The sequence below is a fragment of the Perna viridis genome, chromosome 10, assembly GCF_037379345.1.
Source record: "Perna viridis isolate PV_CMFRI_1.1 ecotype Kerala chromosome 10, ASM3737934v1, whole genome shotgun sequence".
In the NCBI taxonomy this organism is placed as follows: domain Eukaryota; kingdom Metazoa; phylum Mollusca; class Bivalvia; order Mytilida; family Mytilidae; genus Perna; species Perna viridis.
This window is the reverse complement of record NC_142454.1, coordinates 36,308,638-36,431,504: the sequence shown is the minus strand read 5'-3', so window position 1 is coordinate 36,431,504 and position 122,867 is coordinate 36,308,638. Positions and strand designations below refer to the sequence as shown.

The following is a 122,867-nucleotide window of genomic DNA, read 5'->3' as shown; positions in this document are numbered from 1 at the left end:
TGCAGGTTTGTTTTTACCATTTCTTTTATAACCTGAGAGACTTTGACATCATTCGAACGGACGAAACTACAGGGAAGTACATGTATATCTTCTATATAATCACATATAGTTAAAACGAATTTATGATTTAATATAAAAATGTATAAAATATATACTCTGTTTGGAATAAAAAACTTGCGCCATGTGTTAAAAAGCTTGAACGCTAAGATAAGACAGAGATTTGTCTGTTAGCGTTCAAGATACCATCACATTAACGAAATATTTCGTTAAATTATTTATTCCGAATACTTACAACTTAAAAGAATGTGTTTTTTTCAGAACATCGATTTTGTAAACGGCCAGATGGTTTGATAGTGTTTGTTAATTTTAATATTTGTCATTTCGTCTATAAATATGCAGTTCTAGATACATAACAGGTGGCGCTCATGAACGGCGAAACAAGGCGGAACGTGTCTTTTCTTTCTTTTTCACTTTATGGTCTCAGTTTGCGCCTAAACTTCAAAATCAATCAACAAGGTAATTCTAATATCGGAAAAGTTAATCATGGAAATTGCGTATGTGTGGTATATTTCCATAAATAATGGAAACATGATTTAATAATACTGTGCTTAAAAATAAATGTCTTTAATGTTGAAAAAATATGGCAAAACCAAAGCCTTAATAAACTGGACCTGTTTAAGCCAGCTACATTTGACGTTTACGTAGCAGCTTCTACGCGGGTTCACCTCCACAACCCTAGAGCATTTTCATAACGATTTCAACCTGTCAATAAAAACCATTAGTCTGAAAAGGGGTCAGTTTACACGGTTTTCCTGAAGGAATGGAACCCGTTTTACATCTGGCAATCTTAACTTATTCGATGGACACCTCATGTCGCGGAGTTTATAGTTCTGTCAACACAAAATATGAAATGCGATGCCATTATAACACCTTTATATAAATTCCATGGCGATGACGACGATAAGGCACCCTTATATTACATATGTATTTTGATGCGTCACACAAATATTTAATCGGGAAGTTTAAGAATTTCAAGCTTCAGATTTGAAACAGATATGTCTCCAGTGGCGGATCAAGAAGGGTCCATCCTATTTTTGGTAATTTTTTATACAACAAAGAACAACAGCAGGGGCAACCCCGAACGCTAGCCCCAGGAGCCGTCACTGTATCCATACGCTTTACACTTATCACTCAATATACAATAAACAAAAATAAATTTAATTGAAATTATCTAATGTTAATGAAATATTCTGCGAGTAATTTGAGGTAGGAATTTCACTGGCGAATCAGAAGAAGGGGGACAGAAAAAAGGAATCTCAGTCTATTTAGGTAAATTTGAAACTCTCCCACATTAATCCACGGAATTAATATAGTTTTGTCTGTAATACGAAAAAACTTTGATGGAGTATTGAAATTTGGGTTTACATTAGAAAAAGGGAGATGAAAGGAAAGTAATTTCTTCTTATTGTTGGGTAATAGACATAGGTTGGAATGTACATGAGGGATGGACTCTTAGGCATGGGGTAGATATGAATTGGGTTCATCATAAAGAAGTAAGATTAAAACCCGACGTTTGGCAACATGAGTTACTAATACAAACGCCGCTACTTCTGACCTGAGATGTTCGCTAATGCTCGGTAAAATATATACCGGTATTCTGACGAATTCCAGTAAAAGACGTGGGCTTGATCCCGGACCCACCATAAAGAAATGCAGTTTGACTAATATATAAACATGAATATACTAGTCAGTCTGCAAATTCTATGGAAAAAAGCAAGCTATGTGGCTGAAAAAATAGACATACAAGTGCCGTCCTGTTTGCTTTTTTACATTACAATAATCCTTTTATGGAGAGTTCCGAAGATGTGCTACAAACATTCATTCAATTCCCATCATTTTAGAAATAGCTTCAAAACGGAAATGCCAGGTCGAAAGCAGTTGGGTTGTACTTCTGGTTTCATTTTCTTTTCGCGTGACCTTTCCTGATAAGAAGAAACCTTTAATCACAACCCACGGAGAGAAATTAACTCTGAACACGGACTTAGTTGATTAGCCATACTGCCACAGCGTCAAGAACCTGAACGGAAATCTTATTACAAGAAAGAAATTTGGAAATTAATTAGAACATTGGCGGTTTGAATTATCTAAACTTACATCAGAAGGGAGTTAATTAAAGAAAAACAATTATTCTTGGCACGAGGTGGTCTTGCTATATTTCCGAACACACACGGGGTCAGTATGGAGGGCGTGAAGTATACCCCTACTTTTTTGAGTTCCAAATTACCCTTGTGATTAATGTGTAAAATTTGCTGAATGAACGTTCGATTTAGATATTGGATTAGTCACGTATTTAAGTCCCAAATATTTTTTATCCTTTTCGGAAAGAATTAAGTATTCACCTTCCCTAAGGCCGTTGCCATATCCATCATATAGACAATAAATATAGACAATAACTTGAAACGTGCAAGCATTTCTGATTGTGTGTTGTTTTAGGACAGTTTAAAGTCCTTAGAGCCCCGACAATTTCCCCCTCTAACAATTTGAAGTACATGGGGCATACATATAATTGCAGAAATTATATTGCATATCAATAAAACGCCCTATAATCCACTGACAGGTCGGGTAGATCATCAAACAATTTTTGGTTATTTATTGTATATATATTTCATTCCAACCAGTCATTCCTCTTGTGCAAAATACTTTAGGTTAAAGTTCAACTTATGTATGTCAATATTCAGAAACGCATGACTGCTGATAAAAAGCTGATCGGAGAATACCCGTATGAAATTAGGAAAGAAATTTTAATAAAATCATGACAATTGTCCCATTAAAAAGAAAAAGAGTAATTACAGTAAAATAAACTACAATCGAACAATTCTGTTCCGATCGCGACTGCGATCGTCTCGGCATTATTTCTATGGTACACATAAAACACAATTCAACAGTTTCCGGACTAATTCTTCCAATTCAGTGCCAGTGCAGCAGAAGTATAAGAACTATATTGCTGTCAGGTCTTAGCACACACTTTATCAAATATGTTTTATTGACTGATAGCGGGATATGCTTTAGTGATATTCTGGGGTTACCTGATCGCTTCCCGGGCACAATCTGACGCAGTGACGGATTCAATTTGTCCGCTTCCCTTTTGTTGGAAAATTTTGTTGATTTCGTGCAAACATTTGGGCAAGAGTAAGCAAATAATTGCCTAGATACCCCATTTTCAATTCAGTAAATCTGTCTTTGGACGGGACAGTTAATTTGACACTTTAAAAAGGAATGTCACTTGGGTCAAGAATTTTTATAGTCCAAGTTATAAAAATCCTTACAGGTCGCACTAATTCGTCATTGATTTAAATAAAAGGTCTTACATTCTTTCATAACCGGGTTTCACAATTACTAACTGGCATCATTAAAACAATGTACAGTAATTTTAAACACATATCTATCGTGACAAGTGATACTTTTCAATATTATAAGTGTTCCATATGTTAATAAGTTGTTTGTTTCTTTGTCATTTTTCAAACAAAACATTTTCATTTTCTATGTCAAAGTCAATTTGGTTATTTAAGATATTTTAGGTTAATTTTCTCGTATTTTCTCATATTTTCTTAGTCTTAAAGTTCTTCGTTGAGGTTGCAGTTTTCGTATCATTTGAGTAGCCGATTTGCTTAGTTGCCCACTTTTAAGTTAAAACACTGCACGCAAATAAACAAAAGAATCTGAGAAGATGTGGTCATAGCAAATAACAAAAAAAAAGTGAAACAGAAGCCAAGAAGTCATAAAACGTAAATGGAGTAGTTTCCATCGATCGGAAACAGAATCCGGTCGTGTTTTCGTCTTTTATTGGTAATTTGGCCAGGGATCAAGGTGTATTTTTGACAGATCGACTGATTAGAGACAATTTAATCTTGGCAATATAATTTAGAGGTAAATTCAATTAGGCCTTAATCTGTCACGTGAGAATTACACCTAACATATTGTACATATGTTCACATATTCTTACAAATACCCGTTACTGTTTTATTGGTATTGATAAATTTATCTCCGTCGGTTACCGATGCCGTTTCAAACGAGTTTTTTTCGATATTGGACAACTGCTACCTTTTGGTAAATTGGTTCTCTTGGGATTTAAATCCAGAATACCTAGGTATCACAAAGCTTAAAGATGGTTTTCCACCAGAAGCCAACATATCTGTCTCCGATTTGCGATGTAATTCACTTGAAAATGTGATGGGTACAATAGAAAAGATTAAAAACATAAACAAAAAAAAACAAAAAAACCAAAAAACAAAAACAAACAAACAATAACAGAAATAATACAAAACAAATAAAACAAAAAAGAAACAAAAGTTTAATAAAAGTGATGGTAAAGTCAGCGTTTGGTTTTCAGTGAGCTCAGTAAAGTAGGCCAGAGGAACGCCAAGAAGTAAAGACTATTATATATGCTTCCAATAAAAACCATCAACATTAAATAATCATTATAGGTAACCAAATATTCCCCACAAGAACGAGAAGATTTATTCCTTCCTTGAGACACTGGTTGCAAAGAAACTTACCAGACCATAGACCAACATATTATAGATGTTCATTTCACTTTCTTTGGTTGACCAATTATGGAACTTGAGCATCTTAAGTTATGTTGTATTGGGTTAAGCAGCCTGTGCCTCTAGTCACTAGTCTACCCGTGTATGGTAAAAATTGTTTCGGGCTCGTGGAAATTTAATAGAGTTTACTACCTTTTGAATGAAAGTTGATAAAAGTTATGATTCGGGCTAGTGCCTATAAAGGCCATGGGACGGACTGTTTGAAGTAAGAATACTGTGTGGATTTAGTGTCATAAGCCCATTTTCTTCAAGTACCTGTAATATTCATCCCGCCTCCCCTGGACATGATATGCCGCATTCCTCATCCTTACAGAAACTAACGGTTTCAGTGACTTTTTAAACACTGACCAGTTCAGGGGTTTAAATAGTTTTCAAGGGGGTTATGGTGGGGACATTTTAAAAATTTTAAATCAAAGGTCCTCTTTAGGAAAATAAAAGTTTCCTAATAAAATGTTAATATAGGAAAAATGAGGTCCAGGACGGAGAAGAAAGGATATCAAAAGGTCCTGGTAAACTTAGGGTCTATACCCCGGACCACTGCTAATTTGAAACCTTGTAGTTAGTCTACATAAGATTCATACTCCTGGATAATCCCAGGTATTAAGATGTCTTGCTAGTCTACTGCTAAGTGTGACGAGATCAAGAAATCTCCATTGCCATATTTCACTGACGTGTTTGAACCAGTTTTGTTATAAGCCGGAGACATTTTTTCATTTAAACTCTACAGACATTTCACGCTTATAATTTGGTGTTTTATGTAATGGTTCCACTGACAACTAAAACACGATCTTTATGAATCTTTAATCAACCCATCATTTTTATGGTGAATGGTATCTCCAAAGTATCATCAAAATTATAAAATGAACCAGTGATCTAAGTCCAGGTAGTCAACTGCTTCACATTACTGCACAAAACGTGTTAATTTTGAAATGAGCAATGATCCAAAGATTGAAAATTAAAAGGGTGAAAAATGAGCAGAATATATGAAAGTTAAAATTTCAGAAAAGCAGTTAAAAATTAACATTTTAGTACTGGAAATACAGAGAGTGGTTATAAAATGATGTTTTTGCACGATTTCTGAATCTTTTTATTTAGGGGTCGATCAAGGCTTGCCATCAACTGCGAATCCTGCTACATGTTGTGTGCAAGACCGTGCATCTCAGAGTTTTTCCGGGTCGTTATCCCAACAACTGTATTTGACAAAAAGCAGAGGATTCATGCTAGAAATTTCTATAAGGTGTATACCAACAGCAGAAAATTATTTGCTGTGCAGAGTTTACTGGAGAATGCAACTCTTGCCGAATGACAAAAGCACACCTTGCATGGCCAATTGGTTCCATACCAGATACCACTTCCGATAGGGATATCCAGAAAATGATTGAAAAGTTGCTTATAAATAAGAAAATTATATAGGACTACAACTAAATTATGTCCTTTTCGTAAAACCAGAGGAAAGAACCTTTGCAAATCATGCGACATATTTTAAGGATAGAATTGCTACTCAAAAAGATTAAAAAGTAGTGATGACAAATTGTAAAAACGTGAATAATTATTAATATTTAGGTGGATATCTTTTATTTAAGTGAGGTTTTCTCTTTTATTTAGGTGTATGTGTTTTCTTGAAACACGCATGAGTTTCCAGCTGTTAAAACATACCTTTTATCAAATAAGTATAAATGAACCAATAAATTAATTGATTCTACTTACACAAGGTATACAGTGCGGGCACGCTATCGACAGCATAGATAGAAAACACAAGGTATACAGTGCGGGCACGCTATCGAGAGCATAGATAGTAAACACAAGGTATACAGTGCGGGCACGATATCGAGCGCATAGATAGAAAACACAAGGTATACAGTGCGGGCACGCTATCGAGAGCATAGATAGAAAACACATGGTATACAGTGTGGGCACGCTATCGAGAGCATAGATAGAAAACTTTTTTAATTATCAAAACAAGCTTTTTCACGAAAAATGCATATATTTATGATATTAAAATAGTTGAGAAAATTGCCAAAACCCGATTACTGGCTTTCTTTGGAGTGAGGTGTCATGATTGAGCATTTAAGTATGTAATAATGATTTTCTAATAAATTTCCAACTTTAAGTAGTAATTATTGATTATTAGGAATAACTCTATCACCTGTTTCCGTCCAACACATGGCTTCCCAGGTAAAAAGACAGGTAACACGCCTTCCTCAGCATCAACCAGATAAATCAGCCAATCAGAAATTAGAAAAGGAAGCTGATTAACCAAACTCGGTAACAACATTATTGCAACCTTAAAAAGTTGGTCAGCAAAACTCACTTATATTATTTACGAGAAATTAACCATTTGAGGGGGATAATTTGTGTTTAAGTATATCTTTTCCTGATTATTATCCCTTCCAACGGGAGCTTGACCCAGAGACCATGTCATCATACGGGCTTTACCACCCTCACCAGGTATGTGGAGCCATTTCTTCCCTAATTCTTGAATCTTTAATAAGCTTTTATGCTTCTTCATCGGAAAGCTTAAAATATTAAACAGAGATTAGCGAATTTTATATTATGTGACATTTTATTCGTTTCCTCTTCGTGGATTAATGATTAACCTTTTCATTAATACCTAAGTAGAAATTTTCTTATACTGATTTTATCTGTCAATTTTGCATGTTTGGTAGTATTTATTCCTTATGAAGATTTAATTGTCGGAATATCTCTGAATAAAACCTAAAAGTTATTTCTCCCTGTCACAGTTTTGTTTCTGTAGACGTTTATTCATTAGTTTCTTTGGACTTAGGCTAAGCAGCAACTTTTTTAAAAGTAAGAATGCTTTTCTTTATATAATAAGTGTCTTTAAAATATTAAGCTATTATAACAGTTATGGCATCGCGAATTCTATTTTGATTTAGTCTCAAGTTTGCAAGATTTTCTTTATCGGTTGTCACCGTTTTAAGGCGACTTGTGAATTTTCTGCTAAACAAATGAAGAGAAGGAAACTTATTCCTGTCCATTAAACAACAAGATTTCGTAAAGCAGTAATTTTGGTTTGTAAATAAAAGAGTCATAGTATTCCATTTAGTGATTTATTAAACAAATAATATCTTTAGCAGATGATTAATCAAAAGTCGTAACTGTAAAATTTTACACAAGTTAGGCATAATTTTGTATCTAATTCCTATGGTAAAAAGTCTCTCGCGTCAAGCTCTTTGGAAGCCCAGATTTGTCTTCTTCCGGAAGTGTCCCAGTGGAATCCCGTATTAGATATTTTCAAATAGCCGAGGTCGGTGCACCTCGAAAACTGTAAACAGCTAACGGCAATTTAATACATAATTGTTTGCAATGACATACGAAGCACGTATCTGGAGAAATTTGTCTGTTTGACATAGCGAAGATTTAATCAAGACTTATAATTAATTTTGCAGATCTATTTGACAGTGATTAAGAATAACATATAACTTTTTATTTACATGCTTAGGGCGCTAGCATCCATCTTCCAGCTTGGCTAAAAAAATTGGAAACAGGTAAAAAAAGATCCAAATTATGTCTTATTGGGCCTAGAAGCTCATAGATCTTGAACATTGTAAGAAATATTCATACCAATTAAAGTGTATAAAAGAACGGCTTTTTTATTTGTCGAGCTAAATACAGTTTTGAAGAAAAAAAAACAAAAACAAAAACAAAACGGGTATGTGGTTGCCGACTGCACGCGTCTCTTAATATAAAAACTAGGACAGATTCCTAATCCAAAGTATTATTTCAGATACAAGACATTCAAACGCGACAATATGGAGACTGGTGATTCTATATAAATGTGCATGGACTTTATGACCGCCAACTTTTCATTTTTGTCATAAACACAAAAATAATGAAATGTTGAATTTCCAACTTTGGAAATAGGCAGAGAATGTCGCAAAGCTTTTTTTCGGCATTAAACATATATTTTGCATTCTGGAACCATGTACCTTCTGTATATCTGCCTCCTGGCAAGTTAAAAACTAGTCCATTGGACAATTTTTCGTCTTGAAAACAAATATGATCTCGGGATTAGGAGATTTGACTTGCAGTTAGACTTCACTTGACGGTTCACTCTTTGACTTCTATGGGCTAATCCGATGTTTCTGGTTAAGTGTGCCGAAATTGAACTAAAAACTGAGGGAAACGAGGCAGTAATATTTGGAATATAATAGAATTTGTGAAACGTCAAGATTTTATACAAAATAAATATTTTGTCCCAAATTTAAGGGGCGTATACACGGCGTGGCTTTTCTTGTATCGGCGCCTTTCTTCGTAAATTCAGCTTTCCAATAGATTGGCAAACATGGTTTTTTTTCTCATGTCTACAGTCCAATATTTAGTTTAAGCATTACCTACTTGCTCTCCATTTTGATATTAGTTTTTGATCGTTATTCTCCCCTTGTTCTGACCAAAAATAAGATCTGAACAGATATCATTGAAAAATGAAATAGGTATTATTTTTTGGAAAATTTTCCAGTTTCATATCAGGCGTGTATATAAGACCAAATACCCACCCTTTGTAAATAAATTGGAGGATGCAATATGATTGACTTGTTTATGCCGCATACTGTTTAAGAGGGTATTTGAAAGTTTTTAGTACTTGTCATTTGTCGTACTAATTCGACAATGCATTTTTTCTTGAACCAAAGAGTAGTTGGATAATTTAGAAGTAGATCGGACAGTTTTTACGGAACGAAATTATTTTTGTCTTGTGTGGTCTAACAGACCAGCAGTTAAACATTCATGAAATCACAAAATGAACTTTAACATTATGCTTAAAATGTAGTTTGCATTAATGCTAGGTGCATTGCAAGAAACAAAAAATGTGCAGCCTATTTATTCCTTTTATCGATTAGTGTTTCAACGCGTGTTTTTTATGTATATTTTCCCATAATAAGTTGAATTTAAACAGTGCCAGCAAAATTATGGACGATTCTTCATCAAACCTCAATTTTAGCGATAAAATTTACCCGTTGAATATTTATTTATGTTGAGCTATTCGTATCCCCCAAAACTCATAAAATACAAAAAAATATTGTAACAATTTAAAGACAGTAATATTTAGTGTCTATAGAGGAATTTTACCTTTCCTATCATGAAATTTATTCGTTTTTTATTCGTTGATTTTGGTTTTGGTTTTTACGTTCTATGTCTTGCTTTAAGAAATATATTTAAATTATATATATATTTTTTTTATAAAAATAAATATGATTGCAAATTAAATCAAATTCTAAAATTATAAAAATATTGAGATGGCAAGTTTGAGTTGACGTGCTCAATCGTGAACTGATGTTGTAATTTTACCACTCTGTAGTTACGGTTTATTTTTTGGGGTGTTAAAACAATTAAACTAGAATTCAAACCCATGAAACAATACTCTTTTAAAAACTACCAGAAAACGCTTTAAGTGAACTAGCATCCACAAGTATTGAATTTTAGAACTTTTAAGCTTATCATTTATTCTTTCTTTCTTTTTCATTTACCGTTTTGAAAATAAAGAAATCATTTATATACTGTTATACAAAGTAAAGGCTGAATATGACCTCTTTACTGAAACATTTTTTTACCGTAAACAAAATGACACCACCATCATTCATTCAATAGTGAAGTATATCATAGTTTTTTGGTCTAGGTTTCTTATTTCAATTGACCAGAATGCACATATATATTTTGTGTTTTTTTTGTGTTTTTTTTTTTGGTTTTTTAATTTTCCTGATATTTTTGTATAAAAAATAACGAAACGATATGAATTTTAATTGTCCATCATATTTCAAATGTTATCACACACAGTTTTTTCTTATAAACAAATCTTCGTTTGACCAAAAGGATTAAATTAAATATTTTTGTTTATTTTCGCGGGATGTTGGAAAAAGTTGTACACCACATTTACATGCTTGACATTTGGTTTTGGTCGTCTTTGTTGAATTTTACGATCTACCATCACGAAATATTTGATGATTCGGCTTACCACCTCTGATGTAACTTTATATGTACATTTCTTTATTTTACTAATAACTGTATCATTAAAATAATAAAAGACAATTTCTTGACAAAAGGTCGGAATTCAACAGTGTACAAAGAAAACAGTATCCATTGTGATTTGGTTAATGATCCGCGAAGACGTGTGCCGTCCACGGGCCGACAAAGGGGTCTAGGTGTGAACATACCGTTTGGCATTGTTTAGATAAATAATTCGGAACAAGGTTTTGATACGAACCTTATTAAAACAAGCACTTAATTTGTTAATGATCTGCTTAATCCAATCATAGCGACACGGCTCATTAACTCAACACCTGTCACCCTGAAATTTAAGCTCCACCCACAAAACAGTAAAATCTTGATAAAAAGCAGGTAAAAATTTCTATAACTTATTTAATAATTCAAGAGTTCATAAGGAAAGATGCTTCTTCTACCTGAAGACGAATATAAGGTATTTTAAAAATTAATTTGCATATTTTATAACATGAATGTATGAATATAAATGTAAGTAATTAATTTTTTATTCAATATTAATTACAAAAAAAAAAAAAAAAAATGAAATTATACATTTTGTATTTTTGTACATTGTATATTTTTTCTAATTAGATCAATTTAAAAAAAAAAAGTTAAGTCATTTCATCATAAAAAGATGCACCATTGCAGTTGTTTGTTTGTTTTTTTGCAATTTATTATTGTAATATATAATTCCCTAACCTATAACAACTGCTTTATTTATATAATCCTTGTTTTAACTTTATCCTACTCATTACAGACACTGACAACACTTGGTGGACCTCGAGATTTTTCTGGGGGAGAACATGAACAGTACCTTTGGAATAAGGTAAGCAGAATTTAAATTATTATTGAATTTTTATTTCCGACAAAATTGAGTTACCTCCCTTAGATTGAAAAATAACATCCACTGGCAAAATGAGAAATATATTGAATGTATGAGCGTCTTATTAAGTATCATTATTCGTGATGTTTTTTTTTTTGTGTTTTATTATTATAATTTTTGGTCACAAACATAATATGTTTATATGACAATGAAGATTTGATTTATATTGAAGTAAAGGACGTTTTTTTTGTACATTTCGAAATTTGGCGATATTGAGAATTTAGCAAAATGATTTAATAAGTTGAAAGTCCAGGATAAGTGGGTTGGTCCTTTACGTATTTTTTATTGTTAAAATTCCCAATTCTCGCTCCTAGCATAGCAATTGACATGAACAAGAAATTACATGAAAATTTTGAAATAAATGAATTAAACATAATACGCGGGCGGACTCGGAGAGTTTAAAAGGGGAGTACCAGGATGTTGTTTGCTCATGTTTGTCCAAGTTTTGCATGAAATTAACAAATTTTCCACAAAAAGGGAGGAGTCTGACTCCTGAATCCCTTGGTCTACCACTGATACATGTCAATAGAACAGGTCGTAAAATTAAATTAACAGTATAATTTCGTAAGAAAATAGTTACTTAACGATTTTCTTTAAAAATATATTCAAATTTTCCCTAAGCCTTATGTCAATCGTAAAATTTATGAAAATACCCTAACAGTATTTTTTGAAATGTTGAATAGCAAAGATCAATAGTTTAATTGTCCCTTGTGGGAAATAGATTGGTATTTTCTCTGTTGTCTTACCGGGGAAGTAGAAGAAACATGTGTTCGATCTTCGGATAATGGCGTTGACAGTAACTGATCATTGTTGGTTTTATGAACAGTTGATCAAATTGAGATAAACAAGCCAATACGTTGAAAATGAATGGGTTTATAGGAAAATTACATTCGGTTACAAGTGTACCATTAAAGAATGAGGGAAAATTGAACATCGCATGATCCTTAACAATAAAACTCGGATACTCTGTAATGAAATTCTCATTACAGCCAATTCAGGCTCTAACTATCTTTTTAAGATCGCCTTTTCTTGATGAAAAGAATATAAATCTCAAGAAATTAGCGCGATGATAAAAAATGGCAAGTGACAGTTGTGCGGGTGAAAAAGACTGTTTGTTTAATTTCTTCTCCCGCATCCGGATCGGTTTCCGAATGAGAAGTTTAACTACATTAATAAGTGCCTTCCTTAATTGGAGTTCTTTATAGTAGCATAATGTTTTTGTCATATTGCTAATCTAAACGAATTTTTGGTCTAGGTCTAATGCTTCTTAAATTAGTTCTTTGGCTCAGTCTTGTAATGAAAACTGTGTAATCTGAACATCCATCCAATCCGTGCTGACGGTCAGTCCAAAAGTTGTATCATTTTAAACTTTGCCCCAAAATACCATTCCGAGGTAACAACTTGAGGAAATGATTTTCAACATTAACACATTGACTTCATCCACCGATAGAGACGCCGGCTCTTTGATCTATTGCATTCAGTGAAATGTTTGTCTATTTTGATCGGTGTCATTAGGGAGCTTGCGATGACCCCGGGCGGGGTCCATTAGATTAATTGCTTTAGTTGCTTTTATCCCAAGATACCATTAATTACCGGCTACATCCACATCTAGACCTTAGGCAAGCATACAATGTTTACCACTGAACAGAGACAAATCGAAAAAATGCAACATAGTTTCATAAATGGATGTTTAATGATTCCATATTCATAGACAATTGTAGATAGTGTAGATTTGAAGTAGTTGAGGTTATGAGTCAGACAGATTAAAATGACGTCCAGGATGAATTTACTGGTACTGTTTTAACCTTTACCTGTTTGGATGCCATAAGCACTTAGCCTAGTTCAAATGGCATTGTTCGCGCATTATAGGACTGCCAGACTGAAAACAATTATATATATACTATTTAACGTATCAGACCCCCCCGGAACCCTCCCCGGTATCCGCCACTGACATAGGGTTGTCTTATAGAGGCAATATATATATTTTTAATTTTTTAAAACGTTAAAAAAGTTAAAGGTTTGTTATGTATGAAATATTTTGAAGAAATTGATTCTAGAACTTTAATTTCATTTCTTGTTTATGTAATAAATTTTGTTAAAATTAAATTAAGATTACATACTAATTTTATAATATGTTAATAAACAAGTTAGTTCCTTCTTTTAGAGTGCGATCACGCCTCATAAATTTCAAAAGGCTCGTTATTCTATTCCTCAATATTTTAATGTAGCCCAATTAAGATTTTTCATCATGATACCTAAACATTCGCCTTTGACAGATGTTTATTTCTCGTTCTTTTTACCTGAATCAAATTTGCAAACGTACAAAAGAATTTAAAAAAAAAAAAAATTATTACGAAATGCACAATTAAGTCTGAAGTGAAAAATCTATATGAGAACACTTGAATACCAATTTTTAGAAGGAAAATGTTCTTATCTTATTGTTTGATGAAGGGATTAAATGAAGTAATTTCCTTATGGACGAAGGCTTCGATGAACACGTGACAAATACATGCTGGAATGATATCAAGACGTTTTGTACATCAACTAGGATGGTGTTAAAGGAATCACAGCAAAACGGGGGTCACGAATCTAGGTTCTGATTCTTGTAGAAAATGTCGCATAATAAAACACCACAGAAAAAGTGTCCCAAAAAGTATTTAGGAGCATATATAGGCAATCAATGACGATTGATATTGAATAAGAAGTAAGGGAATTTACATGGCTACTGTACAAAGTTTGTTTGTTGGGGTTTAACGCCCGAGCAACAATATTTCAGCTATATTCAGGCGAGCTGTACAAAGTAAAGAAGATATCGGCCACGGATAAGGTTGTGGGGGGGGATCCTGGGTTGTAACCCGCCTTTCTTTTGGGAAATTTGATAAATTTCGTTCAACATTTGGGCAAAAACGGCAAGTAATAGCCTGGACTTTCGGGATCCAGTTTTCAAAACCTCTTGGTCACCCTGTGTTACTTCTTGGTCAGCCTGTGTTACTTCTTGGTCAGCCTGTGTTACCTCTTGGTCAGCCTGGGTTACTTCTTGGTCAGCCTGTGTTACTTCTCGGTCAGCCTGTGTTACTTCTTGGTCAGCCTGTGTTACCTCTTGGTCAGCCTGGGTTACTTCTTGGTCAGCCTGTGTTACTTCTTGGTCAGCCTGTGTTACCTCTTGGTCAGCCTGTGTTACCTCTTGGTCAGCCTGGGTTACTTCTTGGTCAGCCTGGGTTACTTCTTGCCTTCATGATATCATTACAATTTGAAGAGAAAGGTCTTCAAGACATAACAGATACTATAAAGAACAGTTTTCGCTTCTCTTCCCATAAATCGAGAATGAAACAACCTCTATATCATTCAGTAAACCCAGCAAGTGATCGGATATTGAAATAATTAGAAGAAGCTATAGTCGACGTTTACACTATCATATTACTAATATTTCTCCAATGAAAGCTGAGGATGTTAATTAGCGAATTGACATTTTCCTAATCTAGATCTCTAACTTGAGCATATTAGTCAATTAGGCTACAATGACACAATGACGGTGGTGTTTTGAGCCCAGCATTGTTTGGTTTGCGAGTTTATTTACTAAACAAAGAAACACCCCTCTGAGAAGTCGGGATTCAGAATTGAAATCGTTTGTATTGCAATTAAATCACAGTAATAAGCGAGCCCATATCTTAAACCTGATAGGGCAATGACAAACTTGAACACAAGCTTTAGTTTACGAAATATAAAGTAAAATAACTAAACTGCCGATAGACCATTTCAAAATTTATACCAATCTAATGACTAAAAGTTTGAAAAATAATTGGATAAAAAATTTCAAATAATGACATACTTTCTCTTTAATATCTATTATAATTTATAATCAATTAATGATTAATTTAGCAAATAAAACCAGACTTTTCAAATGAAAATGAAATCACAGAATCTGTTAACCTTCTGGGTTAAATCCATGTTTGGACATTTTAATGAAATGTCAGATAATTTTTCATGGAACTCTCCTGGGCCGGGAATGAACGTTTAACAAACTGAATGATGTCTCTCTAAGATCGGAGATTGCTGATCAATGGTTTGGGTCTAATAACATATTGACAGAATTATTGCTACCACCGAAGGCACTCTAGCTAAAAAATAAACACCTTCAACAGAGCAGCACTCAAAGAGAGCATGCGCTATTTGGAATAAAATAGAAACTCACGTGACCTGAACAGGTGCCGTACAAAACCAATATCAATTTCAATGGTACCATATGAGTTTGGAGTTTACTATTTAATAATTTTTATGGAATTGGCATGTTTTTGACTGGAAAGTAGGCCAAAGGCCTCAAAGTGAAACTTTTAGATTTGTGCCAAAATAGTGATGCATAATAGTCAAAAATCGGTAGGAATTCATCATTCGTTGAACCCTGGACATGTTCCCGGGAGGTACTCCCCTCCCTACCGTCCCCCGGAACGTGTACGGTGTATGTCAACTTCCGCGGTATGTATTACTCAAATATAAATGTGACTTGATTAAGAATTCTGACCTAAACACCGGCATACTATCTCATTGTTAGAAGTTGTTTCATATTTTATGAAGTACCGTCGCTCAGGAATGACAATTGTTCAAGTTATATACCTGGAATTTCCCTAATTTATTTTAAACTAGTATTTTTTGTCAACAAGGGATTTCTTATGTGTCAGTTATTGTTAAATATCTAGAAACGGAATTAATTTGTTCTTTTTTGGACATATCATGACAATTTATTTTCAGGAATGTAATTCCTTAAGGTAACTTTAATTGGAATATTGATTTAAAAATACTTTAAATAAATATTTTACTTATGAATTTATTTCTGTTTTTGTTTAAACAAAACTTTGAAAAGATTGTCGAAATTCGATGAAAATTGTTGGGAATAAAATCCAAAATCATTTTTCTCTACTGCCAATTGAAAAGCTCTCTTTTCTTCGGTATAATATTTTATTATTTTTTCAAAGTTTTATATTGTTCTCGACTTGAACAAACTTAAAGTGAACAACTGTTAACGACATCTTTCACAAATGTGTTTGCTTAGAAATGTATCGGAATAGTATTTGGTATCTTTTAGTGTGCTTTAATAATATGAATTAAAACAAAAACATTATATACTAACTTAGAATAATACAGAATAATCTTTAAAAAATCTTCATAGATTTAAATGCTGGAATAAATGTCATATAATCTTTAACTGTTTCATATATATAAAATGAAAGTGAAATAATTTAGCGATACATTTCTATTCACAAACGATGGCAGTTGATTGTCAAAAGTCCGAGAATTTGTAGGAAAAAAAACCAAAACATTGACCTTAGAATTTTCTGTACCCAGGATAAAATATTGCATCCTTTTCGAGTAAAAAAAGTGAAGCTTTACCGTTCATTTCAGGAATTTTTTAAATCTTGTCAGATCATTGATGTCAAATTACTTTTTGTTACAATCTTCAAAACTTTGTTTTCTTTGCAGGGAAACTTTTTTGATGATGGATTACTCACAAGAGCCGAAGTTTTGGCAGCTGTTGATATTTCTAAGCAATCTTCCCAACAGCTGATGAAGCACGATATGTATGGTCACACGGCTGACCTTGGAGGCCATAATGTGACTCCCTCAAGGTCACAATATCATTCCGGTTTTGGACATTCCGATTCAATGCTTGAGCAGTTAACTTCCTCTTCCGGTATGCCTCTTGGCATGATGGACCATCATAATAATGTATCTCATGGACTATCGCACAACCACCATCAAATGTATCCTCCTGTTTACTCACATCCTAATTCTATGAACGGACATAATGGCTTCCCCAGTCACCACCCCGTTCACCACCCAATGCACGATTCCGACTGCGATCCCCGGGAGCTTGAATCCTTTGCAGAGAGATTCAAACAGCGGAGGATAAAATTAGGTGTGACACAAGCCGACGTTGGGTCAGCGTTAGCAAACTTGAAACTTCCAGGGGTTGGCTCGCTGAGTCAAAGTACGATTTGCCGTTTTGAGTCATTGACTCTGAGCCACAACAATATGATTGCTCTAAAACCCATCTTACAAGCTTGGTTAGAAGGTGCAGAAAAACAAGCACGGGAAAGAATGGAAGCAGAAAATGGCGGTTTAGCCAATGAAAAGAAAAGAAAAAGGACTTCAATTGCCGCTCCAGAAAAGCGATCGTTGGAAGCATATTTTGCTGTCCAACCACGACCCTCTGGTGAAAAAATTGCACAAATTGCAGAAAAATTGGACCTTAAGAAAAATGTTGTTCGTGTTTGGTTCTGCAATCAGAGACAGAAGCAGAAAAGAATGAAATTTTCAGCTGTTACTGGCTAAGAAGCATATTTCTGTAAATATTTCCAAGCACAACAGTGTCTCAGAACTTACTACCGGAAGGTGTCGAAGTCGCGTGCAATTATTGCATGGTGACGTGCTCTTGCACAGGCTGTGACGTCATATGCAAATAACATTTCTCCTTATGAGTGTATATGATTTTGTTATCTTGTACTTTTATACAGAAATCACCAATATTTGCGGAAAGTGCATAAATGGATGCATGTAACAGAAAAACCTCATACAGTCAATGTAAATAACATTTTAAATTATTTATTTTATTCATTGTTGTTCTCATATTTTTTACTTGATACGGGGACATTTGTTTTATTTGAACCATTTTATTTATTATATTTTCATAATGTTGGGACATTACTTTTTATTTTCATGCTGACAAATACAGTGTCCTATTAAGTCATATTAAACGAATATCATTGCTTAATTTCACAAGTTTGAGCTAAAATCAAAAGAAAACAGAGAAGGACATTAAAACTGCTGTTATTTTTACAGAAAAAGCTAATGCTTGTCTATAACACACTAAAAGCAGACAGATTACATTTCTCAGAAATTTTTCGTGCCGTCATTTTTGAGACTTGATTGATCTGTCACCAATTTGATGCTACCTAATGCTGGTTCTTTCTCGTTATTAGATTAACAACAGACAGGAGTCTCTTATTCTTAGCCATCTAATTAATTTAAAAACATGTGATATTTATGTTATTGCCACAGTCGCCCGAAGTCAGTTGACATTTCTTTGGTATTCCACTTGGTGCTTTATGTTCGGAGTCTATTGGGACCAATCTACTTCTATTTTCATTGTTTCAAACCAGATGAATTACATAGAATGTAAAATTGTGCAATGCCTCTGTGCATTTTTTTTTTATCAATTTTGCTAAAATTCTTGTGTCTGTTTGAAATAGAGTTTTAAGCGTCTTTTTTAATCATAAATGTTTACAAATGACATATTTAACTTGCCGATAGCACGAATTTATATAGATTTTTTGTACAAACAAGAGCTAGGGCATTCGATGCATATTGGACTTTAACGATTTTTTTACTCGGAAACTATTTTTGTAATTTATGATAAGTATGAGCGAATTTTATGTATGCCATCTTTCTACAGTAATTCTTTTTAAACATTTTACATTGCATTTTGAAGTATGGAATAAATTTTACGTATTTCAAGGACAGGATCTAATCCCGCTTTTAACAATGACTCCAGGGTCTAGTTGTTTGTATCTCTCTGAACACGATATAATTATCTAATGATGCTACAATTGTAATGTAATTGAGATCGCAAACACTATAAATTCATCACTTTCCTCCGACAATTCAATTGTTGACCACTATTGATCTCCGGATGTGTGTCCGGAAGCAATTTTTGTCATTATATTCACCTGCGAAGCATCTAAGAACAATTTGTTACACGAACCCATTGAGTTTTATTTGAAATCGATTCTCTAATGTTTAATTTTTATGCCTCATTTTTTAACATTAACAAATTATAAAATCGATGGAAATTTTATTGTTATTGAAAATTAAAGTATTTGAATGTACAAATCGTGTCTTTTCTTTAATGACGACCATTTGGATAAAAATGGGAGTGCCGGACAACGATTGCTGTTTTTCAATGTATCGTAGATTTCAACCCTTGAAATTTACGATGTTTATTTAGTAGAGTATGTATAATCCAAAATAAACACAAATGAAAGCTATTTAAAAAGATTATTGACATACCATATAGTCCAACAAAAAACAAGTGTTCTTTACATATATTTTCCCAACAGATGCATAGCAAAAATTTCAACTATACAAATAGAATTCTTAAAAGAAAGTAACTTTACTAGAGGTAAAATATTCAACATTTAAATCAAGTCCTTCCCCACAATTCCAGTTCAATCAAAATACCAAGGGATAATGGCTATATGTAGATGTTGAATAAACGCAGAAAGAAACACGAAGAATAAGAATTAGTTTCTTCATAATGGTACGTACTAAACAATATTCGGAGAAAATCAAAACACAACAAAACAAACCAATTTATACAAACACACACACGCACAGAGAGAGAAAGAGAGAAAACACACTAACGAATAAAAAACCCTTCACACCAGCCATCCACCCTCACCATTGAAAAAAAACATGTCCTCAGTACATGTGTTCAGTGCTGACTTTAACAAGTAGAAACCAGGAAGTAAACCCTAATGATATCATGAGATCACGTAATCATTTCTACTGATGTGACTCTCTAAACCGAAAGGGAAAGGGCGGTAAAGGCTTATAATTGTCTAAGATTGAACTAAGAATTAATCAAGTGTTGGAAGTGTTAATTCGTGAATTCATTACAACTAAGGAAACATAAGGACTTCTGAAAATTTATGCATTAAAAGGACAAAAGATTTACTTGAACTTTACCAAGATTCAGATATTCTGTTCATTTCCTTCGTTTCGGTCACTTTCCACTTTAATTTATTGTAAAGAAATGTTTCTTCACACAAGAAACAACTTCATTTTCAGTGAATACATTCATTATCACACACCAATCATATCTAAAATATAAAGTTTTTTTTAAGGTGTGGACAACTTCTTCTCACGAAACAACTATCAATTTCATTCGCAAACAATAAAGGTCATGAAAAAATATTACACCAGGGAAACAGAAATTTTTTTTCCATGGACAGAAAAGTAAACTCAAATACAGGAACAATAGATACAAAAAAAACAAAAAAACAAAAACAAAAACAAAAACAAAAAAAAAACAAAAACAAAAACAACAAAAAAAAAACAAAACAAAACAAAACAAACAAATATATACCGAAAAGATCTGTTTATATAGACAAAATGCAAAACTCAGAAACAGGAACAATGAAATGAAACCAAAGATGTACTGCATTTGTTTTAAAAAAATTAAAATGGCATTAATTGAATCAAAATGAGTTATCAATATTTTGTAGAAAGCCGGCTGGAAATTTTCTAAAGTTATAAATATTAAACCTACAACCTCGCGTTATAATGATATCTCCTGATCTAATTTTATTTTTTGTGCATTTTATTTCGGTTGTTATAGTGAAACTTTCATGTTATTACATCTGTTTTATTGATTTTGTCTTCGTCAGATGTTGTTTTATCTTTGTTTTTTTGCCATATCAAATAATGAACTAAGTTTTGTTCCCGTTAATTTTTCCATTGTTGACCATTTAAGGAAAGTTTCAATTTTTGAACATGCTCTACGTAACAGCCTGGTAGGACATTTTCATAGACAGAGAAACATTCCTAATAATTTAGTTTCTTATGGGTTCTTGTCCAAAGATTAGTAATTGATTCCTAATCAAAACGTTATTTTGTTTGGGAATATTTGAATCGCGGACCAATTGCAACCGACGTTTATGACATCGCACTACCAGACAAGGTTAAATTCCTGGGGTTAAATTATACAATACAACCAGGTTTAGATATATTCTTTATTGCGCTCTTATTGTTTCTCCTGTCTTGTATGCTATATTTAAACCATCGATGTATAAAATTATAGAACATTTACAAATTTTAAACTTAAAGTTTTCAGCGTAATCAATAGAATCGCATGTTGCATATGGCCAAAGGTTAACTGTTTAATATCTTCATCAATGGTATCAAATCTGGTATTGTTTATTGAAATAAATATAACACTTCCTGGAGGTATTTCTCTCATCAGCATCAAATCATAGAAACACCGTGTTATTACATGTTGTCAATAAAGTGATTAAAGGTGAAATATATGGATTTTATCTTTAGACATAATATTTCAATTTTATTTCCAAACACTTGAAGTCCGCAGGAACTGATGACATTGACACGTAAATGTATTTCAATTATGGCGTGTCAAAACGAATTCAAATTGTACCCAGAATAGATAAGTATTTAAGGCCCAATCTTAATGAACAACAGACAGGAAGAGACTTATGGATTTCAAAAACACACTCACTTTTACTGATACAAACCAAGTAACAAATCTTCGTTGTTGCACTTTTGAGATAAAAACATATAGATTTAACATCGGTCTATTGCAAGAGTTATTGCTCTTGATTTGGTTGATTTTCGCGGAGTGTGAATGTATAGTTTATACAGATCTCCATGCCGAAAGGATTATAGTTACATAAAAATACGATGCACATAGAACGGGAAAAAATATCGTTGGTTCCGTGTTTTTTTAGCTGCGCCATGAATTACTACTACCTTTGGCAGTGTTCAATTGCGCCTAAATATCCACGCAAATCACTTTTACTTCTTAACAGAAACAATTAAAGACCACATTAAAAAGTCTTGTTTCTTCATTCGGTTGTTGCACAGTTGAGATAAAAACATATTAATTGTGTAAGAGGCTGATACTTTGCAATATCGTTCTGAATTTGTTTGGGAAGTAAATGGGTTTTCTCTGAAATGCAGATTCTGCAAACAGAAATAATTATAGTTACGTAAAATATGTAGATTTAGAAAAAAATCATCATTTGTTCGGCGTTTTTTTTCTGCACCATGAATGACCACTGCCATTGGATGTGTCCGAATATTATGTGAATTGGCATTTATCAAAGAAACAATTGTTTAATGAACGGAATATCAAATAAAAATAGAATACACAAACTAAAAAAAATCTACAATGGTCAAAGCTTTGTAAGAGAATCACCAAAACAAAACGCATGCATACAAAAAAAGTTACCGCATGAAACAAATAGTATGACCATTTGAAAGAAACCAGCGGTCCTTTCCGCAAAAAAACCGTAAGTGTCAAATTACTCGTAAGTTATAATGTAATAATAGATCAAAATATTGTGACGTCACAACTTACGACTATTTTTACTCTTATGATTTTTTTGTGAAAAGGGCTACAGTACTATAAGTATCAAAAAGGTTCAGATAGTGTCAATTTGAAAATAAAAAATCACTACGACATCCCTTGAAAACAAAAGAACGTTTACAATTGTTGAATACACACATATCAATCATATATATTGCAAATTTCGATATGCTGTACACGTGTTCCAAGGAGTAATTTCTCATCAGCAGCATTAGAATCAAATACAAAGGAAGATCTAAATACAAAAAAAACTTATGTACAAGAAGTAATCAAAACAAATCCATCACCGAGAGGTTTTTCAATGTGCAATACAAATGTTTTAGGTATTTTGAAATTATATTACTGCAACTGTTGATAAATACAATAAATAAAATCTGAAATAATTCGGGGTCAGACAAATCTGACTTCTTGGTTGGTGAACACCCTCGGAACCTTTGGTCTGACAGCAGTGGCATCGATCCAGTGGCTATAAAACTAATTCAGACAAGACCACCAAAAGTCCCTAAAACATGTATATATGAGTCTATCGTCTATAGTTCGTAGATGCACTAATGTATAAAGCAATCCTATATTGCCAATGCTAGAGTAAAGCTTGATAGTTTGCTTAGTAATATTAATAATATCCTAAAGGAATGACTACAAATAGAAACAAATCACTCATGCATCATGAAACGACAGATATTTTTCGATTTCAAGTAAAAAATAAATGAAGGAAAACCAGGGTTAAACAGTATTTAATAATCGAAATGTCAAAGGACAAAAATGAAACATTGATAGAAATAAAGTAACATATTGCAACTGGAGAATGAGGCATACCCAAAAAGGAAAACAAATAGAAAACATAACAACAACAAATCAAAATTAATATAATAGAAAAAAGAAATCACACAAATGAACTCAGGAAAGGAACAAACACAAAGAAAGTATCCAGTGAAGAGAAAAAAACACAGAAAACAAAGAAAAAAGAAAAAAGAAAAAAAAAAAAGAAGAAAAAAAAGAAGAAGAAAGAAAGAAAAACAAACAAACAAACAAAAATCCTTTACATATCTTGTAACAATAGCTGCTCTAGTATGTCGTTTCTCACCCAGTATATAGAAATGTGATTTGTTTCATTCAGAGTGTGACATGTAGAAGACAGTTACGTCATTAACTTCATTAACGCTATTACAGTCTTGAAATGACATAATTCGATATAACTAGGTTTTATAAATGAATAATCTAAAGCCCTCATGTGTCCATTTTTTCGACAGAACATCAGAATTAGGATAGACAAAATATATTTCCCCCAAGGAGATAGATTCTCGAGATCTCGCATCGGTTTTAGAGGATACTTTTTTATGGTACCTTAGCACACAAATGTTGAAATTTTGACAAAAAGGATTTTAATGATAAACATAGATGTACCATTTAGATAACATAATTACGATGACGATGAATGAAAACTAGTTTTAGGGACTTGCATTTTGTTTGAATATGCATTATGCATTTATCATTTATGGCTGAGACAGGTCGTTTTTATGTTATGAACACCAACAATATCAATAATTTTCAATTTTGCATTAAAATATTACAAGGTTAAGATTTGATCTTGCAAAAGCGATATAATGATTCGAAAAAAAAAGAAATTCACTTGATTAACATATAATGTATACTGAATATTACCATCTCAACTTTTCTTGGTAAAGAATCGAAAACAAAAGTAAAGAGCATATTGGAATAAAATAGTCTAAATAATTATCATCTTATTATTTTCAGCACTCCTTTAACACTTATAAAGACAACCTTAGCATAGATGAATGTATAAATACTTTACTATATCACCTCTTTTACTATTTTTTGATCAAGCATTAAATCTTAATACAACTCTTGGCAGAACAAAATAGTAAATATTCTGTCATTAACATGTCCATTTTATATTTTAAATGAATATTTATGACCGGCTTATGCCGATCAAGAACACTACTTTGTCATGGAAATTTATAAAAATCCAAAAAGGAAGAATAAAGTAACATCAAAACTTACACATTCGTTACGCAAAGTGGATTAAATGTTTTGCTTTTTAAAATTTTGTATATCTTATATCAATACACTATCCAAATTAAACATATGATTATATTCAAGTTTTGTTCTTCCATTTGTTATTTTAGTTAATAAATGCAACTGAATTGAACTTAAAACTGCAGCCAGCGTACTACATTCTGCGAAATGATCTGGTAATAATTGTCCTTCAAACATGGATTTCAGTAATATCATTAGCGTATCCGTAATTTTAGCTCTAGATATTTCAAACGATAGTTAAAAGAAGCATTTATTTGTAACTCGGCGGAGTACGCTTACCCTACCGGTGCACCTAGTCTATGTACCCAATTTTTAGTTTTGTCCACGTGACTCATTTACTTTGCAAGTTATTTTGGTTATTTCATGTTCTTTGTTGTGTGTCTGTCTTCTCCGTCTTCATCCTTGGAATGTATTCTTTATTGTGTGTCTGTCTTCTCCGTCTTCATCCTTGGAATGTATTCTTTATTGTGTGTCTGTCTTCTCCGTCTAGTCTTCATCCTTGGAATGTATTCTTTATTGTGTGTCTGTCTTCTCCGTCTAGTCTTCATCATTGGAATGTATTCTTTTAATTTTCACTCGAATCTTGGCTTTAATTAAAACTAACTCACATCTCTTACAGGACTAAAACCAATTCGACAAAATTTGGATTGGTTAAGACAGGTTCCACCAAGTCTACCTTTGAACAACCAAATGTACTTGTGTCTGACACATCTGTGCAGTACTTTTTAAAGAGTAATCAAGGGAACCAAGGTTATAGTGGTAATCAAAAGAATGCAACCCAAGGACCAGATATGGTAAACAGACATGCACAACAAAGAACATGAAGTAACTAAAATCATACATACAAAGTAACAAAAGCAAACGAGCAACTCGGACTCCAGTAAAAACTGGGAGCATGGACCAGCTGCACCGGAAGGGTAAGCGTCCTCGGCTTTTCTAGAAACACCCGCTGAGTTGCTCATAAAGTCCGGGGTCGACAAACGAGGAAAGTTTGTTTGTTTTTGTTTGTTTGGTTTAACGCCCAAACGAGGAAAGGAGAACTATGAACCGTTGAATAAATCAGTTTTCATGGTGCAGATGAAACGACAGTACGCCTTGTCACAATTGATGCTGCTTTTTGGTGTCATTTGTCTGAAGATACCATCCAGTTTTTAAAGATGAATAAATTATGAATTCTATTAATTTCTTGGTTAACTTTACATAATGAATCATACATATGTATTGCATAGCTGAACCATATCATAATTTTTCTTGTTTTGAACACCAACAGCTCGTTAACAGCTAACTTGAAAAGATTTGAAAAGTTAATATGAAATATCAATTTTAAACGAGAAAAGTCGAGTTATCAAACATTTTTGAATCCGTCAAATATAATGTCCATAAGAGAAAACAAACTAGAGAAGGAAAGTTATCAATATGGTGCTAATCTATCAAATATTAAAGATATTCTTATATGACAATCTTATAATAATCTTGGTGTATATTTTACAACAAATATTCTTAGGTCTTAGGACCAGTCCTTTATTGATGACACCTGTAATAACGCCACTCTTATTTAGGTTAGTAATTGCAGATTATATATCTACACCAGTTTCCATTTGATATATAAATAACATTACTTTAGGGAATAGAAAACAAACGAAGACTTAAGGAGATAGACCTAGGGTAAGGGACATAATTCTTGAAATCAGTGATATGTATGTAATTTTACGAAAGCCTTTCAAGCTTTCCTTTGAGACAGAATGGAATCAGTCAAAGTTAGTTTGATGTTTACATGAAATGTGATGTAAAATGGTGAATACAAACGTTCCAATGATTTGTAAGAGTTGTGTCCCTTACCCTATGTCTACCTTCTTAAGCAAATCCTATCCCTGATAGCGAAACAAATAAAACACAGAATGTAGTTTTTATTATGATACAGAATTAGGAAAAAAATTACAAAATAGGAGAGAAGGGAACTGGGCAAATGAATAGTGTGAGATTGGTTGCATTGGTTAAGCGGGTAGACTTGTGAAGTTTTGCACATCAGTAAACGGGGCAGTGTATCGTTAGTGAGAGTGATTCCACCGAAAAAGAGTTATCAAAATCTTTAAACCGAATATTTTCGTTTTGAAAGATTTCACTGTTATTGGTCTTTACTTTATATTTTACATAAACTCAAACTAATCTACAAGGAGTACAATCTAAAATAAACACTCTACAAAAAGTTACACAAAAGATGTATCACTTTCTTAAATAACTTCAATATGGATGTGAGATTTTGAGTGGAAATGAAAAAAAGATTGACATAAAATGATATAAATATTGACTGGAGTCTGGGCTGCTCAGTGTATTTGTTTGATAATTTGTGTTGGTTATGGTGTTTTGTTTGTTTTTATTCCTGGTATAGTATATTCTGTCTCTTGTTTTCAATCAAAGTTTCCTTGCTATTACTTACAAATAACATAAAAAACACTTTAACAACTCGTGAAATTTAAAATAATTCACATTTATGGCTTGGAATAAGCAGTGAACGATGAAATTTTGCAATATTGTCTTATATATAATTAATTCAAAAATAATGAGAAATACTATTTAGTAGACTTAGTAGACTTGGATATACAGACATATCTTATTTCCAAACATGGTTTGCTACATATTAAGGATTCAGAATTAAAACTTTCGTTGACGAAAGACAGTTTAAGAGAAAGAAGTTAAGAAATACAATTCACACTTCTCACATGTCGTTTAAAAAGTCTGCTACTAATAAAAACTAATGCCTAATCAACACATTACATGATCATTTTACCTGAACAAAAATCATTTCTTTTATTCATATATTTTTACTTTGAACGGAAATCCTATTTTATGTGTATTTCTGATAGAAAACAACCAGTGTTGATGATTTCCATTTACAATCCTTTTTAATTGCAAAATTATAAATTTTTCATATAGATTTTAATGACTAATGCAGCGAATTTAAAGTTTTTTGCACGGCTCAAAATCTGAATTCCAGATAATTGATTTTATTCCTATACATTTCGGTGACAGATCATACATTTCAAAAATACCCATTTCAATAAAGATAGAAACATTAATACTTCAATACTAACTCCTGAATGGAAAGGATTATGTTTGTTTGGTGTTGCAGTATCTGATCACAGTCAATGATAGGCAAACTTAATGAGAGGTTTCTATATCTCAGACAAGTGGAGGGCGTAGTAATTGTAGCGAGTAACGGTACAGCCAAACAGGTGCTCAATATAACTGTATTGGTTAAATAGTAATACACCTGTGATTTTGTCTTTCTTCTCAATTTTCCAAATCATCAGAACAATCGATTTTATTATACCTTTACTGTTAATATAAGAATTTTACCTGGTTCGTTGCATTCACAGCGGCATCTGGTTGACTGGTCATAGGTTAGTTTAACTACACGTTTTACGCGTGCCATATTGCTCGCAGGAAAAGATGAACAAATACTTAAGAATCATATCGCTGTTACCGACAGACTTCAAACATACTTGAAAAACAAAGCATTCTTTTCGGGTTTCAATATTAATTTCAAATTAAATCTGCAAATTACCCTGTGATTAAAGATTTATGCGATAAACTAAACGTTTTGTTCGCTGAATTTCCATTTCAATAAGAAGTTTTAAATAAAGTCTAAATAGTGAAATTAATAAATAATTACATCAAACCCGAATAATTATAATGAAAATTTGTATTAAATGTTTCCATTTAGTTTCCGTTATCAAGGACGAGTAATAAACAACAATACATAGAAAAAAAGTTCAATGAGGTGAACTTGCATTTGTTATAAGGTCTTATACATATATATGAATATGATAATCACAGCAGTTTGAATGTATGCCTGATTATAAAAACTTTTTTTAAGAGTATGCTAAAATCCACGGATAATTTGCCTGTAAAATTGCTTGTTAAAAGGGTACTTTTCACTTTTCTATTTTCATATAGTCATAACTTTTCTATGTTTATTGATAGCTGTCGTAACCGTCATATTGGGATATAGAAATCATGATATCAAGCATATCAAATATGTATGGTTGAACATATCAAAAAGGCAGATTCAGATTCAATTTGTTATTGAAGTCTCACCACTTGTATTACATTACTATTAAAATAAAACGATTTAAGACAATAGAACAAATAAAAGATATAAACATACGAAATTGTAAAACACAGTTAAAATATATCATATACAACATTAGATTTACAGGTATATAAACATGTAAACAGTTTACCCTATAATTCCTATTGTTAAGAATATCAAAACTGGCATTTAGGTCAAACATGTCAGTATTTAAAAAAAAGATAAATCAATTCGATAAAGATATTAAATCTACATTAAAAGATTGTGAATATTATCATAAGCAATATAAGACGTATATCAACAAAGACAAACATTTGGTTTATTATGTCTAAAAAGTAACGTCTTTTATATTCGGATGATTGATTTAAAAACCCTTATCGCTTAATCAACGATCACACAATTGAAGTGGTAAAGGAAACATCAGCGGAAGTTAAAGGAAATTGTCGACATTATTGAAGACGAAAATTAACCCTGTTTACCATAGAAAGTATCATTGACAATTAATTAATTTCATTTTTACCAAACTGCACGTGCAACTGTCACGTGAGGACATAAAATGACAAATCTGGATAAACGTAAAATGGAAAAGGAAAAGGGAAAAAAAAAACGAAAACTAATGCAAAGCATGAAATACAATAAACATTATCTTAATGTTCTTTGACTTAAAATCATGTATGTGTTGTCGCTTCTGACACTATGAAATATTCAATAAATTAGGAAAATATTGCTTTTTGAGTACTTATTAATACTATAGCTGCATCTTATGACAAACCATGTCAACATATTTTATTTATCATAAATATCAAGTTTGGTATTATTCCGTCCAAAATTCATGCAGAGGACGATTTATCACACCAATTAATGGCCGATCAAACATTAAGTATTATAAGGTTAGTGTCAGCTTGTCGAATGGAGGGGTCTCTTTTTGGTGTTTTTAAATTTTTCTATATAGTCATCCAAACTGTTTGAACATAAGGTTATTTGTTAGATCTTCCTATAGAACATTTAATAATAAGATGTAGAACACGTGCTAAATAATACTCAAATTGTTCTGAATTGTAATCAGTTCATACTGTTTCTAAGCACAAGATTGGTCAAATAAACCAAACAGTCTGTCCTGTGGTATTATAAGATTTCCCTGTCGTTCAATGAAGACCAATTATTGGCTTTTGTGCTGGCATTTTCATCCCGGTGGGATTGTTGTCTCTTTGACAAATACACCATACCTATTCTCGTTATGAACGTATATCAGTTTCTTTTACTATTAGGATGCATTAAATATCATTTGGGTGTTTAAGTAATCGTTTGAAAACGAACTAGTTTTTGTAGTTTATTTTTGACATTATCACTAGCTTTATTTGATCATTAAAGAACATATTTAGCACGATTCTTATGTGGATCAGTACTGTCAGTTCATCCATTATATACACCGGGTCTTTCGGCGCTGTAAAAAGTAAAACATTTAACATAAAGGTGTAATCTATTTGGTTCTGCAGGTGCACGTTGCGAAATAGTATTCGAAATCAGACTGACTATATTTAAAAAAAGTTATGGCAAAAACAAATTGAATAAAAAAAAAACATAAAAGAAAAAAATCAAATACTAAAATCCCTGTATGTTGAACCTCTGTGTTGGTTGATACTGCTTATATATATTGGTACACATTTTAACCAACTTTGTGACATTAGTACAGAAAAATGCATAAGTGATTCAACCAATTTAAAGTAGTAAACCTCTACAATAATGGGCACTAAAATAACTAGTCGTTTTACGTTGATTATTGTAAACTAAACAATCCGTTTTATTTAAAAATGAAGTATACTACAAGTCCAAATATCATTCATGTCCTTACTAGAATAACTCCCATATGAAGTGGACTAAAAAATATTTACAGCATGGGTATGATATTTACAGCATGGGTATGATATTTACAGCTTGGGTATGATATTTACAGCATGGGTATGGTATGATATTTACAGCATGGGTATGATATTTACAGCATGGGTATGGTATGATATTTACAGCATGGGTGATATTTACAGCATGGGTGATATTTACAGCATGGGTATATTTACAGTTTACAGCATGGGTATGATATTTGCAGCATGGGTATGATATTTACAGCACGGGTATGATATTTACAGCATGGGTATGATATTCGAGTACTTCAACATAAATGGTCAGTTAAACGAACTGTTCAATGCTATGAAACTTTATGGAATTGCTGTATTTCTAGCATATTTTCAAAACCGTTCATGTCTTTTTTCGACCTAGACTATAAATGTCTCTGAAGCACAGACATGTTTATTCGTGTATATCAACGATGAATAATCCATCTATACCCAGTGGGACACCGCACCAATTTTCTGACCTTTTCTGATCCATATAACTTGTTTTTAATTTGCCAAATTCTGCCCAATTACAATCGATATCATGATACAACGCTTGTTTTCTTTTAACATTACACCGTAAAGTATGCTTTTAATAGTGAGCTATAACATCCCATGAGAGTGTAAGTTTGATATTGTGATATATCGGCAGTCCGTATGCTCCCATTACTTGTAAAATGTATTAATAACATACGGACGAGACCTAATCAGCTATGTTTGACATTCTATGGGCTAAAACAAGCATATTGTTTTCTATCCAAAAACTTGACGCGTCAATTACAGTGTGATATTCATAAATGTTAAGTACATATGGTTCTTTTTGTTTCTTAAAAGTAGATTAATAATGGAACATTACGATATATTACAATTTATACTAATGATAATAGAGGTTGATACAACAAAAACAACAACTGCGCAATGATATTAATAATAATAATAATAATAATAATAATAATAACCATTAGAGAATATATTTGAAGAATTTGGATACATTCAAAATATCAGAATTCATATTATAATTTCTTAAAACATCTCAACACCTCTGAATTCTTGATAAAGCATCACATCATTATTGGACTATAAAGGGCACATAAACATGATATAAAACAACAGAACTTTCAAATCGAGACTCGTTGTTATTTTTTTCATACTACCAAACTTCATATATTTGCAAAATTGTTATGGACCCTTTTTTCTTATTGCTGGTTTAGCAAAATAAATCAATTAACCCGTAAAAAGACAGTTGCTTTCGAAGTTAAATGTTTTCACACAACTGGTTATTCGAAACATTTCTGCAAAATGACAGCACAAAGAGCAAACAACTTTTTAAAAAATAAACAACAAATGGAAATTATTCAATCAAGTAGAAAGATATCGTGTGTCATTAGTTAAGTAATTCGATTTCAATGTTTTGATTGTCTTGTTTAACCTCGTAAAACAATGTCCCCTGTGTCAGCTAATTTGTGTGTTATAACGTTCCTTTATTTATTATTTATAAGTAATCCGTCGGTCTGGTAAAGGGAAGCATTCACACGTCAAGAACTGCCATATGTCTTTGAGTCTTAATCGTAAAGGTTGTTCCTGACGGGAGCCCGGTTGCTATGGCAAAAAACCAAACAGTAAAGAAAAAAAATCGCCCACCATTGTAAGGACATAAAGTGTCTGATACTGACACTATGAAACCATCACTATTGTTGATTATACAGAAAGCATTTATTACATTAATTATGAAGACCTCCATTGTAAATTGTATAATGGCTCTTGGCATGTATCATAGTATTACTAATAATGTATTGTTATTAATTTGTTTTTTTTTAAATGTTTTTTCCTGACCTTAAATTTCACCGAAAACATGTTCCCTTTGTGGTAAAAATACCGCTATTCAGAAGGCACTTCTCCTACCGTTGCACGTTCACCATGTGCAACCCATCCTTGATGTATTTGGTGGAAGTTAAATTTATTAATTTAGGTTGTTATATCATATTGTTTTTGATATGTTTTTTATTGCTTGCTTTGCCTTACGCTTTTGATATTCAGGTTAAATATACTAACCATGCAAAATTTTGATTTACACCACCACAGCAACTTTGCTAAGCTGATTAAAAAAGTGAATATGCTGGTAAATGGCTGGATGATTGATACCGGTTCTAATGAAAACCCCTTTCATCTCGTATTTTGGACAAAATTAAATAAAAAAAAAATAAATACAAACATCCAACTATATCTACATAAATATTCAGTATTATGGCGTATTTTATGTACAGCCACTCAATATGCTTTTTTCAACTTTTGAAATTTTGCTACTAAACCCAGAAGCATATATGTTTCATAATGACTTTAGAACATGGAATGAACCATCGAATTTACTCAGCGAAGCAATTTACTAATGATAACCATAAATTCAAATGAAAAATAAGAAAACAGAAATAGAATAAAATGTTCTAGAATCCATTTGCAAGCTCACAGTAAAGAAAGAAACACATTTATGTCCCAGCAAGCTGTGAAGCAAATTTAATTAAGACGAATAAGGAAAAGAGCGAAAGAGAGACGTTGTCGAAACAATTTGGTATTCAACTAGGAAATGACAATATCTAAGGCATTAATTGATGTACAATGACAGAGAATAGAAGGAAGAGGTGTTGAAATCAATATCTAGAATCCAGGCAGGTGTTACAGTAACTTATGTTCAGATTTCCCCGACATGACAGGAAGCAAGATAATTGCCAGTACAAAGACGGTCAGTTATATCTTCTTCCGAACATAAAACAAGCACAAGGAGTTTTTATCGTCCGTTTACGACATGACATGCCAAAAATATTGCGCGTAATTTCTTCATAGGCATTCGACCGCACAAATAAGTGGTTGTGTGTTAATTGGAGAAGTAGGGCTCAGATCTGACCCCTTTTAGATTCAGTAACAAAGCAACAAAGCATTAAGAAATACAAGAAAACATTTTATTGCGTAGGATGATCGACTTGAATAGTCATCTTTTTTTTCTTTTTTTTTTTTTTATAAATTTGTCAAATAAAAATCTCGAGATGGGAGAGGGAGAGAAGAGTCCATTGACTTGCACAAGATAGATTATGATAATTATAAAAACTTTAGTTGTAACCTTCAGGAATATTTTTTTTATTTGTTTGAAATCCATTTTGGTGAATTTGTGAACAGCAAACTAAATGTAGACACGATCTTAATATCCATTTCAATAAGCATGAATAAACAAAACATTGAAAGAGATTACTAAACTTTCAGCTAGAAGTAGTTTTACGATTACATGGCATCTTCTGGAAATGTCCAAGTTGCTCAGTGAACGTGAATGTTCTTTAAAGTTTCGAAGTTTTTAAGTATTTTGTTTAGTTTCTGTTTCAGTAAATAAATACAGAGAAACTTGTAAGGCATCATGAAAGGAACAACATCAACCACAAATTAAAAAAGTGTCAAAGTCCATCTCACTTCATGTATTATACAATTGTTTCAGGCAAACGGTATGACTCGGCTGTCGAAATTGAGAAAAATGATGTGTCAAAACTTTTTTTGGGTCTACCTTTAAGTGGATTTTTTGCCACTATGGAGGTTTTCTATCCCGACATAAATGTTACATCGCCTTTCCACAAAGAATGTCGATAAGCAGCCCATCATTAAAGCATTTAATACTTGTGATATTGATATAAAACAACTCAAAATGTGTGCTGTCACGTGGTCCTGTTATTTCATCAGAATGAATCCCAAACTCACATTTAAAAGCACCTTAAGTGTGGTTGTTTATAGAGAAAAGACTTAAGTCTTATCAACGTTGGATAAAAACGGAAAAAAAGAAGTTCTGATAACAATGAATATCATTGACATAACCGGAATTATCGAACTAAATTCAATACTTCGATTTTTAATGCTTTCAAGAGTATAATTCCCGGACTAAAAAGCGAACAACAAGATCTACAATCCATGTAGCCTTCCTTGGTAAAATCTGTCCATCTTCACAGTGTCATATTTAAAAATGTTGATATTATATTTGCGCGTTGGTAATGGCATGTTCTTAAATTGGTAGTAGTAACTGGCTAATCTTTAGTTCGTTATTTTGAAACACTGAATGTGAACTGTCACATTTTGCACATCTACATGTTGTCAATAGTTTTAAGCATTTAAATTGGCTATACAGCACAGAGTTCCGTTTTTTCCTAATCTCATTACTTTATTCTACGTTTATGGCATTATGATAATCGCTTATCTTGATGTTTGTCTATTTTTTTAAAACATGAATCCTTATTAGAATTACCAAGATTTCTTTATTATTTGAAACTTCAAAAGGCGAACTCGAAATTAGCAATAAACCATACATTACTTCATATGGACAAGCAAAGAGACTTGTGGAAAATATTGTTTTTACGAAAAAAAATATTCCATAGAAAATAATTGGTAATATTATACAAAACATAATGTCAAATAGGATAACAATGGCACTAATATCAGCATGATAAAAGTTATCAATTTCAGACTTTATAGTAGTTCCATTAGATGAAAAATCAATGCTTGTTAGGAGACAAAATTAGGAAGACATCCCACGACGACAAGAGAGGATTCTAAACACTAAATGAAGATATTAACACCAATTTAAAACAAAATCGATCTTTCTTATTCTGTCATCTTTCACAAGAAAAACGTAGAATATGTAAGGCGTAGGGAAATTGACATTAACCAAAGGTTTTTAAGTATTTATGAAATTCTTCCCCGTGTTTCCAACGACAATCAGACCCCGGTGATGAAAACAGCTGCTCAGGTTTTGAATTATTAAACCCTTTCCTGGGACGGCTTACTATATAAATGGCAAACTATTCCCTATCTTTACAATTGTTCTATTACATCTACCATTATAATTTTATTTGATATTTTATGAATAGTTTTCAGTTTTTATGGAGTCTTTCTTCAGAATGCTGTAACGAAACGTGTTCGTTTTAAAGAGCTCTTTTGAGTTATTTTCAAATAGCAGGATGACTTTTGTTCTGGAAAGCTTTATGTGAATCTAGTTCGAAAATGAATTGCAATTTTGTGACATGTTTTGACATAAGTGCAGTGAATTAGGAAATTATCGTAAATTAATGGAATACAGAATGAGAAAGTGTAGAGATGGACAGAAGGTTTTAAAGCTTTGTTGTCGAACTCTGGACAAGACAGACTGAGATTAAATGCACAAGTTTGTAGTAAAAACAGAAACGTCTTATGAATACTTTTCGGGTGTTTGAAAACGTGTATTTTTTTCCCTACTGTTTTGCAAAAAATACATATCTTTTTGCTTCAAAATTTATCTGCACTTGTAGAATTCCATACGGTGAAATTATCAGATGTGTTTCTTTTGTTTATTTCTGACATTTAAAACAATGTAATGATAATCGTTCTTACATTTTAAGAAAAATCACGAATTCAAAACTAACTATATATATTCAATGTAAAAACTGCTCGCAATTTTTTTTTAAAAGGCGATTTTTGCAAATGTGCATAATTATGCTAATGCATGAACCATCAAATAAATTGCTACAATATGTTTATTTTACTAGGCTACGACTTACTGTTTTTACATTTGAGGTGTTAGTTTGTAGCGAATATATTCAAAAGAAAAAACATTTTACAAAATTTAAAAACCCATACAAAATACAATGCTCAGAGTTTGTGAAGACTTTTCACGAAAGTTTGTACAACATTCTGTGATGTACATTGCTTATGTATCTAGCTAAATCAACAGAATGCATTCAATAATTTTCCTTGCCAAAAATTAGGGAAAGTTGTGAGAATAGCCTTATCATGTCTAAGAAATGTTTCGTGTACCTGGTCCATGCTCCAAGTTTTTAGTGGAGTCCAAGTTGCTCATTTACTTTTGTTACTTATTATGTGTTATTTTGGTTATTTTATGTTCTTTGTTGTGTTTGTCTATTTTCCATGTCTGGTGTTTGTCCCTGGATTATATTCTGTTGATTTCCGCTAGGATCCTGGTTCTTTTGATTACTCTTTCATGCAAAGCTATAAAACTAAATTTATTTAAATTGTTAAAAATAGTTTTTCTTCAAAGTTGAAAAAATATTAACATCATATAACAATTGAAAATAAGTCCTTCTTTTCGTCTATTTGTTTTTAGATTATAGTGTTTTCTGTGTTGGCTCTTTAGTGTAGTGTTTATTGTCGTATTTGACTTTTATGTTTTTTTCTTGTTTAAAGCCTTTCGTTTTTTACGTATCTTGAAAATAAAACATAATGTTTATGTGTGAATCTCCTTACATACCTATTGTTTTAACTTGCGTTAAATAATGTGATCTTATTTTGATTTTTCTATATTTTGGCAATTGTTTTCTTTAACATATACGGAAATAGATAATATTACTCCAAATTTAGACTACTAGTATTTTGTACATAAAACACGAAAAAGAGAATATGTTTTAATTTAAATTCAAGTACGTACATTAATACTCTCGGTAGCTCGTAATTTCAAAGCATCAGCGTTGAATACTTGTTTCTGCATAAAATGTTTTTATTGATTTATATATTGTATTTACTTTTTTCCCTTTAAATCTGTAAAAAATGGCGCAAAGTTTCCGTAACATGAAAATGGACATTTCTAGAAGAACTGTAATACAATAAAACGCAAAAAAAAACCATGTAAACAATAAACTATAACTAAGCTGAAATTCAATATGTTAAATTGCACAATAATTTAATTTTCTGAAAGTATATTGGAAAGTGGATAAAGTATCTATATTTTTTCTACTATTTTCTACTATTTCTTTAATTTAGTTAACTTCTATTTTTATTTAGTCCCATTGTAGATAATATGGTTATGTGAGTGTAGAATGTGTTAATGTCAACCACGAAGACAAATATGTATATTTCTCGTCACAGTGTTGTTTCACTAAAGGTACAAATAGCATTGATATTTGCTCATTGATTTGTTATTTCTGGAAAACTAAATTGTTCAGGCACAATCAGAATACTTTGACTGAGTTTGGGGAGGGTTTTCTTTTAGCCTTTCTTATTGTTTGTTTTTTTTGTTTTAAGAATGTGTTTCTTTTATTGTTTCTGTTTTCAACCTTTAACCTTTAACTTTTGAAAGTTGTCTTTTTTTCTTGTTCTTTGAAATTCGAATTTTAAATTTCGTGTTCATGCCATTTGCCGTTGGTTTCACCACTAGTTCATGGTCATTAAATGCCTGTCAGCAAACAGTTGTTGCAAAATTCATGATTTAAATATTTGTTTATTTTGTTATGACCCTAAAATATATTTTTGTGTCAGAAAAAAATCCAACTTTAACTATTCAATGTACATGTGGGATCTGTTCCCGTGCTGCTGAATGTTGTTTATCAGTAATGACAACGTTCCCGAACTATTTCATACATGTTAAATCGAAAGGAGAAGGTTCGACAAAAGGCTCTCACTGGCCTACAATATAAATAAAAATTATTCTTTAAAATTTAATTGTGAATTTAGAAACCAGAATCCATAATAAACGATAAAATCTAACAGGACAAAAGAATTGCTTGCAATTTACCAAAATTAAGATATTCCGTCAATTTTGTACTTTTTGGTCTCTTTCCGCTGATATTTTTGGCAAGGAAATGGTGTCCAACTTCACATTTACAATTCTCGGCATTTTTTTGTAAAATGACGTATATTGTTGGCACAATCATGATGTCATTACAATGAACTAATGTACAAAACGGTCGTTTTCCTAACAAGTACATATTTGACTATTTGAACAGTTCTTATTTTGAGGGAAAATTCAAAGCCTAATGCAACTACACCTTTGCAGCACCACAAAATTTAAAAGCCATAAAACCCAGAGGCTTCATTCCTTGTATTGCACATTGTAGAACTTTTCGGCATTGGATTTAGGTTAGCTTCTCATTTCGATATTTTTCCTAAATACAATTTAGATTTTGATCTAGATTTTTGGTCGTATTGTTTCTTATCTTCGTATATACTCAACATATTAGTATTTGTGTTTATCATTTATGATTGAGTTTTCTGTTTCTATATGTCATCTGTTTCTGTGTCTTTTGTTGTATTTTTAGCCTTGATTTTCGAACTTTATACACAACATTCAACTTGGTCCCTTAATCAACTTAAAAAAAATTACATTGTTCGAAAAGTAATTAAGCCAAATTATCAAACACAACATACTAAATAAACAAATATAAGAGGATATCACATTAGAACTTGAAAACAGGAAATAGAGATGTTCCACATTCACAATATAGGCAGCAGAATACAAAAAACAAAAAACAAAACCCAAACCCAAACAATTCACATGTAAAAGATGGAAAAAATAAGAAAAAGAAGACAGCACACACACAAAAAAATATAATAATAATGGTTAACACTAGTTTTAAGAAGAACCATAATATCATAATACTGGGAACTGATACGAACAAAAAAGACGGAAACAGAAACAAGATATTAAATTTACGCGTATTCAATGCTATATACTTGTGTAAAACAAAAAAAAAACAAAACAAAACAAAACAAAAACAAAAAAACAAAAACAAAAACTGAGTCCTACATCATAAAATCAATACATCAAGAAGTTGTCTAGTAATTGTTTGAAACAACTTTTCCTACGAAAAAGAATAAAGGAGACTTAAATTGTGTAAGTATAAATATACTGAAAAAATATACATTTTAAAAAAGAAACAAATTTATTTTCTTTTCAATGTGAATAACTTACTGACAGTTATTTTTTTAACGTGTATTACTAACCTCTATCTTAATTGCCTATGGAATATTTAAAACAAAACGTCTGAAACTGTTAAAACGCATCGTGTCACACTTGATATAAACGGATAAAATAAATAAATAAATAACAAAACAAGTACGGAAAGACTCGTATACCGCAGACAGATTAGGGTTCTAACTCAGAATTACATGTGTTTCTGTATAAAAGATCAAGAGGCAGTACACTTTCAAGAAAATACCAAAGTTAGAATAAATATTAAATCAGACAAAGTCATAAAAACATGTAAACATACAACTAACATTGTGGTAATCACGTGGAAATCAAATTCGACTATTTGTACTTTTTGTATAAGGAACGATCTCAGAATTAAAAGGAATTTTAAATTCCAATTGTGCGACAATTGCACTTGTTTCTAATTTTTATATACAGAAAATTAATTGAGAAATAAGTAGTTTTTATTTAATTCTTTGGTCATTATTAAAAGGTTATACTATGCTCCTGGAATGATAAATCATTAAGTGAAATCAAACGTATAGCAAATCCATTAAAATCACAAAAACAAGAAACAAGAAACAATCGTCATTGAATTAATAAAACAAAACGGAACAGAATTATACATTATTAATTTCAACGATATTTTTTACTACTGTTTAACTTATAACGAACATTTAAAAATTTCAAATGGCACATCATTTGCTTACTAAAATGCTAAATTTTAATAGCTATACTTTTAAAATTAAGCTAGATTTATATGATCCATTAGCTAATGAAGAATAACACCACGAGTAGAATCCGAAATACACATATTTTACTAAAAACAAATAACCAAACCAAACTGCAATATTTGTATTCATCGGAGATAATCTGATCACCTACTGAAATAAATAGATAAATGTAACTGTTACTTGTTGTTAAAAAGGAACAGGGCACGTTTAATGAGGAAACAAGCATTCATTCATATTTAGATTCAACTAGGGTGCTAAAATAGTTCAGTTACAGTATATGTATTTAAAACTAATATTTCGATGTTTCCAAAATGGAAGAAAATTAAATCGTAAGACGGTGATTGCAAAGTTTTGGAAAATGTGAATATTGTCAAAATTGTCTCCGAAAAAGTAGTGCATTCAGTGTCATGTATTTGTTTGCTAGTAATAAAAAAGCGAATAGACGGTGTAAATAGACACACAATACAAAGAACAAAAAAAATACAACTACTGTACAAAGAAACCAAAAAGGAAATGAGAAACTCAGACTGAGCCCGCGGAGCATGGACCAGGGGCGCTGCTTTTTAAAAAACCCCGCTGGGTTGCTCAGAAAATGTCACGTTCGGGTGCCTAGACGAGAAGAAAAGGAAATAAAATCAGCGGCGGATCCAGAGGGGTGTAAGGGGTTGGTACCCCTTTTTATAGGAAAATTTGTCATTTTCATGTGTAAAATTTACAAAAATGGCAGATAATGTCCTAGCACCCCGTTTTCTGAGAAACTTTGGCTGGCACTCCTCCTTTTCAAAATGTCTGGATACGACCCTGGAAGCTAGGACGAGATGAACAAAGCGGTTCTAATGATGCAGATAGACAAGCCATAACGATCAGGGGCGGATCCAGGATTTCAGGTTAGGAGGTGTAAATGTAATTTAAACAAAGGGGTGGTTAAAGTGAAAATGCTAAATATAATTATTTATTTTTGGGGCGCTCACCCCCTCGCCCCCGACCAGATCCGTCACTGACGATTCAGTTTGTTTGTTTGTTGGGGTTTAACGTCCGAGCAGCAATATTTCAGCTATATTCAGACAATGAACATGAAATGGATGATAAAATGAACATGAAATGAAGAAAAAAAAAGGATGGGTCACAAGGATAATATGGTCGACAAATTTTGATTGCCACTGGAAAAAGGGGGATGGGTAAGGTAGGGCAATTTAGCCTCCTGTGGCGGAGCGCAAAGGTTCCTACTCCTATCGAATACCACAGCAGGGTTCTTTAACGTGCGAGGAACGTGGCATCTTTCCCAACACGGTGCACCACTATGGTTTGCGGTCAGGTCTTCCGTATTATAGCCTGACAACACCAGCATGTAACACGCCAGGGGTACCCCATTCCACCACCTGGGGCACACATCCCAGTTGCTCTGTGGGCAGAGCGCCTAGCCCCCGGCTAGGTTTCTGATCACTATTTAGTCGCCTTATACGACAAGCTTAGCGCTGCTGCAGGCCTATTCTTTTAACACCCGGACCTGCACGGGGATCTGACGATTCAGAGTTCATTATATATATTGTAGGGGGAAGGGGCCGTTTCATTTCAGTTGGCTGAATGTTGTAAGGGGAATAACTGCAACAGAATATACATTTTACTGATAGTTTTAGAATTTACAATAGCAGTTTTTATACAAATCAGGCAGAAGGTGATTTGTGCATATCAAAACCTTTTATTTCGATTTCAGAATCCCTTACAGGCGATATATCAGTCTAAGTTTGGCGTAGTCATTCGGTTGAATAATGTATCTTTGTATTTTGTATCTCCAAAACTCTAACCTCAATATTATCCTTTACCTTTTCAGTATAGAAGAAGGTAGATATTTTATCAAGAAATGTAGAAATGTTTGCTTTTTTTAAATGAAACAAGCAAGCATGTAGATTTGCAATTTACATTATTATACTGTCTATTCACTATCTATCTGTATATACTTGTGGAGCAGGACTCGCGACCGGTTGTTCAAAAATGTATCCGCGTTGGAAAATATTTATCCACTGGATAAATTAATATATAGATTGCACTAGACTTATCCAGTGGATTAATCTTTTGTTTAGTGGGTATCTTTTGAACACCGGGACTGGATAGTGAATAAATATTAGATAGAAATGATATAAAGTTTGAAAGACAATATTTTACATAGACTTAACTTTGTAGCCAGTAAACGTGTATCTCTGTAACTCTTATGTGACATGAAATAAGCAACGGTTCTACAACACTGTAAAGTATCTACTCATTTTTTAATGTTACGATTTGAAATTATTTAATTATAAAATGCAAAGTAATTTTTTAGATTATTACATCTTCGAATTAAGTAACATTCTGTCATGCGCACCTGTTTGTTATTTTTTCTATTTAAGTCATTATTGGCTTGGTACCAATATTTTTTTTTTTTTAAATAATGATAAATGTTACTTTATCAGCTGTTGAACAGATGCTATATATTGGTACATAACACTGAAATAAACTATTCTGTCAGTCTGCCTGTCTATTTATAGAGAATGACGTCACATTTTTTACTTGGGATATTATTTAGTCTTTTGTTTTTCTTTATGTATTTAAATTGTACTTTTACTATATCAAGTCCATAAACATTTTCTATTTCTACTTTTTCTACTCAAATATATAAGACTCTTAAAATGAAATACGGGAACCTGTACATATTTTTTCTAAGCATTCACTGCTTATTGTTGAATGAAATATCATGAAATCAGAAATTCCCATCGCTATGTAAGAAGGAAGAAAAATAAAAAAAAAATAAATAAAATTAAGAATGTTAATCTTCATCATCTTTCAAACAAGATTACTCCCCTTTGTTTATAACAATAACGATCTTGTCACTCAATCGATCGCATGTCAAGATTATGAATATGCTAATTAGCGTAAAATGTAAATATTGACCATGTACCGCTGTGATTTGCTGGACTTATTACATTTTTTACACCTAAGCCCCGGGATATTTTGTTAGCCCCTCGGTAATTAAAGAAAAAGAAAAAAAAAATAAAAATAAGCCCGTACGCCCTGTTTTTTCTGTCATGGAAGTGGGCAGACGTGTTCTTTTTCTGGAAATTGTGTTATTTTTCATTTTTGTGACAAAAGTCTATAATAATCCGAACGGTAAGAATTTTTTTCTTATAAAAATGTTAAGTATTTTGTATTTCTTTTCCCAGAATACTGAACATATCTGTCCCTGGTTTATCACCATGATTTTGTTAACTGTATGTTTTTCAAGTGCGCCTGCGAAATAATTTCGAGCAATGGGTAATTCAAATATGTACAGCCATGGTTAAAATGCTACCTACATATTAAACTTAAAAAAAACTGTTTAATCTGAATTGCTGTTTAAGCAATTATGATGCTTGACTATCCATCTAATATCCCAAATGAAAAAAAAAAATCGACAGACAGTATGTACTCTTAGAAACACAATCATTCTTACTTTAAATAAAATACTTATGATTAATTTAGTTTAGATAATTTTTACTTTTTATGTATAAACACACATGCTACTCTGGTGATATGGTATCCTAAAATTGACAAGCACTCTTCTCTCTGTTTTCAGATTTGGTTTTTATCGTGGAACGTTCCTCCAACATCACAGAATTTGAGTATAATTCAATAATAGACTTCTTGTGCAATTTGACAGATTTCATGACAATTGGACCAAACGATACTACAATATCGGTGCTAACTTTTTCTAATTCAGTGAGAATCGAATTCGCCTTAAAAGACTATACCAACAAATCGGAACTCCTTCAATCATTATCAGCCCTAAAACAAGTGAAAACCGATGGAGTCGCTAGTTCTCTCCAAATGGTTGTGAATGTTGTACGCTTTTATATTTTCGAACAGACTCACGGAGCTAGACATGGTGCTAACCGAACTATTATATTCTTGACAAAAATGAATGTTCAGGACTCAGTGTTACAGCAGTTGCAAGAAAATATAGAGACTGATATTCATAGATGGGATCTGAATTTAGCGCTTTCGATGCTGTCTGATAACAAACTCGTACAAATTGTTTGCAGATATTCAAACAGTCTATTACCGATTTTAAGTGAGTCTTACTAGCACTGTTTTATGATTATACTTAATTAAGACAATACAGGGGCGGACCCAGAGATTTGGAAAAGGATGAGGTTCAAGGAATTTGCTCGTTCTTGCTTACATTTTGCACCAAATAAACAAATTTTCCAATAAAATGAGGGATCCCGACCCCTAGAACCCTCCCCTTCAAAATCATGTTCTCTTGCAGGGAAGGTCCACATATTTTAAAAAAAAAGGAGTCAGATCCCTGGAATCCTCCCCTGGACCCGCCGGTGGATAAGCATGTTCTCTAGCTAAGCATGTGTATTTATACAATCCGTACCAGCATCTCCACTTACAATTGCATCGCCATATCAAACAACTGTTTGATAATGAATTTGCACAAACTACCACCAAGCGTTTCATTTTCGTATATGTATATAACTATAAATGTAAGTTTGTTCTGATGTAATTGTTATTTAATGTGTTCGGAGACTACTCTAGTACGTTAGCCTAACCTCCACCAAAGCCCTGTTGCATTTTAGCGACCAGACAGAAAAGTACATTTATAACATGTATTAGTCCTAGATCATCCCCGCGTATTCCGGACATTTGTACGGCACCATTTGTTGTACGTTGACAAACCTTATACGCCATCTCCTGGGCTTGTTAAATAACTTATGTTTATCAATTTACTTTTAACCGGTTTTATTTACTCAAACCTCAAGTGAATGAAAATTTGTATATACTTATACGTTTTGAATTTCAGATTTAAGCCGGAATCTTTCCAGTGACTGTCAGACTATAGAGAGCAATGATGAAAATGTACCATCATTAAAGAAATCATCTAAATATTCTGACAATAACACCATTTCGGGCAGCGACGATGCACAGTCCAAAAGTAAGAATACTGTATTTAGGGTGTTCATGCTAAATGCAAGTCATTCTTTCAAGGTCAGTGCCGGGGTTTATAAAAGAATCTCAAATTGAGATTTCCTCAAATCCTTCCTTTTTTTTAATGAAATTCAGGTCTGATTGTATACACTGGCAAACCTTGATGCTTTCCAAGTAAAAATACACTTACTAATTGTATCATTCACTTTTTGTATGTAGGCAAAATTTGACATAAATCATAAATTTAAAACCGATTCGGAACTAAAAGTATTAAGTATTAAAAAATGATGCGACAAAATAAAAAAAATAATACTAAATACACGGTTATAAAAGCAAGACATACGTTAGAAAACAACAATACTGTAGTAGTGATGGATCGGAAATGAGAGGGGGCACCCCACTGTTGAAAAAAAAATTAATTATGTTAGATAATTAAATGTTCTGCGGGCGAAGCTTAATACGTATACGACCGATGAAGTGAGTACAACTGGAATTTTTTTCCTTTTTGTAAATTTCTTGATCCGCTGATACTGTTAAATAAGTGTGATCTTAAAAAAAAAGGATAGCCAAAGCAGTAAAATTTTACTTCTAAGTTTCTACATTTCTTTCAAAGAAATAACACATGGCACGCAATTTCAAATTTTCGAAACAGTTTTTTCGAACGCAATTTCAAATTTTCGATACCGTTTTTTTTTAACGCCATTAAGTCATCAGTATTTGGCCAGTCGGGAAACAGAATTGCGATCAGATGACTTGCGTTTCCATAGAAGAGCGTCCTTATGGTCAAAAGGTAAAAAGCAAAACTATACCGACTGCGTCCGAAAAATACCTATATTAAGTTATGTCAAGTTTATTAATGCAATGTATATTTTTCAGGTTTGCTGATAACATTTTGCTCTGTGACTTCCGTTCTTTTAATCGGTCTGGTACTTGTTGTGTGGAAGATACTAAACTGTAGAAAACGTTGATGAGAATATATGAGAATATATTAGAAACGGGAAAAGGAGAAAACATAAAATCGAAATAAAATAATTTAACACTTTCTCAGGATATTAAGTTTTTTACTTGAGAGAATAACACATTAATCTCTACAGTACAAACCATTCGTTTTATTTGGGGAGGGGGTGCATTTTTTACCTGTGTAAACAAAACACCTAGTTACACCAATCAAACTCTACAGTCCAAACTAGGTTTAGTTTAGACAGCTTTTTTTAAGATTTAATCTGTTTTGTGATTACAGTACAAACTGTAAGATCTGAATGGAGATAAGTATATCAGACTGGATAATGAAAGATGGACATAGAAAAGGGACGGATATGCACCTTTAAAATAACCCAAATTCAAAAATAGTAAATACTTTCAGATATCACCAAAAGGTCTTCAACAAGCTTAAACAACCTTTAGGTAAGCTCTGAAAGGCCCATACAACAGAAGTAATAAAATCCACAGTAACATAATTAACGATGACAATTCACATGTCAGACAGGATATCCTTCATGGGACATAAGCATGTCAGGAGATGAGAATGTCAGACAGGATATTATATATGAGAGAAAAGTATAGCTGATTATAAAATGGAATGAGGATGTATGCAGGAGAAATAAAATAGAAATAAACTTTAAATATTACTTTATTTAATTATGAAATAATAATGGCAGTTAACAATATGCAAATAACTTTTCTTAACAGATCTTGAAAAGCTTAATAAAACACCTAAAACTTTCAAGCAAAAACACACAAACAAAACAAAAAAAAAATGAAAATAAAATAACAGATCACAAATGAGTAAAAAAATTGTAGAGCACTTTTTGACCCTTCTAATAACTTGGAATTATCACATTTAACTAAATAATTTTTTATATAATTTACATATTAAAACATGGAATGATTTAAAAAGCTTGCTTCTTAAAATATTTGAACAACCATAAAAAACCACTGACTCCAGAGAAAAAGAAATACATACACTAACCAAGGAAATCAATTCACAGCAAATTCACCTAAAAATGGTGTGATGTGAAACTCCGGGTATATTTTTATTTTAGTTACAAGAAGCTTAAGCAACACGATAATCTCATGAATATATCTTGCTCGTGGGAGCATTTGCAAAAATAGTGAAAGCCCGTTACTACTGTAGTTCCTAAATGAAAGTGCTAGTACTGTTAATATGTTTTGTTCATATCCTGGGTTACTGGTGATAAATACAAGGAATAAATAAGGAAAAAGCAAGAGAAGTTTACAAAATGGGTAAAAATAACTTACTCCCTTTAAAACAAAATGAACGGGAAAACAAATTTTGAAGTTATAAATTCATTCCTTGAATTCAATTTTGGACAAAATCTTACATAAACAAGAGTAACAGGAAAACAGCAAAACAAAAAAGCTGAATACAGATATATTATACCAAACAAATATACATGAAATACAACTCGTACATTGTAAAAAAATTAATAATATACATATGTACCAAGTTTCATGATAATGAGTCTTAACATCATTAACAAGACACATTAATGTTAAGCTACAGTAAAACTGTGAGGTGTAATGGACAGATTAAAAAAAAAATATCAGACTTACATACTACAAACCATTATTAGACCTAATATCAAAAGTACACATGTATTTGTTCCCCTACCTCCTCACAAAACAAGAAATTTAATGGCTTTAAAAACTTTTAAAGAAATCATAGAATCATAGAAATAGTAGTGTTTAAGTTCCTTTAACAGGTTTTAGGTGTCTGTCCATACAATACAATTTATTCCTTCCTATCTACCTATATGTTCACAATGCCAAAAATATTCTATAAAAGTTTCATTGAATTCTGTTCAGTTGTGATAAGAAAACATTCTCCTCTGAGTAATGTAAGTATTGATGGGTCTTTTTCTACCCCTACTTAACAAATAAATTGAGGATTGAAGATGGGTTAAATTTGCATATTATGAATATGGTAGATACCCTTTAAAACTGACAAAACAAATCAAATAAGAGTGACCCTAATTGAGGCACCTGTTGCCATGGAAATATTTGACTTTATGATATTGATCTTTGACTTTGAAAATGGGCAGGGGTCTATATATCCATGAGAAAAAAGCATGTATCAAATTTAGTCAAAATGCTGTGTAGGATATTTTTTCTATAGGGTTCTGATTGAAAAACTGGGAGTAGCATTGGTTTATCTGTTCACATCATTGGCAAAAAATTATTGTCAGGAAGACATTTCTGTATAATAAGAATATAAAAATGGCACACCATTATATGATTTCAAAGGCAAAAGCGCAATGTTATTGCAAAGTAATGTCCAATTACAAATACAGAATATATTGCTAAATTCTTATACTTGCAAATATTGGATTGGGAATACAAGTGCATTATCTGAACCCCATATCTTCAATGTTTCAGCAAATATACATACAGAAATTATTGCAATTAATTTTATCATTGTAAATACATGAACTGCAAGGGAAAACAAGCGCAATAGTAAATCAATTGTAAAACTTTTTCCCACTAATATTTTAAGTGGCATATTAACAACTACAAAATAAACAACAAAATTCAAATTTATATCATAAAAAGAATGTGCAGTGTACCAAAAGTATGCACTGGGTTTTAATTAATGATAAAAACCTGAATTAAGGCCGTAGTTTTTTTTTTAGTTTTCAAATATTCCTACCCTAAATTTTGCCAAATTGGAAAAATTTGAAATGTTGACCTTTTTTCCAATTTTCTCTCCTCTCACCCAGTATTTTTCATGCAGTATAATTTTAAATAACTGCATCAAAGAATCTGAATTTATGCCATTTGTGATATAATAAGTTCTAGCACACTGTTTTTCAAAACTTGTCAAGAAAGTCGTTACAATTGTTACATTCCTAGTCAATTTTTTTTTGTCCTCCTACCTAAAGGTTTCATCAAAAAGTCCATAAAACTAAAAATATAATAAATATGGCCTTACAGTACACTGATGCACTCTCTAAAAACCAACCATACTTTGTTGTATACAGGAAAAAAATAACAAAATATGTTTGATTAACAAAATTACAAGACAGTATAGAAAAGACATAGATATAGCTAATCACCACAAAAAGACATAGATATAGCTAATCACCACAAAAAGACATAGATATAGCTAATCACCACAAAAAGCATGAGGTTATATTGAAGAATTTAAATTTCCATTTTAACTGTATATTACAGCTGCATTAAAAGGGAGATAACTGCATTGTATTGAAAATTGAGAGATATAATTCTGACCTTGACTGCTGCAAATAACCAATTACTATCTTAGTTAACTCATTTGTGGCGATATCAACTTAAATCTTCAAATTCTGATACAATTCAGCAATCTGAATCTCATTTGACGTAGTCCTCAAAGACTTTAATTGTGGAAAATATATTGAAACACATCCTTCAAAAATGTTCACTAGTCTAATAATTAACCACTACAGGTGCTTAAAAAAGGCTCATTTTTCACTAGTCACCGATCCGTCAAAAAAAAAAATCAGTTAATAGAATTTATCCTATACATGTCATAAAATCTTATGTACTCAAACCTGCACGTACAGAAAATATACAACTCATAGATACTATGAAGGTAATCTAATTTTGTGGTAACCAATTTTCATGGTTTAGAGAAAAATATCAGTTCATGGATTCTTGAATTCGTGGATTTGAATCTCTTTCAAACAAATGAATGGGAAATTTTCCTTTCATTGGGGACCAAACCGACGAAAACCATGAAAATTGGTTTCCCATGAACATTAATACCTTCATAGTAACATAAAATTGCATAAGAAAAAAAAAGAAAAAAAAACACACCGATGCATACCTTGACTTTTAAATATAATATCTATCAATTTCTAAATACAATCATACATTTTATTTTTAATGATCAAAATATTTTGAGTAAAGAAAAATAAGTATAATTATATGGTGCTTTAATATAACACATACATTACTTATATAATTCTATATCTTATCTTATACAGAGGCGTACAGCCTAGTACAGCAGATATTGCTAGAACAGTATCAATCATTTTCCTTGGTAAGGCTAAAAGTAATTATAATTTCTAAAAAGAACTTTACAAACATTAATATAGTACTCATTCTGCAGTACCAATTAAATTTGAGCTGTTACATCTCCATTATGTACTGCTCCAATAGATGACCTTATATAACTATACAAATACTTGGTGGCCTATGGAAATGGGTCTTACATGGAAATTTAAGATTTAATACGGAATGCATTATTGATGATAAAAAGCAACATTTGAACTGGGTTGTCTATAATAAAATTGACCAATTATTAAAGATTTAACATCGCAATGCAAATAAAAAAATACTATGCAAAAAAATTAGACCCTGTTAATAAAAGGTAACAACAAAATCACTGAACTGATAAAAGCCATGTTTGAAACAAACTATCATTTGTAAGGCACAAATAAAACATTAATGTAATAGCCAATAACAGTCTATCATATAAGCTTTTAAAATCAAAATTCAATTTTCATTAACAGAATTTACACTGAGATCATACAAAAGAAAAACCCAAACCCTGTAACACTTCATACCTTCATTAAAAGCAGAATTAAACACTGCATATATTACAGTGGTATTGAAATCAGGGGCTGATCAGGGTTTCAGGTAAAAAAAGGGGGGTGTAAATAGAATTGAAGGTCAGGCATGGCAAGGCAAGAACATCATTTCGGTAGGTTTTGTGAAAATTCAAGATTTCATGCAAAAATGTCTTCCCCAATTTCAAGATGAGGGGGTGGGGGTATCCCGGGTCAACCTCCTTATGAATCAGCACCTGGATATTGTATAATAGTGACCACAGATCTCAATCTCACAGATTCTAAAAATCAGAGCATTTCTGTTTTCAGCAGATCAATCTATCACTTAAATAAATGTATCTTTTTCTGTTTAAATTACATTTTTTCCTCATTCATATAACTTTTAAGTAAGATGAAATTACAAGGGCACACACATTGTAAGGTTACATTAAAACATTTCTGTAAACCAACTTAGTTTGGCTGATAGCTTCTTTTCATTCCTTTGAAAATATTTTTCATCTCAGCAGGCAAGGTATTGTTTTAATTCATGACATCTAATACTGCAAATATTTTAATTTAACATTTTTTAATTAGAAGAATATGTTTAAATTGTCCCTTTCTGTCTTAAAATTATTTTTCACTACACTTCTGACTAAAAATAAGAAAGAACAATACTGCTTAAAATATCCCTATTAACAGAATAGAAATTAATCTTCAATTATTTTTTCAAGCTCTTTATGCCATGGCTGGGTCACCAAGGTCTCTGAACTCACTGTATTTTCGAAGTTTCCATTTTCTGTATAATGCTGGTATTACAATCACCAAGATAACTCCAATCAAGAAACTTAGAATGCACAACACTGCTGCCAACCATATTTTAACTGAAAAAGTAAAGAGAAATTTTTTTTTACAATAAGATTTAGAAAAGTCCAGAAAACCGTTCATTGTGGAATGATTGAAAAAAAGAGTAATCAAGGGAGCCAAGATTCAAAACAAAATCAAAAGAATATATTTCAAGGATATAATAAAGACTAGACAGGGAAAAAAGACAAACACAACAAAGACTCCACTAAAGACTGGGAACATGGACCAGGTTACCAGTAGGCAGCATCCTCTGCTTGTCTAGAAAAAAACATGAACTGATATAAGATGTATGTTTCCAACATGAAAAAAGACCTGTCATCAATTTCCTTCTTCTCACTTTGAGACAAAGAATATTCCCATGGGTGAGATAAAATGTGTGACATTGCAATCAAATGTTTGATGACTTTTTGTAAATACAAATAAATTTCAAAACGTTGGAATTCTTAAGATCCAATTTAGAGTACAAATTAAAGTTTAGATGCCCATATCTGGGGAGGTAAGACTTATTTTATCCTCTACCATAAGTGGATTTGTTTGATGTTTTCTTTTTCCAATCATACCACACTTTAATATTTTAATGACTTTGCTCTTGTATTTATGTCATAGTTTGACTTTTTTCAAAACACATTTTATTTTGAGTTTTAGTCTATACTTCAATAAAATGCTCTTAAAAATACGTTCTATATTTGAGGTATAGGAACCTCAGTAAGCAGGTCTGGCTATAATAAATCTTATTTTTGATTGAATCATTTTTCTATAATTTGGAAAGGTCGTGCTATTGTGTTAGTATGTTCACCAAGATATACATTTTATTTCTAATGAAATTTAGCCATGCATTGGTTTATTGCATGAAATATTGCTTTGTGATATCAAGTTCAAAATCAAATTCAAAAGTTTCAACAAATTCTAGATAAATGACATGTTTTATGGTGATTTTTTTTTTGCCTTAATTTAAATTTGTCGATTTCGGATGTTTGTCCACTATTTCAAAGTTGTCTGAGGCACTTGCAGTATGACTCTTGGTAAGAAATGACTGATGTCTAAATTGTTTGATAATGTTGGTCGTTAATGGGTCTTTGTTATTTGATGTTTTAGTTAATTTTGAAGAACTGCCATTGTTCTGTTACCCTGGATTTTATTAATTTTATTGTTAGGGCCTTTCAGAGCTTACTTAAAGGTGTGTTTACACTTATTAAAGACCTTTTAGTGATCTCCATATGTATTTACTATTTTTATAAAGGTGATACGATGGTGCATTTGTTGTGTTTCACCATATCTATTCCTTTTCTTCATTAGTGAACCATAAATGCATTTCCCTTTGTCTCATGATGATAATTTCTATGATTAACTTTTTTTTCTAAAAACCATCTTAACTCTTTCACTAAAAGATGAGCTACATCTCATAAGACATTCTTACCTCCCTTGGTAGTAGTACTGGAGCTACATCCCAATTCATCTGTATTATCCCCACAATCATCCATACCATTACATTTCCAGTCAGGATGTAAACACACACCATTCTTACACTGGTGCTTACTGTTACAACCTGAAATTACAATCACAACCTATAAACACACACCATTCCTACACTGGTGCTTACTGTTACAACCTGAAATTACAATCACAACCTATAAACACACACCATTCTTACACTGGTGCTTACTGTTACAACCTGAAATTACAATCACAACCTATAAACACACACACACATTAAACACATCATAGGTAATGGTTAAAAGCAAACTGGATTTTTTTGTTTTGTTTTAATATTGTGTAATACAATTGGTTTCTTTTAATTTCAAAATTATATATTTATCACAAACTTAGTTTTGAGGGTTTAGAAAAAAATTACCTTGCCTTGACAAATCAGCAGCTATCGTTTAAAACTGTCTGATTTTGAACTTAGTAATAATATTTTTTTTTTAAATTTCAAATTTAGAGATTAAGAAATTGCAGTTAAAATGCAGTTGCTCTGCTCTAAAAAATACTTTATAGGAAAATAAGGCATCTCAAGCACAATTATTCCAACAACTGGACTATCTTAAAGCAAACTGACATTACATGGGATTATCAATAATGCAAACTGACATTACATGGGATAATCAATAATGCAAACTGACATTACATGGGATTATTAATAAAGCAAACTAACATTACATGGGATTATCAATAATGCAAACTGACATTACATGGGATTATTAATAAAGCAAACTGACATTACATGGGATTATCAAGAACCAACTATACAAACAAAACCTATGCTTGTGGCAGATATATAAAAAAGAGGTTAGGGACCACATTTTTCATATAGAATAATAATATGCATTGTATTCATTTATTTTAATAATACTATGCTAAATATAAAATTTCTACAATAATTTATTGAACTATATTTATTACTGTGTATTTTCCAATGTTTTAACTAACTAAATATAACATTTTGATAAATTTGTCTATTTCATTTGTGGTTGGGTTGGGGGGGGGGGTGCTACAGCCCTACCCCCTTTGGATATGCCTATGCATGTACAAAATGTACATTTGCAAATGATGCCTAAGATTTATTTTTGTATCATCAAAATCCATAAAAAGGTTAAGCATATAAAATATAAAACAAAACACTGGATTATCTGGACTGCTTTTGTACAATGCTAAAATGGTTTCTCCCTATAAAGTCACTTACAGAAGATTATTTAGATAATTTTTTTATAATATCTTACATTACATGTATTGTTTGCTTATACTCAACAGTGATTGAGGTTTACATTTAATCATGGGCAAGTTTCTAATGACATTTAGAATTTCAGTAGGACATACTTATTCTAATAAATATAATGAATTATTTCAGGTTAGAATATTAAGAATAGGCTGTGGCACACTTAAAATTCCACACAGTGATTGATATAATCAGGGATTTAGCCAGGATTTTCAACCCATTAGTCACTTTTGCGTAAGACTAAATCTCAATACTGTTTTTTTCTTTTCGCGTCGCAAATTTATCAGCATGCATGTATATACATGTACTTATAACAACTATATTATAAAAAATAACATGTTTATTTCTATTTCAACACTGGTATATAAATAACAGAAAATTCATATTAATAAAAAATTCTAAATTAGCAACTATTCATGAATAAAAAATGCCAAAAAATGCAAAAATTTTATACATCAGCTACTATTGTTGGCATGTGTCTAAGAATGTAAAGCATTGTTTACTTGATCAGTAATGCATAAACCTCCTGTCCTTAGCCATGCACCACAAAGTGAAAGCCCTCTTAAAATCAAAGGAACCCACTTGCTCAAATTCTGGCTTCATGGATTTGGTCTGGATTGCCCGATTATGATCAGCAGTGCTGATGTGCTTCTGTATATTATCTTTTAGGAATGCGTTGCTTCCGATAGAAAACGTATTGGTAAGTCCAGCATCTTGGCAGTCACGGCAGTACATCGCCCCATCTTTGTAGTATATGCATGGAAATATCTTTGACCACTCTGGTTTAAATTTTGACTTTAATAGTCGATACTTGCGACTCTTTGTAGTAGTTGACTTATTTTTAGACTTTTGACCTTTAGGTACGTTGTCATGTGACGACGAACTAAAATAGTTCGTAATGGCGGACATAGTTGCGATTCGAACTGTGATTGAAAAATCCAAACATCTTTCCATTTTAAATACATACGATGACACTTTGAGTACTTTGAGAACGTGTCACAGCGCTCAACAAACAAAGCATTACCGTTAATTAATTTGTTTGTCGGGATAATTAGCCTCAACCAGGTGATCAAGCAAGGTGTTATCAAAGGTGATGCAATCAAAACATTGGTCATGATTGTTTATTGTAAAACCCTAATTGGCTTGGGAAAGGTAATAAAGTTGTCAATTATGGGGTCGTGGGAACATCAGAGGCTTTTTACTGATATTTTTTTGGGGGGGAGCGAAATATCAAGTGACGAATCGTGCTCGAGAAAAATTCGCCACTTTCGAAAATCATTCGTCAATGGCGAAAATGGTGAGCGCTAGCTAAATCACTGTATGATATAATTTAAGGTCCTTTTTCATGGTATGTGGTTTAAAATCAGTATTCAAAATGATAATTTAAAAAAATCTAAGAACTCCCTAATTTAGTAAAAAGTACAATCTTACTGTATGTTTTGAAGACTATGTTGAATAATGTTTTGTTATCAGCTCCAACATTTAATTCTGTTGTTTTCATCTTATAATGTATCCACAACTCGTTGTATCTTGTCAGGTATGTCATAGACTTTCCTTTGGAAGCATCAAAGTTCAGGAGGGGTGAGTCCCCTCTTCCTCCATCTCTTAGTTCTAAGTTCTGCCTGAAAATTTCAACCATAAAATTATGAACAATACTGTAAGTTCAGAAATTACTGCTGTTTTTATCATTGGGAAAAATGTGACAGGGCTGTTATTGTTATCATTAATACCAGGATTTCCAAAGTATATATACATATATAAATAAAAGATTTTTCTTAATATCACACTTAAAACAGCATACATCAATAACAATTATTAAAATCCCTATCAAATACTTTCACATCATCAAAAACCTCAGAAGCATTTTCCACAATAAAAGAAATACACAGAAAATCTGAGAGAAAGAGATTTGGAAGTTCTCTTTAGGAGTTTATGCCTAAGAACAAGGGATTGGCATTTACATAACCAGCAACAATTCTAGAATAAATGTCACATAATTTTCTTGATAAATTTCTGTCAATACAATTATCAAATCAAAATCTTACATAAAATTCATATAAAGGCTCATATATGACATGTATTTCATGTGAACTCATCACTACAGAAGTTTTATGGTCGTCATCATGAACTCGTGGATCAGCACCATGAAAACTAATGTATGTAATGGGTCATAGTTTTCCTTTCCTCGTTTGTCTACCCCGGACTTGACTTTTTATGAGCAACTCGGCAGGTGTTTCTAGAAAAGCAGAGGACACTTACCCTACCGGTGCACCTGGTCCATGCTCCCAGGTTTTATTGGAGTCCGAGTTGCTCATTTACCTTTGTTACTTTGTATGTATGATTTTAGTTACTTTATGTTCTTTGTTGTGTATGTCTATTTTCCATGTCTGGTCTTTGTCCCTGGATTACATTCTTTTGATTACCGCTATAACCTTGGTTCCCTTGATTACTCCATTACAACATTTACCTGCTCAATTGAGTTGAAAATCTTGTGAAAATAGTCAGTGTAGCTGTGTAAGTTTACAACATGGAATATGCTTGGAGTGCTACCTTTATGACAGACAGTCATAGAGACTGGCAGACAGGCAGACTTTTAATCAAGACAAAACCAATATTTAGTGATTTTTTACTTTTAACATTGATCAAATAAGCATAAAAAAGAAGCTAATTATTTTTTCAAAACCTGGAAAATTGATACCCGCTTATATGTTCATGTTAAAAATCCTCAAAAGTTAACATCCAGAAAATGAATAGGTTAACAATATGCCTTCCCAGGAAAGTGGAAAGACAATTATAAATTTCATACCCTTTATTTCCATTGACAGTAAGATCAAATGACACAATGTTAATTGTATCATTTCCTGACTTAGGGGGCACTGTTATCACCCAAATGCATTCCTTTGCACCAACTGGAACATCTTTATTTGAACTCAAACTTCCATTGGACAATAGCAAACTTTTTCCACAGTCTATAACAAAGAGTTAACTGATATAATAGATATCTCATCCTGCAAAAACTGAAGTTTCTAAGAACCTAACAGGTAAACAGAAATACAAGCATGTACGACAAATGCCACACAAAACAAAGGAGAACATTTATTCATATTTAGTGTTTTTTGTAACTGAAAGTACTACCGGTATGCATTTGATATCAACAACACAGTAGAGTGATATATTTATAATATTTGTCAATATACCATATAGCAGGTATATGTGGGGTGCTAATTTTGGCCAAAATTACCTGCCATACAGTATCAAGAAGTAGGTGGTGTCCCATTACACATTATTTGATAGACACTTGATAGAATTACCCTGACAACTCAATACCAAAGATACCAGGAAGTATGTTAACAGAGATAATGTAAACCACCCCAGAAATTGTGCCTTACTCAGGATAAACCATGAATCATTTAAACTTCTTGTGGTTATTTAAATCTTGAAAGTTTTTGTATATATGCATATTCACTTTATTACAGTTAGTAAAGAACTTAATAATACCTATCACTTTGTATGTTAAGTTAAATCCTCGTCCTGGTATCTCCACACCGCTACCAAGGTTACCAGTATTTGAATCAAATACAATATCTGCTGATGAGCCTTTCATTACCATGGTAACTATGTCAGAAGGGGAGTCATTTCCCATGTATTTGTGAACTGGTTTCCCGTTAGCAGTAACACTGATGAAGTTGCTCTGTGTCAGATCAAGTGAATTCATATTGAGATAAAGGGACATGGGTCTATCTAGTGTTTTGGTTGACCACTTGCAGACGGCATTGAGTGGATACTGGTTTGGGAAGGAGGGACTTGTAATGGTACCAGAGGATTTCAGGTCTGCTGAACAGTCTGAAAAAGACAAATATCATGGCCAATTCAGTATTATTGCAATCTTCTTGTTTGTAGAATTAGAAGGCCATTTACATATCTGTTAACCTTTGGAACAGTTCATGTTGGAGATTCTCTCCCATTGACATTGTCTAAAAAGGGAGATTTTTACTTAAAGCAAATTTCTTATGTAAAAATTCAATTATTTACAGAAAATATAGTATTTTTAATCTAAAACCTAGGTTATGGAAGGTTGTCAAAGCCATGGGGTGGTGTTGGGAATGGGCTCTCAACATCATTTTAAATGCCCCTTTCGGTGTGCGCCTCAAACAGCCTCTGACAACTAAAGTCCAACTCAAACCTACACGACGGGTTCACCAACTGGTGGACCTGGTCTGGCCGTTTCGACTGACTGGAGAAGGGGCAAAGGTCACTCATGCCTTAAAACCAGATGGCCTCAGGTAGAAGGGGCTCGTAAACCTTGGACGGTAGCCCATCTAGGAGAAGGAAAACTCTGATCTAAAACCTCCGCTGCCTTGCGGCCACACCCTTCCACAGGGAAAGGCTTCAGGAGACAACCTCGAGGAAAATCCAGAACTAGGAATCTGTAACTTCCTTCCTGTATTTCCAGGATCAGAACTTCTGTTCAGAAGCTAAGGGTGACAACACCACGCACAAACAGCCAAAATGACACTTGAAACCATCTAAAACCTCACACAAACCTTACTTTTTTATGTTGGATATTCTAAATTTTTCACTGATTTTGTAGTAGATACCCCCCTAATGTTGAAGGGTTCACAGGTATGCACTTACTAAAAAGAAATTTACAAGATTCATACTTGAATTCATTACCAATGAAAAAATTCAAAGAAAAACAAACACAAAAAAAAAAACAGGCTATATGACCTCCAGTTCATATTAACTTATAGCAAATCATTGGGGAATTCCTAGATGGAGAGACAACTTAGGAGTGAAATCTGTTTGGAATAAAACTACCTGAAGAAAAATGTTCAGCACTAAACAACGTAGCAAACTTATATCTTAATAAACATTAAGAATTAATACTTTTGCGTCAAACTAAAATTGTTCTAGGATAATGACTTACATAATCATAATGATTTAAACAAGTCCCTTTCAGAGAATTTTTTACAAAAATTTTAATTTCTATTTATTTTGGTGTAATATATAGCAATGCATACTTGTAACCCAGGGGATCAGGTTTAGGTCTGCCAAGTCACTTTGGTGGTGGATTCCCCCATGACAGATCCAAAAATAGAAGTTTTCAAGGAACATTACTGAAATACTAATTGGCAGGTATGTTATGTTAGTTTGCAGGGCACCAAAACAAAAAAGAAAAATGTAAAAAAATTAGCCTGGTCTTTTCATCCAGAAGTATTTCTGAACAGGGATGATTTTACGAGATCTACAAACAAAGCAAAAATTGGCAAAATCGGACGAAACTATAGAGTAAAAAAGAAACGTAACGGTAAAATCCAGATTTTAAATAGTGGAATTCTGCTATAAAGTGGAAAAAAATCATCCCTATCTTAAGGAAATAGAGGCATAATTGTTGTCATATTTTTCAGAAAATTAATCCAAGCATATGGTATACCTATAAGAAGAATTACTTATCACTTCACACCGTTGTGATGCGTAGTTGCTAAGACAGATGTGACGAAAATTTCAAAATATGTCAAAAATAAACAAAGACCTCAGGAAGTTGTTGTAAAATAATTCGAAAAATACAGGAAGAAAGTGTTAAAATTTCAAAATGCTGGGATGAGTAGTTGCTGAGAAAACTACGATGAAATAAAGTGTTACAGAAACACAGATAAGGGAAAAACAGTATATCCCTCTATTCTTCGGAGTTGTGGTTTGAAAAAATTACAAAGCATTTATTATTAAGACATGATTTGGGTTTCAAGCTAAGATTTGGTCTAATGCAATGCAAGATTGGCTTGTCCTATGTTCTTATAGATCTTATACTGCATGACAAATCTGCCCCTCCCCTTAAAAATGCTCCAAATTCTGTTTTAATGTTTCAGTCTAGTACAAAACATTTTGTCCTTAATAAGAACTCATCTCAACACGTGCATCTCAACGATTCAAATATCTGTTACCCCAAAAGTAATACTTCTTTGGAAAGACACTTACCTGGTACTGTGGTATATGTCCCTGAGATGACTGGTAAAGATGTACAGTTGGAACCAGTCTGGTCTTTTGTTACAAAAACACTATTTAAATACAAATAAGATCTTTGAGTGACACATGCATAAAAAAAGCAAATAATTTGAATTATCTCCCTTTCAACACATCAAACAGGCTAATCACTGTAGTGTTCTGTTGTAAAATTCATATATGCTTTTGAGAGCTGTTCATGTTGCTTTTAAAAAAAAAATATGGGTTAAATTCCATTGTTTAATTTACAACATTAGTCTTGTTTCAAATTCTATTTATCTATGAAGATGGATGTCATTTAAATCTTGGGAGAAACAAGTTCTAAAAAACAAAGTGTTGAGCTTCTTATCAAATTCACCTCTCTGGTGAAATACATGCATACAAATATGCTACCATTAATAATTTCAGCACGAAATTACCTGAGTCCGCAACTGGTAAGCGAATAGAACTTTGGGTAAGTTGCCACTTCTCTTTCCTTGGTGATTGTGGCAAGTTTCTGACCATATACAGAAAGTCCCTCATAGATGACAATAGTCTCGTTGCCACAGATTTTTGTAGAAGTGATCTCAAGAAATATATTGCCTGAAATATGTAAATTAAAAATGACTTAATTTAAGAAGCAAGTTAACAGTTAACCAAAGCAGTCTGTGTAAGTAAAAACCCTACCTAGTGGTGGATCAAGGGGGAGGGGGGTGTACAGAGGGTTGATGACCATCCTTTTTATAGAAAAATTCGTCATTTTCATTTGTAAAATTGACAAAAAATTGTAAATTATGTCCTAGCAACCCCTTTTTTTTAGAAACCCTAGCTGGCACCCCTTCTTTCCAAAGTGTCTGGATCCGCCCCTTGCTACCAGACGTACAATTTATATAATTTTTTCCACAAACGTTTATAAAGCATCAACTTAAACCTTCTTAAAGACAAAATTGTGATAAGTGGAAAACCCCATGTACTAATATTGCTGATGCATCCGAACTATTTGGTTCTTATGAAGGTAGCTTTTGAAGATCCAGGAAAAATGAATTTCTCATGATTTGTAAAGAGTGTATTAAAGTACCAAGTACCCATTTCTTACATAAAATGCTGCATTTTGTAGGCAATCTACCTGTTCTCCCAGTAAATACTGTCAATATGTTGTTACTTTTCTAAAGCTAAACTGACCTGTATTTATAAACATCATCTATGATATACTTTTCTCAGCTTAAACATGAGCTATAACATCTTTGAAATAATAATGGAAGATAAGTCATCTTCAATCTGCAATGAGTCATCTTTTCTCAGAAGTTTGATATTTCAAGAAGAATTAAAATATTGGAGACGAAAAACTTCTGTTCAATATCCTGTGTATAGTGGAGTTTACAATGCCATGTTTTTCTCTTGGTATTTGTATGTAATACTTTGTTTCTGTTTTTGTTTGTGTATTTATTGCTTTATCTTTGTCCTTGCACTCAAATACATGGTATAACTGGTTGCTCATAGGCAGGTTAAGATCATGACCTAATACCTTTTGAACTGGTTGGATTGATAAACCAATCACATTTAGTCTTCAGATTATTTCTTTCCAATGAAAACTCCCCATTTGAACCAGGTGAAACTTTATGACAACCTGAAAGAACAAAATTTATAACATTCATGAAAAAAGAGTTCATGACCTTCAGTTTGTTTAGACTATTGCCTAGAGGTTGCCTAGAGTTTGCCTATCATGTTGGTGATTTTTTTTTTTTTTTCATTACCCTTTATCTTAACTTCTGGTTCAATAGGTGAAATCTCTATCAAAAATTGTCAATAAAAAGATAACTTCTATTTTTATTCTTGGTTACGACAAGATTTATTAGTGAATTTTGGTTAAAACTACTTTATTTTCTGTGAAAAATACAAATTCATTGCATTTTTACATAAAAGAATTGCTTTTGAGTAACAATCTCTCACATGACTGAGACAGTGTCAATAACGGAGAATCTCTCACATGACTGAGACAGTATCAATGAGAGAGAATCTCTGACATGACTGAGACAGTATCAATGAGGGGGAATCTCTGACATGACTGAGACAGTATCAATGAGGGAGAATCTCTCACTTTTACTGTTCCAAATATTTACAGGTATGATATTTTTTGTGACAGTTTTCTCAGCATCTTCATTACCATTTGAAATTTTGACAAGAGCTTTAAATAGGTGTGCAATGTTTGTAGGATTCAATTTCCGGCTTGGAGTCATCAACTTCATGTTTCCAGCTTGGAGTCATCAACTTCATATTTCCAGCTTTGAGTCATCAACTTAATGTTTGATGACTCTATCTACATCATATATTGAAGTTGAAAGCCCAGGTATTACTACAGGGCTCTGGGTCTCAGATTCTCTGCATAGCTAAATTGGTCAGAGAGTAGATCTTGCCTTTTTCAAGACAAACAATTCTTGCCAATCTGTTCACCAATACTTTATTCCTCAATGAAAATTGTTGTATGATAGCTCATTTTTGAGAGCAAAATATCAGCAATCTGTTGGACATTTTTCTGAAATTTTGAGCATGAACTTGTTTCATTGGAGAGGAAGAAAAATTGGTTGGCAAGAATTACATGCTGGCAAGAACTACTACAGTAAAATGATATTTTTTTCTCATCAAGCCAACTCAACAGAGGAACATGAAGTTTAACAGGTTGATTGTGTGCTGTCTGTGTCAGTAGGAATAGGAGCATTGACAATGAAGCCTGGCAGTTCGAATGAAAATATAAAGACTTGCTACAAGCCCCTTTTTGATTTTTTATTAATTAAAAAGCTGTCCATGTATAAATCAGGCCAATCCTATGATATCAGTAGCACAGGATAAATTTTATCCTACTGAATGGATGGCTCAGAAAATGATTTTAAAGTTCCCTAACAAAGCAACAAAATTATGCTCAAATTAAAGAGTTATCTTCTTTTTTTTCAGTGAATTTCATTGCATTCTATTTAATTTATTTCTCTTTTATTGTTGCAGGTAATCCAAAACCAACATTCAACTTTGATTGATAGATTGTTGGGGTTTAATGCCCAAGCAGCAATATTTCAGCTATATTCAGGCAATGAACATGAAATGGGTGATAAAATGAACATGAAATGATGATGAGAAAGGATGCATTTGTAATATGAAACAGGTGAAAATTTTTTGAAAACAAAATTTGTTATGTGCCACCCACTGCTTGGTTTTCGTGTGGACACCATCTTAAACTTTCTTTGAAAGGTGTTGCAATTAAGAGAGAAATAAAACCTGTCTCAGCTATCATAGCCAAGATTTTATCAGAGAAATATTATAAATAGAACCCAACTACATCTACTGCTTACCCATAGGTATTGGAATTAATTATCGATCACAGGTGGTACTTAAAATTATTGATCAGGTGGTATTTTGAGTTTTTAATTATCGATCACGTGGTATTTTGAGTTATCTTCCTTTAACCAATAGATTATTGTCTGTTACCTCATTGACAGTGGTGATATCCCATAGATAATGGGGTTTGGTTAATACTGCATACTACATATACAGTCTAAAGAGGGACTTGTAGCAAGTCTAGAAAATTTAAAATTGTCCATAGGATTTTAATTTTTTAAAAGGTAAGGTACACTTACCAGAATCTCTGGATATTAAAAAATGACACAGTTCTATTAGATTACAGAATCATTATAATGTGTTGTACTGTTTTAATGTTTGAACATTATTACAAAATCATTCTTTACCCTGATCGCCTAGAGCCCATATATGTAGTCATCCAAATGGCAGTTTGCTTGTCTAACTGTCTGTTCCATTTTTTTGTTTTCAGATACTTTATAAAGACCTGCTGAACAAAATCTTTTAACAGTAAAAAAAAAATAGTCATTTAATAAAGCACATCTTTCAACTAAATATTTTACAAAAATAATACCTGACTTCTAGGCACACAATTTAAGACTTTGCAATCTCAAATTTTGGTTTTCAAAATCTATGATTTTGGATATAAGATGAAACTATTTCAAAAGCTTTACAAAAACTTTGACCAATCTTCAGATTTCAAACTTAAATTGTAATAAATATATGAACACAATTTCAGTTCAGCATTATATAAAATTATTGGGATATCTAACGCACAAAATCTGACTTTTTAAATCTCTGAGTTGGCATAAAATATGAAGATTTTACACAAGTATAAATCACATCCAATTTTGACCAAAAGTTCATTATGCAAATTATAAAATGGTTATTTAAAAATGTTCAACTCTACACTAAAAAAATTGTAAACAGACAGGCAGGCAGACAGACAAACAAACAAAAACAGATAGACAAAAAAGTTTACAAAAGAGGAAAACTATAGGGCTCTTACATTAGTTATGGAAGGCAATTTTATTAGTATTTTTTTCAATGGTCGTTTTTAACACGTTATATTAAAAATTAAATTTTGATCAAGCAAATTAGAACTGTTAAAGTAGACACGTGTTTTGTTTCCACAAGTTTCATTAAAATATTGGCTTTAACATAGTATGGTAACAGTACATGTCTTTTGCAGTTACCATGGTTACCTGGAGAAACAGAATCAAAATGTCCACTTAAATATTGTTGCTCATCTCCCATGTTTTGTACTACAACCAGTAAGTCTTTACCACTGGCTGTTATTGGGACAAACTGATTCCTTCCACTGAAAAGAACAAAATACATAAAACATTTAATCATAACAGACCATATTTAAAGAGTAATGATCAGAGTCGATTTTGCTACAAGACCTGCTTTAACCATAGTTAATGTAGGCATCAATCAAGAGGGATTTTAGGTTTGTGTGAAAATTAACACAAAATCGACTAAAATTATAAGGCATCTAATGGGGCATTAAATGATACCCAACCATGTTGTGTTGTTTTTGAATTACAATTCAAATTTCACAGAGTGGATACTGGCTTTAGACAGGCAGTAATCTAATCTTGAAAACCTTATGCATAAAGGCCAGAACTGGAAAAGAACAATAAACCAGAAACTTAAGAAGGCCAACAGCCAAAACATGGACTGGAAGATTAAAATTTAACAACATAATACAGACAAAATTCCATTGGAATCTTTGAATAAAATTTGAAAAAATGAAGTTATCAATGCATTATGCTCCCCTCCTATCCATCACATTGATTCAAAGACTGCATCAGTTTCAGTTACAACTTACTTAAAATTAGCAAGAAGTGTACTTTCTGTAATCCCATCGTAAACTTTGATAGTACTTGTAGGGTTCATCAGACTCTCAATGAAAAATACCTGAATCTGAAAACATAAAAAGGCCATCATTTAAAAGTTACAATTATAAAATTGTAGCTGTTTCATTATGGCTCATTGTTCCAATTGTAAAGCTGTTTCATTATGGATCATTGTTCCAATTGTACAGCTGTTTCATTATGGCTCATTGTTCTAATTGTACAGCTGTTTCATTATGGCTCATTGTTCTAATTGTACAGCTGTTTCATTATGGCTCATTGTTCTAATTGTACAGCTGTTTCATTATGGATCATTGTTCTAATTGTAAAGCTGTTTCATTATGGCTCATTGTTCTAATTGTAAAGCTGTTTCATTATGGCTCATTGTTCTAATTGTACAGCTGTTTCATTATGGCTCATTGTTCTAATTGTACAGCTGTTTCATTATGGATCATTGTTCTAATTGTAAAGCTGTTTCATTATGGATCATTGTTCTAATTGTAAAGCTGTTTCATTATGGCTCATTGTTCTAATTGTACAGCTGTTTCATTATGGCTCATTGTTCTAACATTGCATGCAGCTTGTGTAGTGTTAGTATATCTTAAATGCACAAATCCATATGATTCAGCTATAAGTTTCTGAAAAAAACTGGTGAGTAATTATTTTTTTTTTGTAATTGCAGTCCTTAATGTGACTTTAATTTGTGCAATATCCATACTTACCCCGAAATACACCTACTAAAAATCTCAAACATTCCTAGTTTTTTCACAATGGTAAAACATCACAATAATCTGTGTACCTGTTGAACATCAGGAAAGGATGTGCTGTGAAGGTGATAGATGACTGTATCACTTGTACTGTTACTAAGGCTGATAACTCCGCTGTCATACAACCTTCCTCCCTGATCTGTAATAGATTGATCGATTGATTGAATTCCTAATCCACATCTTGAAAAGAATGTAGTATAACAGCAAAAACAATTTTAAAAAAATGTGCTAGTCAATAAGAGGATACAGCAATCTTTTTTTTTTTAAATTACAATAATAATTTTGGACAACTTTCATTTATTTGTTAAATGTTGATTCATTACATAAATCTTCAGTTCATCATTTCAAGATTTTAAGATTTACAACTCTCATTTGTCATCAGTTATCAGTCCTTCCATCTAATTACCCTGCCTATAGAATGGATATTTTCTTTGTTTCATTCTTCATGATTTAAAATTTCTTTGAATCAAACTTATTTTTTCAACTGATTACTAACCATGTCTAACTCTTTTGTATAAAATGCAAATAAATTAGAAGCCTTGGTGTTTAGTCTAAATAGTGGATTTTCCCACTATAATGGCATTTATACTGGTAACCATGACAACTGTTATAAAACAAACATGATGACCCTGAGCAAGACTGACAAGCAAATACAGTCATAAAGATAATCCTGGCATAAGACATTACAAAAACAAAATGACACTGACACTGAGTTCATGAACTAATTACCAAGGCGTAAGTACTTACATGGTTAACTTAAAATGACACTGAGTCACTTTAACTGGAGACCATGGCATTCGTACTTACATGATAAACTTACAATGACACTGAGCCAATTAACTGGTCACTCTGGCATTAGTACTTACCGGTATATGACAAACTTACAATGACACTGAGCCAATTAACTGGTGACTCTGGCATTAGTACTTACCGGTATATGACAAACTTACAATGACACTGAGCCAATTTACTGGTGCCCTGGCATTAGTACTTATACGGCAAACTTACCCTGAGAGTGTGTATGGCCTCAATATAGCTGAAATATTGCTGCTCAGGCATTAAACCCCAACAATCAATCAATAGCCTGAGATTGAGCTTCTACACTGACTACCCTGGCATTAGTACTTACATGGAAAACTTATCCTGAGAGTGAGTTACAATACTGATTATGCTGGCATTAATACTTACATGGAAATCTTCCCCTGAGAGTGAGATACTGTACTGATTACCCTGGCATAAATACTTACATAGAAAAACTTACCCTGAGAGTGAGCTACAATACTGGTAACCCTGGCATCATTAGTACTGCTGTCCATTTCAATAATCACCTGCATGGAATTTGTACTGGAAACTATGATTGCCTCTGCAAAATATTTGTAAAGTGTATGTTTATTTTTCATATGGAAATAAAATGGTCTGTTTCACAACAATATATGAATTTCATGGGAAATTTCATCAAAGTTCAGAAGGGAAGAACTCCAACAAAATTTAGTTGATAAAGATTTTCTGGTAACATGTGCAACTACCAGTGATTTTGTTACCCTTTTATTGCAGCCGACCATCCGCTGTTTCCCCTGGAGACTTTTCCCAAAATGTTGAAAATATATTTGATAAAGGGTGAAAAATTCCCAATTGTCAGGCATAATTTTTCAAATTATTCTATAGACCCACACAAAGAATCCAGACATCATTTGTGGACAGAGGTCTGCATTTCAAATCTACTTACCATTTAATGAACAGCCAACTCCACACTGTTGTATGGCTGTATGATTTCCTTTTGCACCATCAAGAAAGATAACTCTGTCAAAATTTCCCACCATCAGTATATCTATCACCTTAATGACAATGGTAGAATTCTGTGGAGCTGTCAAGTTCCAGGTACATTTCAGAGGATATTTTGACTGTGGATCTAAATCTATCAATGTATCACTACTGTTTAGGGGCACTGTTTGGTTGCATACAGAAACTGTAAAATAATTGTCAAATCACCATTCAATAGTTTATTGAACTACTTTTTTTATGGTGAAAACATGTCTAAACAGAACCAAAAAAAAAGAGAAAACTTGAATAATTTCTAAGTCCCACCGTGTAGGTTATAATATATTTTTAACCTGAGTATACAGAACACCTGTCTAAAACAAACAAAACCTAGAATCCAACAGTGTGTAGTTCAGACAGGTTTCACTGTATATAAATAATTAACAGTTCTGATTAAAATGAATGGTATACTACTTCGACATGGATATACAATCTTCAGGTACCTACATGTACAATCTGTAGTCAAACTTACATGTGTAATGCATTCAATGACTACGAACAAGAACAAAAACTAGAGGCTCTAAACAGCCTGAAGTTTTCACCTGTTTTGATCAGCAACATTCTTTTCTTGCAAAAGCTGCCACATTTTTTCTTGGATAAAAATTCCTAATGGACATACCTAAGGATCATATCAATTTTCACTAAATTCTGTCTAGTAGTTTCTGAGAAGAAAATTATTTAAATAAATGACATTAAAAATAGCAAAAACCATTTCAAAAGGGCAATAACTCCTACATGGCTTAACAGAATAACACAAAAAAACTCATCATGTTGAACATTTTTCCTCAAGTCAGAACTTGACTAAATGTAACGGTTTTGGAGATGTTTTCAGTACAGAAATGTATCCATGTTTTTTGACAGATAAAATATCCCTACATCAGTTCAATGCAGAACAACCTATGGAATATTCATACCAAGTATGGTTCTAATTGGTCAGGTAGCGTTAGAGGAGAAGATTTTTGATAGAAATATTATTCAATATATTGAAAAACATAGAAAAAGAGTATTTAACAGATTTACATGAATATTTGAAAACAGATAAATCTCATCATGCTGAACACTTCTACTACCCCAATGTCAGAGTTTGGTTTAACTTAATGGTTTTGGAAACATATGTAAAAAACTTCTTTCTGACCCCTATGTCATGTTTTTAGTAACGGCAGCCATGTTTTGTTGGCCATGTTTGGAACAAAAATTCCCACATCAGTTTTATGCAGAACACCCTATGGAACATTCATACTGTTTGTTTGTTTGTTTGGGTTTAACGTTCGAGCAGCAATATTTCAGCTATATTCAGACGATGAATATAATGAAATTGATGATAAAATGAACATGAAATGAAAAAAGGGATGGGACACAAGGACAATTGGGTCGACAAATTGTGATTGCCACTGGAAATAGGGAGAGGTGGGTAGGGTCGGGCAATTTAGCCTCCTGTGGCGGAGCCCTATGGTTCCTACTCCGGGAGAAGACCACAGTAGGGTTCTTTAACGTGCGAGGAATGTGGCATCTTTCCCAACACGGTGCACCGCTATGGCTTGCGGTCAGGTTTTCCATATTATAGCCTGACAACCCCAGCATGTAACACGCCAGGGGTACCCCATTCCACCACCTGGGGCACACATCCCAGTTGCTCTGTGGGCAGAGTGTCCTTGCCCCCGGCTAGGGTTCTGAGCACTATTTAGTCGCTTTTTACGACAAGCTTAGCACTGCTGCAGGCCTATTCTTTTAACACCCGGACCTGCATGAGCAGAACATTCATACTAAGTTTGGTTTTAATTGCTCTGGTAGTGTCAGAGAAAAAGATTTCTTGTAAGAAATAACATAAAAAATAGTCAAAATTAGCCAAAAAACATCAAAAAGGGCAACTACTCCAACATGACTTAACAGATTACAAGAAAATTTAATCCCAAATAGATCTCATCATGCTGAACATTTTTACACTGTCAGAATTACTGGTAGACTAAAACTAACCATTTTAGAGGTATTTGAAAAAAAAAAAATACAGTACTATTTTACCCTTACAGTATTTTATCAGTAGAGGCAGCCATTTTTCAAGCAAATAAAAAAAACTCTACGTCAGTTCAATGGAGGATATCCTAAAGAAAGTTCATGACATATGTGATTGCAATTGCAATGTTTGAATTACAGGTGTATCCATCTGTACCATGAAAACTGATTTATTCAACGGGTCATGGTTTTCCATTCCTGGTTTGTCTACCAAGAACTGGACTTTTTATGAGCAACTTGGCGGGTGTTTCTAGAAAAGCACAGGATGCTTACCCTACCTGTGCACCTGGTCCATGCTCCCAGTATTTAGTGGAGTCAAAGTTGCTCATTTGCTTTTGTTACTTTGTATGTATGATTTTAGCTACTCCATGTTCTTTGTTGTGTATGTCTGTTTTCCGCGTCTGGTCTTTGTCCCTGGATTACATTCTTTTGATTACCGCTATAACCTTGGTTCCCTTGATTACTCTTTGAAAAAGTTTATGATGGAAGTTAAAGCGTTCTTGTCACAAGCTATGATATTTTTGTTTATTCATGATTACCAATTGATTATTTTATCGATTCTTCTCCATAATTTATTATTGCTTTTATCATAAATTTTAATTTTTGGATTGATATTTGTGCTGTGACGTTGTAGGGGGTGAGTGAAATTATGAAATTTATTATAAAGTATGAATCAAAGTTTTATACACAGGGAACATTCAACAATAAATCACCACTAACTTGATAATAAATTTATTAATTCATATATACAAATTCATTATAGGTTCTGCTTAAAAAAATACAAAAAATGCTTTTGGCTTTGTATAACACAACTCAAAGAGCTATGTACACCAATGTACATGTAGCAACTTAGCAATACATGTTAAGTATAACTTAAAGTCATAATTATAAAATAAAAATGCTTCACAGGGCACATCTAAATATGGCTGCAGAGGTTGTACCCTGAACAGTTGGTACAAATATGGACACATCATTCAACTTGACACAGCTATGAATTTCGATTATGATTAGATATTTGACACAGGATTAAAATTTGACCAGAATTTAAATGGTCACTTTTTGGCCCCTTATTCCTAAATGAATGTGGTCTAAACCTCCAAAATAAATCCAAACCTGTCTTTGGGAATAAGTTATGGCCCCTTAAACAATCCTAAAAATCAATCCTAGTCTTCCTTTGTTGGTATGGCAACTTAAAGTTAAGTTTATATGAGAGTCATTCATTTTAACTCAAGTTATTGTCCAAACAAATGAAAAATGCATGTTTCTGGTCCCTTACTGGTCCCTAATTCCAATAAAACTCAAGTTTGCGCCTCCAAAATCAATCCCAGCCTTCCTTTGGTAGTAAAACATTTGTTATAAAATTTCAAAGCAATCCATTCACTAATAGACAAGTTATTGTCTGGACATCTGAGGTATTAGACATTTCTATAGATGCTTTTACTGGAGTTATATATAATTAAATTCCATGAAGGGCTGGTTTTTGGAGCCTAAATCTGAAACAGTTGGGACCATAATCCCTAAAATCAATACTTACCAAGAAATGTAAGTCCAATTGATAAAAAATAATTCCTTATTATATAGATAGCAGTGTATTATTGAATATTCCCAGTGTAATAAATTTCGATAATTCACACTGAGAAATAAATTTGGTGATTTCACTCACGGACTTTCTCCTACCAAAACATCACAACTGATATAAATCCGCCAAGCAATTTAAAATTAATGTTGACAATATCGATAAATTACAAAGAAAATCTATATAATAAATAGAATAATCAATTGGTTATCATGAATAACCGAAATATGATCACTTGTGCCAAGAATGCAAGAGGATTTAACTTGTGCGCGGAACAAGTTCCGCTCACTCGTTAAATCTAGGTGTTCTTCGGCACTCGTGACAATATTTTGGTTATTCACTCTTTTCAATTAATTATCCTACTATTATTTATATTCCAAGAATATATATATCTAATTCATGGAAACAAAATTGGTGGTGTATGAACTTTCTAGACTCCATAATACCCCAAAAGAACTTACTCTTTCAATTCTTTAATATACATAAAAAGATAACTTTAATTAAAAAAAACAACTTAAAATTTGTGTAATTAATCCCATCAAACTGCATTTCCAAATATGTTATGATACTTAATGTCTACACAGAGTTAGAAAAAGATCCTTCTAAATCTTCTAAAGTTATCATCTGGGAACTACCAGGGGTATCAAGGGAAAAATAGAAGATCATGCAACTACAATATTTTTATAGAATATCATAAAACATTGTCACCTATTGTGGGGGGTATAAAAACTGAAAATACTTGTAGATCTGCAGATTATGCAAACTAAGGTCCAACAAGACTAGACTTACCTCCCCTGGCAAGTCCAACAGAAGCAACAACCAATGTATAGAAAATCAACATTTCTGAAAAATAAAAAGGAAGTAAAATATTTTTTTTTAAAACAAATTATTGTCAATAATTAAATAGAAGTGAGATGTTACATATGTTGGTTGATTCTCCTGTAACTATATACTGTTAACTTATTAATCTTTGTGGTGTACTAACTGTTGCTGGTTCATTCCACCTATTCCAACATTTTGAAATTTAAGTTAAAAAAACAAAAATTTCATGTTGGAATAGGTGGAATTATTGTGTAAACATTGGACAAACAATCGGATTAGCTTGTAAAAACATTATTTAATTGGAAAGACACCGTAGGAATATCCAGAATATATATTTTTAAAATGTTGGAATAGCTAGAAGACACCCATGAGATAATCATACATGTATGACATCATATATAAATTATTTTATTTTTATAATATGTGTCACATTTGGATGTGTAAATAATACAACTGGATTTTGTGATCTACTAGTTTCACCTCTAGTAAACAAACATTAAATAGTCACTCAGGCAAGATAAAAACATTGAATTTATAGCCATTATAGATCTAGGCAAATGCTTGTTAATCAACAATAAGAAAGTAAAAAAATTAAAAGAAGAATTAAAAAAAATGGACTATACATGTACATGTTACAATATGATAAATATAAATTACATTTTACAATGAGATTAAGCTTTCTACTACTTGAGCTGAAACCAAAGTGCAAACTTCAAGTACCAGCACATACATGTACATGTACTTGCCTTAATTACTTGTTTACATGTATCTTTCATTACATAATCTTCTTAACAGGAAGTACATTACTAAAGCATTGTACATCATAGGATACTCTGACATCATAAGTTACTCTTTGTACAATTACGCAATTGAATGATTCACATAAAATATTATAAGAAAGATTTGACCCAGCAAAGGTGGCTACATAGTTTTACAACCACAACCCAACTGGAATGGGAGGAATGTTACTCATTAAAAAAACCAAAACCACAACATGTTTAACTATCTACAGCATTGATTACACATGGCTTTGCATTAATCATTTCACAAACAAACCAAAATTAATGCAAATGACGTGAGCTCTTATGTGTAAAGAAATTAATAGAAATTCATTTAAATACAGTATATGGACCAATTGAAAAGTTATCTTTAATTTGCAACAGGTGAACAAGTTTGTGCCGTTGATAGATTTTGCAGTTTCCTGATAATATCATATATTTCTACCCACGAAAAGAATTTGTGTTTGTATTAAAATGTTATTTAAATCTATCATAGTTTTCAAGATATTGGCCAAAAATTGCAAAAAAAAGTCTTTGTTTTTGCCTATCAAGGGCATTAACTTTAGCAAGGAGTCATCTGACAACATTGAGCCAAAAGACTATTGTAAGCCCATCAAAAGGATCATTTGAAAGTTTTTTTTATCTATAGCAGTGCATTGGATCCATTCAATATGTCAGCTAAAATGTTTAAATTTCCTGTTCATATGCAAATCAGGTGTTTACTACAACATTGGCATCAAGTCCAGGGCCAATTCCAGACACTTTGAAAAGGCAGTGCCAGAAGATGTTCCAAAGAAAAGGGGAGGGGTGTTGGACATTATTTGGCAAATTTTGTCAATTTTACACATGAAAATGACGAATTTTCCAATAAAAAGGGGTGCCAACTGCCTTCATTCCCTTTTCTGGGGTCTTACTGTTTATAAAAATATATATTTTATTTTGCTAAGCCTGTGTTTTGACATTCAAAGATGCATTAGTTGTCATTTTTGTAATTTTTGTTTCTGTTGAAAAATGCCTTAACATTGAATTATTTCTACTAAATTGTACCTTTCCTGCAAAATTTTATTTGATATCCACAAATAAAATGCATTAAATACATGAAGTATTGATACATTTATTGTCTTGCAAGACAAAGTCAAACAAGATAAATTTGTATGGATGTAACTTCTGGTGACCTTAATCCGCCATGTGATGTAAGGATGGATTCTTTAAAAAAAAAATCTGATAGCAAAGCGTAAGTGGCTAATCAACAGCAAGGAAGACTGATGGACTCAAGCCATAAAAGAAAAAAAGTTCGAATATATCGCAAGGATCATTTTGTAACTTACCTATTGCGATATAATGTGGCACAAATATGGTCAGTAATTGTCATTATTTATTTGAAAACTAATCAAGAAATACATGAAATGAAATATAAACAAGACATGTGTTTACCTGTGTATCCATTATTGTTATTTTTTTAACCAAAGTGAAAGTATTTTTGACATAGGTGATTGTTCTGTCGGCAATCTTCGGAAGTAATGGCGAAAAATAATTAGACCAGAGCTATCGATCTTCTTTGATTAAATAAATGTTGTTTTCACAATATTCTGCAGGTATTATCGGCATTTACTGCTTCAATTGCATTACTACAAACTTATTTCATTGAATCAGCAAAATTCAGTAGAATTAGAACTGAACAAATTTGGTAGCCAATGCAGCTTTAACATCTGGGAAGAGTTCATCAAGCAGATTAAAAAATTAGTGACAATCATTTTCACCTTTGAAATTGATCTTTTGTTATATGATAATTAAATGACAATGGGCCCAAAGACTGGTTAGCACTCCCATTATTGTGTAATTGAAGCTCCATTGCACACAGGTGAAGAAGTTATAATTAGGACGGCTTGTTTTTCAGAAAGAAAAATAAGTACCCAATTCTGTTTTTTTTTTTTTTTTTTTTGTGGTACAAACTATGAAATGCAAGAAAACAACAATGATGGATAAAACAACTATCACATGTAAATAGCATTACTATTTTATTTGTTTATTTCAAATAAAACTGTTTTAAAAATTACAAATTGACTTGAAGTTGCCTTTTGTCAACAACTTTGGTTCTTATTCCCTAAATGTCTCCCGAAAAAGTCATTGTTTTGGAGTATACCGTGCAACCAATGCTGGAACAAAGAATAAGTTGAAAAAAATGTGCAGAATACACAGAAGAATACGCATTATACGGTTGAATCTACCACCATGAGTAACAAACCACACTGCGAAACCACAGAATTTAATACCCATTGATAGAATCTAACCTACACATTTTCGTGTTTCTATTTTTGTGACCCTTTTAGTATTATCAATTGTACTGACAAGCTACACGGCTATTTTTTTCTCCAAAAACGCCTACCTTTCAATCCCATCTTTTTACTTTCGGTTTCACCGGAATTTGGAGATGCACAGTAATGTCCGGAAAAGTTGCGGGTTTACGTGGAGTAAGAATATAAATTATTATTGTGATTAAAGAAGACCAGAGTATTTACATATTTTTGGTTTAAGTTTTGGTTTCTACCACGGACATTACACTCCCTGTTGTGGTTGATTAAAAACAAACAAAACCATTCTTTTACTTGTCAAAGAATGGTTACCGCAAGAGAAGAAAAGAAAAAAAGAAGGTCAAAGTGTTATTGAAAAAAAATACACTTAATAATATACCCAATACCTCAACAAATACCATACAGATAAAATGAGATTTCCACTTAAAGAATGCCCGATTATTAAAGAATGACAAAACTACCAGCATTAGAAATAATCGGTCAAATTGATTAATTATAACTGGAGATAATTTGCCGTGAATACTAGATAAAGAGCTGCACCAGAGGGCATAATACGCCCGGCCATCGGCTGATAATCATATACCAACAAACATAATGCGTTTTCTTCTGAGGGGGGGGGGGTGTTTTTTTTTTTTTTTTGGGGGGGGGGCTGGTATCCTATGAATCAAGCGCGGAAATATTTTTTTTTGCAGCAACACGGAGATAAAAAATCATTCGAAAATCTACATTGTTATTAACTGAGAAAAATATTGAATCATTTTTTTCTGTCCTTGGTTGAGTAAAAAAATCGGCTCAAGTTTGGAATAATTCTATTTATTCAAAATATCCCCCTCAGTAAAAAACTGATCAGTGCCTAAGTCCTTCATTTTTAGGACGATATATCCTAGACCTATATAGGCCATCAATACTTGGACCTTCGAAACCCTTTCGATACAAATACGCTGAAAGCGTTTTAAGGGTAGAGCGCGAAAATGGAAAATATAAGGAAAAGTGCAAAAAATCGAAAAATTGACGCGAAATCGGAACTTAATAGAAAACGAAAGGGAGTCTACGACATTGGATACAAATAATATTTTAAACTTTTGTGACATTTAATGATTTCAAAAGCATTTTAAAAGGTTAATTAGAGCGCGAAATAAAAAAATCCAACACCCCCCCTGGAAAACACCACCCTTTTTAAAATGCAAAAAAGTATCATAAATCAAAAAGGTATTGTTAAAAATTAAAAATTAATTTTTGTGCTGACGACAGACGGACGGATGCACAATAATACGACCGGTCAAAATTGACGGACAATACATGAATAACTATGGATGCAATGATATATCACTATTGGCAAAAAACTAAGAACTTGTGTGCTAGTCTTCCTTCAAATTAATGAATGAATTTACAAAGTTGATAAAACCAACTAAAATACAATACGATAATCTTGAACCAAACAGATGAAACAAGACAGTTGTATAGGAAGCAAGCTCCTGAGTGGGGTTGGCGTTAAAATTCAAAGGACCACGCGTGTTATGAGATATCTCACTCTCCGCTAATATGCAGCGTTACATTGATGTAACTTTTTTTTTAAATTTATGTATCGGAAGTTTGAAATAGCGACTTCGATTATCTGTATCTGAAATTACATATTCAGCGGATAGTTACCAAAGAGTAATCAAGGGAACCAAGGTTATAGCGGTAATCAAAAGAATGCAGGGACAAAGACCAGACATGGAAAACAGACATACACAACAAAGAACATAAAGTAACTAAAATCATACATACAAAGTAACAAAAGCAAATGAGCAACTCGGACTCCACTAAAAACTGGAGCATGGACCAGGTGCACCGGTAGGGTAAGCGTCCTCTGCTTTTCTAGAACTCATAGAAAGTCAAGTCTAGGGTAGACAAACGAGGGAAGGAAAACTATTACCCGTTGAATAAATCAGTTTTCATTGTGCAGATGGATACACCATAACGATCCACGAGTTCATGATGACGACCATAAAACTTCTGTAGTGATGACGTCAGTCTTGTAGTAACATAACCCGGTTCCAGAAGCCTATTGTTAAAAACATACTAACCATGCACATTATAAAAATAAATCGATCAACTAAACAAAAGATCGGAAGCTTGATCATATTTGCTTAATTTCATCTCTTCTACTTATCTAGATCAAGATAGCATTCAACAGCACAGATCTGGCATGTTGGCAATTTCTTCATCAACCACAAAACATCCTTTTGATTAAAAACATAAAAACTCCAAACAAAATGGACATTTCAGGCACAAAGAAGTGACACAAAAACAAAAGAAGTTACACTTCAACTACTAGTAATTAAATCGGAGAAAGTTAAGGCTTTCTCCGCTTTAATTACTCAGAAATGGATACATCTTCAAAAACAGTTATCAATGTTGGTTTTCCTGGATGAAGACAACAACAATATCCATCATAGATCAAAGGCTGGTTATGATATATACAAAACGAAGCCACATCACTGCAGCGATGGACACAACCTTAAAATTGACCTCGAAAAGATCGCATGCGAAAGAAATTGTCCAAAAGTTGCGATATGGTTACTTCAGACCAACGCAACAAAATGCCTTATTCATATCATAAGTCAAAGTGCTAAGGCACTGAGTCAAGGAAGACCTAAAAGTAATCAAAAATATTCCTATAACCAAATTGTAAGCTAAATAAACCGATCAAAACTTAGTCCTCTTAAAGAATAACCATTTGTTTTAACGCAGTGTATATTTATAGTCCGTTTATCAATATATATTTTTGGATCTTCTATTGTATTATTGTTTTTGGTATTCCTGGCTGTACACGTACGTTGATGTCCTCAAATTTCCTAATACTTAAATCAGCATTTCTTATAAAATATGAATTTCACTGAGAATCACAGACTATCAATATTCGATGAATTTCAAAGTAAGAATAGACCCACACCTTGAAATTTCGGTTTGGAGATGCATGGATCCTGCAGACTGGAGGAAATTGAACAAAGGCTCAATCTCAAGGGAGAAATGAGCAAAAAACTTTGCCTTGCTTTTGCTCACTTTGATGTAGAATTTTTTTGTAATAAATTAAAACTAAAATTTGTCCTTGTCATTGTTGTCTAGATTAAGCTATAGTATGTGCAATAAATAATTACCTTTCTCTAGGAATTTTTCAGTTCAAACAAGGATAAAAACTCTTGTAAAATTACTATGCAGTTTAAAGATTATTAAACTAAAAACAACTTTGTAGCTCATAGATTTGAGCAATTTAAGATTCCAATTAAGTTGGAAAGTCAATGGTATGTGGTGAATACAGGGAATAATCACACATGCACTTTGAGTATAAATTAATCTTTTTTTCTTTCCAAAACAAAAAGTTACTAGTGAACCCATACTCCATGAGTACCACTTTTTATGATGAATCACTATTTGCTGATTGTTTTATACCTGTCTGCCTTCAATAATGTATGTGCATTTCTTTCACTTTTTTCTGCATGATTGTTTCACAAATATGTATAAGATTACAATTCAAGTAACTCTTATGTTTTGCAAATATATAAGTGTTATTTTTTGTATAAATCTGATTCTTGTTTTGAAAAATAATATAGAGTTATAGAATAACCCAGTTATTTGATGAAATACCTTTGTAAATTTAGATATGGGTGCCATCGCCTACCAACTGAGACAGGGAGATGGCAAGATATTCCCTGACAAGATCGCTTTTGTACACTGTGTACTTCGCATGATATTGGTGATGAGTACCATTATGTTATGATATGTAAATTTTTCAAAAGACAAAAAACAATTCTTACCAGTTTATTGCCATTCAAACGCAAATACGTTGAAATTTTCAAAACTTTTTCCTCACAGGATACCGATATACTCAGAGATATAGCTAAATTTGTGAATATAATTTTAACGAAGGACGTACCTCCAGGTTAATTTCATTACATGTACAACTGTATTGTTTACATATGCACTTTAGGTAATATTACCAATATTTGTATATTTTCTCTGCAACTGTTTATAGTTTATGAGTAAAGTAAAAGAAAAAAATATGTTCACTTAACAAAATACGCAAAAATTAAAACATTCATAGGAGTGTTGTTAATAATTCAAACCAAGAATACACAGAAGCAAACTATACAAAACTGTGAATACATGTAGTGAAGTCACTATCTTATGGTACATGTATGATGAAAAATCTGTTTGGGTTTTGGATTGTTTCTGATTAATGGTTATCCACCCACATTTCACTTTGCACTAAGTACATGTTCTTAGTTTAGTTAATGTAACTAACACAATATGACTTTTCCAACAATTTGTGGAAAAGCATATGAGTGTTGTAATGCAAGCAAATTAACATCTGAAATCATATCGAAAGAGAACAGATTTAAAATGTACTCAAATTTTCCGATAAATATTAATGATGGAAATGAATATGAAATTTCCTCTTTAAACAAAGACATTTGGCTTTTTGAAGACCTGAAATCGTGCTTAACTAGAATTCATGAAAAAAGAAAAAAAAAAACCAGGTTTTTCCATGGAGAATTTACCTAGCTGTGAATACGTAACCCCAAGTGTTACACTTTCTTTATTTGGAATTTGCAAATATAAAAAGAGCAATCTTTAGAGCTATGTATCGGCAGCTAGAATTTACCTTAATAAATTATTTCTTTAGGCCCAATATAATATTTGATTGTTTTAAATAGTTTTAATAGTTAACAGTCTTTGATTTGTTACCCCTACAAACATTTTCTAACAGAACTTCACACAATCTGATTAAAATCGGCTATGATACGCTACATTGCCTTACACTCCCTCCCGTATCGTAACAGCTGATTTTAATCAGATAGAACTTCACAATACTTCCTTTTTTTGTACAAATGCATGTATTTTATTTCATTGAAAAGTGAAAATCACAGTCAAGGTGCCATTCATGAGAATCATATGGATTACAACATATCAATATCATATAAATGGAGCATGATGATATAATAATCATATAATCATACGTTTCAGTTTACATATGCTTATCAAATGATTAATACATGACTATCATAAGTTCCCAAGTCAAATATAACAAATAAGAATCATGAGATAATCATACATGTATGACATCATATATAAATTATCCTATTTTTATTATATGTGTCACATTTGGATGTGTAAATGATACTGGATTTTTTTACATTCAGGTTTTACCTCTAGTGAAATAAACACCAAATAGTCACTATGGCAAGATAAAAACATTGATTTCATAGCCATTATAGGTATAGGCAATAAACAATAGGGAAGTACAAAATTAAAAGAAGAATGACAAAACTGGATATTTTATACACATGTATATGTAATATGACAACTGTAAATTACATTTCACAATATGAGATTAAGCTTCCTACAACTTGAGCTGAAATAAAAGTGCAAACTTCAAGTACCAGCACATACATGTACCTTAATTACTTGTTGGTTATTTTATCTTCTTGACATGTATTGATATCCAGGAAGTACATTACTAAAGCATGTACCCCATAGGACACTCTTACATCATAAGTTACTTTGAACTCTTTGTACAATTACCCAATTGAATGATTCACATAAAATATTATAAGAAAGATTTGACCCAGAAAAGAAGGTTACACAGTTTTACAACCACAACCCAACCGGAATGAGAGGAATGTTACTCATTAAAAAAAACACAACATCTTTAACTATCTACAGCACTGATTACATATGGCCTTGCATTAATCATAAAAAAACATCATTTTTTGCCTTTCAAGGGCATAACTCTAAAAAGATGTTGTCCAACAACTTCAAACCATTGGAGATATTTATAGGCCTTATAACGATTATTTTCTCAATTGAAAGTTTTTCCCTGTCTTTTCCATAATTTTCATGATATTAGATGAAAACTGCAAAAAAATGTCATTTTTTTCCCTTTTCAATGGCACTTACTCAAACAAGGAGTTGTTAGATAATTTGACTTGATGGATACATGTTTAAGATCAATCATAAGTATCATTTCATCAATGGTATGTCTATTATAGTTTTCAAGATATTAGCTAAAAATTGCACAGAACCCCACTTTTATGCATTTCAAGGGCAATAACTGTTACAAGGAGATGTCTTACAATTTTGACCCACTAGAGACTTTTCTAGGACTTGCCATCAAGATCATTTCATCAATTGAAAATTTTTTTCTATCTATTATTGTTTCCAAGATTTTGGTTGAAAACTACAAAAACCGTTTTTCAAGGGCAATTACTCTAACAAGAAATTGTCAGATAATTATGACCCTGGAGGCTTTTTCAGGTCTTATCCAAAAGATCATTTTATCTATTGAAAGTTTTTTTTCAATTGTAGTTCTCCAGATATTGGCTAAAAACTGCAAAAAATGTTATTTTTTCCCTTTCAAAGGCAGTAACTCTTACAAGGAGTCATCTGACATTTTGACCTAATTTAGACTATTGTAAATAGTCTAATTTTATCAATTGAAAGTTTTTTCTATCTATTATAGTTTTCAAGATGTTGGCTGAAAACTGCAAAAACTGTTATTTTTCTCCTTTCAAGGACAATAACTCTATGAAGGAGTAGTTTGAAAATTTTGACTTTAAGGACACTTCTGTAGGACTTATCATTAGAATCATTTCATTACTTTTAAATTATCCTATTTTTATTATATGTGTCACATTTGGATGTGTAAATGATACTGGATTTTTTGACATTCAGGTTTTACCTCTAGTGAAATAAACACCAAATAGTCACTATGGCAAGACATTGATCCTTTATCACTCAAAAACTGTAAGAAATATCTGATTGAATAATACAGGCAGAAATATTTAAAAAGGAATCCAATACAAAGAAATTAAAATCAGACCAAAAACCCCAAAGTTTTTTTTTTTTTGGAGGTGTCGCCCCTTTGAACTTTTACAACATGGAAACCATTAGAGATATCCAGAATCTGATTGAAAACGCATGCAGGGATTTCATAGAGAATTCAATAAAAGAGAAAATTCAAAATCAGACAAAAAATTTCCAAAAAATTATTTCAGGGTGTGCAATGCTATTTTAAATCTGTTTAATATTCTTAACACAGAATTTTATAAGAAATAAGTTAAAACAAGAATTGTCAAAATTGAATGAGAAATAAGTCTTCTACCTTAATTAAACACATAGTTACCCCTTTTTGGCCCCTTTTTATGCAGAATGGTAGGACTAGTGACCCCATTTTAAATAGGAAGCCTCCTTTAACAGCTTAACATCAAGTTATAATCAAAATGTTTGGTTCACTACAACTATAGATATAACATGGAAACAAAAAAAACTTAAAAAAGAATGACAACTAAGAAAGTAGAATATTTCACAAAAATAAGTTACCCCCTTTTCCTAAATGATTGCAGATATTGAGCTTACCATGTTCTTCTGCATATTCCGCTCATTGGTGTAAACCACGAACCCCTTTTTGGCAAAGACAATCGACGAAAAGTTTCTGTGTAAAACATGCATTAAAATGGAATGATTAAAGTAAATTCCCTGAAATGCATATCCTTTAATCATTAATCTTTTAAATACAAGTATTTTTTTTTATGTTTTTCTGCTTTCGCAAGCATTTATTGATTAAAATACAGCAGTGTATTGGATCTATTCAACATGACAGCTACAATGTTTAAATTTCCTGTTCATATGCAAATCAGGTGTTTACTACAACATTGCCATCAAGTCCAGGGCCAATTCCAGATACTTTGAAAAGGGGGTGCCAGGCGAGGTTCCAAAGAAAAGGAGAGGGGTGTTGGATATTATTTGCCAATTCTTGTCAATTTTACACATGAAAATGACAACTTTTCCAATAAAAAGGGGTGCCAACTGCCTTCATCCCCTTTTCTGGGGTCTTACTGTTTATAAAAATGTATATGTTATTTTGCCAAGCCTGTGTTTTGACATTCAAAAATGCACTAGTTGTCATTTTTGTAAATTTTTGTTTCTGTTGAAATATGCCTTAACATTGAATTATTTCTACTAAATTGTACTTTTCCTGTATAATTTTATTTGATATCCACAAATAAAATGCATTAAATACATGAAATAGTTGTTGACACATTTATTGTCTTGCAAGACAAAGTCAAACAAGATAAATTTGTATGGATGTAACTTCTGGTGACCTTAATCCGCCATGTGCTGTAAGGATGGATTCTTTTAAAAAAATCTGATAGCAAAGCGTAAGTGGCTAATTAACGGCAAGGAAGACTGATGGACTCAAGCCATAAAAGAAAAAAAGTTTGAATATATCGCAATGATCATTTTGTAACTTACCTATTGTGATATAATGTGGCACAAATATGGTCAGTAATTGTCATTATTTATTTGAAAACTAATCAAGAAATACATGAAATGAAATATAAACAAGACATGAGCTTACCTGTGTATCCATTATTGTTATTTTTTTAACCAAAGTGAAAGTATTTTTGACATAGGTGATTGTTCTGTCGGCAATCTTCGGAAGTAAAGGCGAAAAATAATTAGATCAGAACAATTGATCTTCTTTGATTAAAAAAATGTATTCTGTAGATATTATCGGCATTTATTGCTTTAATTGCATTACTACAAACTTATTTCATTGAATCAGCAAAATTCAGTAGAATCAGAACTGAACAAATGCAGCTTTAACATCTGGGAAGAGTTCATCAAGCGGATTAAAGGATTAGTGACAATCATTTTCACCTTTGAAATTGATCTTTTGTTATATGACAATTAAATGACAATGGGCCCGACGACTGGTTGGCACCCCTATTATTATGTATTTGAAGCTCCATTGCACACAGGGGCGGATCCAGGATTTTAGATTCGGGGGGTTCATTCTCACTTAGCCAACATTTTGAAAATTGATAGTCTCATCTGGCCAACATAGGTAATTGGGGTGTTAAGATAACATTTAGAAATATTGTTTTTATAACTGTTTTATTGAGGTCACCCAAAGGGCTACATTTATGTTGGGTAAAATAAAAAAAAAATATTAATGATATATTTTTAAAAGTATTTATAAAATAACACAAAACATTTTTTAATTATCTTTAAAAAAAATATATAAATATATATATTTCAAATATAAAAATAAAAAAATATAAGTTTAATTTTTAAATTCTGTAAATAAAATTTAATAAAATGAAATGACTGCTATTCTTAATTGAGAATAATTATTATTAATTGATAATAATTAATATAAATTAAAATAATTAAAGATAAGATATGTTTAGCTTGCACCACTCTACTTGACAGATGCATACTCACTGGGATGCTAGTGAAGAGTATATAAATGTGGGGCCAACTAGCAGATTTATCATTTCAGTTCTCATGGCTAACGCTCAAGTACACGTAGACTTTCTTGAAAATGGCCGCGGTGGTCATTATTTGCTCCATAATGGTTACAAATATTCAATAAAAACTAGACGCAACGACCGTTGCTACTGAAGATGCGTCTCACGTCAATGTCCTGCTACTCTGACAACACTAGATAATGTTCCTGTTACCATAAACAACAACCACAACCATGACTCAGATAACATTGATTTAGCAGCAGCAGCCTTTATTAATAAAGTAAAAAAGCGTTGCAGGGAAGAGGTGTCACCAATACCTTCCATTTTTTATGAGGAGCTTGGTAGTCTTCATAATAATGAGTTTGACGATGATGTCAATGAGATGATAGAGAAAATTCTGACGTTTGAAAGTTGTAAAGCTGCACTCTTCAGAAGCCGTTCTAAGGTGCTACCAAAGCTACCAAAAACTCAGGCTGATATAGACCTCGATGAAAACTTCAAAAAAAAACAGCCGGTGATCGCTTTCTTCTAATAGACAACACCAACAACCAACATCAGCGAATGTTACTGTTTGTTACAGACAACAACTTGGAACTGTTATGCAACTCACAAACAGTGTTTAGTGATGGCACATTTTATTCATGTCCTGGGATGTTCTATCAGCTATATACATTACATGGATTCGTTGAAAACACAGTATTCCCTTTAGTGTATGGCTTGCTACCAAATAAAACACAGAAAACATATTCAGCGTTCTTCAACTACCTTAAAAATGCCTTTGTAGCCAGGAATTTGAATTTTGCACCAGAATGCGTACTTATGGACTTTGAGACCGCCTCTAGAAATGCCATTACAACAGTATTTCCCAATGTGAGTTTGAAAGGATGTTTCTTTCCTATGCGCAATGTGTTTGGCGGAAAACTCAGAACTGTGGGTTAGCTGTACAATACAAAGAAAATGACAATATAAAGCAACTAGTCCGACGTGCAGCTGTGTTACCCTTAGTACCTATTCCACAAGTTGAGGATGTGTGGTTCCAAGCTTTGGAAGACAATACCGACAACAGTGATGCTGTGACACAGTTCACAGACTATATTACCGAAAAGTGGGTCGAAGGACAGCCGCTCGCATCATGGAACCACTACGACAATAATGGTCAAAGAACTACCAACAATGTTGAGGGCTGACACAGTAAAGTCAACAAACTTTGTCATCATGCACACCCCAATATTTTCCTAGCCATCAAATTGTTTCACAGCATACAGGCATCAAATGAGGCGAAGATTATTCAGATCAGATCAGGTGGTAAGCAGCGTGCCTCTAAAAGAAAATACAGACAAATGGAACACCGACTTCAAATTCTCAAAGAAAGATTTCAACGTGGAGAAATAACATTAATGGAATTTGCAGATAGATTTGCTTCTCACTCGGTTCACTTAGACTGAATAAACAATTTCACATTGTACTTGTAGTGCTCCTGTATGAACATATTTTTTAAATGTAATAAATTAAATGTAATAACATGCAGACAATTTTTTTATATGAATACAGTGCTGATTATAAAAAAAATACCATTGCTTTAATATAAAAATATGTTGTTATGTGTTACTGCTTGAAATTGTGATTTGATCAATTATTATTTCTGAAATAAAAAAATATGAATATATATATATTTATTACTTTTTTCTATTAAACCCCTGCATATTATAAAAAAAAACTCAACAAATTGACACATTTACCTTGAATAATTATTATAGTCCCCATGGAAGAGGCCCCAATCAATTAAATAATTGCAGTAAAAACAATTGCAAAGTCTCACCTAGCCTACATGAATTTAATTACCTGTAGGTACCTGAAATACAAAATGTTGGCTAAGTGAGAAGACACCATTCGGGTTCGTGCACAGTTAAAATATTGGCCGAGCGTAGCGACGTGAAAAATTTTTTAGGTTAAATTTTTGAAATATTCTTCTAGAGTGGGTGCAATGTGGTATCTTTTATGGCAAAATCAGCGAGATATTCAAGTTTCAACCATAAACCGCCTAAATCGCTTCCATGTCGATACGGCCCAAAGTCGATCCGGCCCAAGTCGATTCGGCCCACATCGATCCGGCCTCAAGTCGATCCGGCCCATATTTAAAGTCGATTCGTCCCCAAAATAATAATTATTAAAGAATATTAAATTTAAGTATTTATTTCTTAAATTTCATTTATATTTTATTTTTTAATGATAAATTGTACAAAAAAGCTAATGACAGTATCAATTTAATTAATATTTGTTGTTTTAATATTAATTAAAGTACGGGTGTTTTTTATTATGAAAAGCTAAAAGTTGTTAGAAAGTTAATAACAATCAAACACAACTGATGATTGTTAAAGAGCCTTTGATCTTCACATGTCTATCGATTTATATTTAATAAAAAATGGCTTCATTCCCAAGCTATTGTGCACAACCTTTATTTAAACAAATTAAAAAAACTACTCAGTTTGAGAAATATTGTTTGATATGCCGAATTTTTTCCAATAAAAGAGGAGACATAATTGGTTGTTCTCAGAATTACAATGTCTTTCCCGTGTGTGGTATGTGACCAGAATTTTCGATCGCGGCAGCATCCACTGCAATGGGACCAATGTTCTAAATGGCAACATCGTCTGTGCAATTCAGGTAAGAATGTAAAAACATTTCATTTATCCTAAAAAAATTTTTGACTTAAATTAAATAATTTTTCACATAATATTATTGAAGAATATAAATGGGGAATGTGCCAAATAGATATCAACTCCGCTGAAAACAGAAAATTTTAGCTTAGAGAGTTTTTCATTAAATATGGAATAGAGACTGAAATTTTTATATTGAAATTTATTACTTTTGCAGGAGTATCCTTACCAGAGTATAAAAGAATGGTACATGCAGAAATTGATGTTATCTTCATGTGTATAGAATGTTTGCCACAGGTTCCAGAACTTGTACCAGTTGCAGAACCACAGCAGCAACCAGAACCTGAGCCACAACCAGAACCTGAGCAACAACCAGAACCAGAACCTGAGCCACAACCAGAACCAGCAGTTGCAAATGAGGTTAGTTAATTTCCTATAAATCTATAATTTTAAATACTGAATTGTCAATTATAGTCTATTTCTTGCGTCGTTCTTTGTATATGATTAATGGGATAATCTAATCATTTTTTGACATGTTTGTGTCTACCTGTTAATTAAGGTGATAATCTAATCATTTTTAGTCCAATTAAGATTTATACAATTGTAAATTACTTTCATGCACTAAATTATTGATTATGAACGTTTTAATTTTGTAGATTATCCAGGACCATGTGGAGGGTAAGTTTATGTATATGAATATGATACTATGAGCATAACAAATAATAATATAGTTACCAAGACATATAATGTCAATCATGCATCTTCAATCATTAAGTAAATTATTTACAATTTTTTCCTGAACACATAATAATTTCTTTTCTTTTTTAACAGGCTGGCATCATAGATTTAATAGCAATGCCAATGGTAACAAATTGTACTTCTACAAACTGGTGCCAGCGTTGTTCAAGGAAGCCTAGTCAGTTAGTCAGCAAGTATGCCTTGTGGAGGAGCAGACCCTTGCCCGCTGGCAACGTACCCAGTACAAAAGGTCCCAGGGACGCCTATCAATGTTGTGGGAAAAGCTCCATTCTAGGACCATCACCACCTCCAACTTCCTCCGTGCTGTTGGTCACATGTATGACATACCAGTGCCAGACCCCACTCCAGAGAACAGTGACAGCGACAGCAACTAACTTTTCGTCCGTCTAAAGTGACATGATCGTTTGACATTTTATTATAAACTCTTAAATATTAATATTCTAGTCAATGAACTTCATATATTATTGATTTATGTGTTTTGTTACATGTTTCTGAGTTATATGATTGTCAACTGTTAACATTGTGCCAATTCCTTTTATGTTTGTAAATATGCATGATATATTATTATTATGTTAAAGACAATCATGATAAGTTGTTGATAGTGTGTTAGTGCTAAGTATATATTTTGATTAATGCTTATGCTTGTGCTTAGTACCTTTGCATATCAATACATACTTGCAATAAATATTTAATCTCGTACATCTTGTTTTTGTTATTTACATATGTAGGAACTCCAAAAGAATTCAGTTTAAAACAAATACACAAGAAAATGAAGTAAAATGAATCAAAAACAAAATCTGAAATACATACACAAAAAAGACGAAATCAGCAACAAATGAACCATATGAACTCCTGTCAATACAAGCAATAACATAATAAAGTAAAAAATATATATATATTTTCATGAAGAGGTTTTCATTCAACTGGTGATATTGTTATATGGTGTTATCTATATATTCATAAAATCGTCTTTACTATAATCTGAAAAAAAAAATCTGCAACTAATTACTGATGAAAAACAAAAGTTGCAACTACAAGTAAAGGTTTCCACTGTAATCCTGAAGTGGCAGTAAATACACATCTGCTCATTGATAATGACTGAGTTTCCTCGATTTAATTTTCTTCCATTATCGACCAATTCTTATTATAACACCCGTATTTGTAGAAATACTTCATATTTTAATATGTGGTCGGAATGACTGTGGGACGGATCGAAATGGGCCGAATCGACTTGGGGCCGGATCGACTTAGGGCCGGATTGGTTTGGGGCCGGATCGACCTGACACCCCTAAATCTACCTCGTAGAACCCATACTTTTAGGTCGGGGGCATGCCCATGCAGGTGAAGAAGTTATGAATTTATAAAATTGTACAAAGTATGAAATGCAAGAAAACAACAATGATGGATAAAAACAACTATTAAATAGCATTACTATTTTATTTGATTTGTTCATTTCAAATAAAACTGTTTTAAAAAATACAAAATGACTTGAAGTTGTCTTTTATCAACAACTTTGGTCCTTATTCCCTTAATGTCTCTAGAAAAAAATCTTGGAACTCATTGTTTTGATGTATACCGTGCACCCCATGCTGGAACAAAAAATAAGTTGAAAAAAATGTGCAGAATACACAGAAGAATAGGATGAATCTAGCATGAGTTACAGACACTGCGAAACCACGGAATTTAAAACCCATTGATAACCTACACATTTTCGTGTTTCTATTTTTGTGAACCTTTTAGTATTATCAATTGTACTGACAAGCCTATACGGCTATTTTTCTTCCCAAAAAAGCGCCTACCTTTCAATCCCATCTTTTTACTTTCGGTTTCACCGGAACTTGGAGATGCACAGTAATGTCCGGAAACGTTGGGGGTTTACGTGGAGTAAGAATATAAATTATTATTGTGATTAAAGAAGACCAGGGTATTTACATACTTTTGATTAAGTTTTGGTTTCTACCACGCATAATACATTCCATGTTTCCGTATATAAATTCTTATAACCTTTTTTTCTGTAAAATATTTATAATTGTATACAATTGGAAACGCTTGTGGTCAGTGACTTTATATTACACTCCCCGTTTTGGTTGATTTAAAAAAAAAGCATTTTTCATGTCAAAGAATAGTTACCACAAGAGAAGAAAAGAAAAAAAAGAATGCCAAAAACGTTATTAAAAAAAAACAAAAATACACTTAATAATATACCCAATACCTCAACAAATACCATACAGATAAAATGAGATTTCCACATAAAGAATGCTCGATTATTAAAGGATAACAATATCGAGGATAATCAAAACTACCAGCAATGGAAATAATCGGTCAAATTGATTAAGTATGCTGAATTTGGAGAAGTAACTCCAAGTATACTAAATAGACAATAGTTATCCGATATAACTTGCCGTGAATAATAGATAAAGAGCTGCACCAGAGCACATGAATCTATAATGCTGTGTTTCGGGGTCTTATAGGAGAATATGCTTTATTTCATTGTTTCTGTTTATCTCGACTTCATATTTTCTTTTCTTTGGGGAACTTGCTTACACAGGTGTTACTTTGCGAGGGACAGGGATTCGGCGGGAGGGACCTTAAACAAACCAAGTTCAATTAGTAGCTCATATCTTTACTCTTGTCACCAGCTAAGTCAATATATACAATAATAATGAGTAATAAAGTTACAATATTAAAGATTATATATAATTCAATTTATCTTTTAAACAATAAACATAATTAAACATTAATAAGGACACAAACTTTGAGCAGTATTTTATTCTTTGAAGTACTTATTTTCAAATATAAATAACCGAGTTAAAGACAGCTTTGCCTTGGTTCAAATTAGCTTATTTGGAGAAAAACTTTTATCTTAAAAAATGAATGCTTTAACAAAATTAAATTAAATTATATTATACCAGCTAAGTGACAAGAGTCCCTTTCGTCGAACTTAAATAGTGAACTGGTCAGGTGCCTTAAGCTTTTTATGATTATCACTTTTTGCCAATAAACAATATGAATCTTATTAATACATAAAACTGACATTTGTCATTGAAAGAAATCAAATCTAAAATATTACCGAATATGTAAACTCAAAAAATAAAACATTATTTCTTAACTTTGATATTCTAATTTAAAGCAATCTCTCATTTAAATGCTAGAAATCTTTCAATTCATTTAATTCGTAATTTATACCCAAATTCCAACCTTATAATACGCCCGGCCATCTGCTGATAATTGTATAGGAGAGTTCGCCAGTCTCATTAGTGCTGTCATATATCATTCAGTGTCAAATTTGTTGGCAAATAAACAACTTAATAAACAACTGACAATTTCATGATTAGAATCCAAATTTTCAAAACTTTGTTATTTTATATCCAATTTTGGTTCTGTAAAATGTTTCATTTAGATTAAATAATTCATATGATGTATGTGAATTTATTACTCTTTTACTTGAAAAATAAATTTGTAGTGATTTTTATATGTAAAGTCTATTGTTGTATAAAATTGTAATTTTCTATACATAGTCTAATTACTAAATGTTTATTTAAAAATTCCATTGATAAAAATAATCTTATTTGCAATTTTTGGGAACCAAAAGAATTTTTTTCATTATCTTTTAAAATGATGATTTAAAGTTGATGCCCCATGCCACTCAATGGATTATTTGCAAACCAAAACCAAATCACAGGTAAGTGGTCACATCACGAAGAACTCTCCTATACCGACAAACAATATGCCTTTCTAAGACACAGATATTTTCTACTTGGGGGGGTCCTGGGATCTTATGATGAGCTATATTTTTTACGCGCACGCGCGGAAATAATTTTTTTTGCAGCCCACGGAGTTAAAAAAATCATTTGAAAATCTACATTGTTAGTAACTGAGAAAAATATTGAATCTTTTTTTTCTGTCATTGGATGAGTAAAAAAAAATGGCTCAAGAATGGAATAATTCTATTTATTCTATCTCAGTTTCCGCTATATAGATGACGCATTATCTTTAAACAATCCTAATTTCGGGGATTTGATACATCGCATCTACCCAAAAGAACTTGAGATAAAGGATACTACAGACACTGAAGTCAGCCTCATATCTTGACCTAAATTTAGAAATCGATGGTAAAGGAAAACTATTGACCAAACTTTACGACAAACGTGATGACTTTTCATTCAGAATTGTCAACTTTCCTTTCATCTGTGGCAACATCCCTTCGGCACCTGTGTATGGAGTGTTCTTATCACAACTCATACGTTATGCCAGAGCTTGCCGAAACTACGCAGACTTTTTATACCGCGCTAGAACTCTAACAAATAGGCTTCTGGAACAGGATTATGTTGATACAAGATTGAAGTCATCACTACAGAAGTTTTATGGTCGTCATCATGAACTCGTTGATCGTTATGGTGTATCCATCTACACCATGAAAACTGATTTATTCAACGGGTCATAGTTTTCCTTTTCTCGTTTGTCAACCCCGGTAATCAAAATAATATAATCCAGCGTCAAAGACCAACCACGGAAAACAGACATACACAACAAAGAACATAAAGTAACTAAAATCATACATACAAAGTAAGAAAAGCAAATGAGCAACTCGGACTCCACTAAAAACTGGGAGCTTGGATCAGGTGAACCGGTAGGGTAAGCGTCCTCTGCTTTTCTAGAAACACCCGCTGAGTTGCTCATAAAAAGTCAAGTCCGTGGTAGTCGAAAGAGGAAAGGTAAGCTTGGCCAAATTGAAATGTACATTAAGAACATAAACTATAAGAGGAGTCCAACAAAGAACATTATGACAAATGGGCTAGGATAGAAGCTAGTTAGAAACTTAAGAAGGTTATCTGAGAATATTCTAGAATTACATGTAATGTAGAAGTGTCACTTTTGAAATAGCCTTCATTTTTTTTTAAATTATTCATTTAAATTACAACCCATACCTTGTCTCATGATTGATTCTCATATATACATCAAAATCTTTAACTTTTAGTACATTTAGTAAATAGGTCATTAAGTAACACTACAACATGATCAGATATATTTTGACACAGATATTACTGAAGATACTCATGAATACTTAGAAGTGTATGACTAAATTATGACAAAAATATAATTTATCATTGAAATATCTAACATTTAGTATCATCCCCTTTTTTATTTGTGTCGCGCTTCTTGGAATAAAGTAGGTGATGGAAGCCGCCGTGTCCTTTCCATGGTCTTAATTTCACTCTGCGTTGAGGCTTTGGATTACGAGAGATAATACCTTTGTCTTTTATATCTTTACGTTTTTTTGACTTTTTAGAAACAGTAGAATTGTCAGATCTTAAAGATTCATTAGAGTTTTGACGAGTAGTTTTTGGACCTTTATTTTTTTCATATCCATCGCTCACATCCTCTGTTACTTCTCTAGGTATAAATGACTCTTGTTCAAAACTTACAGAATCACATAGCTTGGCTGCATTTTTCTTTCTTTCTCTAGTTGTTAATGTGTTTGCTGGCTCTGTGTGAATTAGTACATGACAAACTTCATTTTTACTTCTATTTTTCATTTCAACGTCAACTTCAGTACTAGTTGAAGTCCTGTTCTGACTACTTTTAGCTATACAAGGGGAAAGCCTCCAGGGTATTTCACAATGTCTATTCATTTTTATCCTGTATACCACAATTAAAATCGCCGTAATCGAAAATAAGACGAAAGTTACTGTTACTGTAATGATGTATATTCTTGCAGTAAAAGATGGACCTTTCCTATCAGCTGAAATCACAAAACTTAACATGAAAAATTAGTTTGATTTAAATTCTAATGCATTATTCATTTCAATGTTAATATCATACAAGTATAAGTTTTGTATTCGTGTATGTGTGTGCCTATGTGTTTCATAAGATTGTACAAGTCAAAGTAACTGCCGCAACTTACCATTACACGTGAAGATAAATGATCTGTTCTCAATAGTTGTTTTGATTTGTCCAAAAGAGCAATACATCTGGAGTCTAGCATTGCACACATCAGAGCTAATGTTGCAAGTCAAGGTATACTCAACTTTATTAAACAACCCTACCTGAACGATTTCTCTATCCATTGTGGCCGTGATGTTTTCGTTCTGAAACAACAGTTTGTTTTATTTGCTTAAATTTATGTAATGTGTCTGAAATGTAAAACGATCCCAGTAAATTGACATCACCCTCTATTTTGCATAATGTTGTACTACTTTGTGTTAAAAAGGTCTTACGTACGTACTTCTAGTATATAAATAGATTAAAAGTTACAAGCTCCAAGGTGACCGTCTACGATTATTTAGACAGTCAGTAGATTCTGCATGTTAGCTGAATCCCTCCAACAGGTTTTCTGACTGTCTAAAAAAAATCATAGACGGTTATGGGAACTTATAATATGTATGTACGATTTTCCTTATCTTAAAAATGTGGGAAAACAAATAAATCTTTGTGTCGAACTATGTTTCTTCGGAGTATTTTTTAAATAATTCGGTGGTTACTAGGTAAAATCTATTTTGTCTTGGCGTTCAGGTCAAATGTACACGCTGAGCAATGGTGTGATTGAACTATCTCAGTCACGACATTCAGGTCACATAGTTTGAAAGTGCGTTATTAGTCTCAACGTCATTCTCGGAAGAATTTTCCTTTTATGGTCATTTGCATATTGTTCATTCAAATATTTTCATCAATGGTGGATGGATTGTTTATGCATCACCCTCATTTGCATATTGCTGCTTCAGTTATTTGGACGAATGGTTTTATCCAAGCACGAGTGGTTAACACAACGAAATCTTTTATAATAATATATGCATCGATTCCAGAGTTTGGGTGTACCTTTAACTTGATTATATATGTATATGCATCATTGCCTCAGTATTATATTTTGATCCTAGCTGTGTATGCTTTATGTCTATATTTGATAACAAAGTGCAAAGAAAGAAATTTTAAATTGTATGGTCATGAAATATTTGCAGATATGTCCCGATGATCTTCACTCCTATCCTAAAATTTACGCCCTTGCAGGATGATAGTGTGATTAATAATTACCCTAGTGAATCATATGACTTGTGTAATAGTTAATTACAATTGTACATTGCAAATCTCACTAACAAAGGTCATAACTCACATTGAGATAGAGATTACATTCTGGAATAGGATGTACCTTTTCCAAAACGATTTCACCAACAAGGGTACGTTCACAAACTTCCAAATTGACAGTTACTGTGTCATTGCTCGGTAAATCTGAAAACATTCGATAATTCGATTTTTTCATGTTACCGATACTGAAGTCTATATATGAAAATAAATACTGTCCAATGCAATGAAGAAATAGTACATCAAATAAATAGATAATGTTTCTTATTTTCTTTCTGTCTAGCTAGATAAGAGGAAACATTTTGAAAGGCTTGCACTATAAAAAAAATGATACCACAGAAGAAATAGCAACACAGTTGATATATTTGTTTCCTGCCATATTAAAACACATTAATTTCCAAAATCATATGACATGCTAAAGCAATTGGTTTAAGAAACCACATGGAAAAATATCTAAACGTATAACATTTTTACACATGTTTTTCATATATTTATTTATTTAGTCAGTCCTAAACATATCTTACTATTTTAGGCCTATAGTTGAAATCAAAAGTAAAACATCTTACATAAATATGAACGTTCCGAAATAAGACTATTACTGTACTTTTCAAAGCCGTAGGAGCAGGTATAGTTCCACCTGATGTCGTCCTCCTGAATGTTTTGTATGATCAGACGATTACCATGGTCTTCAGTCGGGAGTCTATACTTTCTGTCGTCACTAGACAATCCGTTGAAACCTAATATTTCTTTACCATATCCCTTTGTCCACATTAGGGGACAACCAGTACATTCCGCATCCATGGATGACGTATCACAGAAAAGTTCCACGTCTTTGCCGATTACAAGAGTGTCATTTTGTACAGTTCAATAAACTAAAAACATTGTCAATATTGCTATTAACGAACAAACATTAAATATTTAGCGACAGACAAAAAGGTATACAAAACAGAAAAGAAATGAACAATCAAAACAACAAAACGAACAAAATCAAGTATTGATAAAAAAACAAAAACAAAAACAAAAACAAAAAAAAAAGTGGCTGTTTAGATAAAAATAATGATATATTCATCCACACATCTGTACGGGTAAAAACAAGAAAACAACCATTCAAATCTACTGAAAACATTGCAAAAAAATGGGTTTCTAATGTTTTGAATTGGTTAGATATGAAATTGAAAAAAATGTCGGAAGCCCCTTTTTCTCTGTTGTTGGAAGAAAAGATATTTAAGGTAATGTGAGTAAATTGCAATATAGACTTTAGAGGAATTATACATGTTAAGTTTCATAATAAGTACACAATATTGTTCGCATGAAAATTATATGAATAGAGCTATACATGAAATTCACGTAAACATTAGATGGTATTGACTTTAATTAAACTAACATAAACAGAGTGTGAAATGTAAACAAGAGTTTTACGGGAAGTCTGTCACAAATGTTATTTCAATTCGGGTAAACATCACGTGAAATTAGTGTGAAAATAATGCGAAATAATTTTGCCTGTGTACAAATCATGTTTGCTCCTTAAATCACAGTGATGTTCTATGTAATGTAAAAAAATGAAGAATCTATATCCTTTTATGACCGATATTTATGTTGGGAAAAATTAATACCTTTTAAACCGTTTTGTGGCACCGATGTTACACCTCGTAAAAATATTGTCAACATAAATATGTTTTTCGTTATATTCCATTTTATTTCCTTCAAGTACAGCCACCTGCAAAGGAATTCAAAGAATGTAATCCAGGAACAAAGACCAGACATGGAAAACAGGCAGACACAACACAGAGCATAATATAACCAAAGTAATACATACAAAGTAACAAAAGTAAACGAGCAACTCGGACTCCACTAAAAACTGGGAACATAGACAAAAAAAAACCCAAAAAACAAAACAAGTTCTATCTTTAAAAAAAGATAGCCGACACAGTAAAATTTGTTTTTTTTTAACTTATAATTTTCATCAGGAAATAACGGATGGCACTCAATTTCAATTTCCTTTTTCGAACCCCACTAAGTTATCAGTATTATGGGTAACTCGAATTTCAAATTTGGCGGAAAAGTTCTATTTTTGATAATTTTGCCAAAAGTGGGATAAAAAAATGTATGGAACTAATTCTAAGTCATTTCTAGTTGTTTTCAATAAATTAAACCATAAGAGAAAGTGGATAGCTTAATACAGCAAAATAAAGGCAGCTTTTATAGCTGAGCATATAGATATTCTAAAATTCGATAATATTAACTTATCACAGAAGAAAGTGCCATTCGTATTTAATAACACTCATTTTGTACGAAAAGGCAGGGTTATGGCGACAAAGGGTATAAAACTGAAACAAATACAGAGTTTCTATGAATTCCCATTGACTCCAAATTCGGAGCAAAAATGGGAATATTTCTTCATAAACGAAAATATTCAATTGGATAAAATATGGGTTTCATTAAAAGACAATTTTGGGACTAGAAAAGCTAAACAGCAGCAGTGAAAACTGCTCCATAATATTATTTATACCGAGGAATTGTTACAAAAAATAATTTTTTTAAATGGTTCATGTCATTTCTACGAGGAAAGGGAAAACTTGAATCATTTATTTTTTACATGCAAGTTGGTGAAAGAAGTTTGGAACGATATATTTCACCTACAGAATATTGTGAAAACAGCGATTTTTTTTAAATCAGAGAAGATCGATGGCTCTGATCAAATTATTTTTCGCCATTACTTCCGAATATTGCCGACAGGTCATTCATCTGGGTTATAATACTTTAACCTTTGTAAAAAAAATAACAATAAGGGATACACAGGTAAGCACGTGTCTTGTTTTCATTTCATGTAATATACCTCTTGATTAGTTTTCATATAAATAATGACCATATTTGAGCCACATTATGTCACAATAGGTAAATTTCAAAAGGATCCTTGCGTTATATTCGAACTTTTTTTCATTTACTGCTTGAGTCCGTCCGTCTTCCTTAAAGTTGAATAACCACTTTCGCGTTGCTATCAGATTTGTTATTAAAGAGGAGACTCTTACAGCACATGCACGGATTAAGATCACAAGAAGGCACATGCGTCTTGCAAGAAATACATATATAGACACCTATTTCATGTATTTAATGCATTTTATTTGTGGATATCAAATAAAGTTATACAGGAAAAGTACAATTTAGTAGAAATAATTCAAAGATAAGGTATATTTCAACAGAAACAAAAAATTACGAAAATGACAACTAGTGCAGCTTTAAAAGTGCAGTTAAACGATCCTCTCAAGTATTCTATTGGAGTTCATGGATTTATAATTATCGAGGTGCCTGTGGCTGCTACTTGCAATAAGTAAATTTTGATATTATACAAGATAAATGATATTTTATTTATAAGTGTTTAATTTGAGAAAAATGGGAGTTTTTTGTATGTCTTCACACAATATCCCTGGGTGTGAAGGTTGTAAGAAATCAGGGACCCCTTATGGCTACCCTGGGCTTAAAGAGGAGTTTGCTGTATTGCAAGATTTGTAAATAAACTGTATATGAATCTTTAAAAAAAATTCAAGCAAATAAAAGTTCATTAACAATTATGTTATTTTAAAACAATAATAATACAAAAATAGGGGTTTCATTGGCTACGAATAAATTAAGATTTGCTGTCCAACTTTGTACGTGAATTATATTTTTAATGCCATTGTACAATACAAGACGTGAAACACAACAAAGCCAAGTGGACAAAAATGAGTGTTTTCTAAAATTTAAAAATGATTTTTAATTTTACAAATTCATTTTTTAATATTACAAATGTGATTTATTATATTACAAAACAACTTTTTAAAATTAAAAAGAACATTTTTTGATATTAAAAATTCAAATGAATTTCCAATATCAAAAAAAATGATTATATTCAATCACATTTTTAATATTAGAAAATCATTTTGTAATATTAAACAATGTGATTGATTTTGCAATACTACAAAGTGATTTTTTAATATTACAAATTCATTTTGTAATATTACAAATTCAATTTGTAATATTATTAAATTAGTGATATTTTCTAATTTTACTAAATCAGGAATTTGTTATATTAGAAAATGAATTTTTAATATTACAAAATAAATTTTCAATATAAAAAAAAATGATTTTGTAATATTAAAAATATATTTTCTAATAATACAAAATATTGATTGTTGTCCACTTTGGCTTGCCATACATGCAACCATTGTTATTATTCTATAAAGTATATAATATGGAAGTTTCTCAATTTTGGAGACAAACTTCAGAACTTATATTCGTATATATATAATTCATATTTATTGTTTATTATTGTGTGTCTCGTAGTTGTAACAATTCGGGTGTATAGATTTTGAACCTAATAAGTTCCTAAAAGTCATTAGTCTTTTGGAAAGTCACATATCCATTCAAGACTAAGTGTTTAGTAATATATGATTTTGCCGATAAATCACACTAATTTTATTTTATGAGTTAAACATATACAAAACATGCTGATTTAGCTGGGGGAGCGGGGAGGGGGGCTTACGCCCGGTACGCCAGTCCTTGGATCCGCGCCTGATTACTATCTCTATTTTCAATATTTGATCTATAATGCCATTCATACATGAATTTAACTGATTTACGTTACTTACTGGGTTACATGTACATACATTCAGAGTTCTTTTCTGTATGACTATTGATGCCACGTTACAGACGAATAATAGGGTTTCCCTGTTACTATGTTACAATGCGGAAGTTCGTGTTGAAATCTTCTCATTTGGGTTCTTATCCTGGAGACCGTTCTACGTCACAACTTATGAATGCGCACATACTATTTTCGGTTCTAAAAATAGTGATACTATATTTATGAATGTGTATTAATAAATACATTATTGCATCACATTATCATACTCCAGCAATACTAGTGGTTGTTTCGCAAACCATTTTATGACTAGGAGCCATCCTAACCTCTAGCATCTGACATGTTGAAAACCACCGCAAACATGTGTTTTAAAATATTTCAAGTCTTTTATTTATATCACAGGCGCTTGGGGACAATTTGTGGTTTCTCGGTATTTTTCCCCGAAACCCGTGTAGTTTATAGTGTTCCCTCATATATGGCCATTATACGCATATCTGACCTGTTTTTAGCTTGTTTTACCATCTCTGACATTTCCCCCTCTATTTCTAATATAAACATATACTGAATTGTAGCATATTCATTTACACATGGTAATTGATTTAACATCACTTGAATCATCCTTAAAGTCATCAAAGTAAATAAAAATTAACACCTGACTGATAAGCAGAAAGGGATCCAATTAGCTCGGACATGATAAATGTCTTTATATATAATATCAAATGTTCTGATCAGCAGCCTGATAGGTAGATACTGATAAACACCATGCATATATATTAATGGATTACATAAATAATATAGGACAGTGTTTATTCTATCTGCAGGGGCATATACCTATAGATATAACATTAGATTACCCATAGTCCTCCATAGAAGCAAACATATAGATATAACATTGGGCTACCAAAGGTTATTTATAGATACATACATATATGCCATTCCTCCTTGTAGGATTAATTTAGAGCTGTAACTTAGTAAACTGCTCCATCGGATCAAATTGATACAGGGAAGATAAAGTAAACGTATAGAAAGGTCGGAAAAATTCCCAACGATGTTAGAACTGTCAAATTTGCGAAGCAAATATTTGGTCGTTCCCTCCGCGGGACTCGAACTCGTACCGCTGTGATATCTATGGCAACACCGCCTGCACAAGTCCAGCGTCCTAGACCACTCGGCCAGCAAGGATATATGTATTTAATCCGACGGAGCAGTGTAGCGAATAGAGTCGTCACATTCTGAGACGTTTGTATAATATTGATTTGTTGTGACATGCATCATTAATTTGATTCTCTATCTTACATAATAACACCTAAATGAATTGTCTCGTACTACCATACATCGTGTACTAAGTTACAGCCCTAGATTAATCCTATGAGGATAAATGACCCGGCAAGCGAAAGCTATGAATAGCCTAGCTGGCCGAGTGGTCTAGGGCGCTAGACTTGTGCAGGCGGTGTTGCCATAGATATCACAGCGGTACGAGTTCGAGTCCCGCGGAGGGAACGACCAAATATTTGCTTCGCAAATTTGACAGTTCGTTGGGAATTTTTCAGACCCTTCTACAAGTTTACGTTATCGTCCCTGTATCAATTTGATCCGATGGAGCAGTGTAGCGAATAGAGTCGTCACATTATATATATAATATTGGGTTACCCATGGTCCTTTATAAGAAAAACATATAGAAATTTGATGTAACATTGGGTTACCCATGGTCCCCTATTGAAACATACATGTAGATCATTTGGACACCAATATGAGTGGCCCTTCATGTCAAAATAGCCTTATTTTCATCTAGATGTTATTTTGTCAAACAAAAATGAAACCCATCATCCACGCCTTGCCTCCCCATAACTCTCCTGCTATTGGAGTGGTTTAGATTACATTATTTATTGTTCATTGAACATTGGTGAAAACACGCCCACTTCGATTTTCAGATTAGCATTTCTATCACAGGCAACTCATGTTAAGTCACGTCTCTGTGGTCCCAGAGATGGCTAGACGATTCAACCGAATAAAGGAAAAAACAGCCATAAGAAACGAAAGAGAAATAAATTAACAATGCATCAATATTTTCTCAGCAATGAACTAGCCCGGGCCAAAAAAAAATATATCACATATAAAATTAACTGATGATAAATACCTTCTTTTATCTTAAGGGGCTAAAATTCATACCTATCCCTTCAATTAACAGGGCTAAAATCAACTTAATAAGTGATTTTAATAAATTCTGTAGGAAGCTATAAGGTGCCGATTTCTATTCTTTTCTTAGGGAAACGCATTGCATCCATTTATGCAGAATACAGGTTTCACTCCACAAAATACTTGCAATGCAATCGAAAATTATATTTTCAAAACTTAATATGAGCTGTCAGCAATGCAGATTCGGAAATTCAGAGAAAATCTGAGCAACCTTGAAAGATCAAGCATCTAATCGCTTTTGCAGGACAAATCCTGGGCACTTACACTTATTACCAAAAGTTCATAAATTACAAATTTACGCTTTGGAACACAACAATCTCAGTAGACAAGAAATGGTTCCACCAGGATGCCCAATCATCTCTCAAATCGGCACTAAAACAGAAAACTTAAGCTATATGTTGATTTTTTTCTAGTGCCTATAGTACAGAAACAAAACACATACGTTCGAGATTTTCGAGATTCATATGATTTCATACATAAGATAGAAAGACGAAACACTAACTAATTGCCTGCTCTGCAGTTTTGACAGAAGCGAAATGTTTACAAACTGCCCAATTGATGAAATTTTATTGGCTGTCAGGTCAGAATATGATAACCATGACAAATCACTGTACACTGTAAAATTCCCTACAACCGATGATTTATTGAATCTTTTAAATATAGTTCTAGATAACAACATCTTTGAATTTATTGGGCAGTTATTTAAACAAGTCTCGGTTCGGCGATAGGGGCAAGCTGCGCCCCTGAAATATGCAATATCCTTATGTATAGAATAATGAAAGATATCCTTTCCAAATTCAAATTTCAAATTTGCAATACATGGATGATAGATTTTTATTTACCACGGACCTAAACAGGAGCTAAATTCTTCGAATTGTCTAATAGCCACCATAAGTTCCTCACATTTACATACTAAATATCTGATGCTGCTACAACTTTCCCGGATGTACAACTATTCAAGGGAAGAAGATTTCTTTATGAAAATGTACTAGACATGAAAACATATTTTAAACCTACAAACTCATTTCTGTTTCTCCATCGAAAGAGTTGTCATACGAATCACGTCTTTCTCGCATTCATTCACGGGGAAATAATTCGCTATTGAAGATCAACAAAACAATGACAATGATTTACATGAGGCCCTTTCAAAGTTCAGATTGAACTTAGAAGAAAGGGGTTACAAGAAATAGGAAATTAAAAAAAAGTTTTTCTGACGCTCTAATAGGGAGTAGAAACTCTCTTATAAGAACAAAAGAAGAGATCAAAGGTGAAGGAAATTCCTTTGGTGATGACAACTAAATCCTTGTATAAAGAAGTTGCATAAAACTGTAATAAAATATTGTACCTTATTGTCGATGATATGGTTTGCAAAAACATATTCATAGAAAAGACAATGATAGCTTATAAAAGGCACAAGAATTTAGCAGATCTGCTAACATCAACAAAAAAACAAAGTTGTTTTCATAACATATAGGACAATCACTGATGATGGCGGGCTTAAATGAGCATTGAATTAATTGATGTGAATGACCTAAATAGTTGCAGTCATAAATTACCGCAGAAACACTAGATTAGTGTAGGATTGATGCAAACAATAAATTATGATAAGGATACCTAATAGATATTTAGGTATTTAATACTAATTATTTTGAGGAAGTTTGAACAATAAATAATGTAATCAAAACCACTCAAATAGGAGGAGAGTTATAGGGAGGCAAGGCGTGGATGATGGGTTTCATTTTTGTTTGGAATATGGACACGTTTATTCTTAAAATATGGAAACGTTTTATTATTACAGTTTATTTAATTAAACAAATGCAACTCATTTCGAAAGGCATTGGTATCGAGTTTTGCTGGGATAGGAATATGGACACGTTTATTCTTAAAATGTTGAAATCTTTGTAGCTTTGACATTGATCGTCAAGCGTGGACGAAAGAGATGGGGGAGAGAAACGGTTCGTTTAGTTCCTAAAATCCCGTCAGCTGGAAGTCCCGTGCTAACAAAGAGGCAATGGAACAGGAATTTTATTGGCAGAGACAATATTATTCCAACATGTATTCCATTTTCTAGCAATATCTAGATAGTTGTATGAAGTATCCAGATGGTCGTGAAAAGCATCTAGATACTTGTGAGATGTATCTAGATAGTTGTGCGAAGCATTTAGATGCTTTTGAGAAGCAAAAAAGCTTGTGAGAAGTACCTAGATAGTTGTGCGAAGCATCCAGATGCTTTTGCGAAGTAACTAGATACTTATAAGAAGCATCTAGATGCTTGTGAGAAGTATCTTTGAAGTTGTGAGAAGCAACTAGGTTCTTTTGCGAAGTATCCAGATAATTGTGAGATGCATCTAGATGCTTTTGAGAAGTATCTAGGTAGTTGTGAAAAACATTAAGATGCTTTTGCGAAGTATCCAGACGCTTTTGCATAGTATCTAGATGCTGGTGAGAAGTATCTAAGTTGTTGTGAAAAGCGTCTAGATGTTTTTGCAAAATTTCTAGATAATTGTCAGAAGCATCTAGATGCTTTTGCAAAGTATTTAGATACTCGTGAGGAGTTTTGTGTATCTAGATACTTGTTAGAAGTATATAGATACATGTATGAATCATCTAGATAGTTATACGAAGTATCTAGATACATGTATGAATCATCTAGATAGTTATACGAAGTATCTAGATACATGTTAAAAGTATCTAGATAGAAAATAATGCTATTTGGACATGAACGGCCACTCATATTACCCATGGTCCTCTGTAGAAACAAACATATAGAAATAACATTGGGTTACCCATGGTCCTCTGTAGGAACATACATATAGATATTCAATTGGGTTACCCATGGTCCTCAGCAGGAACATACATATAGATATAACACTGGGTGACCAATGGTCCTCTGTAGAAACATACATATAGATATAACATTGTGTTACAAATGTACTCCAGCTAAATTGTGGATTCTTGCGTCTCCAGAAGTATTGCAGACGCTTTAAAAACGAACTGTATACAAAAGCTGGGGGAGGGGTTGCACACACAATGACATTTTTTTTATCAATGGAATCATGTTATTGATTCACGTTATGATTTTATTTTAAATGTATAAAGTTACAGTTCTCATTTGAAGGGTATTCAGATTCAGATTTGTCAACATGTCAAGGGTTTGCCATTCTGAATGTCTACCTAAAATGAGGGTTGCAATGCTTTTTTTATAATAAAATTATCTGCTATTGATTTTTACATTAGTTTAGGAGTGTTGGACGCTGAGTTATCTATATTCTGTATAGAAATGCTTTGTGCAATATTTCAGGTGGTCTTTTGCCTAAACAGTTATGTTTTAGCAGACATTGGTAGGGGACAAGACTTCAGTAAAGTGGTCCAAAAAGATCAATTTTCATATTTGCAAAATCAAACATTAGAAAAATCTAGTTGAAAAAATGAAAGTGTCCTTATATGTCCTGTGCAAAAGGCATTATTATTTTTTAATTAACATCACTCAGATTGTACGATTACATCTAGATAAACACTTGGAATCAAATAATGTAATTTTGCATGAATAATGAATTATTAAAAGGAGTAACTCTCTTACACAAAACTCTGAGATCATTTTTGATCTACTGGTTTGGTTGGTTCTTTGACATATTTGGCCGTTCGGAAAATACTTCTCACAAGCATCTAGATACTTCTCTAAACTATCTAGATACTTCTCACTAGCAGCTAGAAACTTCGCAGAAGCACCCAGTTGCTCATCACAACTACCTAGATACTTCTCACAAGCATCTAGATGCTTATCACAACTATCTAAATATTTCTCACAACTATCTAGATGCTTTTTACAACTATCTAGATACGTCACACAAGTATCTAGATACTTCTCACAAGTATCTAGATGTTTCTCACAAGTATCTAGATACTTTTACAAGCATCTAGATACTTCTCACAAGCATCTAGATACTTCTTACAACTGTCTAGACACTGGTAGAAATTTAATCAAATTATGCAAAATTGATAAAAAATTGAAATAATATTTGCGTCTCCTCCAATATTATTCACTGTTTCCTTATTCTGAAAAATAAGCTGATGTAACTTGGTTATGCTGTCGTTATTCTAACATGCCATGATCGCCATTACCAACTTATTGATAATTTTAGGATCATATAGCGTCATCATTTCTGCTTTGAGGACAGACCCGGGACCCGGTTGAATGGTCTGTCGCTTAGGTACCAGTATCGCATTGCAAATCTCTGAGCGGTTGTATGTCAAAACATGGATGCTATAAAAATATAGTGCATTTTCTTTTTGTTATCTGTAAACTAATGTTTCGTCAAAAGATATGAACAATGACTTATAAGATAGAGCAAACATCACACTATAAAATGACAAACTTTTTAAAATGAAAATCTAACATAATAACATAAAAATGTTCCACTGAAAAGGTATGTTTGATGAGTGCAAAACGAAAGTGAAAGAAGAAAAAATTGCTATTTATAGTTTAAGACTTCTTTTCTGTCCGATATTCGTGGCCTCGCGCTATTTTCTTTGCAGGAAATTATTTTTTTACATGTCCTTAGAAATTCTACATAAGTGAAAGTTTTATTGAATCAATTTACATATTTAAAAAAAAAATCCTAAAAAAATGCACTTCACTTTAGATGTCTATGGGAACATTAATACGATACTGACACCTTTAGGGACAGACACTTCAACCGGTGACTAAAAAACAAACAAGTAGTATAATTAAGATATATGTATACAGTCACAAAGATACATGTACATCGGTGATACTATTTAGTTATATCGAATTCATGTGAAGCACACTTGCATGGACCAATATAATTGTGATCATTATGTATGAGAAATATTTAGATTTAGTTTTTTAGCTGTCCCGCACTACCATACATCGTGTACTTGGTTTAATTCTACGAGGAGGAATGACCCGGCCAGCAAAGCCGAGTGGTCTAGGGCGCTGGACTTTGTGCAGGCGGTGTTGCCATAGATGTACGAGTTCGAGTCCCGCGGAGGGAACGGCCAAACACTTGTATCGCAAATTTGACAGTTCTAACATCGTTGGGAATTTTCTATACATTTACATTATCTTCCATGTATCAATTTGATCCGATGGAGAAGTGTAGATAATAGAGTCGTCACATTCTGCGACGTTGTATAATATTGATTTGTTGTGACATGCATCATTAATTTTTGATCCTCTATCCTACATAATGACATCTAGATGAACTGTTCCGTACTACCATACTGTACTAAGTTACAGCCCAAGATTAATCCTATTAGGAAGAATGACCCAGCCAGCGAAAGCTACATTTTTATATAGCCTAATTGGCCGAGTGGTCTAGGGCGCTGGACTTTGTGCAGGCGGTGTTGCCAAAGATGTCACAGCGGTACGAGTTCAAGCCCCGTGGAGAGAACGATTAAAAATTCCTTGAAAATTTGACAGTTCTAACATCGTTGGGAGTATTTCAGACCTATATATATATATATATATATATATATATATGTTTGTTCCTATAGGAACCATTGGAAAATGAATGTAAAATCTATTTTTTTTAAGAAAGTTGAGCAAAATGGAAAAAAATATAACTATTTTTGTTGTAAAAGTCATATAAAATCTAACTGTGGAGCTGTATTTAACAGTCTAATCTTCCGAATTCAGCCAACAAACGATATCATAATTATTCAGTAATATATTTAATGTTGAGCTTCAAGCACAGCCCCTGTTTGTCTGTAAAAACAATATTTTTTTGCATTTTTTATAATCTGCATATTTTGTTATTATTCCTATTATTGTATAATGTATACGTTGTTATGTTACCCTGTCCCCTACTTTCATTTTCATTTGCACCGAACTATATTTGGCGTATTAAAAGAGGTTGTGATGAGGCGGGGGGATCTCAGACCACCGTTGAGCGACAGACATATCCTCGTGCAACCCCCTCGGAATATTGGAAATGATGTCCGGTATATAGATATTAGGCATTTTCAGTATAAACCATCAAACTGACAAGACGTCTCGATATTTCATGGTGTCATTGACGACTTGCAGTGAAAAGCAAGCCTGGGACTCACAACGGACTAGGTAAGACTTAGTCTCATATTTATTCAATTAGAGTGGTGTCAGAATACGGCACGGCATCCACTGTTTCCACTGCCCATTTATTCGTTTTGACAGTATTTCGCGCCATATTTGAATTTGTTTTACGTATAGAGAAAAATAGTCTTTATTTCGCGAGTATTTATGATGGCGTGATGATTATTGTTTGATTACTTTCATATTTAAAACCCATCACCATTTATTATTGTCATAATTTGTCATTTTTTTTCACAACTTTTTTTATCACATACTTTTGGTCCTGACTGGTCCATACACCCATCACTGTTGAATTTTTTCATGCTGAGTAAAGGACGATAGTATCACTTTGCATCCGTCAAGAGTATTTATTTCAGGTTGCAGTGAAATTAGCTTTTGAAAGTTAAGCTCGCACTGCAAGAAGAAAAGTGCACTTTTGTTTTTGTCATTTGGTCTCATTTTTTTCCCTTTTATACTCTGCTTCAGTGTTGCATGTCAGTTCTGCTGCTGTCAGTGCTGTGACTGTAGTTAGCCCTAGTTATTGTCTGTTCCTTTTGGTTCAGCATTGTAACATCACAATAATTGGTAGTGCAGGTGCAAATTTGATAGAGAGGTCACTGGACAGTGAACGTCATTATTGATTACGCAAATTATTTCATACATGTAAATTTGGATGATTAAATGTTCCTTCTCAAATTCCCAACATTTTATGTTAAGTTTGACATGATGTGTTATAACTCCTTTTGTATAAGTGTATTCACTTGTTTAAAGTTAGCAGAAAGCTAAAAATAGGTAGTAAAAGTTACAATTTCTTTTGCAGTCGAGGTCAGCGTCATATCGAAAGTTACGTACCATTTATAAATTTTTGTAACACTTCTTCAAAACTGTGAAACGAAATTATATTTTAGATGACGTACTATTACAAATGGATATATTTTCGGAAGTTTTTAAGTATTTCCCGTGAATTTTACGAATAGGTAAATTTAGTACAAGAGTGAAAGAACACAGCACGGTTATGTTTGAGCAATATATCTATCCAGTTACATAAAAGTTGTGATAAATGAATGTAGCTATGATGAGTAACTAGATTTCCCTAGGCGGACAACGGCACAATGTATTATAAGCATACGAAATGCAGGAGCCCACATTTCCAGAGAAGTATTTTGCATTGTTCCTGGTCTCAAGACAAATGAAGATTTGTTGAAACAAATCGATTTTGGTTTTAAAGTACCAGACATCCCAGATTATAACCCAAGAGATGTTCAAATTACGAAGAGAAGTTTCCCTAGTGAAAAAGTGGCTGGGAACACCAAGGCAGTTCACTATGATGTGAAATCAGTGTTAGGTGCAGGGGCGCTAGAACATCAGTGGGCTAGTACTCCAAGAGTCCAGGATGAAAGTCAGATGTCTGTACACATAGACAGAAAAGTAACCCGCAAAGAGGAAACCAGATCATCATTTTCAGAGGCACGTATCAGAACTTATTTCGAATGCTGGTACAAAGGTACAAAGTAAAGGACAGGGGGATAAAACGTAAAGAGAAAACCGGCTGAAACGAGAATTGGCAAGTGTCTTAGATATCTTATGAGCCCCAGATACTGATACGGAAAATTGTGCAAATGAAGCACTAAAACTGAAGGAAAGAGTTTGAGAGAAATATAAAGAATTTGGTCATGGTATGAGTCATGGTGCTTCATGAGCATATTTACAAGTTCAACCAAGGCAACAAGGTCTACCAACATTAAGCACAAATGATGATTTGCCTGGACATACACCTATCACTCCCAAAATGGAGAAAAAGTTAATAGGGTTGAGTGATAAACTTCGTGAAGCCCAGGACGAAACGAAAGCAGAACAACTAAGACAATCTGTTAAGATTCACTAAAATATTAGTCTGATCAATCTGATGTTGACGTTTTGACATCCAAGCGCCAAAAACAAACAGGCTTCAACAACAGTTTAAATGATGTCAACAAGTGTCAACAAGGCCTCAACAAGCCTTAACAAATAAATGAGGTATCTCAACCTGTAACCAGGGGTATTCCGGTCAGCTCAAGAGATATCACAATCAGTTCTGAATGTCAACAGTATTATAATAGCCCTCAACAAGCTGTCAATAGGCTTCAACAAGGTGAATATGATAATCAATCATCTATGTTAGGTTTTCACCAACCAACATTAATATAAACAACAAGAATCAACTTACATTCAACAAGATACCAAATGGAATGAAATCTTATAACTACTTAAACAAGTAGTAAGTGATCACAATCCGGTCCAACAGGTGATACCATCTATCCAAGTACCTCAACAACAACATCAACAGGGATTCAACAGGGTCCAACAATCTATCAACATTGCTAATGTACACACGTGATCTAGTCCTGCATTAACACACCATATTGAAATGAAGAATGATGGACTTTTACAACATGTCAACAACCGTCAACATCATTCAACAAATCATCAACAAGAAAAAATAGCATTCACCAGCTATCAACAAAGACATTCCTATGTGACTATCCATTTACAAAATCAGAGGGCAACTTAACAATTTCCAAACACGTGGAATCTCATTCAACAGGTACTCAACAAGAATACAGGTTTTTTTCTCCTTTAATCATCAGACGTATTAAAAATGTAATTAATATCAGTAAGACCTATTGCAATAAACAATGTGAATCATAAGTGTCTCGCAAAAAGTAGATCTACTGAGTGAAGATAGCCAGAAGACAATGAGTTTGCAGTCAAAAATTCATCATTTCAACTCATACGTTATGCCAGAACTTGCCGAAACTACGCAGATTTTTTGTATCGCACTAGAACTGTAACAAATAGGCTTCTGGAACAGGGTTATGTTACTACAAGATTGAAGTCACCACTACAGCGCTTACCTTACCGGTGCACCTGGTCCATGCTCCCAGTTTTTATTGGAGTCCGAGTTGCTCATTTGCTTTTGTTACTTCGTATGGTATGTATAATTTTAGTTACTTTGTGTCCTTTGTTGTGTATGTCTGTTTTCCATGTCTGGTCTTTGTCCCTGGATTGCATTCTTTTGATTACCCTATAACCTTGATTCCCTTGATTACTCTTTCAGACGTTGACCAGTGGTATTTATCCGATATGATAAGTGCACAACTCAAGAGTTGTCTGATAGATCATCAAGAGCTCGCCACAGTAGAGACAGAGAAGGCTCAATCTATACGTGACGAGAACATAACTCGAAAATACAGGTTTGATTCTTCCACAGACGAAAGTGACTTTGTGTATGATGATAATTAAGAAGGAACATAGAATGACAAAGGTTTATTTCCAGATCAGATCAAGAACTTCATGTCAGTAGCCAATCAGTAAGGCAGCCTAGGAGGAGAACGTCCTTATCCAAAATACCAAGTGGTCTTAAATTTACAGCAAAAGGTAATTTGAATCCTTTTATACCAAGTTCAAGGGGTATGCGAGATTAGCAGACTTGGATGCTTTATCAACTATGTTTCTGACTAGAGGCTAAAGCAAATGACTTCTACACTATGCCTTTGGAGCATGACAAAGAGATATCGTTCGACACATTGGTCATGAAGATAGAGAAAATGTTTGGCTTTTTAGAGTTGCTAGAAATGTTACAACTCCAACTCAAACAATGTGCCAAAGAGCCAAATGAAACCTTAGACGTATGTGCTGATAGTTTTGTGGTTCGCAATAAAAGCCTTTAAGGATGTTTCTGAAGATCATATGACGAAAGAGGCAGTAATGAGATTTTGCCAAGGATGTAATGATCCTGAAGCAGGTCAAAAGGCATGCATGGTGAATCCAAGTCCTATGGAACATGCCTTGGGCACGACAAAATGGATCCAACATACCTAAAACGTGTCAGTCTGTAAACTAAGGTGGGTACACCTAAAACAGAACAAGAACAGACTATAAAACAAATAGATGCACCCTTGGTACAGGGATTGGGTCAAAACCAATGAGGTTATAACCATTTTGAAGAAAATAAATGACAACATAACTCAGTTCAATAAGTACCAGAGACAAATGGAGACAGGACAAAATAACCTTGAAAGACGACTTAGTCCCATTACAAAAAGTGGAAACAGACTTCCTAAACAGCAAAGAGGAAGTTCTCCAGATTCAGAGAGAAAACCCTATCAGGGGACACTTACCCGTGATAGAGGCCATAGATTTGGTAGAGGGATTGGTCGTGGTTGGAGAAGCGATGAACGATCCAACGAGTTTTGGAATTTTTGGATTCCAGGGCATTTTGCTTATGACTGCCCTGAAAGAGAAAACCAGGATGAGAGTAAAAAACATTCCCAAAAGAAAAGTAACAGGGGAAGATTTCTTAAGTAAGCACAGAGCAACTATTAACTTCAATAGGCTTTAACTGACACTGGATGGAAGAAGGTTCGAATTAACAAAAGGTAATGAGTCAGAAACCATAGCCTCCGAGAGGAGAGTGCACAGAGTGATAGTCCCGGCGACTGTGGTGGTTCCACCAAATTCAGCTGAGCTGTAAGAATAACGCTTGGACAATCTTGTATTGAAAATGACTATGTGGTAGAACCAATAGAGGGGATAACTACTCATGCCAAGAATTATTTGTTCTAAAGAAAATACTCCTACTGTATGTATGCTGAATGTTGGTGACAATCCTGTGAAAATTCGACAAGGAACAGAGGTTGGTGTGGTTTACCCAGCATCAGTTTTTCAGCCGATGGAGAATTCATCATTTAGTACAAGTGTCTAGGAAACTTCACAGCAATCGAACATTCGATAGACACAGGAACAGCAAAACCAATCAAGCAGAGAATGCGAAGAATCCCAGATTGTTTTCTGTGGGAAGAAGAAGCGCATTTGCAGAAAACGTTAGAAGCAGGTGTAATACAACGCTTAATTTCAATTTCTGCACCAGTTATGATTCATCAGGAAGACTATATAAAGCTAAATGTTGTGACAACTAAGGATGTAGTTCCATTACCATTGATAGACGAGTGTCTTGACAAATTGTCAGGAAATGTGTGGTTTTCCAAGTTAGATGCCAACAGTGCTTACTGGTAAATTTATATCAAAGAATAAGACCGAAAAAGACAGCACTGGAGACAAAGTACGGTCTATATGATTGTATAAAAATAGCATTCGGGTTTTGCAACACACCCGGAACTTATACCAGAGTAATGAATTTGGTACTCTGAGGATTAACCTTGAAAACAGTGTTGGCTTTTTAAAATGATATCTTGGTTCTAGGTACAACATTTGAAGCACATTTAATAAGCCTGGAAGAAATATTTAAGCGATTCAGGGTGTATCAATTGAAGTTGCAACCCAGAAAGTGTGCATTTTTTCAGGGAATCCGTTGAATTCCTTGGAAGAGTTGTGAGATCGGTCCACAACATTCAAAACCAGAGAAAGATTGGCATATTCCTTCTTGTACTACAGATATGGAGAAATGCCTATCATAGGTCGTTCTTGAGAAATTATGCCAAAATTTCTGTATGAAATTACAGAGACAGTCCTTTGATCAACTGAAAAGGCGATTACTTACAGCTCCAGTGTTGACACTGCCAAATAGCAATGATCCTTTCTGCTTAGACACAGATGCGCAATAAAAGGCAATAGGTACCGAATTTGTCCAGGTGCAGAATGGAGAAGAGTGAACTGTTGCTTAAGGTAGTTTTGTACTGACACCAGAACAGGAGAGATATTGTACAACTAGAAAGGAATTGCTGGCTCTCATATATTCACTAGACAATTCAAGCATTATTTACTTGGTAAGCAGTTTGTGGTACGCACAGATCACAGTCGTCTCACATGGCTGACTTTTTTCAAAGAACTGCAGGGTCAGCAGGTTAGATGGATGGTATCTAGTAGGCCAGTATTACATGATTATCAGATACCAACCAGGACGTCATCATGGTAATGCTGATGGGTTAAGTAGGATACCTGATGTAGTTAGAAGCCGTACTGACTATATACCTAAAATTGAGTTAGATCAACTGCCATATAAAGGTTGCAAATATTGCACCAGAGCTCATAGAGATTGGGCTAGAGTTTTACAAGACGTCGATGTGGCAGTACCTCTAACAAGGAAGGGGAAAGCCCCAAACAAACCAGTTGAAGAGCCAGCTACAGCACTGGTAGAACTATTTACTGAAACAGTGGAAATTGTTCAAGAACAAAATTACTAACGTACGATCAAAGTGCGGAGAGGAAGTTGATCAGTCGTTTAAAACCAGTATAGATCTGGGGTGCTCTCCTACAATGGCAATGATAACAGCAACCCCGGGTGTGATGTGTGCTGTTAAAGCTAAATCCCGTGGGTAAGGAATTAGCAGGTCAGGCTGTTATCCAGACGAGATAAGAAGCAAGCAAGCGGAAGATTCAGAGCTAAAGACTTTGTTAGCGTGATTGAAAGACAAGGAGGAGCCCTCACATAATAAACTGTTTATATCCTTCCCAGCGACTAAGAGTTATTGGAGTCACAAAGAATTGTTTTTCCTGGATAAAGATGGTACACTGAAAAGTAATCCAAAGAAAGGAAGTGGAAATATCCGATTGGTGGTTCCAGATTCTTTAAAAAATCTGATTATGGAATTGTGCAATGAGCTACCTATTTCAGGACACCAAAGTGTATCCAAAGCCACCAAAAGGGTGAAAGACAAATACCATTGGTATAATATGTCGAGGTACATAAATACTTTCTAGCCACATGTGAAATGTGCAATAAGAATAAGGAACCAACTAGGTGTGGCAAATGCCATATGACCAGTTAATATTAAGCAGGTTATTCTATTGAAAGAATACATTTAGATTTCATGGAAAACTACAAGCGGGAATGAGTATACACTAATGATGGTGGATCAATTCACTAAATGGAATGAATATGTACCACTGCCATCCCTGACAGCGGAAGTGACAGCTCAATCTGCAGTGAATGAATATTTTAGCAGATTAGGTTACCCATTCGAGATATTCTCTGATCAAGCAAGAAATTTTGAGAGTACTTTATTTAAGGCGGCATGTGACTTACTTCAAATTCACAAAGCCAAAATATAGCCTTATAGACCCTCTGCAAATGGTCAGATGGTAAGACAAAATATTAAAAAGTTGAATGAATGCAGTTAGATGTTATGTTGGCAAGCAGCAAGAAAATTGGGACGTTCACATAGCCCAATTAGCTAGAGCGTTGAGATCTAGTGTAAACCGGACTACTGGGTATACCCCCCAAATATGCTGATATTAAGTCGTGTGACTAATCAGCCAGTAGACCTGATGTACGGTAGTACAGGCAATACTACATATGAGGGACTAGATGATTATGTGGTAGCACCGAAAAAAGCAATTCATTTAATGCACACTAAAGCCCACTCAATTGAAAATGAAATATTATGACCTTTGAGTATTAGAGAGGCAATACAAAGTAGGAGATCTGGTGTATGTTTTCGATAGTGCCCAGGTGAAAGGCAAGAATAAGAAATCATCTTCGCCCTGGAAAGGCCCAGGAAAAGTACTGGCTACGATTACACCTTATGTGTATAAGGTTAATCTCAATAGAACAATGTTTAATTAACACATACCATGATCCTTTGAAACTCTGTCAGGATAGGAAAATTCCATCATGGTTAAATTTGTGTAGAGAAAAACTGCTGCAAGGTGAGAATGTTCTCATCAGATATTAAACAAAACCCCACAGCATTGTGTGTGTAGAGGCCCAGACATTAGGAGATGATGGTCCAGTGTGATAACTGCAAAGAATGGCTCCACCTGTCGTGCATAAAAAATCAGCCCCTAAGAAGCTGAAGATGCAGACGTATATGTAAGAACACTCAAGGGCAATAACCCTTCCCAGAAAAAAATAATAAAAGGGGAAGGGGAATTGGTATAGGGTTGGTATAGCGTAGCCGATATTTAAATGTAAAAGGGTAGAATAAGACTAGGTAATATTTTAGTAATTTCTGATTTATACTTGCAGATTGATCAGAATGAGTTCAGGGGAAGAGAAACCCAGATGGTGGAAACAGACCACCAAGGGTAAAAGAAGTGCTTTCCCCAAATAGGTTAATGGTAATTCACCCACTAAAGAAGAGTCAATAAAGTTTCTAATGACCTGCATGCGGTATGCCATTGTAAAATATAGTATTAGGCATGAGGTGACACCACCTGTCGCCAATACCAAGGTTGAGGAGTTGGATCAACCGGAAGAGAAAGTGGCAAGGGTGGAGGTGGAAAGAAAGTAGGAGAGAGAAACTGCTCGGTAAGAGGTAGGGCCGAGTGTGTCAGAGGATGTGGCTAGGCCTGACAAATTTGATGATTTGGTTCTGGTGCCCGCGGGTGCCGAGTCCTCCGCTCAAAAGTAAAATAATGATAAAGAGGGGTAGGGGACCGCCCAGTACCTGTCCCATCAAGGGGACGCGTTCCTTGAACAAGCACTTCTTTGAAGGACACATCAGCAAGATAATCAACTTGAATCCACTTGTTAATAGTAATATGAATAGATACTGGTTTTATCTAATTTATTAAGGGAATGTAGACCATTTAAAACATATTTGAATGATTGAGATTTTGTGAAAAGTTAAAGTTATTACATTTCTTTGTTTATTGTATTTAATATATGTTTAACAGTTTATAGTTAACTTTCTTATTAAATAATTTAAGAATAGGTATAATTCTAAGTTTATTAGAGTTATGTTAAGGTAGTCCTCCTGATGAAACGTTAAACAGATGCACCATGTGCAAGGAAATGTCACGCCTTGTGCATGTAAAAGACCCTTTTTCTAATCCATGGGTGGTTAGTGTAAAAGTCAAAATGTCTTCAATTAATTTTTTAAATACAGTAAAGTTTTCTAGTGACAATGGAAAGTTTTAAAGTATCTGATATTTTCAATACTGATTAGTCACGTAGAGTTGATATCGTTTTACTGGACAATTCATGATAGGTCGTAGCACTTACTGGGACTACAAATATAATCATGCGATTTATTATCTCGCGGAGAGATGTCAGGAAAAAGTTCCTTGGGTATACACATACTCAGGGAATATGGTGCTGTTCGATGACCATGGTGATTGCTTTTTCAGTGCAACCAGGCAAAAGCTGTTGAGCTTGGATAGTTGTCTGTGGATTTAATCAAGTCAGTTCCTTGGATCAATACAGGAGCCTGTTCAGTGATATTCGTCGAGTATTAAGTTATCATGTGATTACGTTTCTATGACTTTTAAATTTCCGAGAGCGACTTTGATGTTAAGTCTCTGGCAATATACATGTTACAATCAAATGTATTCACCATAGTTACCACTATAAGTGAATTTCAGACAGTTGACAGTTGAATATGAATTCCTCCTTTTTACGAAGGAGGAGGTGTTGTAGAATTCGATGAGGACATTCCGATCTCAGTGGCATAACTGATACGTCGGATCAATAATGAGTCGCACCCCAGGATTGGGAATTTCTTCGGACCATAGAGGACATGTACCGGTGATCAGGAGATGGGCTCCGAAATCCCAGCATCCTACTCTTTTGCACGTGGTTTCATAGTGGACAGACGTTGTTATTCACAGCTCCAAAATGATATTCCATATTTGGAAGTTAAGGCATGTTTCTATGTTCATTTCTGTCTCTAATCTCTTAGAACTTACACTATCATCAGTCCATTAACCATCCCATTGTAACATTACAATACATACAAACAATGATTACAAAGAATACATAATGACGGCAATTAGCTTTTACCTTAAAAAATAACAAAAGTAGAAAATAGGTAAAGGTAGTGCAATTTAACATGAACGATATGAAACTAAAAAAAGGAAATGGAATCGACAAAAGGGCGGGGTGGGAGTAACATGAGAGATGGTCATTTCATATATACATGTAGTATTATTCAGATCTTTCGGTTTGTTTGATAAAATGATGAACACAATCAAAAATATTTTTGTTTTTCTCACAAGCCAACAGAAATTCTATTGTTTCGTTAAAACCGCCTAACCGTGCCAGCAAGAAATTTCTATGTTCATTATACAAATTGCGTCCTATGAAATAGTGGATGTCCATTACTACAAGAAGAGGGTGACACTACATTTATACAAAACAAATTAGCATTTAGGGAACTGCACATGTTTCTTAGCCTGGTATGTATAACATTAATTTTCTTTTCACCAAAAGTGAAGTATTCAGTGAGTTTTTCTCGTTGTCATTTAACGGTTCTTTTGAAAATGCTTCTTGCATTTCTATCTCTAAATTTAGCTGATTCCAGTCTCTTACTGTTGAATAGAAAAATGATCTTTCAGTATTAGTTAATCTGAAGCGGGGTATGGTATAATCGGCACTGTTGCGTAACTTATACGACGAACTCTGGTTATTAAGTGGGGCATAAGATCGCTTAAGTATTGTGGACACTGTTGGTTATGAATAGAGTAAATTATGTTAAGACGTTTGAATCGTATTCTATCTTCCAACCTGTTTCATAGTAAATCATTTCGTTCCTGGCATAAATATGTACTCATGTAACAATACGCCCAGCTTCAAGTTGCAATTTTTCTAAGCAATTTTTAACATCAAGACCACACCTGTTCGAGACTTCTGAAGCGTATTTCATGAAGTGCTGCTTACAGCTAAGGATTTTTATAAATTTAATGGCCCTAGAAAGTATACGGCTATATCATATGTCAATGTAAAGATAAATCAATATAAGTTTTGAATATCATTCTTTTCTAACTGAAAAGAGGTAAAGTTTATTTAGTAGTTAAAATATGTGAAAATTTGCAACTTCAAACACATTTTGTATAGCTCATGTAGTGTTGTATATATTTTATTTGGTATTCAGTAAAAAATATTTAGATATACATTGTAATATTCTACAGTGTCTTATTATCTCTTAGTCATTGAAAATGCACTAAAATGCAACGAATTTTAGGGGTGTTTTAGTTTTGTGATTTACAAATAGTCAACTTTTGTCGGAAAAGGTAATTTTTAAAACTTTTTGAAATTCTATATATGTGATCTTCACATCTTACTTATTTTCCAATACCTACAATAGACGATTTCACTTAAATTACGTATCAAAGTGTATTGGGGTCTATTGATCTTTTACCTCTCCTCTAATCAATGCAAAATAGCAGAAAACTTGACCGTTTTTCACTTTGATAAGTACATAATTCAAAACATACATTGATTTATTTTTCCATTGATATATAATATAGCCGTATACCCTCTTGGCCCATTAAACTCGAAAACTAAAGCACTTTTTGATACCTGTCCGCAGCACTAATGACTGTACGAATGGAAATTAGATAAGTTTTAACTAAATATTTTCTACATAGAACATATTTAAGTTTTCTCTAAAAGGATGTTTATTTTGCTAGCAGATTGCATAATATCGTCTCGAATCAAACGTAAAACCTAAGTGTTTATGAGACGAAACGAATGCAATGGATTGTTTTTGAAATAATTAATCAATGTCTTCCGTAAAGGTGCATTTAGCAATGATTAAAACCTTAGTCTACTGGATATTAAAATTTATTAACAATCTTTCAGACCACGTGGTTATATTCTCTAGGTTTAAATTCATTACATCTTTGATTGTAGAGTACGATTGTACGGAGTATGACAGCGATGTGTCATCCCCAAAAAGTCTGCTAAAACTGATGAGATCATCAGCTATATCAATAATATAATGTCATTTTCTTAAGTTTGAGATTGGTAGTCAGATTGGGTGACTTATTTCAAAATTATTACATTTATCTATCATCTTTGACTCACAGATACTTCACTTTTGTGGTATCTTATACTACATATAGAAAGAAATACTGTGGTGATCTACTATATTTATTCTACATCTCTAACGATCTACGATTAGTTACAGAATGAATCAAAATCCTTTAACTTTAACATGTGCAGAACTAATTAAAAGAATGATGGTCTATAGAATGTTTACAATGACAATATTACCACGATATCAATCATCATAATCTGAAGATCGGAGATGGCTAAACCTCGCTGCAGATGTAAATGTTTATATAAGTGTCAATTACTACAACTTTGAAGTGCGTAAATTTTAATTGATATTGATTTTATTGTAGAATTTGAGAATAAGATGGATTTGTCTTTCTTTGTATGTGTCTTTGTTTTATTATTCCTTATTATGTGTTATTTTGTTACAGGGTTATTACTGCTGATATGCAAATAAACTAAGAACCCTAAAATAGTTTTTTATTTGAAAGTTTGGTGGTTTCTACAAGCGGATGAAGAAGCTATGGCTGACATGGGCCCAGTGGTATGTGTTAACGCAGCTGCTGAGGTTGTGATTGATTGGGTTCCAGTGGTATGTTGTGCTATTTGCTGTGAAGTCACAACTGATGGAACTCCCAATGTAGGCATGGTCCTGTTTTTGCTGCAGCCGCAGTCCCTATTGAAATCGCCGCTGTAGGTTTCCCTTTTTCTGTTTGACTTCTTAAGCATTACAATAGCTGAAGACTAAAAAAATAAAATTATTAAATACATGCTTATGAAAACAATGTAATAAATCATAAATGTTTTCGTATACGTCATATACATATCTACATAGTAATGTACTAGCAAGTAAGATGGTAGAGTTGCCTCACCCCATTAGACTTCTTATATGTTTTATATACTTGGTGTGGCTGTATTTGTATACTATAACAGATCCTCTATTGTCCTACTCGATACCACCAGAGGTTGTCCTATTCAGTTACATCATGTACCAATGTTCGCGCTCTAGATTCACTTACGAGGAAGTGTCACTCGGATAACGAAAGCTATATTTTTTATAGATAGCCAATTTCGCCGATTGGTCTAGAATGTTGGACTTAGTGCAGGCAGTGTTGCCATAGAGGACAGAAGGGGTTCGAATCCCGCTGAGAGAGCGACCAAATTTGTATTGCAAATTTGCAACCTCACATCGATTCTAGAGTTAGTGTGTAGTGTAGACTATATATATATATATAATATCATAACTTAACCTTAAAATGCAAATATTATTATCTTAATACATTGTAATTACGCCAACTAAAGCTACAACCTATCGTGTTATATCAAAAAAGATTATTGATTCAGAAGTGAGACAACATTATGTCTCAACACTAATTATTTTTTAAATGAGACAATAATGTCTCTATACTTATCATAGATTCAAAAGCGAAACAACATCTTGTCTCCATACATATCATTGAGTAAGTACCATACATAAATGTGTTTTCAGACTTGAACGAGTACGTACATAAAGTTTCCAACGAGAGACACTTGTCAAATATGTCAACACTTGTTCCTTGCCCATATACACATAATTACACAATACTGCGAAAATAAAATCATTAACCTCGTTATTGATATTCTTTGTATATTGTTGTGTGCGACTGTGTAAATGATTTGTTTGAAGCGTCGTGAGCATATAGCGTATTTATGCGAAACTGCAAGCAATTTTAATTATAGAATGTACTTACAATATCTATCCAAATAACTTTGCTACAAAATCTAATGAAATTAAACATATAAACAATTATCAAAAAATGTCAAATATTAAAAACATGGCATAAATAACGTATCTGTTGGTATGCAGACACGATTTTGTCGACTTTTCAAAATGGCACTTAGAAATCGGAAATTAAATGAAAAATTGGAAATAATCATTCTAATATATCTATACTAATATAGTAAACCGAAAAGTTGGAGATTCTACGTTAACAGGAGATAATAATAACAAAAAGATGTGCCCGAGTGAAAATGACAATGCCGTCTGACATCATCGCTATTGTCATGTTTGTATAGAATCTTTCAAATATTTGGAAATTACACAAATGAAAACGAAATCATGGAAATAAAGTATTATAATTTTTACCAAAACTAATGCGAACTGAAAACAAACGGTGAATGGCTAACGATTCAAAAACTGTTTGGAACAAAATGTGACAACTAGCTTCGTCTACAAATGATACAAGAGAGCGCTCTACGTCACGATTTTTACGTCATCAATATCGGGTCTCCTTTACAAAATGGTGAACATTCCTAAATACGTCACCTGCGCTAAATGAATTTAAGTATAATTAACTTAAATTCGATTAATTATGAAAACATGATCATAATATTGTAATGATCTTTGCGTATTTCAAAGTAAGCATTAAGGATTGCATTAAGCTGCAGTTTTATATTGAATATGATCAAGCAGAAAATATATAGAAATAGTTTGTGTGCAAAATTCAAGCCATTTTTTATCAATCATATGAAACTTTTGCATGTGCATTGTCAACAATGGGTCGAAATGTATAGATTTTATAGTAAAATATTGGGTGTACAATTCATTTTGATAAGTTTGCAATAATCTTTGACAGTTCGATTTTGTGTTTGTTGTATTATTTGAAAACCCGCGTCAGAGTGTTCAGAGTGTGTTATAAGACCCAGGCCACATCTGTATGATACGTTTTAATTCCGGATTATTATTAAATGTTCATATTTTTTCAAAACTTTTGATCTCAAGTACTACGAATTGCAGATCGTATATATGATTAAGATGGGTATAGTTACAAATCTTAGTAACAAAAACATTGGGGCATACCTACCGGTGCACCTGGTCCATGCTCCCAGTTTTTAGTGGAGTCCGAGTTGCTCATTTACTTTTGTTACTTTTAGTTACTATATGTTTTTTGTTGTGTATGTCTGTTTTCCATGTCTGGTCTTTGTCCCTGGATTACATTATTTTGATACCGCTATAACCTTGGTTCCTTTGATTACTTTTTCATT

The 122,867-nt window shown here is 32.9% G+C and overlaps 3 protein-coding genes across 12 annotated transcripts in view; 1 reads left to right on the top strand and 2 right to left on the bottom strand.

The window, feature by feature from the left end:
* LOC148605627 (brain-specific homeobox/POU domain protein 3-like) overlaps positions 1 to 19,360 on the top strand; it is a 22,053-nt gene extending 2,693 nt beyond the window's left edge. The window contains exons 1-3 of one of the 3 annotated variants that reach the window (XM_088549526.1): positions 6,130 to 7,052; positions 11,359 to 11,427; positions 16,960 to 19,360. In XM_088549526.1, coding sequence (XP_088405652.1) covers positions 7,020 to 7,052; positions 11,359 to 11,427; positions 16,960 to 17,811 — 954 coding nt within the window. In that variant the 5' untranslated portion in view covers positions 6,130 to 7,019 and the 3' untranslated portion in view covers positions 17,812 to 19,360. Of the gene's footprint in view, positions 1 to 6,129; positions 7,053 to 11,358; positions 11,428 to 15,490; positions 15,958 to 16,959 lie in introns of those variants that run through there. The other 2 variants (XM_088549527.1, XM_088549525.1) reach the window with 2 other exon arrangements.
* Positions 19,361 to 46,673: 27,313 nt separating this feature from the next.
* LOC148605626 (cubilin-like) lies at positions 46,674 to 90,547 on the bottom strand. Of its 6 annotated transcripts, XM_088549729.1 has the most exons (16): positions 89,966 to 90,547; positions 82,853 to 82,928; positions 72,328 to 72,381; positions 67,861 to 68,100; positions 67,396 to 67,497; positions 66,167 to 66,273; positions 65,343 to 65,437; positions 64,714 to 64,829; positions 61,689 to 61,790; positions 60,604 to 60,766; positions 60,161 to 60,240; positions 57,683 to 58,027; positions 56,991 to 57,153; positions 55,616 to 55,806; positions 52,889 to 53,017; positions 46,674 to 51,488 (listed from the first exon to the last, which is right to left on the bottom strand). In XM_088549729.1, exons 3-16 carry the CDS (start codon positions 72,377 to 72,379, stop codon positions 51,343 to 51,345), a joined length of 2,031 nt encoding a protein of 676 aa, XP_088405855.1. In that variant the 5' UTR covers positions 72,380 to 72,381; positions 82,853 to 82,928; positions 89,966 to 90,547; the 3' UTR covers positions 46,674 to 51,342. The 6 variants fall into 6 exon arrangements, with proteins under 6 accessions (XP_088405855.1, XP_088405854.1, XP_088405853.1 ...); XM_088549728.1 differs by lacking the exon at positions 82,853 to 82,928; XM_088549727.1 differs by lacking the exons at positions 82,853 to 82,928; positions 89,966 to 90,547 and adding an exon at positions 75,526 to 75,776.
* Positions 90,548 to 90,682: 135 nt separating this feature from the next.
* LOC148605625 (uncharacterized) lies at positions 90,683 to 100,052 on the bottom strand. Of its 3 annotated transcripts, none has more exons than XM_088549735.1 (6): positions 99,869 to 100,052; positions 96,857 to 96,960; positions 95,810 to 96,115; positions 95,275 to 95,390; positions 94,072 to 94,255; positions 90,683 to 93,909 (listed from the first exon to the last, which is right to left on the bottom strand). In XM_088549735.1, exons 3-6 carry the CDS (start codon positions 96,042 to 96,044, stop codon positions 93,284 to 93,286), a joined length of 1,161 nt encoding a protein of 386 aa, XP_088405861.1. In that variant the 5' UTR covers positions 96,045 to 96,115; positions 96,857 to 96,960; positions 99,869 to 100,052; the 3' UTR covers positions 90,683 to 93,283. The 3 variants fall into 3 exon arrangements, with proteins under 3 accessions (XP_088405861.1, XP_088405859.1, XP_088405862.1); XM_088549733.1 differs by having other exon boundaries at positions 99,887 to 100,052; XM_088549736.1 differs by having other exon boundaries at positions 95,311 to 95,390; positions 99,887 to 100,052.
* Positions 100,053 to 122,867: the final 22,815 nt, after the last annotated feature.

What these genes read in the sequence shown, in the direction of transcription:
- LOC148605626 (XM_088549728.1), bottom strand. An exon ending in AGTTGGCTGTTCATTAAATG is followed by an intron (nt 67,498 to 67,860) that starts GTAAGTAGATTT and finishes AATATTTTGCAG; the next exon opens with AGGCAATCATAGTTTCCAGT. An exon ending in TATTGTAGCTCACTCTCAGG is followed by an intron (nt 66,274 to 67,395) that starts GTAAGTTTTTCT and finishes AATCTATTACAG; the next exon opens with ATCAGGGAGGAAGGTTGTAT.
- LOC148605625 (XM_088549735.1), bottom strand. Translation starts at nt 96,044, where the DNA reads ATGGATGCGGAATGTACTGGTTGTCCCCTAATGTGGACAAAGGGATAT. An exon ending in TTCGGAACGTTCATATTTAT is followed by an intron (nt 95,391 to 95,809) that starts GTAAGATGTTTT and finishes GAATGTTTTCAG; the next exon opens with ATTTACCGAGCAATGACACA. An exon ending in AATGTAATCTCTATCTCAAT is followed by an intron (nt 94,256 to 95,274) that starts GTGAGTTATGAC and finishes CTGTTGTTTCAG; the next exon opens with AACGAAAACATCACGGCCAC.